General features: G+C 44.3%; 1 protein-coding gene across 1 annotated transcript; it reads right to left on the bottom strand.

The window, feature by feature from the left end:
* Positions 1–38,788: 38,788 nt before the first annotated feature.
* Positions 38,789–142,646, bottom strand: LOC147085050 (immunoglobulin superfamily member 1-like). Its single transcript, XM_085979410.1, has 8 exons — positions 142,571–142,646; positions 87,086–87,121; positions 85,829–86,119; positions 83,067–83,372; positions 70,865–71,155; positions 65,969–66,274; positions 46,411–46,518; positions 38,789–39,855 (listed from the first exon to the last, which is right to left on the bottom strand). Exons 1-8 carry the CDS (start codon positions 142,644–142,646, stop codon positions 39,779–39,781), a joined length of 1,491 nt encoding a protein of 496 aa, XP_085835536.1. The 3' UTR covers positions 38,789–39,778.
* Positions 142,647–144,179: the final 1,533 nt, after the last annotated feature.

The raw sequence follows: 144,179 nt of genomic DNA, 5'->3' as shown, positions 1-144,179 counted from the left end.
GAGCGAGAGCCGGAGCGGAGAACAGTTTAAAAAGAGCGAGAGCCAGAGAGGAGAACAGTTTAAAAAGAGCGAGAGCCGGAGAGGAGAACAGTTTAAAAAGAGCGAGAGCCAGCGAGGAGAACAGTTTAAAAAGAGCGAGAGCCGGAGAGGAGGACAGTTTAAAAAGAGCGAGAGCCGGAGAGGAGAACAGTTTAAAAAGAGCGAGAGCCGGAGAGGAGAACAGTTTAAAAAGAGCGAGAGCCGGAGAGGAGAACAGTTTAAAAAGAGCGAGAGCCGGAGCGGAGAACAGTTTAAAAAGAGCGAGAGCCGGAGAGGAGAATAGTTTAAAAAGAGCGAGAGCCGGAGAGGAGAACAGTTTAAAAAGAGCGAGAGCCGGAGTGGAGAACAGTTTAAAAAGAGCGAGAGCCGGAGAGGAGAACAGTTTAAAAATAGCGAGAGCCGGAGAGGAGAACTGTTTAAAAAGAGCGAGAGCCGGAGAGGAGAACAGTTTAAAAAGAGCGAGAGCCGGAGAGGGGAACAGTTTAAAAAGAGCGAGAGCCGGAGAGGAGAACAGTTTAAAAAGAGCGAGAGCCGGAGAGGAGAACAGTTTAAAAAGAGCGAGAGCCGGAGAGGAGAACAGTTTAAAAGAGCGAGAGCCGGAGAGGAGAACAGTTTAAAAAGAGCGAGAGCCGGAGAGGAGAACAGTTTAAAAGAGCGAGAGCCGGAGAGGAGAACAGTTTAAAAAGAGCGAGAGCCGGAGCGGAGAACAGTTTAAAAAGAGCGAGAGCCGGAGAGGAGAACAGTTTAAAAGAGCGAGAGCCGGAGAGGAGAACAGTTTAAAAAGAGCGAGAGCCGGAGCGGAGAACAGTTTAAAAAGAGCGAGAGCCAGAGAGGAGAACAGTTTAAAAAGAGCGAGAGCCGGAGAGGAGAACAGTTTAAAAACAGCGAGAGCCGGAGAGGAGAACAGTTTAAAAAGAGTGAGAGCCGGAGAGGAGAATAGTTTAAAAAGAGCGAGAGCCGGAGAGGAGAACAGTTTAAAAAAGCGAGAGCTGGAGAGGAGAATAGTTTAAAAAGAGCGAGGACCGGAGAGGAGAACAGTTTAAAAAGAGCGAGAGCCGGAGAGGAGAACAGTTTAAAAAGAGCGAGAGCCGGAGAGGAGAACAGTTTAAAAAGAGCGAGAGACGGAGAGGAGAACAGTTTCAAAAGAGCGAGAGCCGGAGAGGAGAACAGTTTAAAAAGAGCGAGAGCTGGAGAGGAGAACAGTTTAAAAAGAGCGAGAGCCGGAGAGGAGAACAGTTTAAAAAGAGCGAGATCCGGAGAGGAGATCAGTTTAAAAACAGCGAGAGCCGGAGAGGAGAACAGATTAAAAAGAGCCAGAGCCGGAGAGGAGAACAGTTTAAAAAGAGCCAGAACCGGAGAGGAGAACAGTTTAAAAAGAGCGAGAGCTGGAGAGGAGAACAGTTTAAAAAGAGCGAGAGCTGGAGAGGAGAACAGTTTAAAAAGAGCGAGAGCCGGAGAGGAGAACAGTTTAAAAAGAGCGAGAGCCGGAGAGGAGATCAGTTTAAAAAGAGCCAGAGCCGGAGAGGAGAACAGTTTAAAAAGAGCGAGAGCCGGAGAGGAGAACAGTTTAAAAAGAGCGAGAGCCGGAGAGGAGAACAGTTTAAAAAGAGCGAGAGCTGGAGAGGAGAACAGTTTAAAAAGAGCGAAAGCCGGAGAGGAGAACAGTTTAAAAATAACGAGAGCCGGAGAGGAGAACAGTTTAAAAAGAGCGAGAGCAGGATAGGAGAACAGTTTAAAAAGAGCCAGAGCCGGAGAGGAGAACAGTTTAAAAAGAGCGAGAGCACGAGAGGAGAACAGTTTAAAAAGAGCCAGAGCCGGAGAGGAGAACAGTTTAAAAAGAGCCAGAGACGCAGAGGAGAACAGTTTAAAAAGAGCGAGAGCCGGAGAGGAGAACAGTTTAAAAAGAGCGAGAGCCGGAGAGGAGAACAGTTTAAAAAGAGCGAGAGCCGGAGAGGAGAACAGTTTAAAAAGAGTGAGAGCCGGAGAGGAGAACAGTTTAAAAAGAGCGAGAGCCAGAGAGGAGAACAGTTTAAAAAGAGCCAGAGCCGGAGAGGAGAACAGTTTAAAAAGAGCGAGAGCCGGAGAGGAGAACGGATTAACAAGAGCCAGAGCCGGAGAGGAGAACAGTTTAAAAAGAGCGAGAGCCAGAGAGGAGAACAGTTTAAAAAGAGCGACAGCCGGAGAGGAGAACAGTTTAAAAACAGCGAGGGCAGGAGAGGAGAACAGTATAAAAAGAGCGAGAGCCGGAGAGGAGAACAGTTTAAAAAGAGCGAGAGCCAGAGAAGAGAACAGTTTAAAAAGAGCCAGAGCCGGAGAGGAAAACAGTATAAAAAGAGCGAGAGCCGGAGAGGAGAACAGTTTAAAAAGAGCGAGAGCCGGAGAGGAGAACAGTTTAAAAAGAGCGAGAGCCGGAGAGGAGAACAGTTTAAAAAGAGCGAGAGCCAGAGAGGAGAACAGTTTAAAAAGAGCGACAGCCGGAGAGGAGAACAGTTTAAAAAGAGCGAGAGCAGGAGAGGAGAACAGTATAAAATGAGCGAGAGCCGGAGAGGAGAACAGTTTAAAAAGAGCGAGAGCCGGAGAGGAGAACAGTTTAAAAAGAGCCAGAGCCGGAGAGGAGAACAGTATAAAAAGAGCGAGAGCCGGAGAGGAGAACAGTTTTAAAAGAGCGAGAGCCAGAGAGGAGAACAGTTTAAAAAGAGCGAGAGCCGGAGAGGAGAACAGTTTAAAAAGAGCGAGAGCCAGCGAGGAGAACAGTTTAAAAAGAGCGAGAGCCGGAGAGGAGGACAGTTTAAAAAGAGCGAGAGCCGGAGAGGAGAACAGTTTAAAAAGAGCGAGAGCCGGAGAGGAGAACAGTTTAAAAAGAGCGAGAGCCGGAGAGGAGAACAGTTTAAAAAGAGCGAGAGCCGGAGCGTAGAACAGTTTAAAAAGAGCGAGAGCCGGAGAGGAGAACAGTTTAAAAAGAGCGAGAGCCGGAGAGGAGAACAGTTTAAAAACAGCGAGAGCCGGAGAGGAGAACAGTTTAAAAAGAGCGAGAGCCGGAGAGGAGAACAGTTTAAAAAGAGCGAGAGCCGGAGTGGAGAACAGTTTAAAAAGAGCGAGAGCCGGAGAGGAGAACAGTTTAAAACAGCGAGGGCAGGAGAGGAGAACAGTATAAAAAGAGCGAGAGCCGGAGAGGAGAACAGTTTAAAAAGAGCGAGAGCCAGAGAGGAGAACAGTTTAAAAAGAGCCAGAGCCGGAGAGGAAAACAGTATAAAAAGAGCGAGAGCCGGAGAGGAGAACAGTTTAAAAAGAGCGAGAGCCGGAGAGGAGAACAGTTTAAAAAGAGCGAGAGCCGGAGTGGAGAACAGTTTAAAAAGAGCGAGAGCCAGAGAGGAGAACAGTTTAAAAAGAGCGACAGCCGGAGAGGAGAACAGTTTAAAAAGAGCGAGAGCAGGAGAGGAGAACAGTATAAAATGAGCGAGAGCCGGAGAGGAGAACAGTTTAAAAAGAGCGAGAGCCGGAGAGGAGAACAGTTTAAAAAGAGCCAGAGCCGGAGAGGAGAACAGTATAAAAAGAGCGAGAGCCGGAGAGGAGAACAGTTTTAAAAGAGCGAGAGCCAGAGAGGAGAACAGTTTAAAAAGAGCGAGAGCCGGAGAGGAGAACAGTTTAAAAAGAGCGAGAGCCAGCGAGGAGAACAGTTTAAAAAGAGCGAGAGCCGGAGAGGAGGACAGTTTAAAAAGAGCGAGAGCCAGAGAGGAGAACAGTTTAAAAAGAGCGAGAGCCGGAGAGGAGAACAGTTTAAAAAGAGCGAGAGCCGGAGAGGAGAACAGTTTAAAAAGAGCGAGAGCCGGAGCGGAGAACAGTTTAAAAAGAGCGAGAGCCGGAGAGGAGAAAAGTTTAAAAAGAGCGAGAGCCGGAGAGGAGAACAGTTTAAAAACAGCGAGAGCCGGAGAGGAGAACAGTTTAAAAAGAGCGAGAGCCGGAGAGGAGAACAGTTTAAAAAGAGCGAGAGCCGGAGTGGAGAACAGTTTAAAAAGAGCGAGAGCCGGAGAGGAGAACAGTTTAAAACGAGCGAGAGCCGGAGAGGAGAACTGTTTAAAAAGAGCGAGAGCCGGAGAGGAGAACAGTTTAAAAAGAGCGAGAGCCGGAGAGGAGAACAGTTTAAAAAGAGCGAGAGCCGGAGAGGAGAACAGTTTAAAAAGAGCGAGAGCCGGAGAGGAGAACAGTTTAAAAAGAGCGAGAGCCGGAGAGGAGAACAGTTTAAAAAGAGCGAGAGCCGGAGAGGAGAACAGTTTAAAAAGAGCGAGAGCAGGAGAGGAGAACAGTTTAAAAAGAGCGAGAGCCGGAGAGGAGGACAGTTTAAAAAGAGCGAGAGCCGGAGAGGAGAACAGTTTAAAAAGAGCGAGAGCCGGAGAGGAGAACAGTTTAAAAAGAGCGAGAGCCGGAGCGGAGAACAGTTTAAAAAGAGCGAGAGCCGGAGCGGAGAACAGTTTAAAAAGAGCGAGAGCCGGAGAGGAGAACAGTTTAAAAAGAGCGAGAGCCGGAGAGGAGAACAGTTTAAAAAGAGCGAGAGCCGGAGTGGAGAACAGTTTAAAAAGAGCGAGAGCCGGAGAGGAGAACAGTTTAAAAAGAGCGAGAGCCGGAGAGGAGAACAGTTTAAAAAGAGCGAGAGCAGGAGAGGAGAACAGTTTAAAAAGACCGAGAGCCGGAGAGGAGAACAGTTTAAAAAGAGCGAGAGCCGGAGAGGAGAACAGTTTAAAAAGAGCGAGAGCCGGAGAGGAGAACAGTTTAAAAAGAGTGAGAGCCGGAGAGGAGAACAGTTTAAAAAGAGCGAGAGCTGGAGAGGAGAACAGTTTAAAAAGAGCGAGAGCCGGAGAGGAGAACAGTTTAAAAGAGCAAGAGCCAGAGAGGAGAACAGGTTAAAAAGAGCGAGAGCCGGAAAGGAGAACAGTTTAAAAAGAGTGAGAGCCGGAGAGGAGAACAGTTTAAAAAGAGCGAGAGCTGGAGAGGAGAACAGTTTAAAAAGAGCGAGAGCCGGAGAGGAGAACAGTTTAAAAGAGCGAGAGCCGGAGAGGAGAACAGTTTAAAAAGAGCGAGAGCCGGAGAGGAGAACAGTTTAAAAAGAGCGAGAGCCGGAGCGGAGAACAGTTTAAAAAGAGCGAGAGCCAGAGAGGAGAACAGTTTAAAAAGAGCGAGAGCCGGAGAGGAGAACAGTTTAAAAACAGCGAGAGCCGGAGAGGAGAACAGTTTAAAAAGAGTGAGAGCCGGAGAGGAGAATAGTTTAAAAAGAGCGAGAGCCAGAGAGGAGAACAGTTTAAAAAGAGCGAGAGCCGGAGAGGAGAACAGTTTAAAAACAGCGAGAGCCGGAGAGGAGAACAGTTTAAAAAGAGCGAGGACCGGAGAGGAGAACAGTTTAAAAAGAGCGAGAGCCGGAGAGGAGAACAGTTTAAAAAGAGCGAGAGCCGGAGAGGAGAACAGTTTAAAAAGAGCGAGAGCCGGAGAGGAGAACAGTTTCAAAAGAGCGAGAGCCGGAGAGGAGAACAGTTTAAAAAGAGCGAGAGCTGGAGAGGAGAACAGTTTAAAAAGAGCGAGAGCCAGAGAGGAGAACAGTTTAAAAAGAGCGAGATCCGGAGAGGAGATCAGTTTAAAAACAGCGAGAGCCGGAGAGGAGAACAGTTTAAAAAGAGCCAGAGCCGGAGAGGAGAACAGTTTAAAAAGAGCCAGAACCGGAGAGGAGAACAGTTTAAAAAGAGCGAGAGCTGGAGAGGAGAACAGTTTAAAAAGAGCGAGAGCTGGAGAGGAGAACAGTTTAAAAAGAGCGAGAGCCGGAGAGGAGAACAGTTTAAAAAGAGCGAGAGCCGGAGAGGAGAACAGTTTAAAAAGAGCGAGAGCCGGAGAGGAGAACAGATTAAAAGAAGTGAGAGCCGGAGAGGAGATCAGTTTAAAAAGAGCCAGAGCTGGAGAGGAGAACAGTTTAAAAAGAGCGAGAGCCGGAGAGGAGAACAGTTTAAAAAGAGCGAGAGCCGGAGAGGAGAACAGTTTAAAAAGAGCGAGAGCTGGAGAGGAGAACAGTTTAAAAAGAGCGAAAGCCGGAGAGGAGAACAGTTTAAAAAGAACGAGAGCCGGAGAGGAGAACAGTTTAAAAAGAGCGAGAGCAGGATAGGAGAACAGTTTAAAAAGAGCAAGAGCCGGAGAGGAGAACAGTTTAAAAAGAGCGAGAGCACGAGAGGAGAAAAGTTTAAAAAGAGCCAGAGCCGGAGAGGAGAACAGTTTAAAAAGAGCCAGAGCCGCAGAGGAGAACAGTTTAAAAAGAGCGAGAGCCGGAGAGGAGAACAGTTTAAAAAGAGCGAGAGCCGGAGAGGAGAACAGTTTAAAAAGAGCGAGAGCCGGAGAGGAGAACAGTTTAAAAAGAGTGAGAGCCGGAGAGGAGAACAGTTTAAAAAGAGCGAGAGCCAGAGAGGAGAACAGTTTAAAAAGAGCCAGAGCCGGAGAGGAGAACAGTTTAAAAAGAGCGAGAGCCGGAGAGGAGAACGGATTAACAAGAGCGAGAGCCGGAGAGGAGAACAGTTTAAAAAGAGCGAGAGCCAGAGAGGAGAACAGTTTAAAAAGAGCGACAGCCGGAGAGGAGAACAGTTTAAAAACAGCGAGGGCAGGAGAGGAGAACAGTATAAAAAGAGAGAGAGCCGGAGAGGAGAACAGTTTAAAAAGAGCGAGAGCCAGAGAGGAGAACAGTTTAAAAAGAGCCAGAGCCGGAGAGGAAAACAGTATAAAAAGAGCGAGAGCCGGAGAGGAGAACAGTTTAAAAAGAGCGAGAGCCGGAGAGGAGAACAGTTTAAAAAGAGCGAGAGCCGGAGAGGAGAACAGTTTAAAAAGAGCGAGAGCCAGAGAGGAGAACAGTTTAAAAAGAGCGACAGCCGGAGAGGAGAACAGTTTAAAAAGAGCGAGAGCAGGAGAGGAGAACAGTATAAAATGAGCGAGAGCCGGAGAGGAGAACAGTTTAAAAAGAGCGAGAGCCGGAGAGGAGAACAGTTTAAAAAGAGCCAGAGCCGGAGAGGAGAACAGTATAAAAAGAGCGAGAGCCGGAGAGGAGAACAGTTTTAAAAGAGCGAGAGCCAGAGAGGAGAACAGTTTAAAAAGAGCGAGAGCCGGAGAGGAGAACAGTTTAAAAAGAGCGAGAGCCAGCGAGGAGAACAGTTTAAAAAGAGCGAGAGCCGGAGAGGAGGACAGTTTAAAAAGAGCCAGAGCCGGAGAGGAGAACAGTTTAAAAAGAGCGAGAGCCGGAGAGGAGAACAGTTTAAAAAGAGCGAGAGCCGGAGAGGAGAACAGTTTAAAAAGAGCGAGAGCCGGAGCGGAGAACAGTTTAAAAAGAGCGAGAGCCGGAGAGGAGAACAGTTTAAAAAGAGCGAGAGCCGGAGAGGAGAACAGTTTAAAAACAGCGAGAGCCGGAGAGGAGAACAGTTTAAAAAGAGCGAGAGCCGGAGAGGAGAACAGTTTAAAAAGAGCGAGAGCCGGAGTGGAGAACAGTTTAAAAAGAGCGAGAGCCGGAGAGGAGAACAGTTTAAAAACAGCGAGGGCAGGAGAGGAGAACAGCATAAAAAGAGCGAGAGCCGGAGAGGAGAACAGTTTAAAAAGAGCGAGAGCCAGAGAGGAGAACAGTTTAAAAAGAGCCAGAGCCGGAGAGGAAAACAGTATAGAAAGAGCGAGAGCCGGAGAGGAGAACAGTTTAAAAAGAGCGAGAGCCGGAGAGGAGAACAGTTTAAAAAGAGCGAGAGCCGGAGTGGAGAACAGTTTAAAAAGAGCGAGAGCCAGAGAGGAGAACAGTTTAAAAAGAGCGACAGCCGGAGAGGAGAACAGTTTATAAAGAGCGAGAGCAGGAGAGGAGAACAGTATAAAATGAGCGAGAGCCGGAGAGGAGAACAGTTTAAAAAGAGCGAGAGCCGGAGAGGAGAACAGTTTAAAAAGAGCCAGAGCCGGAGAGGAGAACAGTATAAAAAGAGCGAGAGCCGGAGAGGAGAACAGTTTTAAAAGAGCGAGAGCCAGAGAGGAGAACAGTTTAAAAAGAGCGAGAGCCGGAGAGGAGAACAGTTTAAAAAGAGCGAGAGCCAGCGAGGAGAACAGTTTAAAAAGAGCGAGAGCCGGAGAGGAGGACAGTTTAAAAAGAGCGAGAGCCGGAGAGGAGAACAGTTTAAAAAGAGCGAGAGCCGGAGAGGAGAAAAGTTTAAAAAGAGCGAGAGCCGGAGAGGAGAACAGTTTAAAAAGAGCGAGAGCCGGAGCGGAGAACAGTTTAAAAAGAGCGAGAGCCGGAGAGGAGAACAGTTTAAAAAGAGCGAGAGCCGGAGAGGAGAACAGTTTAAAAACAGCGAGAGCCGGAGAGGAGAACAGTTTAAAAAGGGCGAGAGCCGGAGAGGAGAACAGTTTAAAAAGAGCGAGAGCCGGAGTGGAGAACAGTTTAAAAAGAGCGAGAGCCGGAGAGGAGAACAGTTTAAAAAGAGCGAGAGCCGGAGAGGAGAACTGTTTAAAAAGAGCGAGAGCCGGAGAGGAGAACAGTTTAAAAAGAGCGAGAGCCGGAGAGGAGAACAGTTTAAAAAGAGCGAGAGCCGGAGAGGAGAACAGTTTAAAAAGAGCGAGAGCCGGAGAGGAGAACAGTTTAAAAAGAGCGAGAGCCGGAGAGGAGAACAGTTTAAAAAGAGCGAGAACCGGAGAGGAGAACAGTTTAAAAAGAGCGAGAGCAGGAGAGGAGAACAGTTTAAAAAGAGCGAGAGCCGGAGAGGAGGACAGTTTAAAAAGAGCGAGAGCCGGAGAGGAGAACAGTTTAAAAAGAGCGAGAGCCGGAGAGGAGAACAGTTTAAAAAGAGCGAGAGCCGGAGAGGAGAACAGTTTAAAAAGAGCGAGAGCCGGAGCGGAGAACAGTTTAAAAAGAGCGAGAGCCGGAGAGGAGAACAGTTTAAAAAGAGCGAGAGCCGGAGAGGAGAACAGTTTAAAAAGAGCGAGAGCCGGAGTGGAGAACAGTTTAAAAAGAGCGAGAGCCGGAGAGGAGAACAGTTTAAAAATAGCGAGAGCCGGAGAGGAGAACTGTTTAAAAAGAGCGAGAGCCGGAGAGGAGAACAGTTTAAAAAGAGCGAGAGCCGGAGAGGGGAACAGTTTAAAAAGAGCGAGAGCCGGAGAGGAGAACAGTTTAAAAAGAGCGAGAGCCGGAGAGGAGAACAGTTTAAAAAGAGCGAGAGCCGGAGAGGAGAACAGTTTAAAAAGAGCGAGAGCCGGAGAGGAGAACAGTTTAAAAAGAGCGAGAGCAGGAGAGGAGAACAGTTTAAAAAGACCGAGAGCCGGAGAGGAGAACAGTTTAAAAAGAGCGAGAGCCGGAGAGGAGAACAGTTTAAAAAGAGCGAGAGCCGGAGAGGAGAACAGTTTAAAAAGAGTGAGAGCCGGAGAGGAGAACAGTTTAAAAAGAGCGAGAGCTGGAGAGGAGAACAGTTTAAAAAGAGCGAGAGCCGGAGAGGAGAACAGTTTAAAAGAGCGAGAGCCGGAGAGGAGAACAGTTTAAAAAGAGCGAGAGCCGGAGAGGAGAACAGTTTAAAAAGAGCGAAAGCCGGAGCGGAGAACAGTTTAAAAAGAGCGAGAGCCAGAGAGGAGAACAGTTTAAAAAGAGCGAGAGCCGGAGAGGAGAACAGTTTAAAAACAGCGAGAGCCGGAGAGGAGAACAGTTTAAAAAGAGTGAGAGCCGGAGAGTAGAATAGTTTAAAAAGAGCGAGAGCCGGAGAGGAGAACAGTTTAAAAAAGCGAGAGCTGGAGAGGAGAATAGTTTAAAAAGAGCGAGGACCGGAGAGGAGAACAGTTTAAAAAGAGCGAGAGCCGGAGAGGAGAACAGTTTAAAAAGAGCGAGAGCCGGAGAGGAGAACAGTTTAAAAAGAGCGAGAGCCGGAGAGGAGAACAGTTTCAAAAGAGCGAGAGCCGGAGAGGAGAACAGTTTAAAAAGAGCGAGAGCTGGAGAGGAGAACAGTTTAAAAAGAGCGAGAGCCGGAGAGGAGAACAGTTTAAAAAGAGCGAGATCCGGAGAGGAGATCAGTTTAAAAACAGCGAGAGCCGGAGAGGAGATCAGTTTAAAAAGAGCCAGAGCCGGAGAGGAGAACAGTTTAAAAAGAGCCAGAACCGGAGAGGAGAACAGTTTAAAAAGAGCGAGAGCTGGAGAGGAGAACAGTTTAAAAAGAGCGAGAGCTGGAGAGGAGAACAGTTTAAAAAGAGCGAGAGCCGGAGAGGAGAACAGTTTAAAAAGAGCGAGAGCCAGAGAGGAGAACAGATTAAAAGAAGTGAGAGCCGGAGAGGAGATCAGTTTAAAAAGAGCCAGAGCCGGAGAGGAGAACAGTTTAAAAAGAGCGAGAGCCGGAGAGGAGAACAGTTTAAAAAGAGCGAGAGCCGGAGAGGAGAACAGTTTAAAAAGAGCGAGAGCTGGAGAGGAGAACAGTTTAAAAAGAGCGAAAGCCGGAGAGGAGAACAGTTTAAAAAGAACGAGAGCCGGAGAGGAGAACAGTTTAAAAAGAGCGAGAGCAGGATAGGAGAACAGTTTAAAAAGAGCCAGAGCCGGAGAGGAGAACAGTTTAAAAAGAGCGAGAGCACGAGAGGAGAACAGTTTAAAAAGAGCCAGAGCCGGAGAGGAGAACAGTTTAAAAAGATCCAGAGCCGCAGAGGAGAACAGTTTAAAAAGAGTGAGAGCCGGAGAGGAGAACAGTTTAAAAAGAGCGAGAGCCGGAGAGGAGAACAGTTTAAAAAGAGCGAGAGCCGGAGAGGAGAACAGTTTAAAAAGAGTGAGAGCCGGAGAGGAGAACAGTTTAAAAAGAGCGAGAGCCAGAGAGGAGAACAGTTTAAAAAGAGCCAGAGCCGGAGAGGAGAACAGTTTAAAAAGAGCGAGAGCCGGAGAGGAGAACGGAAAAACAAGAGCGAGAGCCGGAGAGGAGAACAGTTTAAAAAGAGCGAGAGCCAGAGAGGAGAACAGTTTAAAAAGAGCGACAGCCAGAGAGGAGAACAGTTTAAAAACAGCGAGGGCTGGAGAGGAGAACAGTATAAAAAGAGCGAGAGCCGGAGAGGAGAACAGTTTAAAAAGAGCGAGAGCCAGAGAGGAGAACAGTTTAAAAAGAGCCAGAGCCGGAGAGGAAAACAGTATAAAAAGAGCGAGAGCCGGAGAGGAGAACAGTTTAAAAAGAGCGAGAGCCGGAGAGGAGAACAGTTTAAAAAGAGCGAGAGCCGGAGAGGAGAACAGTTTAAAAAGAGCGAGAGCCAGAGAGGAGAACAGTTTAAAAAGAGCGACAGCCGGAGAGGAGAATAGTTTAAAAAGAGCGAGAGCAGGAGAGGAGAACAGTATAAAATGAGCGAGAGCCGGAGAGGAGAACAGTTTAAAAAGAGCGAGAGCCGGAGAGGAGAACAGTTTAAAAAGAGCCAGAGCCGGAGAGGAGAACAGTATAAAAAGAGCGAGAGCCGGAGAGGAGAACAGTTTTAAAAGAGCGAGAGCCAGAGAGGAGAACAGTTTAAAAAGAGCGAGAGCCGGAGAGGAGAACAGTTTAAAAAGAGCGAGAGCCAGCGAGGAGAACAGTTTAAAAAGAGCGAGAGCCGGAGAGGAGGACAGTTTAAAAAGAGCGAGGGCCGGAGAGGAGAACAGTTTAAAAAGAGCGAGAGCCGGAGAGGAGAACAGTTTAAAAAGAGCGAGAGCCGGAGAGGAGAACAGTTTAAAAAGAGCGAGAGCCGGAGCGGAGAACAGTTTAAAAAGAGCGAGAGCCGGAGAGGAGAACAGTTTAAAAAGAGCGAGAGCCGGAGAGGAGAACAGTTTAAAAACAGCGAGAGCCGGAGTGGAGAACAGTTTAAAAAGAGCGAGAGCCGGAGAGGAGAACAGTTTAAAAAGAGCGAGAGCCGGTGTGGAGAACAGTTTAAAAAGAGCGAGAGCCGGAGAGGAGAACAGTTTAAAAAGAGCGAGAGCCGGAGAGGAGAACTGTTTAAAAAGAGCGAGAGCCGGAGAGGAGAACAGTTTAAAAAGAGCGAGAGCCGGAGAGGAGAACAGTTTAAAAAGAGCGAGAGCCGGAGAGGAGAACAGTTTAAAAAGAGCGAGAGCCGGAGAGGAGAACAGTTTCAAAAGAGCGAGAGCCGGAGAGGAGAACAGTTTAAAAAGAGCGAGAGCTGGAGAGGAGAACAGTTTAAAAAGAGCGAGAGCCAGAGAGGAGAACAGTTTAAAAAGAGCGAGATCCGGAGAGGAGATCAGTTTAAAAACAGCGAGAGCCGGAGAGGAGAACAGTTTAAAAAGAGCCAGAGCCGGAGAGGAGAACAGTTTAAAAAGAGCCAGAACCGGAGAGGAGAACAGTTTAAAAAGAGCGAGAGCTGGAGAGGAGAACAGTTTAAAAAGAGCGAGAGCTGGAGAGGAGAACAGTTTAAAAAGAGCGAGAGCCGGAGAGGAGAACAGTTTAAAAAGAGCGAGAGCCGGAGAGGAGAACAGTTTAAAAAGAGCGAGAGCCGGAGAGGAGAACAGATTAAAAGAAGTGAGAGCCGGAGAGGAGATCAGTTTAAAAAGAGCCAGAGCTGGAGAGGAGAACAGTTTAAAAAGAGCGAGAGCCGGAGAGGAGAACAGTTTAAAAAGAGCGAGAGCCGGAGAGGAGAACAGTTTAAAAAGAGCGAGAGCTGGAGAGGAGAACAGTTTAAAAAGAGCGAAAGCCGGAGAGGAGAACAGTTTAAAAAGAACGAGAGCCGGAGAGGAGAACAGTTTAAAAAGAGCGAGAGCAGGATAGGAGAACAGTTTAAAAAGAGCAAGAGCCGGAGAGGAGAACAGTTTAAAAAGAGCGAGAGCACGAGAGGAGAAAAGTTTAAAAAGAGCCAGAGCCGGAGAGGAGAACAGTTTAAAAAGAGCCAGAGCCGCAGAGGAGAACAGTTTAAAAAGAGCGAGAGCCGGAGAGGAGAACAGTTTAAAAAGAGCGAGAGCCGGAGAGGAGAACAGTTTAAAAAGAGCGAGAGCCGGAGAGGAGAACAGTTTAAAAAGAGTGAGAGCCGGAGAGGAGAACAGTTTAAAAAGAGCGAGAGCCAGAGAGGAGAACAGTTTAAAAAGAGCCAGAGCCGGAGAGGAGAACAGTTTAAAAAGAGCGAGAGCCGGAGAGGAGAACGGATTAACAAGAGCGAGAGCCGGAGAGGAGAACAGTTTAAAAAGAGCGAGAGCCAGAGAGGAGAACAGTTTAAAAAGAGCGACAGCCGGAGAGGAGAACAGTTTAAAAACAGCGAGGGCAGGAGAGGAGAACAGTATAAAAAGAGAGAGAGCCGGAGAGGAGAACAGTTTAAAAAGAGCGAGAGCCAGAGAGGAGAACAGTTTAAAAAGAGCCAGAGCCGGAGAGGAAAACAGTATAAAAAGAGCGAGAGCCGGAGAGGAGAACAGTTTAAAAAGAGCGAGAGCCGGAGAGGAGAACAGTTTAAAAAGAGCGAGAGCCGGAGAGGAGAACAGTTTAAAAAGAGCGAGAGCCAGAGAGGAGAACAGTTTAAAAAGAGCGACAGCCGGAGAGGAGAACAGTTTAAAAAGAGCGAGAGCAGGAGAGGAGAACAGTATAAAATGAGCGAGAGCCGGAGAGGAGAACAGTTTAAAAAGAGCGAGAGCCGGAGAGGAGAACAGTTTAAAAAGAGCCAGAGCCGGAGAGGAGAACAGTATAAAAAGAGCGAGAGCCGGAGAGGAGAACAGTTTTAAAAGAGCGAGAGCCAGAGAGGAGAACAGTTTAAAAAGAGCGAGAGCCGGAGAGGAGAACAGTTTAAAAAGAGCGAGAGCCAGCGAGGAGAACAGTTTAAAAAGAGCGAGAGCCGGAGAGGAGGACAGTTTAAAAAGAGCCAGAGCCGGAGAGGAGAACAGTTTAAAAAGAGCGAGAGCCGGAGAGGAGAACAGTTTAAAAAGAGCGAGAGCCGGAGAGGAGAACAGTTTAAAAAGAGCGAGAGCCGGAGCGGAGAACAGTTTAAAAAGAGCGAGAGCCGGAGAGGAGAACAGTTTAAAAAGAGCGAGAGCCGGAGAGGAGAACAGTTTAAAAACAGCGAGAGCCGGAGAGGAGAACAGTTTAAAAAGAGCGAGAGCCGGAGAGGAGAACAGTTTAAAAAGAGCGAGAGCCGGAGTGGAGAACAGTTTAAAAAGAGCGAGAGCCGGAGAGGAGAACAGTTTAAAAACAGCGAGGCAGGAGAGGAGAACAGTATAAAAAGAGCGAGAGCCGGAGAGGAGAACAGTTTAAAAAGAGCGAGAGCCAGAGAGGAGAACAGTTTAAAAAGAGCCAGAGCCGGAGAGGAAAACAGTATAGAAAGAGCGAGAGCCGGAGAGGAGAACAGTTTAAAAAGAGCGAGAGCCGGAGAGGAGAACAGTTTAAAAAGAGCGAGAGCCGGAGTGGAGAACAGTTTAAAAAGAGCGAGAGCCAGAGAGGAGAACAGTTTAAAAAGAGCGACAGCCGGAGAGGAGAACAGTTTATAAAGAGCGAGAGCAGGAGAGGAGAACAGTATAAAATGAGCGAGAGCCGGAGAGGAGAACAGTTTAAAAAGAGCGAGAGCCGGAGAGGAGAACAGTTTAAAAAGAGCCAGAGCCGGAGAGGAGAACAGTATAAAAAGAGCGAGAGCCGGAGAGGAGAACAGTTTTAAAAGAGCGAGAGCCAGAGAGGAGAACAGTTTAAAAAGAGCGAGAGCCGGAGAGGAGAACAGTTTAAAAAGAGCGAGAGCCAGCGAGGAGAACAGTTTAAAAAGAGCGAGAGCCGGAGAGGAGGACAGTTTAAAAAGAGCGAGAGCCGGAGAGGAGAACAGTTTAAAAAGAGCGAGAGCCGGAGAGGAGAAAAGTTTAAAAAGTGCGAGAGCCGGAGAGGAGAACAGTTTAAAAAGAGCGAGAGCCGGAGCGGAGAACAGTTTAAAAAGAGCGAGAGCCGGAGAGGAGAACAGTTTAAAAAGAGCGAGAGCCGGAGAGGAGAACAGTTTAAAAACAGCGAGAGCCGGAGAGGAGAACAGTTTAAAAAGGGCGAGAGCCGGAGAGGAGAACAGTTTAAAAAGAGCGAGAGCCGGAGTGGAGAACAGTTTAAAAAGAGCGAGAGCCGGAGAGGAGAACAGTTTAAAAAGAGCGAGAGCCGGAGAGGAGAACTGTTTAAAAAGAGCGAGAGCCGGAGAGGAGAACAGTTTAAAAAGAGCGAGAGCCGGAGAGGAGAACAGTTTAAAAAGAGCGAGAGCCGGAGAGGAGAACAGTTTAAAAAGAGCGAGAGCCGGAGAGGAGAACAGTTTAAAAAGAGCGAGAGCCGGAGAGGAGAACAGTTTAAAAAGAGCGAGAACCGGAGAGGAGAACAGTTTAAAAAGAGCGAGAGCAGGAGAGGAGAACAGTTTAAAAAGAGCGAGAGCCGGAGAGGAGGACAGTTTAAAAAGAGCGAGAGCCGGAGAGGAGAACAGTTTAAAAATAGCGAGAGCCGGAGAGGAGAACTGTTTAAAAAGAGCGAGAGCCGGAGAGGAGAACAGTTTAAAAAGAGCGAGAGCCGGAGAGGGGAACAGTTTAAAAAGAGCGAGAGCCGGAGAGGAGAACAGTTTAAAAAGAGCGAGAGCCGGAGAGGAGAACAGTTTAAAAAGAGCGAGAGCCGGAGAGGAGAACAGTTTAAAAAGAGCGAGAGCCGGAGAGGAGAACAGTTTAAAAAGAGCGAGAGCAGGAGAGGAGAACAGTTTAAAAAGACCGAGAGCCGGAGAGGAGAACAGTTTAAAAAGAGCGAGAGCCGGAGAGGAGAACAGTTTAAAAAGAGCGAGAGCCGGAGAGGAGAACAGTTTAAAAAGAGTGAGAGCCGGAGAGGAGAACAGTTTAAAAAGAGCGAGAGCTGGAGAGGAGAACAGTTTAAAAAGAGCGAGAGCCGGAGAGGAGAACAGTTTAAAAGAGCGAGAGCCGGAGAGGAGAACAGTTTAAAAAGAGCGAGAGCCGGAGAGGAGAACAGTTTAAAAAGAGCGAGAGCCGGAGCGGAGAACAGTTTAAAAAGAGCGAGAGCCAGAGAGGAGAACAGTTTAAAAAGAGCGAGAGCCGGAGAGGAGAACAGTTTAAAAACAGCGAGAGCCGGAGAGGAGAACAGTTTAAAAAGAGTGAGAGCCGGAGAGTAGAATAGTTTAAAAAGAGCGAGAGCCGGAGAGGAGAACAGTTTAAAAAAGCGAGAGCTGGAGAGGAGAATAGTTTAAAAAGAGCGAGGACCGGAGAGGAGAACAGTTTAAAAAGAGCGAGAGCCGGAGAGGAGAACAGTTTAAAAAGAGCGAGAGCCGGAGAGGAGAACAGTTTAAAAAGAGCGAGAGCCGGAGAGGAGAACAGTTTCAAAAGAGCGAGAGCCGGAGAGGAGAACAGTTTAAAAAGAGCGAGAGCTGGAGAGGAGAACAGTTTAAAAAGAGCGAGAGCCGGAGAGGAGAACAGTTTAAAAAGAGCGAGATCCGGAGAGGAGATCAGTTTAAAAACAGCGAGAGCCGGAGAGGAGATCAGTTTAAAAAGAGCCAGAGCCGGAGAGGAGAACAGTTTAAAAAGAGCCAGAACCGGAGAGGAGAACAGTTTAAAAAGAGCGAGAGCTGGAGAGGAGAACAGTTTAAAAAGAGCGAGAGCTGGAGAGGAGAACAGTTTAAAAAGAGCGAGAGCCGGAGAGGAGAACAGTTTAAAAAGAGCGAGATCCGGAGAGGAGATCAGTTTAAAAACAGCGAGAGCCGGAGAGGAGATCAGTTTAAAAAGAGCGAGAGCCGGAGAGGAGAACAGTTTAAAAAGAGCGAGAGCCGGAGAGGAGAACAGTTTAAAAAGAGCGAGAGCAGGAGAGGAGAACAGTTTAAAAAGACCGAGAGCCGGAGAGGAGAACAGTTTAAAAAGAGCGAGAGCCGGAGAGGAGAACAGTTTAAAAAGAGCGAGAGCCGGAGAGGAGAACAGTTTAAAAAGAGTGAGAGCCGGAGAGGAGAACAGTTTAAAAAGAGCGAGAGCTGGAGAGGAGAACAGTTTAAAAAGAGCGAGAGCCGGAGAGGAGAACAGTTTAAAAGAGCGAGAGCCGGAGAGGAGAACAGTTTAAAAAGAGCGAGAGCCGGAGAGGAGAACAGTTTAAAAAGAGCGAGAGCCGGAGCGGAGAACAGTTTAAAAAGAGCGAGAGCCAGAGAGGAGAACAGTTTAAAAAGAGCGAGAGCCGGAGAGGAGAACAGTTTAAAAACAGCGAGAGCCGGAGAGGAGAACAGTTTAAAAAGAGTGAGAGCCGGAGAGTAGAATAGTTTAAAAAGAGCGAGAGCCGGAGAGGAGAACAGTTTAAAAAAGCGAGAGCTGGAGAGGAGAATAGTTTAAAAAGAGCGAGGACCGGAGAGGAGAACAGTTTAAAAAGAGCGAGAGCCGGAGAGGAGAACAGTTTAAAAAGAGCGAGAGCCGGAGAGGAGAACAGTTTAAAAAGAGCGAGAGCCGGAGAGGAGAACAGTTTCAAAAGAGCGAGAGCCGGAGAGGAGAACAGTTTAAAAAGAGCGAGAGCTGGAGAGGAGAACAGTTTAAAAAGAGCGAGAGCCGGAGAGGAGAACAGTTTAAAAAGAGCGAGATCCGGAGAGGAGATCAGTTTAAAAACAGCGAGAGCCGGAGAGGAGATCAGTTTAAAAAGAGCCAGAGCCGGAGAGGAGAACAGTTTAAAAAGAGCCAGAACCGGAGAGGAGAACAGTTTAAAAAGAGCGAGAGCTGGAGAGGAGAACAGTTTAAAAAGAGCGAGAGCTGGAGAGGAGAACAGTTTAAAAAGAGCGAGAGCCGGAGAGGAGAAAAGTTTAAAAAGAGCGAGAGCCAGAGAGGAGAACAGATTAAAAGAAGTGAGAGCCGGAGAGGAGATCAGTTTAAAAAGAGCCAGAGCCGGAGAGGAGAACAGTTTAAAAATAGCGAGAGCCGGAGAGGAGAACAGTTTAAAAAGAGCGAGAGCCGGAGAGGAGAACAGTTTAAAAAGAGCGAGAGCTGGAGAGGAGAACAGTTTAAAAAGAGCGAAAGCCGGAGAGGAGAACAGTTTAAAAAGAACGAGAGCCGGAGAGGAGAACAGTTTAAAAAGAGCGAGAGCAGGATAGGAGAACAGTTTAAAAAGAGCCAGAGCCGGAGAGGAGAACAGTTTAAAAAGAGCGAGAGCACGAGAGGAGAACAGTTTAAAAAGAGCCAGAGCCGGAGAGGAGAACAGTTTAAAAAGATCCAGAGCCGCAGAGGAGAACAGTTTAAAAAGAGTGAGAGCCGGAGAGGAGAACAGTTTAAAAAGAGCGAGAGCCGGAGAGGAGAACAGTTTAAAAAGAGCGAGAGCCGGAGAGGAGAACAGTTTAAAAAGAGTGAGAGCCGGAGAGGAGAACAGTTTAAAAAGAGCGAGAGCCAGAGAGGAGAACAGTTTAAAAAGAGCCAGAGCCGGAGAGGAGAACAGTTTAAAAAGAGCGAGAGCCGGAGAGGAGAACGGAAAAACAAGAGCGAGAGCCGGAGAGGAGAACAGTTTAAAAAGAGCGAGAGCCAGAGAGGAGAACAGTTTAAAAAGAGCGACAGCCGGAGAGGAGAACAGTTTAAAAACAGCGAGGGCAGGAGAGGAGAACAGTATAAAAAGAGCGAGAGCCGGAGAGGAGAACAGTTTAAAAAGAGCGAGAGCCAGAGAGGAGAACAGTTTAAAAAGAGCCAGAGCCGGAGAGGAAAACAGTATAAAAAGAGCGAGAGCCGGAGAGGAGAACAGTTTAAAAAGAGCGAGAGCCGGAGAGGAGAACAGTTTAAAAAGAGCGAGAGCCGGAGAGGAGAACAGTTTAAAAAGAGCGAGAGCCAGAGAGGAGAACAGTTTAAAAAGAGCGACAGCCGGAGAGGAGAACAGTTTAAAAAGAGCGAGAGCAGGAGAGGAGAACAGTATAAAATGAGCGAGAGCCGGAGAGGAGAACAGTATAAAAAGAGCGAGAGCCGGAGAGGAGAACAGTTTTAAAAGAGCGAGAGCCAGAGAGGAGAACAGTTTAAAAAGAGCGAGAGCCGGAGAGGAGAACAGTTTAAAAAGAGCGAGAGCCAGCGAGGAGAACAGTTTAAAAAGAGCGAGAGCCGGAGAGGAGGACAGTTTAAAAAGAGCGAGAGCCGGAGAGGAGAACAGTTTAAAAAGAGCGAGAGCCGGAGAGGAGAACAGTTTAAAAAGAGCGAGAGCCGGAGAGGAGAACAGTTTAAAAAGAGCGAGAGCCGGAGCGGAGAACAGTTTAAAAAGAGCGAGAGCCGGAGAGGAGAACAGTTTAAAAAGAGCGAGAGCCGGAGAGGAGAACAGTTTAAAAACAGCGAGAGCCGGAGAGGAGAACAGTTTAAAAAGAGCGAGAGCCGGAGAGGAGAACAGTTTAAAAAGAGCGAGAGCCGGTGTGGAGAACAGTTTAAAAAGAGCGAGAGCCGGAGAGGAGAACAGTTTAAAAAGAGCGAGAGCCGGAGAGGAGAACTGTTTAAAAAGAGCGAGAGCCGGAGAGGAGAACAGTTTAAAAAGAGCGAGAGCCGGAGAGGAGAACAGTTTAAAAAGAGCGAGAGCCGGAGAGGAGAACAGTTTAAAAAGAGCGAGAGCCGGAGAGGAGAACAGTTTAAAAAGAGCGAGAGCCGGAGAGGAGAACAGTTTAAAAAGAGTGAGAGCCGGAGAGGAGAACAGTTTAAAAAGAGCGAGAGGTGGAGAGGAGAACAGTTTAAAAAGAGCGAGAGCCGGTGAGGAGAACAGTTTAAAAGAGCGAGAGCCGGAGAGGAGAACAGTTTAAAAAGAGCGAGAGCCGGAGAGGAGAACAGTTTAAAAAGAGCGAGAGCCGGAGCGGAGAACAGTTTAAAAAGAGCGAGAGCCGGAGAGGAGAACAGTTTAAAAAGAGCGAGAGCCGGAGAGGAGAACAGTTTAAAAACAGCGAGAGCCGGAGAGGAGAACAGTTTAAAAAGAGTGAGAGCCGGAGAGGAGAATAGTTTAAAAAGAGCGAGAGCCGGAGAGGAGAACAGTTTAAAAAGAGCGAGAGCTGGAGAGGAGAATAGTTTAAAAAGATCGAGGACCGGAGAGGAGAACAGTTTAAAAAGAGCGAGAGCCGGAGAGGAGAACAGTTTAAAAAGAGCGAGAGCCGCAGAGGAGAACAGTTTAAAAAGAGCGAGAGCCGGAGAGGAGAACAGTTTCAAAAGAGCGAGAGCCGGAGAGGAGAACAGTTTAAAAAGAGCGAGAGCTGGAGAGGAGAACAGTTTAAAAAGAGCGAGAGCCGGAGAGGAGAACAGTTTAAAAAGAGCGAGATCCGGAGAGGAGATCAGTTTAAAAACAGCGAGAGCCGGAGAGGAGAACAGTTTAAAAAGAGCCAGAGCCGGAGAGGAGAACAGTTTAAAAAGAGCCAGAACCGGAGAGGAGAACAGTTTAAAAAGAGCGAGAGCCGGAGAGGAGAACAGTTTAAAAAGAGCGAGAGCTGGAGAGGAGAACAGTTTAAAAACAGCGAGAGCCGGAGAGGAGAACAGTTTAAAAAGAGCCAGAGCCAGAGAGGAGAACAGTTTAAAAAGAGCCAGAGCCGGAGAGGAGAACAGTTTAAAAAGAGCGAGAGCCGGAGAGGAGAACAGTTTAAAAAGAGCGAGAGCTGGAGAGGAGAGCAGTTTAAAAAGAGCCAGAGCTGGAGAGGAGAACAGTTTAAAAAGAGCGAGAGCCGGAGAGGAGAAGAGTTTAAAAAGAGCGAGAGCCGGAGAGGAGAAGAGTTTAAAAAGAGCGAGAGCCGGAGAGGAGAACAGTTTAAAAAGAGCCAGAGCCGGAGAGGAGAACAGTTTAAAAAGAGCGAGAGCTGGATAGGAGAACAGCTTAAAAAGAGCGAGAGCAGGAGAGGAGAACAGTTTAAAAAGAGCGAGAGCCGGAGAGGAGAACAGTTTAAAAAGAGCGAGAGCCGGAGTGGAGAACAGTTTAAAATGAGCGAGAGCCGGAGAGGAGAACAGTTTAAAAAGAGCTGGAGCCGGAGAGGAGAACAGTTTAAAAAGAGCGAGAGCCGGAGAGGAGAAGAGTTTAAAAAGAGCGAGAGCCGGAGAGGAGAACAGTTTAAAAAGAGCGAGAGCCGGAGAGGAGAACAGTTTAAAAAGAGCGAGAGCCGGAGAGGAGAACAGTTTTAAAAGAGCGAGAGCCGGAGAGGAGAACAGTTTAAAAAGAGCGAGAGCCAGAGAGGAGAACAGTTTAAAAAGAGGCTGGAGTAATCTGGTTAACCTGGTTCTCCTGTAGTTTGGCTTAGCAAGCCTTTGTTTCAGGGCCTATAAAAACAAGCTTTGAAGTGCGATTTTGCACTGAGTGCGATTTCAGCAGAATGCTGAGATTTGGTTGAGTCAGGGAGTTAGGTGAGGCAAAGCCTCAGAGCTTCGGTGGGTGCTTCAGTGGTAGAGCGGGCCAACAAAGGGCTCCAGAGACCAGGTAGGGCTTACTTTGCTGGTGTTATTGAATTCATTTAATTTAGTTTGATTAAAGGGGTAGGTCATGCCAGGAGAGCCCAGCCCCGTGATATGCTCCACTTGCTCTATGTGGGAATTCAGTGACGCTGCCAGTGTCCCTGACCAACACGTGTGCCAGAAATGCATCCAGCTGCAGCTACTAACGGGCCGTCTTGGGGCACTGGAGCTGCGGGTGGATGGGTAGTGGAGCATTCGCGATGCTGAGAGGGTCGCGAATTACTCGTGCAGTGAGTTGGTCACACCGCAGGGTAGGGCTGCACAGGCAGAAGGGAAATGGGTGACCACCAGGTGGAAAAATAGAAGCAGGCAGGTAGTGCAGGGGACCCCTGTGGCCATCCCCCTTTCAACCAGGTATACCGCTTTGGATACTGTTGCGGGGGATGACTTATCAGGGGAGGGCAGCAGCAGCCAACTTCCTGGCACTGGGGGTGCTCCTGCTGCCCAGGAAGGGAGGAAAAAGAGTGGGAGAGCAATAGTGGTAGGGGATTCTATAGTAAGGGGAACAGATAGGCGTTTCTGTGGCCGTGGATGTGAATCCAGGATGGTTTGTTGCCTCCCTGGTGCCAGGGTCAAGGATGTCACTGAGCGGCTGCAGGGTATTCTGGAGGGGGAGGGCAAACAGCCAGAGGTCGTGGCCCACATTGATACAAACGACATAGGTAAAAAGAGGGATGAGGTCCTGCAGCAAGAATTTAGGGAGCTAGGTAGAAGATTAAAGAGCAGGACCTCAAAGGTTGTAATCTTTGGATTACTCCCGGTGCCACGTGCTAGTGAGTATAGGAATAGGAAGACAGAACAGATGAATGCGTGTCTAAAGGGATGGTGCAGGAGGGAGGGCTTTAGTTTCCCGGATCACTGGTTCTGCTTCTGGGAAAGGTGGGACTTGCACAAGTCGGACGGTTTACACCTGAACCAGAGGGGGACCAATATCCTTGCGGGGAGGTTTGCTAGCACTGTTTGGGCGGGGGGGTTTAAACTATCTAGGCAGGGGCATGGGATACAGAGTGGAGCTATAGTAGGGGGTGATTTACAGCCAAATACGGAGGAAAAAACAAGTCAGCTGGGAAGGCACAGCAAATATGTGAAGGCAAAAGGGAATATGGCAAGGCTGAAAGGCATTTATTTTAATGCAAGTAGTCTTGTAAATAAGTTGGATGAACTGAAGTTGTTGTTGAACACATGGGAGTACGATACTGTTGCTATCGCGGAGGCATGGTTGAGGGAGGGTCAGGACTGGCAGTTCAATATTCCGGGTATAGAATCTTTACGCGAGACAGAGGGGGGTGTAAAAGGGGAGGGGGTGTTGCAATATTATTTAAGGAGTCAATTACTGCTGTAAGGAGGGATGATATATTAGCGGGTTCCTCGAATGAGGCCATATGGGTAGAACTTAAATACAAAAAGGGGGCAAGCACTTTGCTGGGAGTGCACTATAGGCCCCCAAACAGTCAGGGGGAGATAGAGGAACAGATATGTAGCAAATCTCAGAGAAGTGCGAAAATAATAGGGTAATAATAGTGGGGGATTTCAACTTCCCCAATATTAATTGGGTTAGGCAGAGTGTGAAAGGTTTAGTGGGTGCAGAATTTTTAAAGTGCATCCAGGAGTGCTTTTTGAGCCAACATGTAGAAAGTCCTACAAGAGAGGGGGCGGTACTGGACCTAATTCTAGGGAATGTAGCCGGGCAAGTGTTGGAAGTGTCAATAGGAGAGCATTTTGGCGACAGTGACCATAATTCAGTGAGATTTAAGGTGGTCATGGAAAAAGAAAAAGACGGCCCGGAAATAAGGGTTCTAAATTGGGGGAAGGCCGATTTTAATATGATAAGGCAGGATCTGGCCAAAGTGGACTGGGAGCAGCTACTTATAGGAAATTCCACATCAAAGCAGTGGGAGACTTTCAGAAGGAAAATAGAGAGAGTACAACGCCAACATGTTCCCGTAAATGTCAAGGGTGGGACCAACAAGCAAAGGGAACCTTGGATGACAAGGGATATACAAAAATGCATTAGGAAAAAGGGGGGCTTTTGGCAGTTACAAAAGACTAAAGACGGAGGAAGCCCTAGAGGAGTATAAAAAGTGCAGGGGCATATTAAAAAAGAAATTAGGAGAGTGAGGAGGGGCCATGAAATAACACTGGCGAGCAGAAAAAAGGGAAATCCTAAGATGATTTATAAGTATATTAAGGGCAAGAGGATAACCAGGGAAAGGGTAGGGCCCATTAGGAACCAAAGTGGCAATCTGTGTGTAGAGCCAGATGATGTAGGCGGGGTTTTAAATTATTTTTTTGCGTCTGTGTTCACTATGGAGAAAGACGATGTAGACATAGAAATCGGGCAAGGGGACTGTGATATACTTGAACATATTAGCATCGAGAGGGAGGAGGTACTAGCGGATTTAGCAGGCCAAAAAGTGGATAAATCCCCAGGCCCGGACGATATGTAGCCCAGGCTGCTGTGTGAGGCAAAGGAGGAGGTTGCAGGGCCTCTGACACAAATTTTCAGAATCTCTCTGGCCACAGGGGATGTACCAGAGGACTGGAGAACAGCTAACGTAGTACCATTATTCAAGAAGGGTAGCAAGGATAACCAAGGAATTACAGGCCAGTGAGCCTAATATCTGTGGTAGGGAAATTATTGGAAAAGATTCTGAGGGACAAAATTAGTCTCCACTTGGAGAGGCAAGGACTAATCGGGGGTAGTCAGCATGGCATTGTCAAGGGTAAATCATGTCTGACCAGTCTGATTGAATTTTTCGAGGGGGTGACTAGGTGTGTGGATGATGGAAATGCTGTGGATGTGCTATACATGGACTTCAGTAAGGCTTTTGACAAAGTCCTGCATCGGAGACTGGTCAAGAAGGTAAGAGCCCATGGGACCCAGGGTGCCTTTGCATATTGGATCCTAAACTGGCTGAGTGGCAGGAGGCAGAGGGTGATGGTCGAAGTTTGCTTTTGTGAGTGGAAGCCTGTGTCCAGTGGGGTACCTCAGGGATCGGTGCTGGGTCCCTTGCTGTTTGTGATCTACATAAATGATTTGGATGAGAATGTAAAAGGTATGATCAGTAAGTTCGCAGATGACATGAAAATTAGTGGTGTGGTAAATTGCGAGGAGGAAAGCCTCAGGCTGCAGGACGATATAAACGGGTTGGTCAGATGGGTGGAAAAGTGGCAAATGGAATTTAACCCTGAAAAGTGCGAGGTGATGCATTTTGGACGGACAAATAAGGCAAGGGAATACACAATGAGTGGTAGGACCCTAGGAAGTACAGAGGGTCAGAGGGACCTTGGTGTACATGTACATAGATCCCTGAAGGCAGCGGAACAGGTGGATAAGGTGGTTAAAAAGGCATATGGGATACTTGCCTTCATTAGCCGAGGCATAGAATATAAGAGCAGAGAGGTTATGATGGAGCTGTACAAAACGCTGGTAAGGCCACAGCTGGAGTGCTGTGTGCAGTTCTGGTCGCCTCACTATAGGAAGGATGTGATTACATTGGAGAGTGTGCAGAGAAGATTCACCAGGATGTTACCTGGGATGGAGCGCCTCAGCTATGAAGAAAGACTAAACAGGCTGGGGTTGTTTTCCTTGGAGCAAAGAAGGCTGAGGGGGGACCTGATTGAGGTGTACAAAATGATGAGGGGCATAGATCGGGTAGATAAAGAGGAACTTTTACCCTTAGTAGGGGGGTCAATAACAAGGGGGCATAGATTCAAGGTAAGGGGCAGGAGGTTTAGAGGGGATTTGAGGAGGAAGTTTTTCACCCAGAGGGTGGTTGGTGTCTGGAACTCACTGCCTGAAAGGGTGGTAGAAGCAGGAACCCTCACAACATTCAAGAAGCATTTGGATGAGCACTTGAAATGCCATAGCATACAAGGCTACGGACCAAGTGCTGGAAAATGGGATTAGATTGGACAGGGCTTGATGGACGGCGCAGACACAATGTGCCGAAGTGCCTCTTTCTGTGCTGTATAACTCTATTACTCTATGACTCTATGACACCAGTGCCACTGCCCTGCTCTTCATTGAATCATGGCGTGGGATAACTTACACCCACCTGAGGGAGGAGGAAGGTGCCTCAGTTTACCGTCTCATACTAAAGAGGGCACCTCCGACAGTGCAGCGCTCCCTCTGGCGATTTTACCATCTGACCTAAAGGTGCACCCTCTGGTTGCTGACCTCTGGACAGTGAAACGGTTTTTCCTATTTGCATTACCAAAATAATTTCTAATTATGAGCAACTTTATTAAAACCCCTTGCCCTTCCCAGCTGCATAGAGAACATCACCCTGCCTCTCTACTATGTCCACTTCATCGAAGTTCCTCATCTGTTTCCATTCTGTTAAATTTACTCTGCATCCTTTCCAAGGCTTTTACACCCTTTGTAAAATCTGATGGCCAGAACTGGACACAATGTTCCATCTGAGCCCCAAATATGATGTGTAATGATTTAGCATCACCTCATAATTATTCATCACTTCTTTATGGCTCTATTTATAAATCCAATGATACGGTATACTTTTTATCAGCCTTTACAATTGGCCTGCCAACTGCAAAGATGTGTGTACGTGAACCTCCAGGTCTATCTGTTCCTGCACCCCCTTTAAAATTACACCAAGCTATTTATATTGTCTCAACTCATTCTTCCTTCCAACAGGCATCACTTCCCTGCATTACATTTCAGCAGCCAGGTCTCTGCACATTTGAAATGATGCCCTTTAACCCCAAGTCCAGGTCGTCAATATATAGGAACAAGGGCAGAGGTCTCAATAAGCGACCCATGGGGAACCCCCTACATACTTCTCTCCAGTCTGAAAAACAAGACTTCAGCAACACTCACTTCTTTCTGACCCTGAGCTGATTTTATATCCACGCTGCCACTGACTCTTAATTAATATAATTAAGAAAAAGGCAATAACCAGCAATAAGTGGGCAATTAACATTCAATAGTTATTAATTGAAAGTCGAGGAATAAAATGAGGGACCCGGATACAGTAGCAACACAAGCAGCAACGACAAGCAGGTTGTATTGACTTATTTAAGGGGTAAGAATATATGTTTTAAGCGGAGGCAAATGCAGGGCTATGGCAAAACGGCAGGATATTGGAATTTCATCAGGGTTGCTGCAGCAAACAGCCAACAGAGAGACAGAGAGAGAGACAGAGAGAGAGACAGAGAGAGAGAGAGAGAGAGAGAGAGAGAGAGAGAGAGAGCAAGAGAAAGAGACAGAGAGAGGGACAGAGAGAGAGACAGAGAGACCGACAGAGAGACAGAGAGACCGACAGAGAGACAGAGAGAGAGACAGAGAGAGAGAGAGAGGGAGACAGAGAGAGACAGACAGAGACAGAGACAGAGAGACAGAGAGAGAAAGGGAGAGACCTTTAATGCCCTTCTCCTCCCTCTAGCCGCCCCTCGATAAATGATTCTAGCCTCTCTGATGCCTTGGAGATTTAACCCTTCCAAGTCCGTATACCACCTTCTGTGTAAGCGCTCCTTACTTGCTGATAAGGAATTGGGTGATGCCTCGGGAAAGGGGCTCGGGTAGGTATGGCGGGGGATGTCAAAAAGAGGATGGCATTGAAACTGCCAAGAAGGAAATCACTGTGTCTGTAGAAATAAATCTTAGCTCCGCGCTTTCTCTATACTCCTTCAAAATGGAATAATTTAGATTCAAAGATTCCCTGAGAGATGAAGTGGAAGATCTACCCCATTGATTCAAAAGATGCAGCAATTAAACAACATCACAGCCAACCTCATCAGCTAAATATGGAAGAACATTGATGCTATTGTGCCATTTCAATCCAATTACATCCAGTGTTTGTACACATTTGACACGAGTTGGGCGACATTAAATGTCATATTTTTGGAATGATAATTGAGCCACAGGCCTAATTTGCAGCTGTCATATTTGCCTATAACTTCAATTAAAACATCAGCTCGGCTACACTCTGTAATGTGCAGAATATTACTATAAAATTCTAATACCACAGGGTGGACAACAATGAGCCAAAGACAACAAGGCAGACGTCTCATTATTCGGAAGGAGCAATAACCTGCTGTTTGACCGTCTTAATACTAAGCGGTGAAAAGCAACAAGAAATGTGGAAACAGACCACCTGAGAAAATTAACTGCATTTCAAAACCGGCCAGGTTCTGTTCAGATGCTTTCTCAACTTTGATACTGTGCAGTCACATGGTTCACATAGCGGGAGAGCGGCAATAGAACAGCAACAGGAAATGATAGCTTGAAAAATATTTGAAAGTATTCTTCCTGTTGTAGTGTCAACCGCGGCTCAATGGGTCGCACTCTCGCACAAGTTGATGGGATCAAGTCCCTACTCCAGAGACTTGGGCACAAAAATCTGGGGCTGGCACTCAAGTACAGTGCTGAGGGAGTGCTGCACTGTCGGAGGTGCCGTCTTTCAGATTTTTCTGCTCTCTTAGTTGGACGTAAATTATTCCATGGCACAATTTTGAAAAGGAGCATGGAAGTTATTCCCGATTGACCTGGCCAATATTCATCCCACATTCAACATCACAAAAACAGATTATCTGGTCATTATCACATTGCTGCTTGTGGGAGCTTGCTGTGCGCAAATTAGTTGGCAAGTTTCCTATATTGCATGTCACTAATTTTCAAAAAGTACTTCATTGGCTGTGTAGCGTTTTGGGACGGCCGGTGGCCATGAAAGTTGCTATATAAATGCACATCCTTCTTTCATTTCACAGGATAGGCGGCTAGCTGGGAGAGGTATTGATCTCAGCTTCATTAATATATGTTATACCTCTTATATTGTGAAAGTTTCATGCATGAAATTTACTCTGCTTACGGGCTTGTTTCTTTGCTTTCCATTTATCACTCATTAGCGTGCAATGAAGGGAAAAAAGGCGAACAGCATTAAAGAGTATCCGCGTCAAACAGCACATTCCGTTCACTACACCTTACAAAGATGAATGCTGTATTACTGGCAGAATTTTAACTGATAAATATTACCCCGAATAAATGGTTTCCTTGGCACTGCCACTCACCTTCTCCCCTTGTGTTTGTAGAACCCACACAACGGACTTTGAACTTCTTCGTCCAACATGTTATAACTTTCCGTTCCTGACCTTTAATGTCCTTCTCCTCCCTCTAGATCGCCGCCCCTTGATAAATGATTCTAGCTTCTCTGATGCCTTGGAGATTTACCCCTTCCATTGGCCACTGCTCAAATATTTTCTGTTCCTTTCCCATTGACCCACAAAATTTTGGCATTGCAATATTGTCATTAGACTGAACTCCAGCTGAGGCAACAGTCTCGAACGCTCACCGTTAATGAGCAGCGATAATGATTAAGCTGAGGCTACAGTGCGAATCACATGAACAGATGGCTCGACACCCATTCGGTCATCACCTTCTGTTTGAAGTGCGAATTACAGTCAATATTTACATAGAAACATAGAAGATAGAGCAGGAGTAGGCCATTAGGCCCCTCGAACCTGCTCCACCATTCATTGAGATCATGGATGATCATCCAAATTCAGTACCCTGTTCCTGCCTTCTCTCCATATCCCTTGATCCCTTTAGCCTTAAGCAATATATCCAACTCCTTCTTGAATATATTTAATGAATTGGCCTCCACTGCCTTCTTTGGGAGAGAATTCCACAGGTTCACCACTCTCTGGGTGAAGAAATTCTTTCTCATCTCAGTCCTAAATGGCTTACCCCTTATCCTTAGACTGTGACCCCTGGTTCTGGACTCCCCGGCCATCTGAAACATCCTTCCAGCATCTAGTCTGTCTAGTCCTGTTAGAATTTTATAAGATTTGATCAGATCACCTCTCATTCATCTAAACTCCAGTGAGTATAGGCCCAATCGACCCGATCTCTCCTCATACATCATTCCTGCCATCCCAGGTATCAGCCTGGTGAATCTTTGCTGCACTCCTTCCATGGCAAGAACATCCTTCCTCAGATAAAGTGACCAAAACTGGACACAATACTCAAAATGTGATCTCACCAAGGCCCTGTACAACTGCAGCAAGACATCCTTGTTCCTGTACTCAAACCCTCTCGCTACGAAGGCCAACATACCATTTGCCTTCTTAACCACCTGCTGCACCTGCATGCTTACCTTCAGCGACTGGTGCACAAGGACACCCAGGTCTCGTTGCACTTCCCCTTCTCCGAAGCTATTGCCATTCAGAAAATAATCTGCATTCTTGTTTTTGACACCAAAGTGGATAACCTCGCATTTATCCACATTATATTGCATCTGCCATGCTTCTGCCCAATCGCACAGGCTGTCCAAATCGTCCTGGAGATTCTCGGCATCCTCCTCACAGCACACACGCCCGCCCAGCTTTGCAATGAATGAGCAGTATTCAAAGGAAGGGTTAAATCTCCAAACAGAAAGCGCACAAAACAATGTCAAGATCACAGCATTATAAATTACCTCCTGGGTAACTGCCATGTCACTACTTCCCCAGTTGCAGGTTCCAATCTTATAACGCTTCTGTTTTACATCCTGCTGTTAGTGGAGTTATCTGGCTGGTGAAACAAAAGTCCTCCACTCAATCATTCCACAAAGGACATATTGTGGTCAGCGCGGTTAAACAGTTTTGATGATTCTAACGCACACACGCTTCTGTTTGCCTCACTTAAAAGAAGCCTTTTCAGCCATTTAGCTTTTCCACTCCCGACTTAACATAGAAACATAGAAGATAGGAGCAGGAGTATGCCATTCGGCCCCTCGAGCCTGCTCCACCATTCAATGAGATCATGGCTGATCATCCAAAGTTATGGAATGTCTTTCCCAGTGTACGGAATTAAACCGGCAGCTTCTATCTTCATAGTTACCAAAATAAAGTCAAAAAAATCAAATGATACCCCATCCAAATCAGTTCCAACAGGCGGTCTCATTAGAAGATTGTACAGTTACTGCACCATCCGACCATACAACGAGATGGAAAACGTTGGTGCACTGCTGAGGGTACTGACTTATCAACCTGGATGTCAGGTTCTCGTCTCTGCTCTTGTTTCGTCAGCATCTGCAAAATTAATCATCAAAGCTGCTGGATTGTTGACAAAGTCCAACTGGTTAACTACTGTCTTTGGGGGAAGCAATTCTTCCCACCCACCCCAATCAAGTCTAGTCCCACAAAATAAACACGGAATCCCCATCGATAGATCAAAAGAGCCTATCAGTAATGAGGCATTAAACCGATTATAGGAAAGCAATTCATTCCAGCCCGATTGACCAGCAAAACACCCAAATTGCAGTGTATGTGCCTTTAAGAGCCCGATGTGAACTGTAGTGCCGGTAATGGCCACTCGGGCTATATAAGCCTGTATATTGTGTTGTATCAGTTAGTTCCCCTCCAGACTTTGTTTAGTAAACACCTGTGAAACCAACTCCTGTCTTCAGTGTCTCTATCAGCAGACGGACACAACACAAAACCCACCGCTAATGCAGCTCTCATATGTGAGTGGGTGTCCGCGGGGCTTTATAGAGGCAAAGAGTACATAAGCAAGGCACCATACAGGACTGGGTGCTGGAGGACTGCACAGTGTTACCCTGATCCGTTGGATGTGGGCTCGCTGGGCTCCATGTGAAGCATGCTGCATCCACTGTTTAAGGACAATATTGTCCTGTGTTGTAGCGTCAATTGATTGTCACCTCATGTTCAGATACGCCTAACGCTGCCCCTCACACCATCTTCTACACTCGTTATTAAACCAGGTTTCTTGAACTGGCTGGAGGGCGTTGGAGGAGTGAGGGCTATGGTGGGACATGTGGCAACAGCTTGTGCTGGAACACCTCATGGTTTCCCCATTCTGAGCTGCTAGAACTGTTCTTACCCTGTCCCATTCATAATGGTGATAGTGCCTCCCGACGCGCTGGTGGGTGTCCTCAGTGCGAAAACAGGAATTAACCTCCACGAGAAATGTGAGCTTGTTACCTGTGCCAAAACGAACATGGACTGGTGCCTCTGTGTCAGGGATATTGTAGAGGCCGAGGTCAAGTTATCTATTTCCTCGTGTTGCTTATCTCACTGACAGCTATGTACTTCAGGACTCGGCCAGCTTGGTCGGTGACGGATGTATGAGCCACACATGCTAATGGACAATCAAGTCCCACCACCAGAGGACATTCTTTGTCCTTGCTCAACTCAGAGCTGGCGATCAGCTTGGTGGAATATTGATCCATCAGCTGATGGAGGGTGGTAGGTGGTAATCAACAGGTTGTTTCCTTTCATATGTTTGACCTGAAGTCTTGTGACTTCACAGGGATGTGAGTCAATGTTGAGGACACCTAGCGGAACTCCCCACAACACTATTTTACTGTGCCCCCATCTCTGGTGCGCCTGTCTTGTCTGGGGAAAGGACATAACCAAGGATGTTGAAGGAGGAATCTGGGACGTTGGTTGAAGGTGTGATTTTTAAGTATCATTATATCAGACTGATACCTGACTATGTTTTGAGACAGCTGTCTCATCTTTGGCATCAGGTAGTGAGGAGGACTTTGCAGGGTCAGTCTGGGCTGGGTATGCTTTTTGTAGTGTCTTTCTTTGATGCCTGTCGCAGTGGAGGGATGCATCATGTACAGTTATTTGTTTTCCTTTCCAGTGATTTGGTACAATGGTGTTGTTGGCTGTGCAGCTTCAGATTGAAGGTCAGAATCAACTACCTCGATGGAGTTACATGTAGGCCATACCGGGAATGGACAGCAAGCTACCCTCCTTAATGAATATTGGGCAGTCTTGCGGACTTTAGCAAACATGTGACTGAATTAGGGAACATACTTTGAAAGGAAATAATATCTAAGACCTAACCTCAGTGAAAAATTACCTGAACTTACATAGATTTAATAGCACAGAAATAGACCATTTGCTCCAAATGGTCTGTGGAAGTGCTTATGATCCACACAAAGCTCCTTCCACCCGACTTCATCTAACTCTATCAGCATATCCTTCAAATCCTTCCTCTCTCATGTACTTCTCCAGCCTCCCCTTAAATGCAACTATGCTATTCGCTTCAACTACTCTATGTGGCAGTAAGTTGAAAGACTGCAGGAAAATATCCATGTGATCTCGAAAAACAATGGGGTTCAAGAACGAACAGGCGACAAGAGACATCTTGTGTTTGTCCATCACTGTAACTGTTGGCACTGCGAGCTAGACTCTGTTCATGAGCTCATTCGCTCTTTCTCATAAAGGATGACATGAATCTTGACATTCATGTGAAAATGACTGATGTAATAATACTGGGCAGCCTGCTGGTGGCGCTGTCCAGGGAGAGTATAAATACTCGGGCATGGGCCCAGCTTGCTCAGGACATTCTTTAACAGGATCTAGTGAAGGACCCAACTAGATCTCCATGTTGAAAAACAGTTGATTAAAGCCTTGTTTAATACTCAGACCAAGTGTCTAGTAGTATTCTGACGTCAAAGGACATGTGTTCAACTTCAGCAACCATGAGTTCATCATTTAGTTCCAAAAGAAAAGCAGCAAGGCATTATCTAGATGCTTGCACTTTGTAAACCGTCCTAAGGTGCTTCACAGGAGCATTATCAAACAAAAATTGACACCGCGCCACATGAGGTGATATTAGGAGAGATGATCAAAAAACTTGGTCAAATAGATAGGTTATAAAGAGCATCTTCAAGGGAGTAAGTGTGGTAGAGAGGCAGAGAGGGTTAGGCAGGGAATTCCACAGCTTAGTGCCCAGGCAGCTGAAGGCACGGCCGCCAATGGCAGAGCGATAAAAATCAGGGATGCTCAAGAGGCCAGAATTAGAGGAGTGCAAATATCTCGGGGGGTTTGGGGGGCTGAAGCAGATAACAAAGATCGATATAGGCAAGGCAATTGAGGGATTCGAAAACAAGGACTGGAATTTTTAAATAGATGTGTTGCTTATGCGGGAGCCAAGGTAAATCAGTGAGCACAGAGGTGAACGGGACTTGGTGCGAGTTAGGAGACAGGCCGAATGACCTCATGCTAACAGAGTGTAGAACGTGGCAGGTTGGCCAGCAGTGCGTTGGAATAATCACGTCTAGAGGTAACAGATTTTATTGCTTCTTCCTGTGATTCAGTGAGCAACATCCACATAAATATTAACATTAAAAATCGGTCTTTGTGATGAACGTTTAGAACCCGGAAACTGTTTCTGTTATAGAGTCGTAGAGTTATAAAGCACAGAGAGAGGCCCTTTGGCCCATCGTGTCTGCGCCGGCCATCAAGCCCTGTCTATTCTAATCCCATTTTCCAGCACCTGTTCCGTAGCCTTGTATGTTATGGCGTTTCAAGTGCTCATCCAAATGCTCCTTGAATGTTGTGAGGGTTCCTGCCTCTACCATCCTTTGAGGCAGTGAGTTCCAGATTCCAACCACCCTCTGGGGGAAAATGTTCTTCCTCGAATCCCCTCTAAACCTCCTGCCCCTTAACTTGAAACTATGCCCCCCTGGATATTTACCCCTCTACTAAGGGGAAAAGTTCCTTTCTATCTACCCTATCTATGCCCCTCATAATTTTGTTCTGCTCAATCAGGTCCCCCTTCAGCCTTCTCTGCTCTAAGGAAAACAACCCCAGCCTGTCCAGTCTTTCGTCATAGCTGAAGCGCTCCAGCCCACGTAACATCCTGGTGAATCTCCTCTGCACCCTCTCCAATGCAATCACATCCTTCCTATAGTGTGGCGACCAGAGCTGCACACAGTATTCCAGCTGTGGCCTAACTAGCGTTTTGTACAGCTCCATCATAACCTCCCTGCTCTTATATTCTATGCCTCGTCTAATGAAGGCAGGTATCCCATATGCCTTTTTAACCACCTTATTTACCTGCCCTGCTGCCTTCAGGGATCTATGTACAGTACTTGCACACCAAGATCCATCTGATCCTCTCTCCTTCCTAGGGTCCTACCATTCATCGTGTATTCCCTTGCCTTGTTAGTACTCGCAAAATGCATCACCTCACACTTTTCAAGGTTGTATTCCATTGCCTCAGTTCTGCCCATCTAACCAACTGGTCTATATCATCCTGTAGCCTGAGGCTTCCCTCCTCGCTATTTACCACCCATCAATTTTTTGTCATCTGTGAACTTACTGATCATACCTCTTACGTTCATATATAAATAATTAATGTACTCTACAAACAACAAAGGAACAAGCACCGATCCCTGTGGTACATCACCGGATCACTGGACAGAAACTTCCAGTCACAAAAACAACCTTCGGCAATCACCCACTGCCCCCTGCCACTAAGCCAATTTTGGATCCAATATGCCAAATTGCCCTGGATCCCATGGGTTCTTACCTTCTTGAACAGGCTCCCATGTGGGAGTTTGTCAAATGCCTTACTGAAGTCCCTGTAGACTATATCAACTGCACTACCCTCACCCACACACCTCAGAATCACAGAATCACAGAAACCCCACAGTGCAGATAGAGGCCATTTCGGCCCATCGAGCCTGCACCGACACATATCCCACCCGATCCCCGTAACCCCACGTATTTAATCCCCCTAACACTAAGGGTCAATTTATCATAGCCAATCAACCTAACCCGCACATCTTTGGACTGTGGGAGGAAACCGGAGCACCCGGAGGAAACCCACGCAAACACGGGGAGAATGTGCAAACTCCACACAGACAGTCGCCCGAGGCCGGATTCGAACCCGGGTCCCTGGCGCTGTGAGGCAACAGTGCTAACCACTATGCCACCGCGCACACCTAGTCAATCTCTCGAAAAATTCAATCAAATTGGTTAGACATGATCTCCCCCTGACAAAGCCATGATTAATCCTTGCCTCTCCAAGTGGAGACTAATTCTGTCCCTCAGAATTGTTTCCAATATTTTCCCTACCACTGATGTTAGGCTCACTGGACTGTAATTCCCTGGTTTATCCCCACTACCCTTCTTGAACAATGGTACAACGTTAGCTGCTCTCGAGTCCTCTGGCACCTCCCCTGTGGCCAGGTAGGTTCTGAAAATTTCTGTCAGAGCCCCTGCAATCTCCTGCCTTGCCTCATACAGCAGCCTGGGTTACATCTCGTCTGGGGCTGGGGATGTATCCACTTTTAAGCCCGCTAAAACCGCTAGCGCCTCCTCCCTCTCAATAGAGGAATAGGGGAAGTGCAAAGAGACCTGGGTGTCCTTCTGCACTAGTCGCTGAAGGTAAGCATGCAGGTGCAGCAGGCGGTTAAGAAGCCAAATGGTATGTTGGCCTTTGTAGCAAGAGGGTTCGAGTACAAGAACAAGGATGTCTTGCTGCAGTTGTGCAGGGCCTTGTTGAGACCGCACCTTGAGTATTGTGTGCAGTTTTGGTCGCCTTACATGAGGAAGTACGTACTTGCCATGGAAGGTGTGCAGCGAAGATTCACCAGGCTGATACCTGGGATGGCAGGAATGACGTATGTGGAGAGATTGTGTCGATGGCTTATACTTACTGGAGTTTAGAAGATTGAGAAGGGATCTCATCGAAACCTATAAAATTCTGTCAGGCCTGGACAGACTAGATGCAGGAAGGATGATTCTGATGGCCGGGGAGTCCAGAACCAAGGGTTATATTCTAATTTAAGGGGTAAGCCATTTAGGACTGAAATGAGGAGGAATTTCTTCACCCAGAGAGTGGTGAACCTGTGGCATTCTCTGCCACAGAGGGCGGTGGAGGCCAGTTCATTAAGTATATTCAAGAAACAGTTGGATATATTTCTTAAGGTTAAAGGGATCAAGGGACATGGGGAGAAGGCAGGGACAGGGTACTGAATTTGAATGATCAGCTATGATCTCATTGAATGGTGGAGCAGGCTCGAAGGGCCGAATGTCCTACTCCTGCTCCTATCTTTTTTGTTTCTATGTTTCTATACTAATTTGTTCAAGTATATCACAATGCCCCTCCCTGATTTACTTGCCTACATCGTCTTTCTCCACAGTGAACACAGATGCAAAATATATCATTTAAAACCTCACCTACATCTTCTGACTCTACACACAGATTGCCACTTTGGGCCCTAATGGACCCTACTCATTCCCTTTTTATTCTCTTGCCATTAATATACTTATAAAACACCTTGGGATTTTCCATTATTTTGCCCGCCAGTGTTTTATCATGCCCCCTCTTCACTCTGCTAATTTATTTTTAAGTACCCCCCTGCACTTTCTATACTCCTCTTGGGCTTCCACTGTTTTTAGTCCTTTGTATCTGCCACAAGCCTCCCTTTCTTTCCTAATCCAGAAATTATGCACATCTTAACTTAGAAACAATAAACCTGATACAGAATTTACTCTAAATCAAAGTTAATTTATTTGTGAAATTTTGAGACATGGCACACAGCTGAGATTATATATATGAATTCACGTTCAAATTTCCATCCATAGAAACAATTCACAATAAATTCAATTTATTTAGCAACTGTCACGGGCCCACAGAATGACTGATTACTGCCAATTAAAATGATTATAAAATGTGATCACCGTCGTACCATGGGGAAACGTGGCTGCCAATTTCCTCACAGCAAGGTCCCATAAAGAGCAATGAGATAAATGATTCGATGATCTGTTTGAGGGATGTGTGTTAACTGATCAATGTCACCAGAACAGCTGGGGAGAAATGCCCTGCGCTTCTTTAACTAGTGCAGTGAGATCTGTTACCTCCTTGTGAGGGAGTGAACAGGACTTTGGTTCACCTCTCATCTGGAAGACAGCAACTCACAAAGTGCATCCCTCCAGTGCCAGGCTACATTATGTGCACAACTGTGTGAGCCAGAGTTCTAGCAATGAACCCAGGCTGAAACTTCAGCGCAACTCTGAGGTTATTGTGGATCAGAATAATAAGCTCAGGCCAGTATCAATACAATCGTGCAAACTATTGAGTTCAACCGCTTGAAGACATATTAGTTAAACTCTAATTACAAAGTGCATAACAACATGAATTGTTCCTGGGATGAGCCAGGAATGAGGAGCTGAAAGGCAGATGCAAGAAATGAAAGCAGCCAATTGAACCTTAATCCTGCAGATTTTCAGCAGTTCTGAGATTGTTGTTCACTACAAGAGTGGAGTTACGGTAGATTTTCTCAGAAAACGAATCAATGAATTGGCGGAGATGAGGCATATCGTAAGCACCAGTCCGACCTCATAGTCCAAGTACACTCCAATCTTCCTAGGCTTCACATTTTGCTTGTGGCTGAAGAATGTGCCCTTAATTCATTTGTATTGCTCATCCACAACAATCAGTCTGAAAGAAAGACTTGCATTTATATAGCGCCTTTCACGACCACCCGACGTCTCAATGCACTTTAAAGCCAATGAAGTACTTTTGGAGTGTAGCCACAGTTGTAATGTTTGAAACGTGTTAGCCAATTTGCACCCAGCAAGGTCCCACAAACGGTAACGTGATAATGACCAGATAATGTTTATTTGTGATATGAATTGAAAGATAAATATTGGCCAGGACACTGGGAAAAACTGCCCAGCTGTTCTTCGAAGTGAGACTTGAACCCACAACCTTCTGACCCAGAGGCGAGTGTGCTACCAGCTGAGCCACACCTGACACTGTGGTGGCTGCGACGACTAGGTTGTTCCTAACTCATACACCATCCGTTCAAAGGACTTTAAGGCCATTCCCACATTCCTGTGTGCACTTTCTTCTAACTTCACCAACAGAATTTACATTCTTGCTGTGGATCCCTCAGAACTCAGAATACAAAGACAACAATGACCCATCTTCGTGGTGTCAGAGTGTTCCTTCCTTTACTTTCCAAGTCTGACTTTGATCAGGTTCTTTGATAGTAACAAATAACGATTCATTGTGATAAGATCCGAAGCCAAAGAGGTTGGAGCTGGGCTGATGCTGTGTCATTTGTTTCCACATCATTAACTGTACAGTTCCTGTGAATATCACCCGTGACTCATTGCCTTCCACTAATGATCCTTTCCTATCAATTTTATTAACCTTCCCCTTCAAATAAGCATTTGCGTTCAACATTTCAGCCTATCTTGTTCCATTTGTATCAGAGATATTGCCAATTCTTGTTCAGTAGACGTTCATTCTCTTGATTCTCTTTAAGATTTGCTTCCATTATTTCTATTATCTGCCCATCACATTTCTTGGACTATAGCAAAATACTGCAGATGCTGGAAATCCGAAATAACAACAGAAAATGCTGGAAAACCTCAGCAGGCCAGGCAACATCCGTGGAGAGAGAATAGACTCAACGTTTTGGGTCAAAACCCTTTGTCAAGACTAAAGAAGCACAGGAAATGAAATAGATTAAGAGGCCAGGCTGGGAGAGAACAAAAGAGAAGTGAAGAGACATTAAGAGTTATTCAAAACGAGACGAGATGGTGATAGGACTAGTGGAGACAAAAGACGGCTCTAGATTAGGTGTGAAATGCGCTGGCAGAATGGGAGACAGCTGCCATGTGGGAGAGAGGAAAAAATAAATTAAGGGGAGGGGGGAAAGGCCAAAACAAAGGTGTGAATAAGAAATATAAGTAAAAATGTAATAGGGGCCGAGGTTATGACCTGAAATTGTTGAACTCGATATTGAGTCCAGAACGCTGTAAAGTGCCTAATCGGAGGATGAGGTGCTGTTCCTCGAGTTTACGGTTTGCTTCGGTGGGACAATGCAAGAGGCCGAGGACGGTGAGATCCGAGTGGGACTGGGGCAGTGAATTAAAATGACAGGCGACCGGAAGCTCGGGGTCCCCCTTGCGGACTGAACAGTGGGGTTCTGCAAAGCGGTCACCCAATCTGTGTTTGGTCTCCCCAATGTAAAGGAGATCACATCGTGAGCAGCAAATACAGTATACTAGATTGCAAGAAGTACAAGTAGATCGCTGTTTCACCTGGAAGGGGTGTTTGGGGCCCTGGACACATTTCCAGGACACTTTGGTTAACAGTTGCACTACTTTCATTGACAATATGGCGTATTTATACATAGCTGGATGTAATTTGGGCTTGCAGTCTGCTGGACTATTCCCTAGCCTGTAAAAGTTTATGTGCCTGTTCCTGTCCTACTTCTGTTTCTTGAGCAATTGATTCCTCCTCTGTGGGAACATCCAAGGAAGGTTTTATCTGATCTTCGCAGATCTCAATAGCCACGTTAATCAAGAGGAATCGCTGGGTCCTCTGGCTCAGCTCATCTATCCCAACAAGGCGCTTCACACAGCTCAATGTCTACTTCACAGAAATTGTCCTGTTCTTCCTAATTCTGCTACATATTCTGCTAAAATAAGTGTAAAGTGTTCAGTGCTGATTTGTCACTTTAACCTATATATTAGAGAGGGAATAGCATCAAAACAGACATAGCTGTCCTTTAAAGGAAATATAGTAGCAAAATATCTGCTCCGCAGGCAAGCAATCTCTTCTGCAAAGGTTTAAAAAAACACCCCTGAAACAGAAATTCAATCCAAGGACATAATGACCATGTTCTGTCTGTTGTGGCGGTCTGGAGAACACGTTTCGTCCAATTTTTCTTTTCCTGTATAAAAAAACAAACAGATAATGATATTGGATTGACTTAGTAGAATTGAGGATGATTGATGCAAGTTGTATCCCTAACTTGTCGAACTCCTGTAACATTGCTGAGTGGGACATCTGGGGTCAGGGACACTGCCAGATCACTCTCTATCAGGTCCCTGCCCACCTGTCCCTCTAGAGAAGTATAATGACAAAATTTACGGGTAACACCACATTGGGTATTGTAATTAAAACAGAGGAGGCCCACAAGATATGCAGGAAGATATTAATAATCCCGCAGATTGTGCGTGTAATTGGCAAATAACGTTCTATACATGTACAAAGAAGTGTAAGGTGGCACGCTTAGGTAGGATGCATTAATAGGCTACATACTCCTTTGAAAATAAGTGCCTAAATGGGATAGAGGAGCAGTGGAATCTGGGTGTACTCGTATACAAATCACTAAAAGTAGCGAAGCAGGTGAATATGCCCATAAAATGCAAATAGACCATTTTGGTTAATTTCTACAAGGATAGAATTGAAAATCAGGGAAGATCTTGAGTATTGCATGCAGTTCTGGTCGCCTTATCCGAGGAAGGATGTTCTTGCCATGGAGGGTGTGATAATAATAATAACTTCCGGAAAGTTATGTGCATCACTTCCTGTGAACTGTGAACTGTGAACTATGAACTGTGAACTTTGTACATACATCACTTCCTGTCATACGTCAATTCCTGTTGGACTGGTATAAATACTGAACTGCTCAGTATTGTAAGGAGCTTCTACCAGAGGCATGGTGAAGACCTCGCTTGTATATAGTGTGATTATAAGTTGATTAAAGCTTACTTTAAAGTTACTTGATGTGTGAGACTCCTTTTTCTTACATCAATTTAAGCAACTCAGTATTTTACACTCACAAATACTGGACCTTCGGACAAACTCGGAGTTAAGGATCCAGGGAACCACCCATCATGGAAAACCTCCTTAAACCTACTCGTCTGGACTTGGACCCAAACACACCAGCAGCTGGCAGGGTATGGAAGCATTGGTACCGTACTTTTGAGAATTTTCTCGATGAATGTAAAGCGACTGCTCCTACTAAACTGAGGATGATTATCAACTATGTGACCCCAACAGTGTTTGAATATGTTGATGAATGGGATAATTACAATGAGGCGATTCGGGCACTTAAAAAACTGTATGCCAAGACTCCAAATGAGGTCTATGCTAGACATCAACTGGCCACAGCCCGACAAGGGCCAGGGGAATCGATTAACGAATTCCTTCAAGAACTTCGCAGGCTCAGCATAGATTGTAACTTTCAGACAGCCTCAGCTGAGCTGTACCGCGAAGAAATGATTTGTGATGCTTTCATCTGCGGGATTGCCTCTCCATTTATACGCCAGCATCTACTAGAAAGTAAAACACTTGAGCTACAAAAAGCTTTTGACCTAGCTTGTTCTCTGGATTTGGCAAAGAGAAATGCAGACCTCTATCAGCTGCCCAGATCTCGATCTGCTGCTGTAACTGCAACCAGACAATTCAAGTGGTCTCAGGTGAACCCTATCATGGAGGAATCTAATCCTGATAATTCTGATGAAGAAGACGAGGATGACCCCACTTTAGCAGCCTCTTGGCAACCTAGGAAGGAATGCTTCTTTTGTGGAGATGCTTTTCACCCTAGGAAATTCTGCCCTGCTCGCAATGCAATCTGCAGTCATTGCGGAAAAAAAGGACACTTTGCTAAAGTTTGCCAATCAACAGCCTCTACGAGGGCCTATCCAGCTAAGGCCTACCGAACTGCTCCAATTAGGGCCTATCAAGATGCTCCAGCTAGGACCTATCAAGCTTCCTCTCGAGCTCTCTCCCGAAGAAGCACACCGAGAGTTTCAGCCACTCTCTGTGCAGTGACACCAATTACAGCTGCTTGCCCACAGAACCTGTTTCATGCAGTTACAAAAGTTTCAATTAAAGGGCATACCTTAGATGCCTTAATTGACTAAGGAAGTACTGATAGTTTCATTAAAGAACAGATTGTTGCGAAATTGAAACTACATGTCTTCCCATCGGACCAGGCAATTGCGATGGCTCAGTCATCACTTAATACCAGAATCTCCGGCTTTTGTATTGTTGATATGACACTTCATGGTCGCATGTATCCCTCCACCCGAGTTTCGGTGCTCAAGGACTTCTGTAGTGATCTCCTCTTAGGGCTGGATTTCCAAAAACAGCATAAGAAACTCACCATTGAGTTCGGCGGATCCAAACCTGGACTTACTATTTCTAATATACCGTCTAAATTACCGTTTTGTGCATTATCAGCAGCTTCACTTGATGAACCCTCATTATTTGCCAGTATTCCGCCTCGATGCAAACCAATAATAACGAAATTGCGGCGCTTTAATCAGGAAGACCAATCTTTTATTGAGGCTGAAATCTCTTGACTTCTAGCAGAGGATATCTTCGAATAATCTTCGTCGCCCTGGCGGGCTCAAGTCGTCATTGTCAAGAACCCTCTAAAACCTCACAAACAACGACTATGCATTCATTATTCGCAAACCATCAATCAATATACCGACTTGGACGCCTACCCATTGCCACGCATTGATGATATGGTTAATAAACTGGCCGAATACAAAGTGTTCTCAACTTACGATTTAAAAAGTGCCTATCATCAGGTACCCTTGAAGGTCTCAGATAAGCAGTACACGGCCTTTGAGGCTAATGGACGGCTGTACCAATTTCGTCGCCTCCCATTCGGGTTTACTAATGGAGTGGCTGTCTTCCAACGGGCAATGGATGGCCTGGTTAAACAGGAAAACCTAAGGGACACTTTTCCCTATCTTGATAACATTACTATTGCAGGTCACGATCAACAGGAACACGACGCCAACCTCCAAAAATTTCGGGATGCCCTCCATCTCCGTAACTTAACCTTGAATGAATCTAAATCTATTGAGTCGCAACCGACCATCAACATCCTTGGCTACTGCGTAGGCAATGGTATCATTTAGCCAGACCCAGAAAGACTTCGCCCGCTCCAAGAGCTCCCGTCACCTAACAATCCGGCTTCTTTACGTCGGGCTCTCGGTCTGTTTGCATACTACGCTAAATGGATTCCTCATTTTTCAGACAAAATCCAACCCTTGCTGCATGCTAGATCTTTTCCATTGGAACCTTCTCAAAAAACAGTTGGAGAAAGCGGCTCTTCACTCCATCGATGAGAATCTCCCTTTCATAGTCGAATGTGATGCCTCGGAGGTGGCGATCTCGGCTACTCTAAATCAGGAAGGTCGTCCTGTAGCATTTATGTCCAGGACCTTACAAGGTGCCGAGCTACATTATCCTCCGGTTGAGAAGGAAGCCACAGCCATCATAGAGGCAGTACGGAAGTGGAACCATTTTCTAGCTCTCCAGCACTTTACATTAATCACGGACCAGTGATCAGTCGCCTTTATGCTCGATAATCGAAAACGAACCAAAATTAAGAATAATAAAATACAACTTTGGAGGATGGAACTGGCCTCTTTTGGTTATACCATTCACTATCGACCTGGCAAGGAGATTGTGGCCCCGGACACACTCACACGGGCATTCTGCTCCACTATGTCATCCTCTACTCTCATAGATGTCCATAATGGATTGTGTCATCCTGGTGTTACGCGCATGCTACATTTCGTACGATCACGGAATCTCCCTTTTTCTACTGGAGATGCCGTGAATGCCGGCTTTGTGCGGAATTAAAACCTCAGTTCTTCCACCCCTCAGATGGTATACTCATACATGCAACCCAACCGATTCAACGACTTAGCATCGATTTTAAGGGCCCAGTGCCCTCCTCAACACATATTTGCTCACCATGATTGATGAATATTCACATTTTCCGTTTGCCTTCCCCTGCTCCAATAGGCTGGCGTCTACAGTAATCTGCTGCCTTGAGCAGGTATTTTCTCTCTGTGGCATGCCGGCTTATATTCACTCAGATCAGGGTCCATCCTTTATGTCAAGGGAACTCAAGGACTACCTCTCAGAACGGGGAATTGCTACAAGCAAAACAACGCCTTACCATCCCATCGGAAACGGGCAGGTAGAGAGGTATAACGGTATCATCTGGAATTCCATACATCTTGCTTTAAGATCTTGGGGCCTACCAGACCAGCAATGGGAAGCAGTGCTTCCGGATGCATTGCACTCTATATGGTCCCTTCTTTCTACATCCACAAATACTACACCTCATGAGCGGTTCTTTGGATTCCAGCGTTGCTCATCTCATGGGACATCACTCCCATAATGGCTAACTACTCCTGGACCGGTACTAGTCCGAAGATACGTTCGGACTTCTAAAAATGACCCCCTCATAGACGAGGTTGAACTAACCGATGCCAACCCCACCTATGCAAACATACGATATCCCAATGGCCGAGAATCTACCGTATCATTACGGGATCTGGCTCCCTGCCCACCAGGACCTAGTGGGACATCGGGGGATCATATTTTACCAGGAAACTCTTGGAATCTATCGGGTACCCCTCTCCAGGATCCTGATCGGACACCAACTAGCTTGGTGCCGGTAGAACCCCGCACTCAAAGTTGCGACCCTCCCAGTACCGCGCACGAAAGTACTGATCCGCCACAGACCAGCTCTGCACCTCCCTCTGAACAGAGGCAGACCGACTTGGAACCTATGGGGCTCGTATACGAAGCCATGATCTCCTCGACCCTTCGCAGGGTAATCCAGGCCACACAGACTCTAACCAATGGCCAACCGCATGTAAGCGGACCAGTGACTCTCTACGACGGGAACTCAAACAGGTGCGACTCTTCCTCGTTCGGCGGCTGTGGAACAAAAGGAAGACCACAGCCTTCAAATCCTGCAGGAGGGAAGAATGTGATAATAATAATAACTTCCGGAAAGTTATGTGCATCACTTCCTGTGAACTGTGAACTATGAACTGTGAACTTTGTACAAACATCACTTCCTGTCATACGTCACTTCCTGTTGGACTGGTATAAATACTGAACTGCTCAGTATTGTAAGGGGCTTCTACTAGAGGCATGGTGAAGACCTCTCTTGTATATAGTGTGATTATAAGTTGTTTAAAGCTTACTTTAAAGTTACTTGATGTGTGACACTCCTTTTTCTTACATCAGAGGGAGTGCAGCGAAGATTCACCAGGCTGACGCCTAGGATGGCAGGAATGATGTATGAGGAGAGATTGGGTCGATTGGGCTTGTACTCACTGGAGTTTAGAAGAATGAGAGGGTATCTCATTGAAACGTAGAAAATTCTAACAGACTAGATGCAGGAAGGATGTTCCCGATGGTCGGGGAGTCCAGAACCAGAGGTCACAGTCTAAGGATAAGGGGTAAGCCATTTAGGACAGAGATGAGGAGGAATTTCTTCACCCAGAGAGTGGTGAACCTGCGGAATTCTCTACCACAGAAGGCATTTGAGGGCAATTCATTAAATGTATTCAAGAAGGAGTTGGATATATTTCTTAAGGCTAAAGGGATCTAGGGATATGGGGAGAAAGCAGTGACAGGGTACTGAATTTGAATGATCAGCCATGATCTCATTGAATGGTGGAGCAGGCTCGAGGGGCCGAATGGCCTACTCCTGCTCCTATCTTCTATGTTTCTATGTTAACATTGTATTGCACCATGGTTAGAGTACACTTGGAATTCTGTGAACAGTTCCGGTCTCCATATTATAAAATGCATATAGAGGTATGGAGAAGCTGCAAAAGATATTTACTAGAATCATACCAGAATTGAGAGGTTATACCTATCAGGAATTATTGAACAGCCATTGTCTCTTTTCTCTGGATAAGAAAGACTGAGGGTTGAGATGTTTTGCTAATATTGTGTTGAACCTGGGTTAGACCACACTTAGAATACTGTGAACAGTTCTGCTCTCCATATTATAAAAAGGATATAGAGGCACAGAGCAGGTAAAAATGAATTACTAGAATTATATCAGAACAGGAGTGTTTTAACTATCAGGAATGATTGAGCGGGCAACGGTCTTTTTTCGAGAAGGGAGAACACAAGAGGTTGACCTGATAGAGGGCTTTGACATTATGGAAGGTGTTGATAGTTTAGCTGTAGAGAAAATGTTTGCACTTACGGATGAGACCAGAACTATGGGCATGGATATAAGATAGTCACTGATAAATCCAATAAGCAATTCAGGAGAAACTTCTTAATCAAGACAGTGGTTAAAATGTGAAACTCGCAAGCGCAAGTAGTTATTGAGACCAGCAGCATAATTGCATTTACAGAGACCATAGATAAACGCATGAGGGAGAAAGGTATAGAAGGATATGCTGATGGGGTTGATGAAGAAGTGTGGGATGAGGTTCGTGCGGAGCATAAACACCGGCATGGACCTGTTGGGCGGACTGACCTGATTCAGTGCTGTAAATACTGTGTAATACTACGTGACTGGATATGTGGTGTTATCTGGTAGGCTCTGTATTAGGTATAACGTTGTAGGAATGCCCTCTCCAGGTAATTCTACAGAATAACAAAACATATTAGAGTAATCTAACATTTGCAATTCTATTTAATGCCTTACCTTTAGGTGGGTTAACATTCACGAAATGCTCAACAATGAATATCACCATCATGATGAACACGAAGGCACTGAGGCAGAGTCGGACTAACGGCACCGTGAGATATTGATCTGTGGAAGAAGCAACGAGCATTGATAGTTCATTGTGTGCAAGTCTTAATTTAGTCATTAACGCTTCCAAATTCAACTGAAATTGAATGTGAACCCTCGCTTTACTATTTACACAAAGACATTGTTCACACCCGCTGGCAGTTCCTCTACTGCAACAACAAAAATACAGTAATGACTATTCTGCCCTTGCAGCGCGTTCCTATGCAGAGTTAGACAGGTAGCTAACAACTTGATATCTTCCCATCTAAATCACAAGGCTTGACTTTCCTTGTAAACTTTACTGCAATATTCTTATTGTGAAACTGAAATACAATACAGAAGTGGAAGCACACATTAGTATACAAGCACATAACTGATATGCATACACCAATTTAGGTACGCCTGAGCAACACAGTACATTTGGCATGTAACTCACCAAACACGTGGAAACACAGCTTACTGTGAATATACATTCAGCAAATTGGAAGGCATTCTCTTTAAATTAACCCTGTACATAGTGCATCAAAATACAGCTACAAGTTAAACAGCTAGACAGAGAGTGAGCACTTCACGGCAAGCTGTGTAAGTTTGCTTACAAAGAAAAGTTACCAACTAAACATTTTCTGCAAAATATAGTGTACACTAATCATCTATAACATTCTCAAGTATTTACAGACAAATAGTGTCCAAGGCTCGAGCATGACAAAAATATAGCTTCCCAGACCATGTGTGGCTGCAGGTCTGTGATATACAGTAGTGTACTTTAGTGCACTTTACTGTGCCTTACTGTACTTTACTGTGCTTTACTGCACTTTACTGTGCTTTACTGCAGTTGCTATATACCAAATATCCACTAGTTGGCGGCACACAATGGAAATCGAGCCAAATTGCTCAAACTCCTGAATTAACTGGAAAACTAACATACATTCCTAAAGAAAGGCAGCACACTCCCCGCTTGGTACAATTCCATTGTACCACTACAGATACAAAATAAACCTAAAGAAAACGTCCTTTGGCTGCAAACATACTCAGAATCCTTTCTCTAGGTTTCTTCAGAAAGGAGGACTACGATCTCTGAGACTGGCCTCAGAAACACTTTGACAGTACCCTCCTTGACAATCTTCACCTCCACCTTGCGGACCCTCTTGTCCCTGCTCGGCAGAGTTTTGACAACCAGTCCCACTGGCCATTCATTTCTGTGTGCTTGGCTGTCTTTCAGCAAGACAACATCTCCCACTTTGACATTTGGCTTGTCTTCTGTCCATTTCCTATGGCTCTGTAGGGTGGACAAATAATCTCCTCTCCATCTCTTCCCAAAATTGTCTGCAGGACACTGGACTTGCTTCCACTGCTTTATGCAGCTCAGCTATGTCGAAGTTTCCAGAGGGGGCTGAAATAGCACTCATCTTTTGAGTCAGGAGCATCGCTGGGGTGAGGACTGCAGGCATGTCTGGGTCGGTGGACACCGGCACCAGGGGTCTTGCATTCATGATCGCCATGACTTCAGCCATGAATGTGCTCAAGACGTCGTTTGTGAGATGAGTGGGTCCCGTCCGAAGCAGCATAGCATCCAGAATATGCCTGGCAACACCGATGAGCCTCTCCCATGCACCACCCATGTGGGATGAATGCGGGGGGTTAAACACCCACGTGCATCCATTCTTTTGGAGGTAGCTTCTTACCGCTGCATCGTCCGTGTGGATGTCCAACTCCTTACAGGCACCCACAAGGTTAGTCCCTTTGTCGGAGCAGAGAAGATTGGCTGGACCACGGATTGAGAAAAGCCTCCTCAGGGCTTTGATCGTTAGGAAAACTTTGTCGTCCATGGATAGTGCTGGCTTGTCAGCATCCTTGGACCTTTCAAACACTGAGCATCCTAGGCTGTCTGTGCTTACACTGAGGCCTGCCTCTCCCTCACAGGCAGAGGAGGTTGACCTATGATGCTGTGTCATGCCATCGTCGTCTTCCTTTACCTGGATCCTGTTTGGGCAAGGGCTGAGACAGGATGTGCGACCATTGTGCAACTCTTTTGCATTATAGAAGTTGACATCCGCTGGTTTGTGGACTGTTCCCAGGCAAACTCCACCAAGGAGGACCCATCCCAGGTCAAGCCGCTGCGCATAAGGAGCATTGTGGGGCCCGTTGATTTGCTCATGCACCTTGTGCATCCATAAGATGTCTCTTCCCAAGAGCAGGAGGATTGGAGCGTCCGGGTCCACAGCTGGAATCTTGTTGGCAACTGGCGGTAGGTGGGGCTGATGGCGTGCGACCTCTGGGGAGGGGATTTCCGTCCTATCATCTGGCATCATGTCACACTCAATTAAGGTGGGGAGGGGAAGCTGTAGTTTCCCATCCATGGACTCGATCATGAAGTTGCCAACTCTCCTACCCGTAGTCTCTGTTGTCCCTGAACAGGTTTTTAGCGTGTACGGAGCTGCGCTGGCCTTGACTTCAAAGAGATTGAAGAATTCTGTCTTCGCTAGAGACTTGTTACTTTGCTCATCAAGCACTGCATACATCTTGATTGCCTTCTCCTTTCTCCCTGCAGGATATGCTTTAACCAAGCAGATTTTGGAGCATGAGCGTGGGCTGCTTGCATTTCCACAAACCTCTGTAAACTTGGAAGTGACTGAAGAAGATTCGCTTTCGCTTTGCTCCCCGCTATCCGCTTTGTCAACCGCAGCACTCTCAGTGGTCGAAGGAGGAGGACCTGGATGCAGGGCTACGAAGTGTTTTTCACTGTTGCACTCGAAGCACTTGATTGTCGCCTTGCAGTCTTTTGCCATGTGCATAGTTGACCCACAACACCTGAAGCAGATGCGATTCTGTTTCAGGTATGATTTGCGCTCATCAATAGGCTTGCCTCTAAAGCTTCGAGACTTTTTGAGTGGGTGGGGCTTCTTGTGTATTGAACACTGACGATCTGGGTCATCCACTTTATTCCCAGCAGAACTGGATTGGTTGAATGAGGGTTCGGCTGGAACATCTGTTTCGTGCATGCTCACCGAGGCTTTGTTGCTGTACCTTGTGGGTTTCTCTGTTCTTGAAGGAGCGTGACTGCTGGAGGTGGAGAAAGTGAAACTTGGTTCATTCCTCAACTTTGCCTGTTGTTGGATGAACCTGGAGAAGAGACAGAAGGGAGAAAATGCTATTCCGTAGTCCTCCTTGTACTTGGATCCCTTATCTATCCATCTCTCTTGAAGGTTGTAGGGGAGCTTTTCCACTATTGGGTTTACCCCATGAGCTGTATCCAAATACGAGAGGCCTGTCAGGTAATCTTCTCACTTAGCACACTCCAGTTCGAGGAGAAGGTCACCCAGTTCTCGAAGCTCGACATTATCTTTGTTGGTTAGCTTCGGAAAGTCCTCCATCTTCTTAAGCAGTGCATGTTCAATGACTCCTGGTGTCCCATAACAGTCTTCGAGACATTGCCAAACCAGGTTGAGGCATGCTGTGGGATTGCGGACGTGCGCTGAGCGAATTGTCCTCGCCTGTTCTGACGACTCAGCTCCGAGCCACTTTGTCATCAAATCTAGTTCTTCTCTGGCTGACAGATTCAAGTCCTTTGTGGTATTCAGGAAGGACGCTTTCCATGACCAATAATTTTCAGGACGGTCATCAAATTCTAGAAGACCTGAACTTAACAATTCTCGGCGGATTAGGTACCTAGCGAGGTCTTGTGCATCTTGTGGCTCGGGTGAGGACTGCTTGGCTGGATTGGCCGAGTGCTGTGGAGGTCACTGCAGGTAAGTCTTACTTGTTTCTTCTCTTTTAAGCTCAGTGTCTCCGAAAACAGGCTGTTTGTTACTGTGGTGAGCAGCTGGTTCTGCGTCGAGATACCTGGATGTTTCCTTGAAGAACAATTTGGAGTGTTGTTGGACGTACTCACTTGTACGTTGCACTGGACTGAGGGGCTGTTCTGGAATATATGGTTCATGGCTGTGCTACCCGCCTTCGTTCTCCTCACCTTCTTCATAAGCTGCAGCTTCAGCTTCAGCGGCAGCGGCAGCTCTCTGGCTTTGGAGAATGTAGAGACTGGCGTCGAGATCAGCTCTCTGCTTCATCACACTAGCGTCGAGATCAGCTCTCTGCTTCATCACACTAGCGTGGAGGTCAGCTCTCTGCTTCATCACACTAGCTTCTTTTTCAGCGAAGGACAATTGAGCCTGGGCAGCTTTTGCCTTGGCATGTGCTTTGGCGGCTGCAGGAGCTGTCGATGATGATGGTCTGCTGGACCGCCGAGATGATCTAGAAGATGCTTTAGAGGACAGTGACTTGGCATCATTTGCTCGAAAAGGCTCATGCTTCTCGGTTGGCAGGTCGACGTCCTCTATGGTATATTGTCTTCCTGAGCATAGACTCATGGTAGCTGGGTGGTATCTTCTTGTGCTTGAGCCCGCTGTGCTGTTGTCTTTTCACTATTCTGCCCTTGCAGCGCGTTCCTATGCAAAGCTAGACAGGTAGCTAACAACTTGATATCTTCCCATAAAAATCACAAGGCTTGACTTTTCTTGTAAACTTTACTGAAAGATTCTTATTGTGAAACTGAAATACAATACAGAAGTGGAAGAACACATTAGTATACAAGCACATAACTGATATGCATACACAAATTTAGGTATGCCTGAGCAACACAGTACATTTGGCATGTAACTCACCAAACACGTGGAAACACAGCTTACTGTGAATATACATTTAGCAAACTGGAAGGCATTCTCTTTAAATTAGCCCTGTACATAGTGCATCAAAATACAGCTACAAGTTAACCAGCTAGACAGAGAGCGAGCACTTCACGGCTAGTTGTGTAAGTTTGCTCACAAAGAAAAGTTACAAACTAAACATTTTCTGCAAAATATAGTGTACACTAATCATCTATAACATTCTCAAGTACTTACAGACAAATAGTGTCCAAGGCTCGAGCGTGACAACAATATAGCTTCCCAGACCATGTGTGGCTGCAGGTCTGTGATATTCAGTAGTTTACTTTACTGCACTTTACTATGCCTTACTGCACTTTACTTTGCTTTACTGCACTTTACAGCGCTTTACTACACTTTACTGTGCTTTACTGCAGTTGCTAGGTACCAAATGTCCACTAGTTGGCGGCACACAATGCAAATCGAGCCAAATTACTCAAACCCCTGAATTAACTGGAAAACTAACATACATTCCTAAAGAAAGGCAGCACACTCCCCGCTTGGTAAAATTCCATTGAACCACTACAGATACAAAATAAACCTAAAGAAAACGCCCTTTGGCTGCAAACATACTCAGAATCCTTTCTCTAGGTTTCTTCAGAAAGGAGGATTACGATCTCTGAGACTGGCCTCAGAAACACTTTGACAGTACCCTCCTTGACAATCTTCACCTCCACCTTGCGGACTCTTTTGTCCCTGCTCGGCAGAGTTTTTAAAACCAGTCCCACTGGCCATTCATTTCTGTGTGCTTGGCTGTCTTTCAGCAAGACAACATCTCCCACTGTGACATTTGGCGTGTCTTCTGTCCATTTCCTATGGCTCTGTAGGGTGGACAAATACTCTCCTCTCCATCTCTTCCCAAAATTGTCTGCAAGACACTGGACTTGCTTCCACTGCTTTATGCAGCTCAGCCATGTCGAAGTTTCCAGAGGGGGCTGAAATAGCACTCATCTTTTGAGTCAGGAGCATCGCTGGTGTGAGGACTGCAGGCATGTCTGGGTCGGTGGACACCGGCACCAGGGGTCTTGCATTCATGATCGCCATGACTTCAGCCATGAGTGTGCTCAAGACATCGTGTGTGAGATGAGTGGGTCCCGTCCGAAGCAGCATAGCATCCAGAATACGCCTGGCAAAACCGATGAGCCTCTCCCATGAACCACCCATGTGGGATGAATGCGGAGTGTTAAACACCCGCGTGCATCCTTTCATTTGGAGGTAACTTCTTACCACTGCATCGTCCGTGTGGATGTCCAACTCCTTACAGGCACCCACGAAGTTAGTCCCTTTGTCAGAGCGGAGAAATTTGGCTGGACCACGGATTGAGAAAAACCTCCTCAGGGCATTGATGGTTAGGAAAACGTTGTCGTCCATGGGTAGTGCTGGCTTGTCATCATCCTTGGACCTTTCAAACACTGAGCATCCTAGGCTGTCTGTGCTCACACTGAGGCCTGCCTCTTCCTCACAGGCAGAGGAGGTTGACCTATGATGTTGCGTCATGCCATCATAGTCTTCCTTTACCTGGATCCTGTTTGGGCATGGGCTGAGAAAGGATGTGCGACCATTGTGCAACTCTTTTGCTTTATAGACGTTGACACCCGCTGGTTTGTGGACTGTTCCCAGGCAAACCCCACCCACGAGGACCCATCCCAGGTCAAGCCACTGCGCATAAGGAGCATTGTGGGGCCCGTTGATTTGCTCACGCACCTTGTGCATCTGTAAGATGTCTCTTCCCAAGAGCAGGAGGATTGGAGCGTCCGGGTCCACAGCTGGAATCTTGTTGGTAACTGGCTGTAGGTGGTGCTGATGGCGTGCGACCTCTGGGGAGGGAAATTCCGTCCTATCATCTGGCATCATGTCACACTCAATTAAGGTGGGGAGGGGAAGCTGCAGTTTCCCATCCATGGATTCGATCATGAAGTTGCCAACTCTCCTACCCATAGTCTCTGTTGTCCCTGAACAGGTTTTTAGCGTGTACAGAGCTGCGCTGGCCTTGACTTCAAAGAGATTGATGAATTCTGTCTTCGCTAGAGACTTGTTACTTTGCTCATCAAGCACTGCATACATCTAGATTGCCTTCTCCTTTCTCCCTGCAGGATATGCTTTAACCAAGCAGATTTTGGAGCATGAGCGTGGGCTGCTTGCATTTCCACAAACCTCTGTAAACTTGGAGGTGACTGAAGAAGATGCGCTTTTGCTTTGCTCCCCGCTATCCTCTTTGTCAACCGCAGCACTCTCGGTGGTCGAAGGAGGAGGACCTGGATGCAGGGCTGTGATGTGTTTTTCACTGTTGCACTCGAAGCACTTGATTGTCATCTTGCAGTCTTTTGCCATGTGCAAAATCGACCCACAACACCTGAAACAGATGCGATTCTGTTTCAGGTATGATTTGCGCTCATCAATAGGCTTGCCTCTAAAGCTTCGACACTTTTTGAGTGGGTGGGGCTTCTTGTGTATTGGACACTGACGATCTGGGTGATACACTTTATTCCCAGCAGAACTGGATTGGTTGACTGAGGGTTCGGCTGGAACATCTGTTTTGTGCACGCTCACAGAGGCTTTGTTGCTGTACCTTGTGGGTTTCTCTGTTCTCGAAGGAGCGTGACTGCTGGAGGTGGAGAAAGTGAAACTTGGATCATTCCTCACCTTTGCCTGTTGTTGGACGAACCTGGAGAAGAGACAGAAGGGAGAAAATGCTATTCCGTAGTCCTCCTTGTACTTGGATCCCTTATCTATCTACTTCTCTTGAAGGTTGTAGGGGAGCTTTTCCACTGTTGGGTTTACCCCACGAGCTGTATCCAAATACGAGAGGCCTGTCAGGTAACCTTCTCCCTTAGCACACTTCAATTCGAGGAGAAGGTCACCCAGTTCTCGAAGCTCGACATTATCTTTGTTGGTTACCTTTGGAAAGTCCTCCATCTTCTTAAGCAGTGCGTGTTCAATGCCTTCTGGTGTCCCATAACAGTCTTCGAGACATTGCCAAACCAGGTTGAAGCCTGCTGTGGGATTGTGGACGTGCGCTGAGCGAATTCTCCTCGCCTGTTCTGACGACTCAGCTCCGAGCCACTTTGTCATCAAATCTAGTTCTTCTCTGGCTGACAGATTCAAGTCCTTTGTGGTACTCAGGAAGGACGCTTTCCATGACCAATAATTTTCAGGACGGTCATCAAATTCTAGAAGACCTGAACTTAACAATTCTCGGGAGATGAGGGACCTAGCGAGGTCTTGTGCACCTTGTGGCTCGGGTGAGGACTGCTTGGCTGGATTGGCCGAGTGCTGTGGAGGTCTCTGCAGGTAAGTCTTACTTGTTTCTTCTCTTTTAAGCTCAGTGTCTCCGAAAACAGGCTGTTTGTTACTGTGGTGAGCAGCTGGTTCTGCGTCGAGATACCTGGATGTTTCCTTGAAGAACAATTTGGAGTGTTGTTGGACGTACTCACTTGTACGTTGCACTGGACTGAGGAGCTGTTCTGGAACATATGGTTCATGGCTGTGCTCCCCGCCTTCGTTCTCCTCACCTTCTTCATAAGCTGCAGCTTCAGCTTCAGCGGCAGCGGCAGCTCTCTGGCTTTGGAGAGTGTAGAGACTGGCGTCGAGATCAGCTCTCTGCTTCATCACACTAGCGTCGAGATCAGCTCTCTGCTTCATCACACTAGGGTGGAGGTCAGCTCTCTGCTTCATCACACTAGCTTCTTTTTCAGCGAAGGACAATTGAGCCTGGGCAGCTTTTGCCTTGGCATGTGCTTTGGCGGCTGCAGAAGCTGTCGATGATGACGATCTGCTGGACCGCCGAGATGATCGAGAAGATGCTTTAGAGGACAGTGACTTGGCATCATTTGCTCGAAAAGGCTCATGCTTCTCGGTTGGCAGGTCGACGTCCTCTATGGTATATTGTCTTCCTGAGCATAGACTCATCGTAGCTGGGTGGTATCTTCTTGTGCTTGAGCCCGCTGTGCTGTTGTCTTTTCACTATTCTGCCCTTGCAGCGCGTTCCTATGCAAAGCTAGACACGTAGCTAACAACTTGATATCTTCCCATAAAAATCACAAGGCTTGACTTTTCTTGTAAACTTTACTGAAAGATTCTTATTGTGAAACTGAAATACAATACAGAAGTGGAAGAACACATTAGTATACAAGCACATAACTGATATGCATACACAAATTTAGGTACGCCTGAGCAACACAGTACATTTGGCATGTAACTCACCAAACACGTGGAAACACAGCTTACTGTGAATATACATTTAGCAAACTGGAAGGCATTCTCTTTAAATTAGCCCTGTACATAGTGCATCAAAATACAGCTACAAGTTAACCAGCTAGACAGAGAGCGAGCACTTCACGGCTAGCTGTGTAAGTTTGCTTACAAAGAAAAGTTACAAACTAAACATTTTCTGCAAAATATAGTGTACACTAATCATCTATAACATTCTTAAGTACTTACAGACAAATAGTGTCCAAGGCTGGAGCGTGACAACAATATAACTTCCCAGACCATGTGTGGCTGCAGGTCTGTGATATACAGTAGTTTACTTTACTGCACTTTACTGTGCTTTATTGTGCTTTACTGCACTTTACTGCACTTTACTGTGCTTTACTGCAGTTGCTATGTACCAAATATCCACTAAGTGGCCGCACACAATGGAAATGGACCAAAATTACTCAAACCCCTGAATTAACTGGAAAACTAACAAATTCCTAAAGAAAGTCAGCACAATGACATTATATTCAGGGTAATAATTGTAGGATTTTAACAGATTGTCCTTCAAAATGCTTAATGTGTTCCTTTAGAACTCATTTGCCAGAGTTCATGAATGGAGGGAATGCTTTTGCGACGTTCTTAAACACGGTGATTGAAGCAACTACTGCTATTATTTGTCTGCAGTGAATCTTGTTGAATTTTACAGCTTGGTCAATGTTAATTCGGTTCAATTCGGTTCTCACGTATTCATACTCTTGTTGTAACATTGCACAGGTATGTCACAGTGAGAGTACTGGGGGGCAAAGGAAGCAATTAATGCCGTTAACTTGTTTTGCGCTGCAGTCGAAGTCAATTAATCCATGAATTGGATTCCCCGTGGCATTGTCGGTATTGTCCACTCCTGTCAGTAGGAATGCGAGGTGTGTGAGGCAAATGGCAGATATTATTAAGTGATTCAGGTGAATATATAATGCATCAGATTATCCTGATAAACTGATAAATTTTGAAATGCACTGTTCTATTTCGAACGTCTGTTGTGCACTCACTGAATTTTTATTACTTAAGTAGAAGACATCGGGCCAGCAATTCAGTGGGCTTTGCGCCCAGTTACCGCCCAAAGAAGGCTTCTGCGCCACTAGAGGAGTTTGCGCTGATATTCAGCGCTGCGGTAATGGCGGCGGTAGCCGGTAGCGCTGCGCCGACACCGATGACATCATTGGTGTGCGCAGTGCCCCGGTTCCGCCCCGCTACCGGCCCGACTCCCATATTTATTTGCGGCTGCCTCTTCCGCAGCGGCCGCAAACAACGATGTGAAGATGGGGCCGTCCTGCAGCTTTAGTGGGGCGAGTTAAGGTGGAGGTTCGGCCGGCCACTTTTTCGGTGGCCGCCTGCTCGCACCTCCTTCCCCGGCCTCCTCCACCGCCCCCCCCCGCGGCATTGCCGGCTGTTTTCCGGGAGCCCGGCACTTCTCCGTGGTGCCGGGCTCAATTGCCGGCACAAGCGAGCGGCGATCTCGCTGTTGCAGGCACCTCCCCCTTAAGAGAGGGAGGAAGGCCTGCAGTACCGCAGCCTGCCGCCCCGCAGCGGGTGGCGCTGCGGCACCTCGCGTGCCGATATTCAGTTTCAGCGCCCCAAGCGGGGGCGGCCACACCCTTGAACAGCAGCCGCCTTCGAGTTGGGGAGCGGAAACTGAATATCCGACGGGCGCGAGTGTATCCGCGCCCAGCGGTAACTTCTGGGCGCAAGCGAGCTGGCGGGGCCTTACTGAATTTCTAGGCCATCATGTTTTATCATTTTTGGTCATGTATAACTATGCGTGAGGACCGGCACTCGTTGAATTGCAAACATTTACAGGGAGGGTTAGAGCTATCTAGCCAATCCCACTTCCCAGCTCTTGGTCCGTAGCACTGTAGGTTACGGCACTTCAAGTGCATATCCAAGTAATTTTTAAATGTGATGAGGATTCCTGCCTCTACCAGCCATTCAGGCAATGAGTTCCAGACCCACACCGCCCTCTGGGTGAAAGAAGTTCTCCTCAACTCTCCTCTAATCCTTCTACCAATTAGTTTAATTCCATGTCCCCTGGTTATTGAACACTGACGTGGATTTTTAGAAATCACAATTAGTGGAAGCATAGCTTCATGGGTAAGAATAAGTAGTCAAGGCATTTCTGCCTGGCAACAACAGTCAGAAATAAAGAGGCTTTGCATATGGCTCAGAAGTGAAGCATTGGCACCCTTCAGGATTTAAGAGGTTAACAATGCAGCTTGCACACGAGACAACAGCGGAGACAGTTCAGACATGTTGAGCGCAAGGTCTTGATGCTTTGCAAGATTAGATAAAACAGGTACAGAAGCACCAACCACAAGCAATGGAACGTAGAGTTAAGTAAAACCACACGGGGCACAGTCAAACAGAAATGCAGACATGTGGTTTTACTAAGGGTCACAAAATAAAACATCAGGAGATCATGTGACAATAAATATAGGCGAAAGGTTATGTGACCCGAGATAGTGAATCAGCCAATTAGCAAATGTGCATGCGGGCTTTAGAGCCTGCCATGGTTTTTGTATGCTTAAATAGCGGAGACCAAAGACAATCAGAGAGTCAGCCAGGAACGAGCTGCGGGAACTCTAAGCTGTACTCCCTGATCAGTGTATAGGTACCTCCACAGATTGTTTGTATCGTACTGTTGAATAATTTTGTATTTTCTGGATTTTAATACACTGCTTGGCTATTTTACCATTTACAGACTAGTGTGTGGATTTCATTAATTTTATTTTGCCACAACAAACACTCTGCTAAGGGTATAGGTCCTTCCTATCCACTCTAGCTAGGCTCCTCAAAATGTTATAGACCTCAATTAAGTCGCCCCTGAGCCTTCTCGGTTCCAATGAAAACAACACCAGCCTATCCAATCGTGCTGATCTCTTTGACGAAAAGTCCTATTGTCACCTTCCTAAACTCGCTGTCAGGTTTAGTCCTACTATGATCATGGGAAACACCTTGTGACCTTATACAGCTTTAAAGGCGCTATATATTTGCCAGGTGCTACAGATAGACCTCTTGCTTTTTCTCTTGACACCTTCGACTTTCTGCTGCAAGGATGAAGCCAATGGAAGGCGTCCTTGTTTGGGGATGAAAGGGAACATTCCTTGACATCTGCAAATCAAGCTGCTACAGGAAGGACTGAAAACCTTGGCAACAGCAGCAACTAGGGGAGTCCTCACACGGTTCCTGAGATGCCTTGGTCACTGAATGTGATGTGAGAAGAATCACTTGGTACCAGGCAGACTAAACATTAAAAGGGAACTTTGAGCGTTGTGGCAACTGGGGTGAGTTTGCTGCGATATGGAATCGATAAAGTTTGGAATCTCTTGGCAATGGCCTCAGATTTAGTTAGATGCACCGACTACGATTAGTCACAATTCAGTTGTTGTTTTGTGACGAAGTTCAGTTTGATCATGCATTGTCAAGGAGTCCAGATAAAGTATCATCACACACAGACCCACACACAGGAATGTGTGGGTACCAGTAGACAAGGCTCTGAGTCCAGGTACAATACTTCGATCAAATTGTGCACAATTCCTCTTTAATTGTGCCGACCTAACTGGTGGGCAAATAGTTGAATCACATTTGCACAACTCTGTTCGCAAATCCATTCGTCAGCTTTTCTTTCATCCACCGATATAATGTAACCTTGACTGATTACTTCCTCAACCATTATCCTTGATAGCGAATTCCATACCTTCCACATCTCGCGCTATAAAGAGTTTGTTCATGCTCTCTTACAGTTAATATTGTAATTCTGTCCCCTTCATTATTAATCATAACTATTGGGAATAGTTTGGTTTTATCGGTCTTCTCCCATGCTTTATTAAATGTGAAATTTTGCCTCATACCGCCCCGTAATGTTCATTGTTTCAATAAAGGAAGCCTCAATATTTCAAGGATTTTTTAATTCTTATTCGTATTTCATCATACCCGGCACTATCTGAGTGAATCTGAATTGTACCATAGAAACATAGAAACATAGAAGGTAGGAGCAGGAGTAGGCCATTCAGCCCCTGGAGCCTGCTCCGCCATTCAATTAGATCATGGCTGATCATGCAAATTCAGTACCCTGTCCCTGCCTTCTCTCCATATCACTTGATCCCTTTAGCCTTAAGAAATATTTCTAACTCCTTGATTATATTTAATGAATTGGCCTCAACTTACTTCTGTGGTAGAGAATTCCACAGGTTCACCACTCCCTGGGTGAAGAAATTCCTCCTCACCTCTGTCCTAAAAGGCTTAACCCTTATCCTTAGACTGTGACCCCTGGTTCTGAACACCCCGGCCATCGGGAACATCCTTCCTGCATCTAGTCTGTCCAGTCCTGTCAGAATTTTAAACGTTTCAATGAGATCCCTTCTCATTCTTCTAAACTCCAGCGAGTATAAGCTCTATCGACCCAATCTCTCCTCATACGCCATTCCTGCCATCCCAGGTATGAGTCTGGTGAATCTACGCTGCACTCCCTCCATTGCAACAACATCCTTTCTCAGGTAAGGCGACCAAAACTACACACAATACTCAAGGTGTGGTCTCCCCAAGGCCCTGTACAACTGCAGCAAGATATCTGAAGTATGAATGTTATTCAGTTTCTGATCCAATCCACTTGAAAAGAGTCCTGGAAACAGTTTGGCTGTAAAAGCTTAGGATCAGCATTCGAAGTCAATCAGGCCTTGCAGTAAATGGAGGAGCGCCTAAGTATACCTCTTTATTTTGCACATATTATTGACCGTGGGCACAGCTCGCTTGCTGCATATAAATGGAAGTTCTTCAGTTCACCCTATTAGGCCACATTGAAGGTACACAGCCAGACACTCCTTGGTATGTGGGCTGTCTTCAGATAGTCATAGAGTCATAGAGTCATAGAGTAATACAGCACGGATAGAGGCCCTTTGTCTCATCGTGTCCGCGCTGGCCATCAAGCCCTGTCTAATCTAATCCCATATTCCAGCATTTGGCCCGAAGCCTTGTATGCTATGGCATTTCAAGTGCACATCCAAATGCTTCTTAAATGTTGTGAGGGTTTCTGCCTCCACAACCCTTTCAGTCAGTGAGTTCCAGACTACAACCACCCTCTGGGTGAAAAAGTTCTTTCTCAAATCCCCTCTAAACCTCCCGCCCTTTACCTTGAATCTATGCCCCCTAGTTATTGACCCCTCTACTAAGGGAAAAAGCTCCTCAGCATCCATCCTATCTATGCCCCTCATAATTTTGTACACATCAATCATGTCCCCCCTCAGCCTCCTCTGCTCCAAGGAAAACAAACCCAATCTGCCCAGTCTCTCCTCATAGCTGAAGCGCTCCAGCCCTGGTAACATCCTGGTGAACCTCCTCTGCACCCTCTCTAACACGATCACATCCTTCCTGTAGTGTGGCGACCAGAACTGCACACAGTATTCCAGCTGTGGCCTAACCAGTGTTTTATACAGCTCCATCATAACCTCCTTGCTCTTATATTCAATGCCTCGGCTAATGAAGGCAAGTATCCCATATGCCTTTTTTACCACCTTATCCACCTGTTCCACCGCCTTCAGGGATCTGTGTACTTGCATACCCAGATCCCTCTGACCCTCCGTCTTGCCTAGGGTCTTTCCATTCATTGTGTATTCCTTTGCCTTGTTAGTCCCACCAAAGTGCATCACCTCACACTTTTCTGGGTTAAATTCCATTTGCCACTGTTCCGCCCATCTGACCAACCCATCTCTATCGTCCTGCAGACTGAGGCTACCCTCCTCGCTATTTACCACCCTACCAATTTTTGTATCATCTGCGAACTTACTGATCATACCCTTTACATTCATATCCAAGTCATTAATGTAGACCACAAACAGCAAGGGACCCAGCACCGATCCCTGTGGTACCCCACTGGCCACAGGCTTCCAGTCCCAAAAACAACCTTCGACCATCACCCTCTGCCTTCTGCCACTAAGCCAGTTTTGTATCCAATGTGCCAAGGCACCCTGGATTCCATGGGCTCTTACCTTCTTGACCAGTCTCCTGTGCGGGACTTTATCAAAGGCCTTACTGAAATCCATGTATACCACATCCACTGCGTTACCTCATCCACACACCTAGTCACCCCCTCAAAAAATTCAATCAAATTAGTCAGACATGATCTTCCCTTGACAAAGCCATGTTGACTATCCCTGATTAATCCTTGCCTCTCCAAGTGGAGACAAATTTTGTCCCTCAGGAATTTTTCCAATAATTTTCCTACCACTGATGTTAGGCTCACTGGCCTGTAGTTCCCCGGTTTTTCCCTACTACCCTTCTTGAATAATGGTACTACATTAGCGGTTCTCCAGTCCTCTGGCACATCCCCTGTGGCCAGAGAGGTCCTGAATATATGTGTTAGAGCCCCCGCAATCTCCTCCTTTGCCTCACACAGCAGCCTGGGATACATTTCACCTGGGCCTGGGGATTTATCCATTTTTAGGCCAGCTAAAAGCGCCAATACCTCCTCCCTCTCGATGTTAATATGTTCGAGCATATCACAGTCCCCCCGCCCTATTTCTATGTCTACATCGTCCTTCTCCATAGTGAAAACAGATGCAAAAAATTCATTTAGAACCCCTCCTACATCTTCCGGCTCCACACACAGATTGCCACTTTTGTCCCTAATGGGCCCTATTTTTTCCCTAGTTATCCTCTTACCCTTAACATACTTACAAAACATCTTCGGATTTTCCTTTATTTTGCTCGCCAGTGTTATTTCATGACCCCTCCTTGATCTCCTAATTTCTTTTTTAAGTATCCCCCTGCACTTTTTGTACTCCTCTAGGGCTTGCTCCGTCTTTAGCCTTTTGTATCTACCAAAAGCCCTCCTTTTTTTCCTAATCCATTCTCGTATATCCCCTGACATCCAAGGTTCCCTGTGGCTTTTGGAACCACCCTTGACCTTTACGGGAACATGTTGCCATTGTATGATCTCAATCTCCCTTCTGAAAGCCTCCCATTGCTCCGATGCGGATTTTCCTACAAGTAGCTGATCCCAGTCCATTTTGGCCAGATCCTGCCTTATCCTATTAAAATCGGCCTTCCCCCAATTTAGAACCTTTATTTCCGGCCCATCCCTGTCCTTTTCCATGACCACCTTAAATCTTACCATATTATGGTCACTATCACCAAAGTGCTCACCTACTATCACTTTTTCCACTTGGCCGGCCACATTCCCTAGAATTAGGTCCAGTACCGCCCCCTCTCCTGTAGGACTTTCTACATGCTGGCTCAAAAAGCTCTCCTGGATGCACTTTAAGAATTCAACACCCTCTGAGCCTTTCACAATCTGACTATCCCAGTTAATATTGGGGAAGTTGAAATCCCCCATTATTATTACACTATTATTTGCACATTTCTCTGAGATTTGCCTGCATATCTGTTCCTCTATCTCCCCCTGACTGTTTGGAGGCCTATAGTACACTCCCAGCAAAGTGCTTGCCCCCTTTTTGTTTTTACGCTCCACCCATATGGCCTCATTAGAGGACCCTGCTAATATATCATCCCTCCTTACTGCAGTAATTGACTCCTTAATTAATATTGCGACACCCCCTCCTCTTATACCTCCCCCTCTGTCTCGCCTGAAGATTCTGTACCCCGGAATATTGAGCTGCCAGTCTTGCCCTTCCCTCAACCATGTCTCCATGATAGCAACAATATCATACTCCCATGTGTTTATCAACACCTTCAGTTCATCCACCTTATTTGCAAGACTCCTTGCATTAAAATAGATGCCATCCAGCCTTGCCCTTATATATTTGCCCTGTCTCCCAAGCTGACTTGTTTTTTTCTCTATAATTGGCAGCACATCCCCCCCTATTTCAGCTCCCCTCTGTATCCCATCCCCCTGCCAAGCTAGTTTAAACCCCCCCGACAGTGCTAGCAAACCTCCCCGCAAGGATATTTGTCCCGCTCTGGTTCAGGTGCAACCCGTCCGACTTGTACAAGTCCCACCTTTCCCAGAAGCAGGCCCAGTGATCCAGGAAAGTAAAACCCTCCCCCCTACACCAACTCTTTAGCCACGCATTCATCTGCTCTATCCTCCCATTCCTTTACTTACTAGCACGTGGCACTGGGAGTAATCCAGAGATTACAACCTTTGAGGTCCTGCTCTTTAATCTGTTACCTAGCTCCCTAAATTCTTGATGCAGGACCTCATCGCTCTTTTTACCTATGTCGTTGGTACCAATGTGGACCACGACCACTGGCTGTTCACCCTCCCCCTCCAGAATGCCCTGCAGCCGCTCAGTGACATCCTTGACCCTGGCACCAGGGAGGCAACAAACCATCCTGGATTCACGTCTACGGCCACAGAAACGCCTACCTGTTCCCCTTACTATAGTATCCTCTACCACTATTGATCTCCCACTCTTTTTCCCCCCTTCCTGGGCAGCAGGAGCACCCCCAGTGCCAGGAAGTTGGCTGCTGCTGCCTTCCCCTGGTGAGTCATCCCCCTCAACAGTATCCAAAGCGGTATACTTGTTTGAAAGGGGGATGGACGCAGGGGTTCCCTGCACTACCTGCCTGCCTTTGTTGCTCCGCCTGATGGTCACCCCCTGTGCTGCCCTACCCTGAGGCGTGAACAACTCGCTAAACGTGCTATCCACGAGCCTCTCGGCATCGCGCATGCTCCAATATTCATCCACCCACAGTTCGAGCGCCACAATGCGGTCTGCAAGTAGCTGAAGCTGGATGCATTTCCCGCACACATGGTCGTCAGGGACACTGGCAGCGTCCCTGATTTCCCACATGGAGCAAGAGGAGCAGAACACGGGTCTGAGCTCTCCTGCCATGACTTACTCCTTTAATTAATTAAAAGATTTATTCAATACCCCAGTTACAGGTATACTCTAGGGCGCTTTATTTACCAACTGTCCCCACTACACCAGAGACCCTAGAAAGTTAACACCACAGAAGTCAAGCTTGTATTGAAAAGAGAGAAATACTCACCAACCAATCACTTACCTGCTCCCTGGTGACATCACACACTGATTACTTTTTACCTCTCTACTCTGCTGTTGATTTGGTGGGCCTCTGCCTTCACGCCGGTTTTTAAGCCGGGCTCCTCCTCCGCTGCTGCTCTCCCCCGAACTGGTCGGGCCTCTGCCTTCGCGCCGGTTTTTAAGCCGGGCTCCTCCTCCGCTGCTGCTCTCCCCCGAACTGTTCGGGCCTCTGCCTTCGCAGCGGTTTTTAAGCCGGGCTCCTCCTCCGCTGCCGCTCTCCCCCGAACTGGTCGGGCCTCTGCATTCGCGTCGGTTTTTAAGCCGGGCTCCTCCTCCGCTGCTGCTCTCCCCCGAACTGGTCGGGCCTCTGCCTTCGCACCAGTTTTTAAGCCGGGCTCCTCCTCCGCTGCTGCTCTCCCCCGAACTGGTCGGGCCTCTGCCGTCGCGCCGGTTTTTAAGCCGGGCTCCTTCTCCGTTGCTGCTCTCCCCCGCTGCTGCTCTCCCCCGAACTGGTCGGGCCTCTGCCTTCGCGCCGGTTTTTAAGCCAGGCTCTTCCTCCGCTGCTGCTCTACCCCGAACTGGTTGGGCCTCTGCCTTCGCGCCGGTTTTTAAGCCGGGCTCCTCCTCTGCTGCTGCTCTCCCCCGAACTGGTCGGGCCTCTGCCTTCGCGCCGGTTTTTAAGCCGGGCTCCTCCTCCACTGCTGCTCTCCCCCGAACTGGTTGGGCCTCTGCCTTCGCACCGGTTTTTAAGCCGGGCTCCTCCTCCGCTGCTGCTCTCCCCCATAGTGATGGAGCAATGCAAAGTGGGTTGAAGATGAAATCGGGAGTTACCCGGAAATTCTACGCACGTAAATAAAGAGAGTTAACTAACCGATTAGGCACATTGCAGCCTTCCAGACTCAATATCGATTCCAACAATTTCAGATCATAACCTCAGCCGCTATTACTTTTTTTTTAATGTCTTATCCACCACTTTGTTTTGGTTTTTCCCTCCCCCCCTTTCCTTTTTTTTCTCTCTCCCACATGGCAGCTGTCTCCCATTCTGCCAGCGCATTGCACTCCTAACCTAGAGCCGTCTTTTGTCTCCACTAGTCCTATCACCATCTCGTCTCGTTTTGAATACCTCTTAATGTCTCTCCACTTCTTTTGTCCTCTCACAGCCCTGCCTTTCGAACTATTTCATTTCCTTTCCAGTTTTGAAAAAGGGTTAGACACGAAACGTCGACTCTAATTTCTCCCCACGGATGCCTTCTGAGTTTTACCAGCATTTTCTGTTGTTATTTTGGATGTCCAGCATCTGCAGTATTTTGCTATCATATCGAGTTAACTAACCCATCCAGCGTTTATTTCGTGACCATTATTTGAGTCTAACAGGCACAGCTTCTGCAGGCTGTGCAGCACGCATGTAAAGATTAAGACAATAGATCAAAAACAGATCCCCAGTTAACTATAGCATGGAAATTAGTACATCTCAGTTCAATTTTAAATGGAATTGGTCACCTATATTAACTATATATGAGCGAACAAGACAGACATTGAGATACAAGAACACACAACCTCGTTTTGAAATGTGTTGGTCCCTACCTTTCCCCGTAATCGGGACATCTTTACTGAATGGTGAATCCATCGAGCGTCCTGCAACCTCTGTTTGAAAACGACAACTGTAATTACCCACAGAGTCTACGCTTCGGGTATTTATCTTGAAGGTCACAATCCGCTCATTGCCACTCACATTACGAGACTGTACAGGATTTCCTTTCTGATCTTTGAACAAGAGAAATGTTCCCCCTCTGGAGCGAATGTCACCTTTGCAGGAAATGGCAAAATTTTCTCCGTTTGAAACAGCACCGGAATCTGGGTCCATGTAGATAGTCGGCTCCGGGAGTTCATCTGTATCAAAAATACTGTATGAAATTGTGTGGCAAAAGTCTACTCAATGACATATGAGGACAATTTTATATGAGAAGAACAAAATCTGTCGCCTTGCTTCCAATGCATACATCGTTCTTTGTTATTACTTACAAGAAAAGTACAGATAGAAAGCAGGATGAACAAGAATGTGCTGATTATTCCTTTGATGCATGTTTTTATTTCAGTCTGCATTTTTTTTGTTTTCCATATGGTAGCTGCTTACTGTACATCTCCATTCACTCTGCACAACCTGACCTTCCTTTGGCTCAATGCTTTAACTGACCACCCCATTCTCAGGCAGATATTCCATTCATTTGATTCTGTTGGCTTCTGTAACTCGGGTAAATTGGCTTTAAATGTTTGCAGGTTTATGTCATTCAGTGCACAGCAAAGAAACGTGGATGGCATCATTGTGAGAGAACGAGAGAGTGAGAGAGCGGGAAAGATACATATTACACTGAGCAGCAGCAAGTGTTCAAGATTGAAGTAAGGCCTTGGGCTGTTTATAATATTTCCGTACTATAAACATCCCATAAAACAACATTGCAACAATGAGATTTTGATGTACGAGAATTGTAAACTTGTGTGCATACAAAACGGCTGATGGACAGTGCATTGACTAGAAACCAATGAATGTTGATGTATGATAAATGTAAAGTTGTGTGGGCATGCATCGGCAGAAGGACTGTGCATTGACAGGAAACTACAACATGTTGATGTACTAGAAATGTCAACTTGTGTGGGTATGATTCGGCGGAAGGAAAATGCATTGACCGGAAGCTACCAAATAAGATCAGGCCAGATCCGGTTTGATAAAAATGAACAGTGTATAAAAAAGAAGCATTTTTATTAAGTATTGATAAAAAGAGAGTAACCTACTTGAGTGCACACATATTCTCGGTACTATTGAGACAACTCTGCTTGTGAACTGTGTTATACTCTGAGGAAATGATGCTCCATGTTTAGATTGTTTTTATGTTAAAGTGGAAAAAAATATTACGATATATAATCATAATAACACTGAAGTTTTTACTACTCGACTGAAAAACAGAAGTCTTGATAAAATCGATAGATTCCTGTAACCTGTTGATACTTCAGGCTGTCTTTATTTTCCCTGATACTCAGAGGGCAAGCACTCTCTGTATTCAGAGCATTGATATTAGCATTCATAAACCCTAAAGGTCTCCACCATTTCCTAATAGAAGCAGACTACAGGAAACTTTCGTTTTACCGGAGGTTAAATATCCAGAATGCTCTTTCCACCGGCAAAATTCAGGAGTCGGTTCAGATAAGTTTTTTAACTTTTCGTTGCTTTTTTTCTCCATTCCTGGCTCTGGAAGCGTCTAGCTGAAGCTGTTGCTTAGCTACAGAGACGCTTGCAAGCTGTGCCGACTGTTTTGAAGCTGTTGCTAAGCAGCAGGGTTTGTTGCTTCAGACGGTGCTCAGAAGCTCCATGGCCTAGAAATTGGGTTGGGGCGCCAAAGTGCCGCAAAAGTCGGCAGAGCGCAGGATTTAGCGCAGCGATCGGAGTGATACCAATCACCAGATATTCAATTTCATTGCCCCTCGAGGGACACGGGGCGAGGCTCGAGGCGCTCCGTGTCCCTCTTAGGGCGCTGAAACTGATTATCACAGCACAACGTGCTGCAGCGACACACGCTGCGGCACGGCATGCTGCAGTACTGCAGGCCTTCCTCCCACTGTTAAGGTGGAGGTGCCTGCAACAGCGCGATCTCCGATCGCGAGTGCCGGCAAATGAGCCCGGCATCAAGCAGAAATGCCAGGCTCTCGGGAAACAGCCGGCAATGTTGCGGGGGGAAGGTTTAGGAGGCCGGGGATGGAGGTGCTGGCAGGCGGCCGCCGGAAAAGCGGCCTCCCCGCACCTCCACCTTAACTTGCGCCACTGCCGGCACAGTAAGGCCCCGTGAACCGGGCGCGGGTAGCGAACGGCGCAACTGCGGCGTTCGCTACCAAATGTCACGAACGGGGCATGAATGGGGTGCTGCGCACACCGATGATGTCATCAGTGGCGTTGCAGCGCAAATACCTAATGCCACCATTAGCGCCCCTGCTGAATATCGCCGGAGATGCAGCCAGTGGCGCTACAGCCACTGACTGCCTCTTTAGGCATTAACAGGTGGCGCCACTCACCCAATTTCTCCCCCCATATGTTTTAACATTAGCGCTCGTTTTCCGGCAATGTTGATCGACCGGCACCAGCTCGGTCCCGTAAGTGCTGACTACCAGAAGGTTTCCTGCAGTTAAAAACCACACATTGAATTGAATTTGGTGCTGGTATTCGTTTTTTGACAGGCACTGTTGAATTTTAAATCGGCTGTAAATGACCAACATGCACAATGGTGCTCGTGGTATCCAGTCGAGGGCGGGAAGTTGCACAGCACCCTCTGAAAATATGATTACAATTTTCTCTGAGGTAAAAACAGCATTAAGCGTAAAACAGATATGTGGTCAATTTGGGGCAACTCATTGTCATGTACCTTAAGTTATGCACTTACTGTACTACAATCAAAGCTTCTAGCACAGTGAAAAAAGCTAAATAGATTAGAAAATGGGTTACCATTTAAAAATGGGGGATCTGAGTATTTATTGTGTTTCAGATGTAGTTTAAGCTAGCCGAAAAGTATAAGAAAGGGACTTTTTTGATTTATTAGTTAGATAAACAACTCAAATGCAGTCGTAAGCCCACAGCCAGTCCAGCAGCTGAGAGAGACAAAAGGTGCAATTCCGGGTCTAGGGACCAGGTCTTTTTAATTGCAAATCATCTTGCATTTCCTCTTGTCATAGTGAAAGTGGAGGTAGTTGAGGTACTGGATGGGTTAATATTGATCAGAAGTTGGGACTCGAATGGCTGGCTCTACTTAAAGTAGACAAGTTACGAGGCCCTGATGGGATGTAACCTAGGATGCTGAGGGAAGTACAGATGGTAATTGTGTAGGTACTGGTCATAATTGTAAAATCCTCATTAGCTTTGGGGTGGTGCCAGAGGGTTGGATAATTGAAAATTCAAAATAGTTTGTAAGGATAATCCCAGCAACTACAGGCCAGTAAGTTTTACCTCGGTGGTGGGGAAAGTTTAAGAAATGATCATCAGCAACAAAATTAACAGTCAGTTAGACAAGTGTGGATTAAGTAAGGCAAGGCAGCATGGATTTGCTGAAGGCAAGTCGTGCTTAACTGACTTGATTGCGTTTTTGATGAGGTAACAGAGAGGGTTGATTAGGGCAATGTGGTTGACGTGGTATACATGGACTTCCAAAAGGCATTTGCTAACGTTCCACATAATACGCTTGCCAACAAAGTTGAAGCCCATGGAAAATAGTGGACAGTGGCAGCATGGACACGAAATTGCTAAGTGCCAGGAGACATAGAGTAGTGGTGAACAGTTGTCTCCGTGGTGGAGGGAGGTATACACTGGTGCTCCCCAGGATTTTGGTGCAAGGACCACAGCTTCTCTTGATTTATATTAATGATTAGGACTTGTGTACAGGGCACAATTTCAAAATTTGCAGATGACACAAAACCTGGAAGTATAGTGAACAGTGAGGAGGAAAACGATTGACTTCAAGAGGATATAGACAGGCTGGCGGAATGGACGGACATGTGGCAGATGAAATTTAACACAGCAAAGTGTGAACTGATACATTCTAGTGTGAACAAAAGGGTACAATTCTAAATTGTGTGCAGGAACAGCGAGACCTGGGCCCTGCAGTTTAGGAAGAATGTGAAGGCCTCAGAGAGGGTGCAGGATAGAGTTGCAAGAAAGGTTCCAGGGATGAGGGATTTCAATTACGTGGATAGACTGGAGAAGCTGGTGTTGTTCTGCTTAGAGCAGGGAACTTTTGAGCGGAAATTTGACAGAGGTGTTCAAAATCACGAGGGGTCTAGAAAGAGTAGATAGAGAGAAACTGTTCCCATTGGTGAAATGCTCGAGAACCAGATTTAAGGTGATTGACAGATGAATCAGCGGCGAAATGAGGAAAAACATTTTTACGCCGCGACTGGTTAAGATCTGAAAAGCACTGCCTGAACGGGTGGTGGAAGCAGACTCAAAATGGCTTTCAAAATGACGTGGCTTTCAAAATGGAATTGGATAAGTAACTGAAAGGAAAAAAGATGGCAGGGCTACGGGGAAAGGGCGGGATGAGGGGGAATAGATTAAATGCTCTTGAAGAGAGCTGGCACGGGCTCAACGGACCATATGAGCTCTGTCTGTGCTGTAACCATTCTAAGGTACTATTGTGAAATAATATAACCTTGTAGAACAGTTATATAAAATGATGTTATTAGTGAATATACTATACCTGTTAAAATAAGAAAAAATCGTGTGTGAATCATAAGTGGAGTTATTGTCGCCGGACAACACTTTGTTGTGACGGTAACCATTAAGAAATCCGCTCACACCATGTAAAGAAGTTGGGTTTGAAATCTAACATCCTAGGCCCAATGTAACTGCAGCCCAAGTGTCCTACTGTTCCACTGGATCGTTTAATTGCTGAGTAAGCACAAATTGTTCTAATCCCATTGGGAGAATTGGTTCTGTTAACATACCTCGCATAATTAACTGAACAGGATTGCTCGGTTGTGAAGATCTCCATTGTCCATTCTCCGAGTGTAGACATACACATGTGTAAATGTCATCAAAGCCATCTACTGCGGTGAAAGCATATGAGGTGTAACATTGTCCTTTAGGAGCTGGCCGGTTGTGGAATTCAGTCTGCCTTCGGTAATAACGGTTCAGTGTGAGGGGACACTGACAGCGACAAGTCATAGTTATTGTCTCTCCGTATACAATGACTTCATATGGTGGATTCACAGAGAAGATTGGCTGCGGTAAATCACCTGAGGAAAGCACAGTCAAAGGAGTTTAAACACCAAAAACCTTCAATCAATTAACATCGTTATCATTGTAATAAGCTAAGTTCAACCTGCCCTTTACCAGAATACGCCCGCCGCACTGAAATGGTAAAAGTGTGAGGACATAGTGAGCTCTCCGCTTTCTAGATCACTGGAATTATTGTGCAATTTTTAAATTACTGTTAGGGATGTAACAATAATATGATGTTTCAAACAATATAACAGGAACGTGCAACTGCAGTCTTTTTAAAAAACTGGTAAATTAGGTTCATTTGCACCTCTGGTTAGCGCCCCCAGGGGCATGCCGGGCTGTTTTCACAGCATCCTGCTCCCCGGTGGTCTAGCAGGGCCAGGCTGCGTGCAGCACTAGGTCCCAACCTTTTAATCACAGAGACATGGTTGAGGGAGGGGTATGACTTGCAGCTCAATAGTCCGGGGTATAAAATGTTCAGGTGAGAAAGAGGTGGGTGTAAAAGAGGAGGGGGTGTCGCAATATTGGCCCAGAAATTCGGGTCCCCGCGGGTGAGTAGACACGGGGTACTAACGCGTAAGCCCAATTGAAGTGCCGGTTTCGTGCATGCACTGCGCATGTGTGGGAAACCGACACTTCCATTCCCCTGAAAGAAGAGATTCAGGCCTAGAAATTCATTATAGCCACTTTTGGGGCGGTAAAGTCGGGCGGCCGCTAAAGTTTGCGCCAGGCGCAAATTCGAGCCCACTTCTCCGATATTATTTGCTTTGCCATAAGAGTTTGCTCGAGCGCTAAAACTGGCGATGCACGCCTCTCTTTAGGTGCTAAGCCGGAGGTGCTGAGCGAGAGCGCCGAGGCCGGGCGCAGCGCAGGTGCGGCCATTTCTTGATTGACAGCAGACAACCTGGTGCCGTCCGGCTCTTAAGGGGGAAGGGTCGACCTGGTCTGCTGCCACGCCCTGGATAGTGGAGCCCTGCAGCTAGGCCTGAACACTGCTGCTGGACCCAAATAGCGCCTGAAACCAAGGAGCAGGCCCGTGAATGAGCGCAGCGCTTCTCAGAGCTTGACCTGTGGGTGCTGGTTGGTGCTGTGGAGAAGAGATGCCATATTTTGTTTCCGGACAATGGCAGGAAGCCGCCGGCCCGCGTCTACCGGAGAGCCTGGAGGCATGTCGCCACCAAGGTGTCATCCAACAGCGAGGTCCCCAGGAGCGGTTTCCAATGCCGCAAAGAGCTGAATGACCTCGCCAGGATTGTCAGGGTGAGTACCCTTTCCAGTGTCCTCCTCATCCTTGCATGTGCAACTCACATTATGGGCAAAGGGACCTGAAAGCCCTAATGGCCAGCCCTCATGCAGCAGCTATGGGACACTCATGAACATCAATTGCACATTGTGCACTTAACACACTGGCCAGGCTATTCGACCATGGGATGCAGTGCACACAAGATCAGGGCTACACACTGTGCTTAGAGGCTGTCCTTTCTCTTGCAGGCCAAGCTGGCCAATAATAAGAGGAGCCGGAATGTGACCGGGGGAGGCAGACCTCAGATCCAGCCGCTCACCGAGCTGCAACATCGCGTGGAGTGCATCATGGGTGCCCGGGTGATTGGCCCCGTTGCATCTGGAGATGCCGACCCTGTTCTGGGCACCAATGGTAAGGACATCACCTGTTGGACCTCTCTCGTCCCACTTGCGCATCAGATCTACATCCTTTGCCACTGTCCGGCCAATGCGCTGAATGCCACCACTCATGCATCCCTCGCTGACACCCTCTCCTCACTCTAAAGCTAATGTTGTGCCTTCCTGCTTTCAGATGGTGAGGTGGAGGTCCCTGAAGTTGCCAGTGACTGCCCCTCAGAAGAGGAGGAGGAGGAGAAGCAAGAGGAAGGTGGCCCATCAGGGGAACCCTCAGCTGCGGCAAACCATGCCAATGTAAGGGACACGTCTTCCCTGGAGGGGAGCGTGGGGGAAGTGTCGGAGGGGAGGGTAGCTCCTGGTACCAGCGGCCTGCAGAAACGCGGGAGGGGGGTGGAAGCTCAGCGGCCTTCTCCCCAGAGGAGGGAAGGGTCGGAGGGGAGTCCAATTGCTGGGCCCAGCGGCGTCCAGCAACACAGGAAGGGTCAGCCAGCTCAGCGGCCTTCTCCCCAGAGGGAAAGTACGGCCTCCAGTCCAGAGACGGCCAACGCCGAGGAGATGCGCCGCCTTGAGGACTTGTCCGCGGACTCGGAGCGCCGGCACACGGAGCTCATGGGGGTAGTGGCACGGTTGCCTGAGGCCATCGAGTCCCTGTCTCAGAGTGTGACCGAGTTCGGGGCCTCACAGACCACCAGCCGGGCGGAATTCGGGGCAGCTCAGGCAGCGAGTGGCCAGCTGATCAGCGGTGCCGTGCAGTCACTGGGTGCTCTGATACGATCACTGAACAGGTCAACACGGGCACTCACTGCTGCCACACTCGCTGTGTCAGCCAGGCATCGCCAGGGCACCCGGCGCGCTGCAGCAGCACAGCGTCTGTCCCTCGGCAGATTGGTGCGCATGCTGCAGTGCTGGCCCGGCCGAGTGCCAGTGTCTCAGGTGAACAGCGAGTGCCTGCCATCCGCCAGCTTGCCCCCATTCCTCCAGCCGCCACTGCCACTCCCCCAGTGGAGCTGCCAGGAGCTGCTGCAGCGACTGATGCTGGCCAGCCACAGCTGCAGCATTCACCAGCCGGCCCCTTGACGGCCAGACCTCTTCTAGGCCGACCCCCAAGGGCATCTGCCATCACGACATGTGCCCCTCAGGAGCCTGCCCCCAGCCTTGCAGCAGCCAATGGCCTCACTTTGAGGAGGAGCAGCAGGGCGTGCAGGGGCCGCCAAATTTGGCAGAAGGCATCGCCCTCGTGGGCCACTAAGTAGAGGGTGTGTCCAAATGTTGTGTTTTTGGGAATGTGTGTTTTGTGAATGCCAAGGATGAAGGCCATTTTTGTTTACATCTTTTGTTAATGCTCCCCAGGTTTGGGAGTGAGTCATGTGTGTGAGTGTCTTTTGGGGCTTTCGTCTGTTTTTGGTTTTCATGTGGGAAGGGCCCTGAGTTTGTACAATAAAGCATTTTATTTATTCACATTGTCCATGTTTGATCTTTGAAGTGTTTGTTGCCTTAACCGGCTGACGGCTTGCGGAGCGGCTGCAATCATGTTGTTTCATTGGCACAAGCCATTCCCTGACAGTGGGCCTAGAAGTGACGATCAATAAGCCACCGACGGGCGGCCCTTGGACCTTCTGCCTCCCTCCTGGGCTGGTACTCCTCGTCCTCCTCCTCCTCCTGCTCCTCCTCCTGAGGTGGTGGACCAACGTGAGGTGGCAGTGCCTGAGACCTGCGGAGAGACAGGTTGTGCAGCATGCAGCAAACGACGACGAATTGGGAGACTCGCTCCTGCGAATACTGGAGGGCTCCTCCGGAGCGATCCAGACAGCGGAACCATTGCTTGAGGACGCCGATTGTTTGTTCTATGATGTTCCTAGTCGCTTGATGGCTCTCGTTGTATGCCTCTTCAGCAGGGGTCATGGGCGCGCAGAGCGGGGTCATGAGCCAGGTACACAAAGGATAGCCTTTGTCCCTGATAAGCCATCCTCTTGGGTGAGGCTGTGCCTGGAACATGTCAGCCACAGTTGTCTGTCGCAGGATAAAGGCACCGTGGCTGCTGCCTGGAAAGCGGGCATTGACAGCTAGGATGCGCTGCCTGTGGTCACACACCAGCTGTACGTTGAGGGAATGGTAGCCCTTCCGGTTGCGGTAATCCTCGGCATGCTCCAGAAGTGCCCACAAAGCCACATGCGTGCAGTCAATGGTGCCCTGCACCATGGGGAAGCCCGCTATTCTTGCAAATCCCACTGCACGCTGCTGCTGCTTCTCCAGGGTCATGGGGAAGGCGATGAATTGACGTCTCCTTCTGAATAGGGCATTGGTCATCTGGCAGATGCAGCAATGCACGGCGAACTGGGAGATGTTAGCGATGTCCCCAGCAGCGGATTGGAAGGAGCCGGTGGCATAGAAGTTGAGAGCCACCGTCACCTTCACTGCCACCGACAGAGACGTCCTGCACATCAGCTGTGGACGCAGATCTCTGTGCAGCAGCTGGCAGATGTCTGCAACCACCTCCCTTCTGAATCGTAGCCTCCTAACACACTGCGCGGCAGACATGGTCAGATAGGAGGACTGCTGGCGGTATACCCTGGGTGGGTAAGGCCTCACTTGGCGACGCCTGTTGCCCCCTCTGCGTCTAGCCAGGACTGCCACGCTCTCACGGCGTCTGTAAGCCCTTCCGGCATAAGGCTGAAACTCAGCGTTGGCACCCAATGCAGCCCCCATTATATGCTGGCAAACACTGAGATCTCAATGAAGGCAAAGACAATTGCTAAGCTCTGGCCTGAGCCAAAAATACCTGTCCTAGTGTTGGGCCAAAGCAGTAAGCTCTCTTCCTTGGTCTCTCTCCAAAAGACCGTTGCACAAGAGTGAATGCTGCAAAATGGCTGGCCTTTATAGTGCAGCGTAAGTGCCCTTTAATTTGCGCTCCCCGCGGCCCGCCTCGGCTGTGTACCATACCACTTCACAGTCGTTAGGGCCGCCCGGCGCACAATGGGGCGGCGCAAGTGAAGTTCCGGTTCCGGGCGCACAAAGGGCGTTGCACGATGAAATGACGTCATGATCTGCGCGCGCAGCCGACTTTGCGCCGGCGCTAAATATCTACTGAAGTTGGGGCGAGGCACAGATTGCGCTGCGCCCGGGCGCTAAGCACCTAACGCTCGAGATCTACTCCTCCTAAGGCGCTAACGGCTGGTGTGCCCAACTGAATTTCTAGGCCACAGAGGTCGAACGCATGCGCCGGAGGGGCTGCACGTGCGCATTGAACTTACATTCTTTTTGCAGGTTTTCCCGGGAGGGTAAGTCTCCAGGAGCTAAGCTTTTAAAAAGCAGTCGCAAGGCCTACTTTTTACAAGGTATGTGGTGAATTAATTAAAAATAAAACATTTTTTCCACAGGTTTATTATTTTTAAATACTTTAAATAAGTTAAGTTAATTTTTAGCCCCGTTAGAAAATAACATTATTTTTTTCAAAAATTGTAATTATTTTTTTAAATAGTTATTTCATGTAATTTATAGTTTATTTAAAAAAAGTGATGTTTCTTTTAATTTGATTTGAAGATTTAATGATGCTTTGGGGCTTATAGTATTTATAGATTTGACAGGTCTTCCTGTCAAACTTATGAATGAAGCATTCCCTGCAACCGTTTGCTCCCCATGGCCCACGGGATCCCAGGGGATACATAGAACTAACTGCGCTCCTGGGATACGTGAGCACTGTGCGCCAGCAGTTGGAGGAGGCCCAGGATCGGAATCCCACGCGGGCCCACAGTTCAACGGCTGGCATGCAAGGTAAGTGCAGGTCGGGGGCTTGCACCCATGGGAAGCCCCCGACCCGAATTTCTGGGCCATTAATCAAGGAGTCAATCACTGCTGTAAGGAGGGATGATATATTAGCAGGTTCCTCTAATGAGGCCATATGGGTAGAACTTAAAATCCAAAAGGGGGCAAGCACTTTGCTGGGAGTGTACTATAGGCCCCCAAACAGTCTGGGGGAGAGAGAGGAACAGATATGTAGGCAAATCTCAGAGAAGTGTAGCAATAATAGGGTAATAATAGTAGGAGATTTCAACTTCCCCAATATTAACTGGGATAGTCAGAGTGTGAAAGGCTTAGTGGTTGCGAAATTCTTAAAGTGCAGCCAGGGGAGTTCTTTGAGCCAGCATGTAGAAAGTACTAAAAGAGAGGGGGCGATACGGGACCTAATTCTAGGGAATGTAGCCGGGCAAGTGGTAGAAGTGTCAGTTGAAGAGCCTTTTGGTGACAGTGACAATAATTCGGTGAGATTTAAATTAGTCATGGAAAAGGAGAAAAATTGACCGGAAATAAAGGTTCTAAATTGGGGGAAGGCCGATTTTAATATGATATGGCAGGATCTTGCCAAAGTGGGATCCGCTACTTTGAGGAAAATCCACATCAGAGCAGTCTTTCAGAAAGGAAATAGAGTACAACGCCAATATGTGCCCGTAAAGATCATGGGTGGGACCAACAACTTCAGGGAACCTTGGATGTCAAGGGATATGCAAGAATGCATTAGGAATAAAAGGGAGGCTTTTGGAAGGTACAAAGGAGTAAAAACAGTGGAAGCCCTAGAGGAGTATAGAAAGTGCAAGGGCGTACTTAGAAAATAAATTAGGAGAGTGAAGAGGGGGCATGAAAACACACTGGCGGGCAAAATAAAGGAAAATCCCGAGGTGTTTTATCAGTATATTAAGGGCAAGAGGATAACTAGGGAAAGAGTAGGGCCCATTAGGGACCAAAGTGGCAACCTGTCTGTAGAGCCAGAAGATGGAGGTGGGGTTTTAAATGAATATTTTGCATCTCTGTTCACTATGGAGAAGGACGATTTAGGCATAGAAATTAGGCAGGGGGTTTGTGATATACTTGAACAAATTAGCATTGAGTGGGAGGACGTACTAGCGATTTTAGTGGGCTTAAAATTGGATAAATCCCCAGGCCCAGACGAGATCTATCCCACGCTGCTGTGTGAGGTGATTGCAGGAGCTCTGACATACATTTTCAGAACCTCTCTGGCCACAGGGGAGGTGCCAGAGGTCTGGAGAACAGCTAATGTAGTACCATATTCAAGAAGGGTAGTAGGGATAAACCAGTGAATTACATGCCAGTGAGCCTAACATCAGTGGTAGGGCAATTATTGGAAACATTCTGAGGGGCAGAATTCGTCTCCACTTGGAGAGGCAAGGATTAATCAAGGAAAGTAAGCATGGCTTTGTCAGGGGGAGATCATGTCTAACCAATTTGATTGCATTTTTCGAGGGTGTGACTAGGTTTGTAGTTGAGGGTAGTGCAGTTGCTGTAGTCTACATGGACTTCAGTAAAGCTTTTGAGAAAGACCCGCATGGGAGACTGGTGAAGAAGGTAAGAGCCCATGGGATCAAGGGAAATTTGGCACATTAAATCCAAAATTGATTTAGTGGCAAGAGGCAGAGGGTGATGGTTGAAGGTTGTTTTTGTGACTGGAAGCCTGTGTCCAGTGGTGTACCGCAGGGATCGGTGCCATGTCCCATGCTGTTAGTAGTGTACATTAATTATTTAGATACGAATGTAGGAGGTATGATCAGAAAGTTGGCAGATGACAATAAAATTGTTGGAGTGGTAAATAGCGAGGAGGGAATCCTCAGGCTATAGGAAACTATAAACGGGTTGGTCAGATGGACAGAACAGTGGTAAATGGAATTTAACCCTGAAAATGTGATGCAATGCATTTTGGGAGGAATAACAAGGCAAGGGAATATACGTTGAATGGTAGGATCCTAGGAAGAACAGGAGATCAGAGGGACCTTGGTGTGCATGTATATATATCCCTGAAGGCAGCAGGACAGGTCGATAAGTTGGTTAAAAAAGCATATGGGATACTTGCCTTCATTAGCCGAGGCATAGAATATAAGAGCAGGGAGATTATGATGGAGCTGTACAAAACGCTAGTTAGGCCACAGCTGGAATACTGTGTGCAGATCTGGTCGCCAAACTATAGGATGCTGCGAAGAGACTTCAAGGGGCTCTCGAAAGGATCAGTGAGTGGGCGAGAACATGGTCGATGGAATATAATGTGGATCAATGTGAAGTTATCCACTTTGGAAGAAAAAACAGAAAGGCAAATTGTTTCCTAAAAGGTGAAAGATTGGGAATGCAGATGCTCAAAGGGACCTGGGTGTCCTGGTACATGAGTCACTGAAAGTGAATGTGCAGGTGCAGCAAGCCATTAGGAAGCCAACTGTCATGCTGGCCTTCATTACAAGAGGATTTGTGTACAGGAGTAAAGACGGTCCTACTCCAATTATATAGGGTTTTGGTGAGGCCACAACTGGAGTACTGTGTACAATTTATTCCTCCTTGCCTAAGGAAGGTTGTACTTGCCACAGAGGGAGTGCAAAAAGGTTCAAGAGTTGATTCCTGAGATGGCAGGTCCGTCGTATGAAAGCAGATTTAATAAACTAGGCCTGTATTCTCTTGATTTCAGAAGAATGAGAGGGGATCTCATTGAAGCATACAAAATTATTACAGGGCTTGATAGAGTGGATGCTCGGAGAATGTTTCCCTTCGCTTTGGATTCAAGACCCCAGGGGCCGCAGCCTCAGGATAAAGGGTAGGCCATTCAGGACTGAGATGAAAAGACATTTCTTCACACAGAAGGTGGTGAATATTTGGAATTCTCTACACCAGAGGGCTGTGGAGGCTCAGTCATTGGGTATATTCAAGACAGAAGTCGATAGATTTCTGACTAGTAAGGGCATCAAGGGATATGGCGACAGGGCCGGTGAATGTAGCTGAGGCAGAAGATCAGTCATGATCTCATTGAATGGTGGCACAGGCTCGAAGGGCCAAATGGCCTACTCCAGCAACTATTTCTAATGTCCATATGTTCTAACATTGCAGACGGCACACAATGAGGGAACTGGGGGCACATAGGAAGGAATTGACGCCATTAACTTGTTTTGCGGTGCAGTCAATGTCAGTTAACCCATGAATTGGATTCCCTGTGGCAGTGTCGGTATTGGTCACTCTTCTAAATAGGAATGTGAGTTATGTGAGGCAAATGGCAGATATTATTAAGTGATGTAGGTGGAGATATAATGCATCAGATTAAACTGATAAAACTGATAAATATTGAAAAGTTCCACTCTATGTCGAAAGTCGTGTTGGGCACTGAACGAAATTTTATTACTTAAGTGGAAGATAATCATGCAAAATAATTTTTGGTCATGAATAACTATGCTTTAAGGTCGGATCTTGTTCAATTGCAAACACTTACAGATAGGTTGAAAAAGAACTATTCAGCCTATCCCACTTCTCAGCTCTTGGTCCGTAGCACTGAATGTTACGGCACTTCAAGTGCATATCCAAGTAATTTTTAATTGTGCTGAGGGTTCTTGCCTCTACCAACCTTTCAGGTAGTGGGTGTCAGACCCACAACACCCCATGGGTGAAAAAGTTTCTCCTCAACTCTCTTCTAATCCTTCTAGCAATTAGTTTAATTCCATGTCCCCTGGTTATTGAACACTCTGTTAAGGGTTTAGGTCCTTCCTATCCAATCTATATAGACTCCTCATCATTTTATACATCTCAATTAATTCATCCTTCAGCCTCCTCTGTTCCAAAGAAAGCAACACCAGCCTATCCAATCGTGCTAATCTCTTTGACGCAATGTCATATTGTCTTCATCCTAGAATCGCAGTCGGGCCTAGTCCCATTATGATCATGTGAAGCGCCTTGGGGTGTTATACTGCTTTAAAGGTGCTATATAATTGCAAGATGCTGTAGGTAGGCATCTTGCTTTTCCTTGTGACACCTTCGACTTTCGGCTGCAAGTGTGAAACCAAAGGAAGGCGACCTTGTTTGGGGATGAAAGGGAACATTCGTTGACATCTGAAAATCAAGCTGCTACAGGAAGGACTGAAAACCTTGGCAACAGCAGGAACTAGGGGTGTCCTCACACGGTTCCTGAGATGCCTTGGTCACTGAATGTGATGTGAGAAGAATCATTTGGGACCGGGCAGTCTAAACAGTAAAAGGGAACTTTGAAAGTTGTGGCAACTGGGTTGAGTTTGCTCTGAAACAGAAACGATAATGATTGGAATCTCTTGGCAATGGCCTCGGATCTTAGTTAGATGCATTGACTGCCATTAGCCACAATTCAGTTGTTCTGTGACGATGTTCAGTTTTATCATGCATTGTCAATGAGAGCAGATAAAGTATCATCACACAGGAACACATGGGGCCCAGTAGGCGAGGCTCCGATTCCACGTACAATTCTTAGATAAAATGCACAGAACTTACAAGGAAACAGGTCATTCGGCAAAGTCAGTCTCTGACTGTGTTGGCCCGTCACCTGAGCAAATACTTAGAATCACATTTCCACAATCCTGTTCGCAAATACATTCATCAACATTTCATATAAAGTAACAATGACTGATGATGAGATTTGTTCCTCAACCATTATCCTTGATAGTGAATTCCATATCTTCACATCTCTCAGTTTAAAGAGGTTTTTCTCGCTCTCTTACATTTAGAGTTGTACTTCTGACCCCTTCGTTATTAATCATATCTATTGGGAACATTTTGCTTCTATCAGCCTTTCTTTCATATTTATATAATTGTAAACATTGCACCAAATCGCTCCGTAATGTTCATTAATAAATGAAGTCTCAATATTTCAAGGATTTTTTGTTGTTCATATTTGTATTTCATCATACCAGGCAATATGCTAGTAAATCTGCATTGTACCATCTCTGAAGTATGAATGTAATTCAATTTCTGAGCCAATCCACTTGAAAGGTGTACTGGAAAATGTTTGGCTGTAAAACTTTAGGATCAGCATTCGACGTCAATCAGGCCTTGCAGTAAATGGAGGAACGCCTAAGTCTACCTATTTATTTTGCACACTTTATTGATCTTGGGCACAGCTCGCTTGCTGGAGTCAAATGGAAGATCTTCTGTTCACCCCATTAGGCCGCATTGAAGGTACACAGCCAGACAGTCCCTGGTATGTGGGCTGTCTTCAGATAGTGATGGACCAACGCAAAGTGGGTGGAAGGTGAAATCGGGAGTTACCTGGGAATTCTACGCATATATAGAAAGAAAGCGAACTAATTCAAGAAAGTGTTGGATATATTTCTTAAGGCTAATGGGATCAAGGGATATGGGGAGAATGCAGGGACAGGGTACTGAATTTGAATGATCAGCCATGATCTCATTAAATGGTGGAACAGGCTCGAGGAGCCGATTGGCCTACTCCTGCTCCTATCCTCTATGTTTCTATGTTTTTATAACTCATCCAGCCTTTACTTCGTGACCATTATTTTTGGAAAACAGGTGGGGGGTTAATCTTCTGCAGGCTATGCAGCAAAAAATGGAAAGATTAAGACATTGGCCCAGAAATTCGGGACGGGGGCTTCCCGCGGGTGCAAGCCCCCGACCTGCACTTAACCTGTGCGCCAGCCGTTGAGCTGTGGGCCCTTGTGGGATTCCGATCCTGGGCCTCCTCCAACTTCGGCATGCGGTGCTTGCGTATCCCAGGGGCGCAGTTAGTTCGATGCGTCCCCTGGTATCACAGGGGCCATGGAGAATCAATGGCAGCAGGGAATGATCCATTCATAAGTTTGACAGGCCTGTCAAACCTATAAATAATATAAGCCCCAAAACATCAATAAATCTTCAAATCAATTTTAAAAAAATCACATTCTTTTAAATAAACTATAAATTACGTGAAATAACTATTTTAAACAATAATTTACATTTTTGAAAAAAATAACTTTATTTTCTAACGGGGCTAAAAATAAACTTACCTTTCTTTAAAGTATTTAAAAATAATAAACCTGTGGAAAAAATGTTTTAATTTTAATCAATTCACCATTTACCTTGTGAAAAGCAGGCCTTGCGACTGCTATTTACATGTCTAACTGCTGGAGACTTACCTTCCCAGGAAAACCTGCAAAATAATGGTAAGTTCGATGCGCACGCGCAGCCTCTCGCGTGCACGCGTTCGACTTCTGAACCCCATCTTTCAGGGGAACGGAAGTGACGGTTTCCCACGCATACGCAGTGCATGCACGAAACTGGCACTTCCATTGGGCTTACGGGTGAGTACCCAGTGCGTTCTCACCCGTGGAGACCCGAATTAATGGGCCTTATGAAACCGATCCCCATTCATCTATTACACGGAAATTGGTACATCTCAGTCCGATTTGAAAGGGAACTGGTCACCAATTTAAACAATATATGAGCAAACGAGACGGACATTGAGATACAAGAACATACAACGTCGTTTTGAAATGTGTTGGTCCCTACCTTTCTCCGTAATTAGGACATCTTTACTGAATGGTGAATCCCTCGAAAGTCCTGCAACCTCTGTTTGATATCGACAACTGTAATTTCCAAAAAAGCCTTCGCTTCGGGTAATTATGTTGATGGTCACATTCCGCTCATCGCCACTCACTTTACGAGACTGTACAGGGTTCCTCTTGTGACCTTTGAACAAGAGAAATGTTCCTCCTCTGGAGCGAATCTCACCTTTGCAGGAAATGGCAACATTTTCCCCTTTTGAAACTGCACCGGAATCTGGGTCCATGTAGATAGTCGGCTCCGGGAGTTCATCTGTATTAAAAATACTGTATGAAATGGTGTGTCAGAAGCCTACTCAATGATATATGAGGACACCTTTATAAAAAACAGAATCTGTCGCCTTGCTTGCAATGCATACATTGGTATTTGTTATTACTTACAAGAGGACAGATAGAAAACAGGATGAACGAGAATGTGCTGATTATTTCTTTTATGCGAGGCATTTATTTCAGTCTGTTTTTTTTCTGTTTTCTATAATGACCATTGTGTAGCCGCTTACTGTACATCTCCATTCAATCTGTACAACCCGACCATCCTTTGGCTCAATGCTTTAAATGACCCTCCCATTCTGAGGCAGATATTCCATTTATCTACAAGCCCACTTACTCCCACAGCTACCTGGACGACACTTCCTCCCACCCCGCCTCCTGTAAGGACTCTATTCCATTCTCCCAGTTTCTCCGTCTCCGCCACATCTGCTCTGATGATGCCACCTTCCACACAAGTGCTTCCAACATGTCTTCCTTTTTCCTCAACCAAGGATTCCCCTCTACCGTGGTTGACATAGCCCTCGACCGTGTCCATTCTATATCCCGCACTTCTGCCTTCACCCCTGCCCCTCCCACCCGGAACCAGGATAGGGTTCCCCTTGTCCTCACCTTTCACCCCACCACCCTCCACATTCAACGGATCATCCTCCACCATTTCTGCCACTTCCAAAGTGATGCCACCACCAAATGCATCTTCCCCTCCCCTCCCCTATTATCATTCCATAGGGACGACACCCTCCGAGACACCCTAGTCTACTTCTCTATCACCACCAACACCCCTTCCCCTTCGCCCGGCACCTTCCCATGCAAGCGCAGGAGATGCAACACCTTCCCTTACTCCTCCCCCCTTCCCACTCTCCAGGGCCCTAAACACCCCTTCCAGGTGAAACAGCGATTTACTTGTACTTCTTGCAATCTAGTATACGGTATTTGCTGCTCACGATGTGGTCTCCTCTACATTGGGGAGACCAAATGCAGATTGAGTGACTTTTGCGGAACACCTCCGTTCAGTCCTGAAGGATGACCCCTGTTGTATCCATGTGTTAATGGAGACACGGAAGGCAGGAGTTGGTATTCACAGGTGTTTACTGAACAAAGTCTGGAGGTGAACTAACAGATACAAGACAATGTACAGGCTTATATAGCCCAAGTGGCCATTACCGGCATTACAGTACACAGGGGGCTCTTAAAGGCACATACACCACAATTCCGAGCTTCCAGTCGCCTGTCATTTTAATTCAACGCTCCATTCCCACTCAGACCTCACTGTACACGGGCTCTTGCATTGTTCCACGGAAGCTCACTGTAAACTCGAGGAACAGCACCTCATCTTCCGATTAGGCACTTTACAGCCTTCCGGACTCAATATCGAGTTCATCAATTTCAGATCATAACCTCGGCCCCTATTACATTTTTACTGATTTTTTATCCACACCTTTGTTTTGACCCTTTTCACGCTCCTTTTTCTCTCTCCCACATGGCAGCTGTCTCCCATTCTGCCAGCGCATTTCACACCTAAACTAGAGCCGTCCTTTGTCTCCACTAGTCCTACCACCATCTCGTCTCGTTTTGAATACCTCTTAATGTCTCTTCACTTCTCCTTTGTTCTCTCCCAGCCTGGCCTTTTAATCTATTTCTTTTCCTGTGCTTCTCCAGTCTTGACAAAGGGTTTTGACCCGAAACGTTGACTCTATTTTCTCTCCACGGATGTTGTCTGGCCTGCTGAGTTTTTCCAGCATTTTCTGTTGGTATTCCATTTATCAGATTCTGTTGGCTTGTGGAACTCGGGTAAATCGGCTTTAAATGTTTGCAGTTTTATTTCATTCAGTGCACAGCAAAGAAACGTGGATGGCATCATTGGAGAGAGAACGAGAGCGTGAGAGAGCGGGAAAGATACATATTTCACTCAGCAGCAGCAAGTGTTCAAGATTGAAGTAAGGCCTTGGGCTGTTTATACTATTTTCTGCATCGGCAGAAGGACTGTGAATTGACCGGAAACTACAACATGCTGATGTACTAGAATTGTCAACTTGTGTGGGTATGAATCGGCTGAAGGAAAATGCATTGACCGGAGGCTACCAAATACGATCAGGCCACATCCAGTTGGATAAAAATTAACATGGTATAAAAAAGCTTTTTTGCTATGTATTTATAAAAAGAGAGTAATGATGTTAATAGTGGATGTGCTAAACTTGTTAATAGAAAAAAAAATCGTGCGTGAATCATAAGTGGAGTTATTGTCACCGGAATACCCTTTGCTGTGACGGTAACCATTGAGAAATCCGCTCACATCATGTAAAGAGGTTGGGTTTGAAAACTAACACCCAAGGTCCAATGTAACTGCAGCCCAAGTGTCCTTCTGTTCCACTGGATCGTTTGATTGCTGAGTAAGCACAATTTTTTCTAATCCCATTGGGAGAATAGGTTTTGTTAACATACCTCGAATAATTATCTGAATAGTGTTGCTCGGTCTTGAAGATCTCCATTGTTCATTCTCTGAGTGTAGACATACACATGAGTAATTATTTTGACAGCCATGATCTGCGATGAATTCATAAGAGGTATAACATTGTCCTTCAGGAGCGTCCAGTTCCATGAATAAACCTTGCCTTCGGTAATAACGGTTCATTGTGAGGGGACACTGACAGCGACAAGTCATAGTTATTGTCTCTCCGTCTAAAATGACTTCATATGGTGGATTCACAGTAACGATTGGCTTCGATAAATCATCTGATGAAAGCACAGTCAAAAGAGTTTAAACACCGAAAAGCTTCAATCAATTAACATCAATATCACTGCAATAACCTAAGTTCAGCCTGCCCTTTACCAATGTATGCCCCCGCACTGAAATGGTAAACGAGCTCTCCGCTTTCTAGATCATTGGAATGAATGTGCAGTTTTTTAATTACTGTAACAGTAACATGATGTTTCAAACAACATAACAGGAAAGTGCAACTGCAGTCATTTTAGAAACTGGTAAATTAGGTGGATTTGCGCCTCCCATTAGTGGCCACAGAGGCAGACGAGGCTGTTTTTCTGCACCCCGCTCCCCAGTGGTCTAGCAGTGCCCCGATACGTGCGGCGCTAGGTCCCTCTCTATTAATCAGGGGAGGAGCCTTGCAATGAGGCAGCGGTATGCTCCAACGTGCGTGGCGCTGTTGCACTTATCCAGCCAATCACCAGTTATGGCAGCCCAAGAAGGGTCTGGGGCACTTCCAGTCACTCTCCACATTCTGCTTGGGACACTGCTAATGAATTTCCAGCGGAGGGGCGTTAACATTTTCGGGGCGCTAAAATTAGCGGCAACGAATTTGGCATCCCGAAAGGGTCGCCAACCAATTGATCCACCCAAATTCTGAATATCAGGCGCTGCGTATAAAGGGCGGCTGAACCGATGCTGCCCGTTTTGCGCCCCGCCCGAGATGAATGTCGAGCCCTATATCATATTAGTGATGGACAGTGTTAATAAATACAATTTTACAAAACGCGTACAAGCCGTGATCGCTTTTCAAATAAGTGCAATTTTTTGGGGGAATATCAGAATTTAAGAAACAATTGCGGGATGTTGCACAACACTTCCTGCATTAGATTGGTGTGCCCTGGAGTTAAACGAAATCCCAACTATGAAATATTAATTTCGGCCAGCTGATGGCTATATTAATGAATTGACTATTCATTTTAATGTCGCATACTTACATATTATTTTCTGTCCGAACAACGCCTGGAAATGAACTGGAAGAGAAAAAATGAATCAATGAAAAGTTTTTGCCTATCAATAACCGGTTGACTTGTCGCATTAACCAAATGCTCCCAGAGCTCACATGTTATCACTTCCGAAATTGCCATCAGTTTTTCTTTCCCAGAATTAGGTGTACCTTTGTAATTCAGTACAGGTAAGGCACAAAATGCAAATTGATTCAAAATTATCAAACAATAACAAACATAATTATATTACTACATAATTAAACAGATCGTATACACCAAGAAAAACATTTTGAAATGTCACTTTGTGTTTCGTAGTGGGTATAAATGTTAATACATTTTGTTCTAGACTGTTGCAAAAATAGATAGTTGCAAAGAAAGAAAAAGACAGGAAGAAATAGAGAATGAGCACAAGAAAGAAACAAACAAAGGAAGAGAGAAAAATAAATTAAAAAGAAATAAATAACGAAAGAGATAGAAACAAAGAAAGAATGAATGCAAGAATGAAAGAATGAAAGAATGAAAGAAAGAATGAAAGTCAGGTAAATAAAGAGATTGATGCATACATTGAGATAGTCATATAGACAGAAAGAAAGAACCAAAGAAAGAAAGAGCAAAGAAGAAAGAAAGAAGGATATAAAGAAGAAAAAAGAAAGAAAGAAGAAGATGGTAAGAAAGGACAGAAAGAAAAAAGAAAGAAGAAGGAAAGAATGAAAAAAGATAGAAAGAAAAAAGAAAGAAAGAAACAAGGAAAGAGTGTATGACCGACAGAAAAAAAGATGGAAAGTAGGAAAGAAAGTAAACAAAACAGAGAAAGAAAGAAAGAAAGAAAGAAAGTAAGTCAGCTAGAGAAAAGTAAAACACTTGGAATGCTGGAAATCTGAAATACAAACAGAAAATGAGGGAAAAAGTGAACAGGTCAGGCAGTATATGTGTAGATTGAAATAGAGTTCACGTTATCGCTGACCTGTCAGCACATAAAACTACTACAAACACTTTCTGAACATGAATTTGACCTGTTACACCAGTGTGTGTGTATATATATATATATATATATATAGATATAATATATTGAGTTATGAGGAGAGATTAGGCAATTTTGGGGAGCCCAATATCAGCCACAATCTTATTGAATGGCGGAGCAGGCTCGAGGGGCCAAGTGGAGAGAGAGAGAGAGAGAGAGAGAGAGAGAGAAAGAGAGAAAGAAAGAAAGAAAGAGAGAAAGAAAAATCTTCTGGTAGATAAAGAGATTTGGGAGGGCAGAGTATCCGAAAGTGAAGAGCTGAAAGGTGGCAGAACAACAGGAGGGCGCGGTCATGGAGGGATAGGGGGAGGGATAGCCATGATATAAATTGGCCCTTCGTGTTAGGGGGGATTAAATACGTGGGGTTACGGGGTTACAGGGATAGGTCTTGGGTGGGATGGCTGTCGGTGTAGGGACCGGGTGCTAGGGTTTGGATGATCAGCCATGATCTCATTGAATGGTGGAGCAGGCTCGAAGGGCCGAATGGCCTACTCCTGCTCCTATCTTCTATGTTTCTATGTTTCTATGTCTATGTTTCTATGTTTAAAAGTAAAGGGGGAGAAAAAGTTGGAAAATAAATGAACGGCTCGAGTCCGGACTGCCAGTCAAAGAGCTCATGGGAATAGACACAGCGGAACAACCTGCGGAATAGTGGAAAAGGTGATAGATGCACACATCGATATAGACACAGAGCAATAAATAAACAGAGAGATAGAGAGAGAAAGAGAGAGAGAGAGAAAGAGAAAGAAAGATTGAAAGAAAGTAAGAAAGAAAGATAGAGAGGAAGAGAGATAGAGAGATGGAAAGAAAAAGGTAAGAAAGACAGAAAGAATCAAAGAAAGAAAGATAGTCAGGTCGACAAAGAGATTGATGTGTACATCGAGATAGACACATAAACAGAAAGAAAGAAAGGCAGAAAGAGAGAACGAGCAACAGAGAGAGAAAGAACGATAAAAAGGAACAAAAGAAAGAAAGAAGGAGAAGGTAAGACAGAAAGACAGAAAGAAAAAAGAAAACAAGCAGGAAAGAATGAAACAAAGAATGAAACAAGATAGAAAGAAAATAGCAAGAAACAAGGAAAGAGGGAATGATCGACAGAAAAAAGAGGGAAAGAAGGAAAGTAAAACTAAGAAGAAGAAAGAAAGAAAGAAAGAAAAATATCGTCAGGGGGATAAAGAGAATGACGGATACATCGAGATAATCATGTAAACAGAAAGAATGATAGACAGATAGTCAGGGGGATAAAGAGATTGACAGATACATCGAGATAATCACGTAAACAGAAAGAATGATAGAAAGATAGTCAGGGGGATAAAGAGATTGACGGATACATCGAGATAATCACGGAAACAGAAAGAATGATAGAAAGATAGTCAGGCAGATGAAGAGATTGAGGGATACATCGAGATAATCATGTAAACAGGAAGAATGATAGAAAGATAGTCAGAGGGATAAAGAGATTGACGGATTCATCGAGATAATCATGCAAACAGAAAGCATGATAGAAAGATAGTCAGGGGGATAAAGAGATTGATGGATACATTGAGATAATCATGCAAACAGAAAGATTGATAGAAAGATAGTCAGGTGGATAAAGAGATTGAGGGATACATCGAGATAATCATGTAAACAGAAAGAATGATAGAAAGATAGTCAGGGGGATAAAGAGATTGATGGATACATCGAGATAATCATGTAAACAGAAAGAATGATAGAAAGACAGTCAGGGGTATAAAGAGGTTGATGGATACATCGAGATAATCACGTAAACAGAAAGAATGATAGAAAGATATTCAGGGGATAAAGAGATTGACGGATACATCGAGATAATCATGTAAACAGAAAGAATGATAGAAAGATAGTCAGGGGGATAAAGAGATTGACGGATACATCGAGATAATCACATAAACAGAAAGAATGATAGAAAGATAGTCAGGGGGATAAAGAGATTGACGGATATATCGAGATAATCATGTAAACAGAAAGAATGATAGAAAGATAGTCAGGGGGATAAAGAGATTGACGGATACATCGAGATAATTAGGTAAACAGAAAGAATGATAGAAAGATAGTCAGGGGATAAAGAGATTGACGGATACATCGAGATAATCATGTAAACAGAAAGAATGATAGAAAGATAGTCAGGGGATTAAAAGATTGATGGATACATCGAGATAATCATGTGAACAGAAAGAATGATAGAAAGATAGTCAGGGGGATAAAGAGATTGATGGATACATCCAGATAATCATTTTAAAGAAAGAATGATAGAAAGATAGTCAGGGGTATAGAGAGATTGATGGGTACATCGAGATAATCATGTAAACAGAAAGAATGATAGAAAGATAGTCAGGGGGATAAAGAGATTGACGGATACATCGAGACAACCATGTAAACAGAAAGAATGATAGAAAGATAGTTAGGGGGATAAAGAGATTGATGGATACATCGAGGTAATCATGTAAACAGAAAGAATGATAGAAAGATAGTCAGGGGTATAGAGAGATTGACGGATACATCGAGATAATCACGTACACAGAAAGAATGATAGAAAGATAGTCAGGGGGATAAAGAAATTGATGGATACATCGAGATAATAATGTAAACAGAAAGAATGATAGAAAGATAGTTAGGGGGATAAAGAGATTGATGGATACATCGGGATAATCATGTAAACAGAAAGAATGATAGAAAGATAGTCAGGGGGATAAAGAGATTGATGGATACATCGAGATAATCACGTAAACAGAAAGAATGATAGAAAGATAGTCAGGGGGATAAAGAGATTGATGGATACTTCGAGATAATCACATAAACAGAAAGAATGATAGAAAGATAGTCAGGGGGATAAAGAGATTGATGGATACATCGAGTTAATCATGTAAACAGAAAGAATGATAGAAAGATAGTCAGGGGGATAAAGAGATTGATGCATACATCGAGATAATCATGCAAACAGAAAGAATGATAGAAAGATAGTCAGGGGATAAAGAGATTGACGGATACATCGAGATAATCATGTCAACAGAAAGAATGATAGAAAGATAGTCAGGGGGATAAAGAGATTGATGGATACATCGAGATGATCACATAAACAGAAAGAATGATAGAAAAATAGTCAGGGAGATAAAGAGATTGATGGATACATCAAGATAATCACGTAAACAGAAAGAATGATAGAAAGATAGTCAGGAGATAAAGAGATTGATGCATACATCGAGATAATCATGTAAACAGAAAGAATGATAGAAAGATCGTCAGGGGGATAAAGAGATTGATGGATACATCGAGATAATCATGTAAACAGAAAGGATCATAGAAAGATAGTCAGGGGGATAAAGAGATGGACGGATACATCGAGATAATCACATAAACAGAAAGAATGATAGAAAGATAGTCAGGGGGATAAAGAGATTGACGGATACATCGAGATAATCATGTAAACAGAAAGAATGATAGAAAGATAGTCAGGGGGATAAAGAGATTGACGGATACATCGAGATAATCACATAAACAGAAAGAATAATAGAAAGATAGTCAGGGAGATAAAGAGATTGACGGATACATCGAGATAATCATGTAAACAGAAAGATTGATAGAAAGATAGTCAGGGGGATAAAGAGATTGACGGATACATCGAGATAATCATGTAAACAGAAAGAATGATAGAAAGATAGTCAGGGGGATAATGAGATTGATGGATACATCGAGATAATCACGTAAACAGAAAGAATGATAGAAGGATACATCGAGATAATCATGTAAACAGAAAGAATGATAGACAGATAGTCAGGGGGATAAAGAGATTGACGGATACATCGAGATAATCAAATAAACAGAAAGAATGATAGAAAGATAGTCAGGGAGATAAAGAGATTGATGGATACATCGAGATAATCATGTAAACAGAAAGAATGATAGACAGATAGTCAGGGGGATAAAGAGATTGACGGATACATCGAGATAATCAAATAAACAGAAAGAATGATAGAAAGATAGTCAGGGGGATAAAGAGATTGATGGATACATCGAGATAATCATGTAAACAGAAAGAATGATAGAAAGATAGTCAGGGGGATAAAGAGATTGATGGATACATCGAGATAATCATGTAAACAGAAAGAATGATAGACAGATAGTCAGGGGGATAAAGAGATTGACGGATACATCGAGATAATCATGTAAACAGAAAGAATGATAGACAGATAGTCAGGGGGATAAAGAGATTGACGGATACATCGAGATAATCAAATAAACAGAAAGAATGATAGAAAGATAGTTAGGGGGATAAAGAGATTGATGGATACATCGAGATAATCATGTAAACAGAAAGAATGATAGAAAGATAGTCAGGGGGATAAAGAGATTGACGGATACATCGAGATAATCATGTAAACAGAAAGAATGATAGAAAGATAGTCAGGGGATAAAGAGATTGATGGATACATCGAGATAATCACGTAAACAGAAAGAATGATAGAAAGATAGTCAGGGGATAAAGAGATTGACGGATACATCGAGATAATCTAGTAAACAGAAAGAATGATAGAAAGATAGTCAGGGGGATAAAGAGATTGACGAATTCATCGAGATAATCACGTAAACAGAAAGAATGATAGAAAGATAGTCAGCGGATAAAGAGATTGATGGATACATCGAGAGAATCACGTAAACAGAAAGAATGATAGAAAGATACATCGAGATAATCATGTAAACAGAAAGAATGATAGAAAGATAGTCAGGCGGCTAAAGAGATTGATGGATACATCGAGATAATCATGTAAACAGAAAGAATGACAGAAAGATATTCAGGGGATAAAGAGATTGACGAATACATCGAGATAATCATGAAAAAAGAAAGAATGATAGAACGATAGTCAGGGGGATAAAGGGATTCATGGATACATCGAGATAATCACGTAAACAGAAAGAATGATAGAAAGATAGTCAGGGGGATAAAGAGATTCATGGATACATCGAGATAATCACGTAAACAGAAAGAATGATAGAAAGATAGTCAGGGGGATAAAGAGATTGACGGATACATCGAGATAATCACGTAAACAGAAAGATTGATAGAAAGATCGTCAGCGGGATAAAGAGATTGACGGATACATCGAGATAATCATGTAAACAGAAACAATGATAGAAAGACAGTCAGGGGGATAAAGAGATTGACGGATACATCGGGATAATCATGTAAACACAAAGAATGATAGAAAGACAGTCAGGGGGATAAAGAGATTGACGGATACATCGAGATAATCATGTAAACAGCAAGAATGATAGAAAGATAGTAAGGGGGATAAAGAGATTGATGGATACATCGAGACAATCACGTAAACAGAAAGAAAGATAGAAAGATAGTCAGGGGGATAAAGAGATTGATGGATACATCGAGATAATCACATAAACAGAAAGAATGATAGAAAGATAGTCAGGGAGATAAAGAGATTGATGGATACATCGGGATAATCACGTAAACAGAAAGAATGATAGAAAGATAGTCAGGGGGATAAAGAGATTGATGCATACATCGAGATAATCATGTAAACAGAAAGAATGATAGAAAGATAGTCAGGGGGATAAAGAGATTGATGGATACATCGAGATAATCAGATAAACAGAACAAATGATAGAAAGATAGTCAGGGAGATAAAGAGATTGATGGATACATCAAGATAATCACGTAAACAGAAAGAATGGTAGAAAGATAGTCAGGGGGATAAAGAGAATGATGCATACATCGAGATAATCACGTAAACAGAAAGAATGATAGAAAGATAGTCAGGGGATAAAGAGATTGACGAATACATCGAGATAATCATGTCAACAGAAAGAACGATAGAAAGATAGTCAGGGGTTAAAGAGATTGACGGATACATCGAGATAATCATGTCAACATAAAGAATGATAGAAAGATAGTCAGGGGGATAAAGAGATTGACGGATACATCGAGATAATCATGTAAACAGAAAGAATGATAGAATGATAGTCAGGGGATAAAGAGATTGATGGATACATCGAGAGAATCACGTAAACAGAAAGAATGATAGAAAGATAGTCAGGGGGATAAAGAGATTGACGGATGCATCGAGATAATCACATAAACAGAAAGAATGATAGAAAGATAATCAGGGGGATAAAGAGATTGATGCATATATCGAGATAATCACGAAAACAGAAAGAATGATAGAAAGATAGTCAGGGGATAAAGAGATTGACGGATACATCGAGATAATCATGTCAACAGAAAGAATGATAGAAAGATAGTCAGGGGTTAAAGAGATTGACGGATACATCGAGATAATCATGTCAACAGAAAGAATGATGGAAAGATAGTCAGGGGGATAATGAGATTTATGGATACATCGAGATAATCATGTAAACAGAAAGAATGATAGAATGTTTGTCAGGGGATAAAGAGATTGACGGATACATCGAGATAATCACATAAACAGAAAGAATGATAGAAAGATAGTCAGGGGGATAAAGAGATTGACGGATACATCGAGATAATCATGTAAACAGAAAGAATGATAGAAAGATAGTCAGGGGGATAAAGAGATTGATGGATACATCGAGATAATCACATAAACAGAAAGAATGATAGAAAGATAGCCAGGGGGATAAAGAGATTGATGGATACATCGAGATAATCATGTAAACAGAAAGAATGATAGAAAGATAGTCAGGGGATAAAGAGATTGACGGATACATCGAGATGATCATGTAAACAGAAAGAATGATAGAAAGATAGTCAGAGGGATAAAGAAATTGATGGATACATCGAGATTATCACCTAAACAGAAAGAATGATAGAAAGATAGTCAGGGGGATAAAGAGATTGATGGATACATCGAGATAATCACGTAAACAGAATGAATGATACAAAGATAGTCAGGGGGATAAAGAGATTGATGGATACATCGAGATAATCATGTAAACAGAAAGAATGATAGAAAGATAGTCAGGGGGATAAAGAGATTGATGGATACATCGAGACTATCATGTAAACAGAAAGAATGATAGAAAGATAGTCAGGGGATAAAGAGATTGATGGATACATCGAGAGAATCACGTAAACAGAAAGAATGATAGAAAGATACATCGAGATAATCATGTAAACAGAAAGAATGATATAAAGATAGTCAGGGGGATAAAGAGATTGACGGATACATCGAGATAATCACGTAAACAGAAAGAATGATAGAAAGATAGTCAGGGGGATAAAGAGATTGATGGATATATCGAGATAATCATGCAAACAGAAAGAATGATAGAAAGATAGTCAGGGGGATAAAGAGATTGATGGATACATCGAGATAATCACATAAACAGAAAGAATGATAGAAAGATAGTCAGGGAGATAAAGAGATTGATGGATACATCGGGATAATCACGTAAACAGAAAGAATGATAGAACGATAGTCAGGGGAATAAAGAGATTGATGCATACATCGAGATAATCATGTAAACAGAAAGAATGATAGAAAGATAGTCAGGGGATAAAGAGATTGACGGATACATCGAGATAATCACGTACACAGAAAGAATGATAGAAAGATAGTCAGGGGATAAAGAGATTGACGGATACATCGAGATAATCATGTCAACAGAAAGAATGATAGAAAGATAGTCAGGGGGATAAAGAGATTGATGGATACATCGAGATAATCATGTAAACAGAAAGAATGATAGAAAGATAGTCAGGGGGATAAAGAGATTGATGGATACATCGAGATAATCATGTAAACAGAAAGAATGATAGTAAGATAGTCAGGGGGATAAAGAGATTGATGGATACATCGAGATAATCATGCCAACAGAAAGAATGATAGAAAGATAGTCAGGGGGATAAAGAGATTGATGGATACATCGAGATAATCACATAAACAGAACGAATGATAGAAAGATAGTCAGGGAGATAAAGAGATTGATGGATACATCGAGATAATCACGTAAACAGAAAGAATGATAGAAAGATAGTCAGGGGATAAAGAGATTGACGGATACATCGAGATAATCATGTCAACAGAAAGAATGATAGAAAGATAGTCAGGGGTTAAAGAGATTGACGGATACATCGAGATAATCATGTCAACAGAAAGAATGATAGAAAGATAGTCAGGGGGATAAAGAGATTGATGGATACATCGAGATAATCATGTAAACAGAAAGAATGACAGAATGATAGTCAGGGGATAAAGAGATTGATGGATACATCGAGAGAATCACGAAAACAGAAAGAATGATAGAAAGATAGTCAGGGGGATAAAGAGATTGACAGATACATCGAGATAATCAGATAAACATAAAGAATGATAGAAAGATAGTCAGGGGGATAAAGAGATTGACGGATACATCGAGATAATCATGTAAACAGAAAGAATGATAGAAAGATAGTCAGGGGGATAAAGAGATTGACGGATACATCGAGATAATCATGTAAACAGAAAGAATGATAGAAAGATAGTCAGGGGGATAAAGAGATTGATGGATACATCGAGATAATCACGTAAACAGAAAGAATGATAGAAAGATAGTCAGGGGGATAAAGAGATTGACGGATACATCGAGATAATCATGTAAACAGAAAGAATGATAGAAAGATAGTCAGGGAGATAAAGAGATTGATGGATACATCGAGATAATCATGTAAACAGAACGAATGATAGAAAGATAGTCAGGGGGCTAAAGAGATTGACGGATACATCGAGATAATCATGTAAACAGAAAGAATGATAGAAAGATAGTCAGGGGGATAAAGAGTTTGATGGATACATCGAGATAATCACGTAAACAGAAAGAGTGATAGAAGGATACATCGAGATAATCATGTAAACAGAAAGAATGATAGAAACATAGTCAGGGGGATAAAGAGATTGATGGATACATCGAGATAATCACGTAAACAGAAAGAGTGATAGAAGGATACACCGAGATAGTCATGTAAACAGAAAGAATGATAGAAAGATAGTCAGGGGGATAATGACATTAACGGATACTTCGAGATAATCATGTAAACAGAAAGAATGATAGAAAGATAGTCAGCGGATTAAGAGATTGATGGATACATCGAGATAACCATGTAAACAGAAAGAATGACAGAAAGATAGTCAGGGGATAAAGAGATTGACGGATACATCGAGATAATCACGTAAAGAGAAAGAATGATTGAAAGATAGTTAGGGGTATAAAGAGGTTGAAGGATACATCGAGATAATCACATAAACGGAAAGAATGATAGAAAGATAGTCAGGGGATAAAGAGATTGACGGATACATCGAGATAATCACGTAAACGGAAAGAATGATAGAAAGATAGTCAGGGGGATAAAGAGATTGACGGATACATCGAGATAATCATGTAAACAGTAAGAATGATAGAAAGATAGTCAGGGAGATAAAGAGATTGACGGATACATCGAGATAATCATGTAAACAGAAAGAATGATAGAAAGATAGTCAGGGAGATAAAGAGATTGATGGATACATCGAGATAATCATGTAAACAGTAAGAATGATAGAAAGATAGTCAGGGAGATAAATAGATTGACGGATACATCGAGATAATCACGTAAACAGAAAGAATGATAGAAAGATAGTCAGGGGGATAAAGAGATTGACGGATACATCGAGATAATTATGTAAACAGAAAGAATGATAGAAAGATAGTCAGGGAGATAAAAAGATTGATGGATACATCGAGATAACCATGTAAAAAGAAAGAATGATAGAAAGATAGTCAGGGGGATAAAGAGATTGACGGATACATCGAGATAATTATGTAAACAGAAAGAATGATAGAAAGATAGTCAGGGGGATAAAGAGATTGACGGATACATCGAGATAATCATGTAAACAGTAAGAATGATAGAAAGATAGTCAGGGAGATAAAGAGATTGATGGATACATCGAGATAATCATGTAAACAGAAAGAATGATAGAAAGATAGTCAGGGAGATAAAGAGATTGATGGATACATCGAGATAATCATGTAAACAGTAAGAATGATAGAAAGATAGTCAGGGAGATAAAGAGATTGACGGATACATCGAGATAATCACGTAAACAGAAAGAATGATAGAAAGATAGTCAGGGGGATAAAGAGATTGACGGATACATCGAGATAATTATGTAAACAGAAAGAATGATAGAAAGATTGTCAGGGAAATAAAAAGATTGATGGATACATCGAGATAACCATGTAAACAGAAAGAATGATAGAAAGATAGTCAGGGGGATAAAGAGATTGACGGATACATCGAGATAATTATGTAAACGGAAAGAATGATAGAAAGATAGTCAGGGGGATAAAGAGATTGACGGATACATCGAGATAATCATGTAAACAGAAAGAATGATAGAAAGATATACAGGGGGATAAAGAGATTGATGGATACATCGAAATAATCATGTAAACAGAAAGAATGATAGAAAGATAGTCAGGGGGATAAAGAGATTGACGGATACATCGAGATAGTCACGTAAACAGAAAGAATGATAGAAAGATCGTCAGCGGGATAAAGAGATTGACGGATACATCGAGATAATCATGTAAACAGAAAAAATGATAGAAAGATAATCAGGGGGATAAAGTGATTGATGGATACTTCGAGATAATCATGTAAACAGAAAGAATGATAGAAAGATGGTTAAGGGGAAAAGGAGATTGACGGATACATCGAGATAATCATGTAAACAGCAAGAATGATAGAAAGATAGTCAGGGGGATAAAGAGATTGATGGATACATCGAGATAATCACGTAAACAGAAAGATAGATAGAAAGATAGTCAGGGGATAAAGAGATTGATGGATACATCGAGATAATCATGCAAACAGAAAGAATGATAGAAAGATAGTCAGGAGGATAAAGAGATTGATGGATACATCGAGATAATCACATAAACAGAAAGAATGATAGAAAGATAGTCAGGGGGATAAAGAGATTGACGGATACATCGAGATAATCACGTAAACAGAAAGAATGATAGAAAGATAGTCAGGAGGATAAAGAGATTGATGGATACATCGAGATAATCACATAAACAGAAAGAATGATAGAAAGATAGTCAGGAGGATAAAGAGATTGACGGATACATCGAGATAATCATGTAAACAGAAAGAATGGTAGAAAGATAGTCAGGGGGATAAAGAGATTGACGGATACTTCGAGATAATCACGTAAACAGAAAGAATGATAGAAAGATAGTCAGGGAGATAAAGAGATTGATGGATACATCGGGATAATCACGTAAACAGAAAGAATGATAGAAAGATAGTCAGGGGGATAAAGAGATTGATGCATACATCGAGATAATCATGTAAACAGAAAGAATGATAGAAAGATAGTCAGGGGGATAAAGAGATTGACGGATACTTCGAGATAATCACGTCAACAGAAAGAATGATAGAAAGATAGTCAGGGGATAAAGAGATTGACGGATACATCGAGATAATCATGTAAACAGAAAAAATGACAGAAAGATAGTCAGGGGGATAAAGAGATTGACGGATACATCGAGATAATCACGTAAACAGAAAGAATGATAGAAAGATAGTCAGGGGGATAAAGAGATTGACGGATACATCGAGATAATCATGTAAACAGAAAGAATGATAGAAAGATAGCTAGGGGGATAAAGAGATTGACGAGTACATCGAGATAATCACATAAACCGAAAGAATGATAGAAAGATAGTCAGGGAGATAAAGAGATTGACGAATACATCGAGATAATCATGTAAACAGAAAGAATGATAGAAAGGTAGTCAGGGGGATATAGAGATTGACGGATACATCGAGATAATCATGTAAACAGAAAGAATGATAGAAAGATAGTCAGGGGGATAAAGAGATTGATGGATACATCGAGATAATCACGTAAACAGAAAGAGTGATAGAAGGATACATCGAGATAATCATGTAAACAGAAAGAATGATAGAAAGATAGTCAGTGGGATAATGTCATTAACGGATACTTCGAGATAATCATGTAAACAGAAAGAATGATAGAAAGATAGTCAGGGGGATAAAGAGATTGATGGATACATCGAGATAACCATGTAAACAGAAAGAATGACAGAAAGATAGTCAGGGGGATAAAGAGATTGACGGATACATCGAGATAATCACGTAAACAGAAAGAATGATAGAAAGATAGTCAGGGGGATAAAGAGGTTGACGGATACATCGAGATAATCACATAAACGGAAAGAATGATAGAAAGATAGTCAGGGGATAAAGAGATTGACGGATACATCGAGATAATCATGTAAACAGACAGAGTGATAGAAAGATAGTTAGGGGGATAAAGAGATTGATGGATACATCCAGATAATCATGTAAACAGTAAGAATGATAGAAAGATAGTCAGGGGGATAAAGAGATTGATGGATACATCGAAATAATCATGTAAACAGAAAGAATGATAGAAAGATAGTCAGGGGGATAAAGAGATTGACGGATTCATCGAGATAATCACATAAACAGAAAGGATGATAGAAAGATAGTCAGGTGGATAAAGAGATTGACGGATACACCGAGATAATCACGTAAACAGAAAGAATGAAATAGAGAAAGAGCAAAGGAAAAAGATAGAACGAAAGAAACAAAGAAAGAAAAAAAGAAAGAAGGACATAAAGAAAGGAAAACGGAAAAAGGAGAAGGAAAGAAAGAAAGACCGGAAGGATAATAAAACAAAGAAAAAAGAAAGAAAATAGCAAGAAACAAGGAATGAGTGAAAGAACGAGAGAAAGAAAGGTGGAAAGAAGGAAAGAAATAAAAAGAAAGAATCAGACGGAAGGAAAGAAGGAGCGAGTTAAAGATCATAAGAAACATAAGAACATAAGAACATAAGAACCAGGAGCAGGAGTCCGCCAATCGGCCCCTCGAGCCGGCTCCGCCATTCAATAAGATCATGGCTGATCCAATCTTGCCCTCAACTCCACTTTCCCGCTCTCCCCATACCCCTTGACTCCCCTGTAGTTCAAATGTTTGTCAATCTCCGCCTTGAATATATTCAATAACTCTGCCTCCACAGCTCTCTGGGGTAGAGAATTCCAAAGATTCACGACCCTCTGAGAGAAGAAATTCCTCCTCATCTCCGTCTTAAATGGTGACACCTTATACTGAAACGATGCCCCCTCGTTCTCGATACCCCCATTAGGGGAAACATCCTCTCAGCATCCAACCTGGCAATCCCACTCAGAATCTTATATGTTTCAATAAGGTCACCTCTCATTCTTCAAAACTCCAATGTTTATAGGCCCAACCTGCTCAATCTTTCGTCAAGAGAGAATGAAAGAAAGAAAGAAAGAAAGAAAGAAAGAAAGAAAGAAAGAAAGAAAGAGAGAGACAGTTAAAGTTTTAGGTGTATAAATGTAATGAGAACCAGCAGATATTAGACATGAAGAGCATTTATAATAAATATCCGGCCCCCTTGGGAATCTAACTACCTTTCATCTGCCACATTGCCGATCAAGGACAAGCCTCTGCACTTTGAACAGGGCAAGCCTCCGAACCACATGAGTCCCTGGGATACATGGTCCTCCTCGCATTTCGTAGTGGAGAGACCCAGGATCGCAATCCTCAGCACCTACAGAGCCAACAGGTTAATGCGTAGATTTTTCCTGATCGGAGACATCCGCACGCACAAAGCCACCGATCGGAAATACAGGGCCAATGTGTCTTTGACGTATGTCTATAGCAGCCTCACATACCTTCTGCTTTCTTCCTTTAATAAGCTTTTAGATTGTATGATAAGATTGTCCAGATCATGAGAAACATCTGTGTGATTTATATTTTAAGCTACTAGAGCACATCATCCAGTTTGTATCCTGTGAATTGCTACTTCATGTATTTAAAATGTCAAAGAAATGTCGAATATGATCAAATATGCATTTTAGAAAAAAAACAGCTGTGTGCTGAACCCTGTGTCGGCAGTTCCTCATTTCAAGCAATAAAGATCTTCGAGTAGTTAATGTTACCAGGCAGTACACCCATGGCCACTGATCACAAGAGCAACTGAGAGAGTAAGCATGTTCTAATTAGATTCGTGCACGCTGTTCGGATCCTCCAAAATACCGAGATATTTTGTTTTGTTAATTGCCTTTGTCATTGATTTGGAGATAATGGATATGACAGGAACATTGCTGTAGTAACCGAGATTGCAACACAGACTGAAGTCACTTAGTAGGGCACTGGGTTAACATTAGTCAAGTTGTCATAAAAAGGAATGGATAACTTCTCTTATTCTTTATGTTGGATTGCAGTAGGGATTTGGGAGGGTAGACTATACGATAGTGGAGAGAGCGAAGGAGGCAGAACAACAGGAGGGCACGGTCATGGAGGTATAGCGAGAAAAGTAAAAGGGGAGAGAAAGTGGAAAAAGAAATGAACGGCTCGGGTCCAGACTGTCAGTCAAATAGCTCACGGGAATAGACACAGGGGAACAACCTGTGGAATAGTGCAAAAGGTGATAGATGCACACATCGATATAGACACAGAGCAATAAATAAACAGAGAAGAAAGGGAGAGAGAAATAGAGAGAGAAAGAGAGAAAGAAAGAGAAAGAAAGCTTGAAAGATTGAAAGAAAGAAAGATTGAAAGAAAGATTGAAAGAAAGATTGAAAGAAAGAAACAAAGATTGAAGGAAAGATTGAAAGAAAGTTTGAAAGATTGAAAGAAAGATTGAAAGAAAAATTGAAAGAAAGAAAGAAAGATTGAAAGAAAGATTGAAAGAAATATTGAAAGAAAGAACGAAAGATTGAAAGAAAGATTGAAAGAAAGAAAGATTGAAAGAAAGAAAGATTGAAAGAAAGAAAGATTGAAAGAAAGAAAGATTGAAAGAAAGATTGAAAAAAAGAAAGATTGAAAGAAAGAAAGATTGAAAGAACGATTGAAAGAAAGATTGAAAGAAAGATAGATTGAAAGAAAGATTGAAAGAAAGATAGATTGAAAGAAAGATTGAAAGAAAGATTGAAAGAAAGATAGATTGAAAGAAAGATTGAAAGAAAGATTGAAAGAAAGAAAGATTGAAAGAAAGAAAGATTGAAAGAAAGATTGAAAGAAAGAAAGATTGAAAGAAAGATTGAAAGAAAGTTTGAAAGAAAGAAAGATTGAAAGAAAGAAAGATTGAAAGAAAGATTGAAAGAAAGAAAGATTGAAAGAATGAGAAAGAAAGAATGGTAGAAAGAAATGAAGAAAGAAAAAAGAAAGAGGAGAAAGAACGAAAGAAAGATAGAAAGAAAGTAAGAAAGAATGATAGAAGAGAGAGAAAGAAAAAAGGAATGGTAGAAAGAAAGTAAATAAGAAAGAAAGAGGGAGAAAGAAAGAAAGAGAGAAGTAAAGAAAGAGGCAAAGAAGGAAAGAGAGAGTGAAAGAAATAAAGAAAGAAGGAAAGAAAGAAAAAAGAGAGTGTCAGAAAGAAAAAACAACGAGATATTGAGGCAGATAGATAAAACAAAGCACTCTGATCCTGGAATCCTGAAATACAAACAGGAAATTCAGGAAACACTCAGCAGGTCAGGCAGTATCTGTGGAGAGTGAAACAGAGTTAACGATTCAGGTCGATAATTGAAATGAGAACTAGAAGATATTAGAGAAGAGGTGCTTTTAAAATAAGTGCAGGGACTGGGAACAACTCCCAGAAACCTCTTTCGCACACTTCCACCATCAGCCCTTCCCTCCCAGAAACAATTTCCGACCAACAACCGCACCCATGGGAGTCTACCTACTATATTCCGCCTCATTCCCGAACCAGGTTAAGCTTCTCCACCTTGTTAGATTTTCCACGATTCCGTTACCTGTTGCTGTTCTACTGTAACCATTAAAAATCCTTCGCACCCAATATGTGTTTCTAGACTTGCAACATTAGCACTCCCATTTGCCTTACACCATCATCCATTTTGTCACTGAATCACTCACGTCCTCCAATCTATCACAGACTGCCTCCTTTTATTAATTTCCCGTCGACTTTATCCTGGCACTTTATATTCTTAAAAGCTGCTCATCACTAACAACTTCCAGTTCTGATGAAAGTTCTTTGAACTGCAACAATAACTCTACTCTCTCTCCACAGTTGATGCCTGACCTTCTGAGTGTGTCCAGCACTTACTGTTTGAAGTAAGTTAGATAGACAATGTGTCTTTGAATTAGTGATATAGCAGCCACACATACCCTGCCATTACTTCCTTTAATCCGCTTTTAAAACTGTACGAGAACAGTGTCCAGATCTTGAGAAACATCTGTGTGATTTATTGTTTAAGCTACCAGAGCACATCATCCAGTTTGTAACCTGTGAATTGCTCGCCCACCTTTTAACAATTACAAATACAGGTCGAGTTTGACCGACTATGCTCATTAGAAAAAAAAACAGCAGCGAGCAATGCCCTGTGTAGACTGTTCCTCAATTCAAACAGTTTGCGTAACTCTCAATTTCAACTTTTCATTGAAATAAAAATCTTCGAGGAGTTAAAATTACCAGACACTAGAATCATACTCACCGATCCCAAGAAGAACTGAGAGAGTATACATGTTCTAATTAGATTCGTGCACAATTTTCGGATCCTCCAAAGGACCGAGATAGTTTTCTTTCTTAATATCCTTATTCATTGGTTTGGACATAACGGATATGATGTGGCTGTTGCTGTAGTAACCGAGATTGCAACACAGATATCACGTTAATCAAGTTGGTGCTAAAGGAACGAATAATCTTCTTCTTCTTCTTCACAGGCAGTCCCTCGGAACCGAGGATGACTTTCTTCCACATTAAAACTGAGTTCGCAGGTGACTGATGAGTCCAATGCAGGACCTACAGTCTCTGTCACAGGTGGGGCAGACAGTGGTTGAAGGCACGGGTGGGTAGGGTGCTTGGGTGGACGTGCACTCCTTGATCTTGCTCCCGGCGAAGGGACTCGAGGTGTTCGGCGCCGTCCCGGATGCTTCTCCTCCACTTTGTGCGGTCTTGGGCCAGGGATTCCCAGGTGTCAGTAGGGATGTTGCTCTGTTTCAAGTAGGCTTTGAAGGTGTCCTTGAAGCGTTTCCTCTGCCCACCTGGGGCTCTCTTGCCGTGCCGGAGCTCCGATTAGAGCACTTGTTTTGAAAGTCTCGTATCGGGCATGCGGACAATGTGACCCATCCATCGGAGCTGATCCAGCATGGTCAAAGCTTCGATGCTGGGGCTGTTGGCCTGAGCGAGAATACTGACGTTGGTGCGCCTATCCTGCCAAAGGATTTGCAGGATCTTGTGGAGGAACAGTTGGTGGTACCTCTCCAGTGCTTTGAGGTGCCTGATGTACATTGTCCATGTCGCTGAGGCATGCAGCAGGGCGGGTATCAATGCTGCTCTGTAGACCATGAGCTTAGTGTCAGGTTTGAGGTCCTGGTCTTCAAACACTCTCTTCCTGACCTGTCAGCACATACAATTACTACACACTCATTCTGAACATGAATTTGACATGTTACACCAGTGTGTGTGTGTGTGTGTGTGTGTGTGTGTGTGTGTGTTTAATATATTGATTTACCAGGAGAGATTACACAAATTAGGATTGTATGTCCTAAAATTTAGAAGGTGAGGGGGTGATCTGTTCGATGTTTTCAAGATAGCAAGGGGAACAGATAGGATAGATAGAGATAAACGATTTCCGCTGGTTAGGGATTCCTTGACGAAGTGGCATAGTCTTAAAATTAGAGCCAGACCTATCAGGTGTGAAAATATGAAATTCCAAAATTTTACACACAAATGCTGGTCGAAGATTGAAACTCTCTCTCGCAAACGGCAATTGTTGCTAGATCAATTGTTAATTTTAAATCGGAGATTGATAGCTTTCCGTTAACCAATGGAATTAAGGGATATGGGCCAAAGGCGTGTTTGTGGAAATAAATCGCAGATAAACCATGATCTCAATGAATGGCAGAACAGGCTCGAGGGGCTGAATGGCCTCCTTTTCCTATATATGTATATATAAGCCTGGAGCACATATTAAACAATGTATTGAAACATTCACCTACAATGACAGTGCATTTTAGGCAATCACATAAAACTTACCGGCACCTCTCTGAAGATCTTTCAATATTAAACATCTTGTTTCAATGATACAGGACTGAAAACCCTAATTTAAAAAAATAGAGACTGTTTTAGGATCGCAGAGAGAAGCTCAGAAGAATTAATTTCTATTCCAGATTATGTTAATTGTATGCTGACGTTATCTTAATATATTTGCATATATATGTACATATTATTACATTTAATTGCTAAACACACAACAATCCTGTTTAATTTTCAGTACAACAATAAGATTACTCACTACATTATTCAAAGTGCAGATTTGTTTAAATATTAGCTTCGCCTATCTGCAGCCATTTCAATATTTAGGAGGAAGAAATGTTTAATACACATGGATAGTGAACAAATCAGTTCACACATATTTCATCTCTGATAATGATACCCTGTATATTCCAAAGACATGCAGCAAACAATTTGTTTAATCAGAAGTGTTCAGTGTACTTTTCAGAGACATATTACAAATTATTGTATATATATATATAAAATAGGATACTTCTGTCTGTCATTCCGTCTGTCTGTCTGTCTTCAATAAACTCGAAAGTAATAGAGCGAACCTACACGTGTGTTACGTCGAAACAAAGCTTACGATTCCAGAACCGTCATAAGCGTATTTACTTTTCGGTCGGGCAAAAATTGTTCGCACGTTATGCAAAAAACCTTCAAAATTAAACTCATTATCTGCTAATAGCATTGATTGACAGACGTCAAGGTCGACCAATCCTGTGCCGGCACAATTGACCAATCCTACAGTTCTGTCACCTGATGGTTGGCCAATCGCTGCGTCTGTGGGCGGGACTAATGCTTTTCAACTCAGGCATCGAGCAGCCATTGCTTCATTACTTCCAGCTCAAAATCTGCTAATCCAGCTTCGGAAAAGTTAGTATCTCTTTTAAAAATTACATAACATTAACAAAAACGTTTTATAAGTACTTTCACTTTCATCTTTGAAGCTATTAAAAGGTAGAAATGTTGCCCGGCAGCAGATTCACAGAGGGACACAGAGACAAGCCCGAAATCCTAGGACTCGATTTAAAATGTTGCCCGGCAGCAGATTCACACAGGGACAGACAGACAGGCCCCAAAGCCTGGGACTCGATTTAAACCGCCCGGCCCAAAACAGCCCTGGCAAAGCCGGGCTCCCCCAGCTAGTATATAATAAAATGGCACACAATGTGGCCATCGCGCCTGTGCAGTCTCTTTGAAAGAACTATTCAGTTGACTCACTCCCCTGTTCATTCACCAAAGCCCTGTAAATGTTTCATTTTCAACTATAAAATGACTTACCTTAAATTAACTGTGAAATCGGTTTCTATTTTCCTTTCAAGCCACGAATTCCAGGTAATAATTAATAGGGTACTAAAAAATATCCACAACTCCCCTCTTTGTTTGCCAATTACCATAAATGTGCATCCTCTGGTCACTGATCTCTAGCCAGTGGGAACCATTTGTCCTGATTCAACCTATCAAAACCCTTTATAATTATGATCACTTTAGGTTCTTCTCAGATACACGATGCAGATTGTGGTATCTCTCTCTCTATCACTCTCTCTCACTATATATATATTGAAGTGGATTTTTAGAAATCACAATTAGTAGAAGCATAGCTTCATGGGTAAGAATAAGTAGTCAAGGCATTTCTGCCTGGCAACAACAGCCAGAAAAAAAGAGGCTTTGCATATGGCTCAGAAGTGAAGCATTGGCACCCTTCAGGAATTAAGGGGTTAACAATGTTGCTTGCACACGAGACAACAGCGGAGACAGTTCAGACATGTTAACCACAAGGTCTTGATGCTTTTGCAAGATTAGATAAAACAGGTACAGAAGCACCAACCACAAGAAATGGAACCGAGAGATAAGTAAAACCACACGGGGCACAATCAGGATAGAAATGTAGACATGCGGGTTTACTGAAGGTCACAAAGATACAATAATAGGTGAGGTCATAAAGAGCATGTGACAATAAATATAGGCAAAAGATTACGTGACGCGAGATAGGGAATCAGCCAATTAGCAAATGTGCATGCGGGCTTTAAGCCAATTAATGGATTATGCTCGAGCCTGCCACGGTTTTTGTACGCTTAAATACCAGAGACCAAAGGCAATCGGGGAGTCAGCCAGGAACGAGTTGCAGGAACTCTAAGCTGTACTCCCTGATCAGCCCTTAGGTACCTCCGCGGACTGTTCGTATTGTACTGTTGAATAATTTTGTGTATAAATAAATTGCTTGGCTATTTTACCATTTACAGACTAGACTGCGGATTTAATTAATTTTATTTTGGCACTATATATATATATATATATATACATAGAGAGAGAGAGGGAGGCATTTATACCAGCTTAAATACATACAGGACAAGCATAAAATTAAACCGAAAATGAATACATTGCTGAAAATGTAATGATTGATACCCAGAATACATATAAAGGCACCTTCTCTGAGCAACTGATTTCCTTCGCTACTTGATTAGAAGGGAGCTGTATTATTAATGTATCGCTCCTGCGGCACTGATTTTTCTGCAAAGAAGACAGCGGGAAAATTGAATAAAAAGAATGACTTACATTTATATAGCACCTTTCATGACCATCGCACGTCTCAAAGCACTTTACAGCCAATGAAGTACATTTGAAGGGAAATCACTGTTGTATTGTAGGAAACACGACAGCCATTTTGTGCACAGCAAGGTCCCACAAGCAGCAATGTGATAATGACCAGATAATCTGTTTTTGTTATGTTTGTTGACGGATAAATATTGGCCAGGAGACCGGGAATAACTCCCCTGCTCTTCTTTGAAATAGTGGCCATGAATTCTTTATACATCCACCTGAGAGAGAAGACAGGGCCTCGGTTTAACACCTCATCCGAAAGACAGCAGCTCCGTCAGTGCAGCTCTCCCTCAGCTTTACATCGGAGCGTCAAGCATGGCTTTATGGGCTCAAGACCCTAGAGTGGGACTCTGAACCCACAACCTTCTGACTCAGAGGTGAGTGTGCTAGTAACTGAGGCACAGCGGGCAGAGATGTGAATACAGAAGTTATACGTCCCTATCTACACTGCTCTGTACAAAGCAGTTGTATTCAAGGCATATTCATCAACTGATGGTGTTGCTGTGAAGTTGAAAGCAGCAGCTATCAGTAGAGATGTCAGTTTCACATGAAACAGGTTAGATTGAGCAATCATTGAACGAAACTTGCTCTAACTGCCGGCATCTGGCATATCAACCCAGTGAAGTTTTTGACAACTTATTCTGCATCTATTACTGCAGGGGCCAGGCTAGCTCAATTAATTATCTCATTTCATGCTTTAATCGATGGCCCTTACCCAAGATATGCATGTTGATCAGTTATTCTCCATTGTGTTTTATCTCATAATCGTTTGTCTTCAAACATTCAATTGCTTACCAACGGATATTTTGACACTTGCTTTTTTTTATATTGCTTCACGCCTGAAGTTCCTCTTCCTTTTCCAAGGCAGGACATTGATTAACGTCGAGATGTTATGGTTCCACTGATGTTGGAAGCTTTGCCAACGTGTGAGACCAGACGGCCAGTGTCGGCAAGTTCCTGGGTTGGTTTAGGGCTCAGTAGTCACTAGGTAGTCACTAGGACACCAGTGAAACTCCCCTGCTCTTAATTGAATAATGCTGTTCAAGCTGAGAGAACAGATGGTGCTTCGGTTTAACGTCTCATGCTAAGAGCGGTAACTCTGACACTGCTGCGCTCCCTCAGGACGGCACTGATGTGTGAGTCTAAATTACGTGATCAAATATCTCACGTTAGAATTTAACCCATGCGCTTCTGATTAAGAAGCAACAGTGTTACCACTTAGACAAGGCTGACACCTGGGATAGGTGGGCGAGCTGGACGAGATATTCCGCTGCCTGCAACTATTACTAGGTTACAATATTACTAAAAGCAAAGGAATGGTGGCATCCCTGGGCACAACTCTACTAAATGAATTAGGAATATGGGATTATAAAAGAGCCAATATGTCATTATTAGGCAGGCCGTTAAATGAATCTGAAAGCAGATAGTCAACAACAATGTCACTGTACTGGAAATAAAAAAGTCAACTTGGATGAGATAAAAGGTAACCGCTGGATAAAATTGGGAAGAGAGTTTGGCAGATAAGATGGCGAACACACACAATGGGAATGTATCAATTGGCAATATTTGGGAGAATCAAGAGATACATTCCAGTCTATGAAAAGAACGTGATGCAAACGTTTTTTCCGATTAATAGAGTAAATCAATTATGTTAAAACTTTAGAACAAATACAGTGAAGTTATAGTGATGGTAAAAATTATAAACAACGTGTTTGGCCTTAGGGGGAGTATTTTGTGCAACTGTGGCACTACACTTCAGTAAGTGTGTCAAGGCCATGATGAGGTACAAGAAGTTATTTAATAGAATGGTACCTGGGTTGAGGGACTTCAGTTATGTGCAGAGACTGGAGAAGCTGGGGTTCTCCTTAGAACAGAAAAGGTTAAGGGGAGATTGACCAGAATGGTACCAGGGATGAGGGACTTCAGTGATGTGGATAGACTGGAGAAGCTGGGATTGTTCTCCTTAGAGCAGAGAAGGTTAAGGGGAGATTGACCAGAATGGTACCAGGGATGAGGGACTTCAGTGATGTGGAGAGACTGGAGAAGCTGGGGTTGTTCTCCATAGAGCAGAGAAGGTTAAGGGGAGATTTGCTAGAGCTATTGCAAATTATGAGTTGTTTTGATAGAGTAAGCAAGGAGGAAGTGGTTTTACTGCTAGGAGGGCGGGTAACCAAAGATCACAGATTGAAGACAACTGGCAGAAAAAAACAGCGAGAGATAAGGAGAATATATTTCAAACAAAGGGTTTTTGAAGGCCCAAACTATCCCATCAAAACGCTTTGGATCTTGAATCAGATAGAGATGACAAGATTGATAAATTCAATTTTGTTTCTTAAATGTATTAAACATATGGAGCAAAGGTGGGTGAATGGATTTGAGGTTCAGCCCATCCAAGATCTCATTGAATATCAAATCTGTCTCATGGGGCTGAATGGCCTCGTCATGTTCCAAGTGTGCTAATGTTTCAAGATTTCATTTCTGTTCTAAGGTTGGAACGGCTACAGACCACAGGCATAACCAATGGAATAAATTGGTTAGTTGATAGATAAATGTGATCTTCCCTGGTCCTATATATTCCCTATGTTATTTTAGAAATAGTTATGTTGCAACCAGATATTATTTTGATTAGTGGCAATTTGTTGTATTAATGAATTCATATAAATAAATAAATAAATTGAGGTCTTGACAATGTTTTTGCAATATGTATTAAATATACATATGCATATATGTATAGAATTTTAGAACGAAACAGTACAGTATGTGATCAATTGACCCATTGCGCCTATGCACTCTCCAAGAAAGACCTATTCAATTTATCTCTTTCCCCAGTTGTTTACCCATAGCTCTGTAAATGTTTTATTTTTAAGCATAGATCCAATTGCCTCAATATAACTATTAAATCTGATTACATTACCCTTTCAGACAATTCATTCCTGATAATAAGAACATAAGAACATAAGAAATAGCAGCAGGACTAGGTCATATGGCCCCACGAGACTGCTCCCACTTTCAATAAGATCATGGCTGATCATTGACCTCAACTCTACCTTCCTGCCCGATCTCCACATCACTTGATTGCCCTGGAGTTGAAAAATCAATCTATCTCAGCCGTGAATATATTCAAAGAATCATCATTCACAGTCCTCTGGGGCAGTGAAGTTCCAAGATTCGCAACCATCTGAATGAAGAAAGGCCTCCTCATCTCGGTCTTAAATGGCCTACCCCTTATCCTGAGATCATGCCCCCTTGTTGAAGACAATCCAGCCAGGGAGAACAACTTCCCAACATCTACCCTAACAATTCTCTTCAAAATCTTGTATGTTTCAATGAGGTCACCTCTCATTCTTCTAAAATCAAGAGAGTATAGGCCCATTCTACACAACCTCTCATCACAGGACAGCCCTCTCATCCCAGGAATCAATCTAGTGAACCTTCTTTGCAACGCCTCCAAGGCATGTATCTCCTTCCTTAGATAAAGAGTACAAAACTGTGCACAGTGCTCCAGGTGTGGTCTCACCAAGGCCCTGTACAATTGTAGCAAGACTTCCTTACATTTATACTCCAAACCCCTTGCAATAAAGGCCAACATGCCATTTCCTTCCTAATTGCTTGCTGTACCTGCATGCTAGCTGTCAGTGTGTCTTGCACGACGACGCCCAAATCTGTCTGAACACCAACATTTAAAAGTTTCCCACCATCGAAAAAAGATTATGTTTCTTTATTCTTCCTACCAAAGTGAATAACGTCAGGTTGTGGCAGAGCCACCAAGGGACTCTTATATGGATGTACATAATTGCCTTTAACGGAGTGAATCGGTATCTGTATTCGTTTGCTGCATGTAAGCAGCGCGGTCGCTAAAGGATTAAGACCAAACGAGATGACGTCACCACGTGGGTCACGTGATGTTCCCAACTGCGGGAAACGTGATGACGTCATGACGTCGGACTGAGGAGCCTCCCCTCTCAGTCCTCGTGGAGCCAGCATTAAGCAAACACCTGTTGATTAGTTCTCCTGCAGTTTTGAATGTTACTTCCTCCAGTTTGCATTAAACATTGTTTGGTTATCTGATTGACTCGCTTTCAGTATTTTCGTCAGGAATTTACCAATTCATACAATGTTACACTTTTTTATACTCCAGCTGCCACCGTACTGCCCACTCACTGAGTCGATCTATATCCCTTGGGAGACTCTCTGAGATCTCCTCACAGCTTAATGTCTCACCTACCTTTGTGTCATCCGGAACTCGGATACATTACACTCGGTCCCTTTATCTAGGTCATTGATACTGATTGTAAAAAGCTCAGGCCCCAACACTGATCCTCCATCCATGCTACAGTATTACCCCCAACCCCATGAGCCCCTATCCGTAAACTCGAGGAACAGCACCTCATCTTTCGATTCGGCATTTTACAGCTTTCCGGACTCAATATCAAGTTCAACAATTTCAGATCATAACCTCGGCCCCTATTACATTTTTTCTTATATTTTTATCCACACCTTTGTTTTTGCCCTTTCCCCCCCACCTTTTTTTTCTCTCTCCCACATGGCAGCTGTCTCCCATTCTGCCAGCGCATTTCACATCTAATCTAGAGCCGTCTTTTGTCTCTCCACTAGTCCTATCACGATCTCGTCTTGTTTTGAATACCTCTTAATGTCTCTTCACTACTCTTTTGTTCTCTCCCAGCCTGACCTCTTAATCTATTTCATTTCCTGTGCCTTTCCAGTCTCGACAAAGGGTTTTCACCCGAAACGTTGACTCTATTATCTCTCCACGGATGTTGCCTGGCCTGCTGAGTTTTTCCAGCATTTTCTGCTGTTATTCCATGAGCCCCTATCGTGTGTAATAACCTTTTACGTGATGCCTTATCGGATGCCTTTTGGAAATCAAAATATACTACATCCACAGATTGCCCTCAAAAGAGTCTAACAAATTTGGCAAATACGATTTCCCTTTCATAAAACAATGTTAACTCTGCGTAAACATGTTAAAATGTTCCAAGTGCCCTCATACAACTTCCGTAACAATGAATTCCAGTATATCCCCGATGACTGATGTCAGGCTAACTGGCCTGTCATTCCCTGTATTCTCTCTTCCTCCTTGCTGGAATAGCTGTGTTACATTTGCGACCTTCCAATTCGCTGGGACCTCTACAGAATCTAGGGAATTTTGGAAGATCAAAACCAATGCATGCACTGTCTCTTCAGCCACCACTTTTAGAATCCTAGCTTGTAGGCCGTCAGGTCCAGGGGATTTGTTGGCTTTTACTCCCATTAGTTTCTCTAGTACTTTTTCTCTACTTATATTAGTAAGTTTAAGTCCTGACCCTAATTGGACTCTTGCTTCCCCAGAAATTTTGGTCTGCTTTTTGCGTCTTTTACAGTGAAGACAGATACAAAATAAGTGGTTATTAAAAAAAATCCTCATCTCCCCTCTGATGCTTTTGCTAATTATCATAATTGTGCATCCCCTGGTCACCGACCTCTAGCCAATGGAAACCTTGTTCCTTATTCACTGTATCCAAACCGTTCATAATTAACAACACTTTATTTTCTTCACAGAGACATGGTGCAGATTGTGGTATCTCTCTCTCTCACTCTCTCTGTCACTCTCTCTCTCTCTCTCTCTCTCTCTGTATCTCTCTCTCACCCTCTCTCTCTATCTGTCTCTCTCTCTACCTCTCTCTCCCTGTACTTCACTTTCTCTTTCTCCATCCGTGTCTCGATCTCTCTGTCTCTCTCTCCCCCTGCCCTTCTCCCTCTATCTCTCTCTCTGTCTCTCTCTCTCTGTCTGTCTCTCTCTGTCTCTCTTTTTATGTCTCTCTCTGTCTGTCTGTCTCTCATTGTCTCTATCTGTCTCTGTCTCTCTCTCTCTGTCTCTTATATATATATATATATATATATGTACATTTAGCGAGAGAGACATTTACATAAGCTTACATATATGCAGGACACGGATAAACTTAATAATGAATACATTGGGCCAGTAATTCCGGGCCCAACACGTGAGTACGGACGGTGTACTCACGCGTGGGCCTGTTGGAACTGCTGGATTCCAGCATGCATAGCGCATGCGCGGGGAACCAGCATTTCCTCTCCATCAAACTAAGGGGTTAAGAGGTCCAACGTTTTGACAGGTTTGCGCATGTGCAAGGGCCTGCACTTTTTGGAAATGAAAAAAGGAGGCATAAGCAGTGGATTCTTGAAGGTAAGTGGTTTAATATTTAAAATTATTTCATTTTTTCCATAGCTTCATTGTTTTTAAGGACTTTACAGTAAGGTAAGTTTATTTTTAGGCCCGAATTCGTAAAAAAAAAAATTCAAAAATGTTATTAATTGTTTTAAATAGTTTTCTAAATTTATTTATAGTTTATTTAATTATTGGGATGTTTTTCTAAATTTTAATTAAAGTTAAACTAGTCTTTTGGGCGCCCGTACTTTTCATGAGTTTGACAGTCTTTACTTTCAAACTCATGAATGAGTTTCCCCTCCCCTGATTGGCTGCACAGTGCTCACCTGATCCCAGCTGGCACATCGCACTAACTACGCCACTGGATCAGGTCAGCACATCGCGCCGACATCTGAACTGGGCCAATGACAGGAAATGCAAGCAGGCTCGGGCTTCAGATGTCGGCGCGCCGGGTGAGTGCACATCGGGGGCATGCACGCGCGGCAAGCCCCCGATCCTAATTTCTGGCCCATTGTTGAAAATGTATTGATTGATATCCAGAATAAATTTACAGGCACGTCCTATGAGCTAAGATTTCTGGCGCTTTTGATTAGAGAGGAGCTGTATCACAATTTACAGTATCTGCGACACTGATCACAAAGAGCACAATGTGAAAAATGATGGTTCAATAATCTTAGGTGCTAACTTTTTTGCGATGGGAGTACAGAAATAGACTTTCCCGACTATACTATTCTGCACAGAGAAATTTGGATTATAGGGAACTGATGGTGTTGCTGTGAAAATGCCAGCAGTAGCTTTAAGCAGAGATATCAGTTTTCACAGGAAACACCTTAAAATTTGCTATGACTGAATCACGCTTGCTCTAACTGCAGGCAGCTGGTGATTCAGCCCAGGGAAGACTTTGACTAATTATTCTGTTTCTATAACTGCCAGTGCCAGGATTGCTCAGTTAATTATCTTATTTCACGTTTTATTCTCAGACCTGTACCCGAGATATACATATTGATAATTTATTCTCCAATGCGTTTCATCTTATAGTCATTTGTCCTCAAATTAGCAACAACTTCCCAAACGGGTGGATTTTCCAAATGCTATTTTGGGTTGGCTGAGTGAGGAATAATGACCAGGACACCAGTGCTACTGCCCTGCTCTTCATTGAATCATGGTGTGGGATAACTTACATCCACCTGAGGGAGGACGAAGGGGCCTCAGTTTAACATCACATACTAAAGAGGGCACCTCCGACAGTGCAGCGCTCCCTCTGGCGATTTTACCATCTGCCCTAAATGTGCACCCTCTGGTTGTTGATCTCTGGACAGTGAAACGGTTATACATATTTGCATTTTCAATATAATTTCTAATTATGAACAACTCTATTAAAACCCCTTGCCCTTCTCTGCTGCATAGAGAACATCAACCTGCTTCTCTACTATGTCCACATCATCGAAGTTCCTCATCTGGTTCCATTCTGTTAAATTTTCTCTGCATCCTTTCCAAGGCCTTTACATACTTTGTAAAATCTGATGGCCAGAACTGGAGACAATGTTCCATCTGAGCCCCCAAAGATGATGTGTAATGATTTAGCATCACCTCATAATTATTTATCACTACTTTATGGGTCTATTTATAAATCCCATGATACGGTATACTTTTTATCAGCCTTTACAATTGGCCTGCCAACTTCAAAGATGTGTGTACGTGAACCTCCAGGTATATCAGTTCCTGCACCCACTTTAAAATGAAACCAAGCTATTTATATTGCCTCACCTCATTCTTCCTTCCAACATGCATCACTTCCCTGCATTACATTTCAGCAGCCAGGTCTCTGCACATTTGAAATGATGCCCTTTAACCCCAAGTCCAGGTCGTTAATATATAGGAACAAGAGCAGGGGTCTCAATAAGCGACCCATGGGGAACCCCCTACATACTTCTCTCCAGTCTGAAAAACAAGCCTTCAGCACCACTCACTTCTTTCTGACCCTGAGTTGATTTTATATCCACGCTGCCACTGACTCTTAATTAATATAATTGAGAAAACATAAGAATATAAGAAATAGGAGCAGGAGTAAGCCAATCGGCCCCTCGAGCCTGCTCCGCCATTCAATAAGATCATGGCTGATCTGATCCTAAACACCAATCCACTATCACAGAACCATCTCCTGAATCTCACAGAATTAGACACACGAAATAGGAGTACGATCAGGCTACACGACCCCTGGGCCCGCTCCGCTACCCACAGGGCCATGACCGATCCGAACCTAGACTCATGTCCAAATTCCTGCCCGCTCCCCGTAACCCTTAATTCCCTTTACTTCTAGGAAACTGTCTGTTTGTGTTTTAAATTTATGTAATGATGTAGCTTCTACAGCTTTTTGCGGCAGCATATTCCATGGACCTACCTCCCTCTGAGTGAAGTAGTTCCTCCTCATCTCAGTTTTGAAAGAGCAGCCCCTTATTCCAAGACTATGCCCACTAGTTCTACTTTCACCCATCATCGGGAACATCTTCGCCGCATCCACCCGATCCAACCCCTTCACAAACTTATATGTTTCAATAAGATCGCCTCTCATTCTTCTGAACTCCAATGAGTAGAGTCCCAATCTACTCAGCCACTCCTCATATGTCCATTCCCTCATCCCCGGGATTAACCGATTGAACCTTCATTGTACTGACTCGAGAGCAAGTATGTCCTTTGTTATGTATGGACACCAAAACTGTACGCAGTATTCCAGGTGCGGTCTCACCAATACCTTGTGCAACTGAAGCAATACCTCCCTATTTTTATATTCTATCCCTCTAGCAATGAAAGCCAACATTCCATTGGCCTTCTTAATCGCTTGCTGCACCTGCATACTAACCTTTTGAGTTTCGTGCACCAGGACCCCCAGATCCCTTTGTACTGCAGTACTTTCCAGTTTCTTGCCATTAAGATAAGAACTTGCTCTACGATTTTTCCTGCCAAAGTGCATAACCTCACACTTTCCAGTATTGTATTCCATCTGCCAAATCTCTGCCCACTTACTTAGCCTGTCTATGTCCCCTTGCAGGTTTTTTATGTCCTCCTCACTCACTGCTTTCCCTCCCATCTTAGTATCATCTGCAAGCTTTGATATGTTACACTCGGTCCCCTCCTGCAAATCGTTAATATAGATTGTAAAGAGTTAAGAGTACTGACCCCTGCGGAACACCACTAGTTACTGATTGCCAGTGAGAATGAACCATTTCTCCCAACTCTCTGCCTTCTGTTAGATAGCCAATCTTCTATCCATGCCAGAATATTACCCCAATCCTGTGATTTTTTATCTTAAGCAATAATATTTTGTGTGGCACCTTGTCAAATGCCTTTTGGAAGTCTAAATACACTACGACCACTGGTTCCCCTTTATCCACCCTATATGTTACTTCCTCAAAGAACTCCAGCAAATTTGTTAAAAATGACTTCCCCTTCATAAAACCATGCTGACTTTGTCCTATTAAATTATGATTATCCAAATGTCCTGTTACTGTCTCCTTAATAATGGACTCCAAAATTTTACCTACCACAGATGTTAGGGTAACCGATCTATAGTTTCCAGCCTTCTGTCTACTGCCCTTTTTAAATAAGGGTGTTACATTAGCAGTTTTCCAGTCTGCCGGGACCTTTGCCGAGTCCAGGGAGTTTTGGAAAATTATTACCAATGCATCCACAATCCCTACCACCACTTCCCTCAAGACCCTAGGATGTAAGCCATCAGGTCCAGGAGATTTATCTGCCTTGAGTCCGATTATTTTACCGAGTACCACTTCTTTAGTGATTTTGATCGTGTTTAGCTCCTCCCCCCCTTTAGCCCCCTGTTTGTCCAGTGTTGGGATATTCTTAGTGTCTTCTACTGTAAAGACTGATAAATAATATTCTTTCAGTGTTTTTGCCATCTCCATATTTCCCACCATTAATTTCCCAGTCTCATCCTCTAAGGGACCAACATTTACTTTAGCCACCCTTTTTCTTTTTATATAACTATAAAAACTCTCACTATCTGTTTTTATATTTTTTGCTAATTTACTTTCATAATCTACCTTCCCTTTTTTAATCAATCTTTTTGTTATTTTTTGCGGTCTTTTAAAGTTTTCCCAATCCTCTATCCTCCCACTAGATTTGGCTACCTTATATGCCCTTGTTTTTAGTCGAATACTATCCTTAATTTCTTTACTTAGCCGCGGATGGCTGTATTTTCTTTTACACCCTTTTCTTCTCAGTGGAATAAATTTTTTTGGAAGTTGTAAAATAGCTCCTTAAATGTACACCACTGGTCATGTATCGTCTTACCCTTTAATCTATATTCCCAGTCCACTCTACTCAATTCCGCTCTCATACCTTCATAGTCTCCTTTATTCAAGCTTAGCAAGCTTGTTTGAGATCCAACCTTCTCATCCTCTAATTGAATATGGAATTCAACCATGTTATGGTCACTCATTCCAAGGGGATCCTTTACTAGGACATTTTTAATTAATCCTGTCTCGATACACAGGACCAGATCTAAGGTTGCTTGCCCCCTGGTTAGTTCAGTTACATACTGCTCAAGAAACCCATCCCTAATACACTCAATTAACTCATCCTGAAGGGAGCCCTGCCCAATTTGATTTGTCCAATTAATATAATAGTTAAAATCCCCCGTAATTGTAGATTCTCCCTTATTACAAGCCTCAACTATTTCCTGATTGATACTCCATCCAACAGAGTTGCAACTGTTCGGAGGCCTATAGACTACGCCCACTAGTGTTTTTTTCCCCTTATTATTCCTTACCTCCACCCAAACTGTTTCATTATCCTGACCTTTTGACCCAATGTCATTTCTCTGTATTATAGTGATTCCTTCCTTTATTAACATAGCCACCCACCTCCCCTTCCTTCCTGCCTGTCCTTCCTGATCGTTAAATAACCTGGTATGTTTAATTCCCAGGCATTGTCACCCTGCAGCCATGTTTCTGTAATGGCCACAAGATCATACCCATATGTAGTTTTTGTGCCATTAACTCGTCTATTTTGTTACGAATGCTACGTGCATTCAGATAGACAACTTTCAAAGATGTTTTGTGACACTTAGTTCCTGCTTTTGCCCTTTTTATTACTTTACATTATACTCCATAACTTCTGCCTCTTCCTGACACGCTCTGGTTTTTAATTTCCCCACTTCTACCTAATTCTATGACCTTCTCTGTTGTCATTTTTATTATTTGCTCTCCAGGAACCTCCCCCCCACTAGTTAGTTTAAAGTCCTCTCTACAGCCCTAGTTATATGATCCGCCAGGACTCTAGTCCCAGCTCTGGCCAAGTGAAGCCCGTCCCAACGGAACAGCTCCCTTCTGCACCAGTACTGGGGCCAGTGTCCAAGGAAGCAAAACCAATTTCTCCCACACCAGTCTTTGAGCCACGCATTTAACTCTCTCATTTTATTTGTCCTAGCCAAAATCGCTCATGGCTCAGGTAATAATCCAGAGATTATTACCCTTATGGTTCTGCTTTTTAATTTGGCCCCTAGCTGCTCAAACTCCCTCAGCAGAACCTCCTTCCTTGTGCTATCTATGTCGTTGGTACCAACATGGACCACGACAACTGTATCTTCCCCCTTCCACTCCAAGTTTCTCTCCAGTCCAGAGGAGATGTCCTTAACCCTGGCACCGGGCAGGCAACACAGCCTTCGGGAGTCTCGCTCTCAGCTGCAAAGAACTCTATCTATCCCCCTAACGATACTATCCCCTACCACTACAACATTTCTATTAACTCCCCCTACTTGATTGGCCCCCCCGCTCCACGGTGCTGTGGCCAGATTGCTCACCCTCCCCGCAGTCCCTGTTCCCATCCTCACAGGGAGTAAGAGCCTAGAATCTGTTGGACAAGTGCAAGGGCTGTGGTTCCTCCAACACTACCTCCTGGATCCCCGTACCTGCCAAAATTCTAGTCACACCATCCTGACCCTGGCCACGGACTACATCTGAATTAATTAATCTAATTGGCGTGAATACCTCGTGATACACAGAGTTCAGGTAACTCTCCCCCTCCATGATGTGTCTCAATGTTTGAAGCTCGGACTCCAGCTCTTCAACACGGAGCCGGAATTCCTCGAGCAGCCAACACTTACTGCAAATGTGATCACCGTGAGCATCAATGGTGTCCACCAGCTCCCACATATTGCAGCAGCAACACATCACCTGATCACCCATTCTATGTAATTAATTAAATTTATTAATATTAATCTTAAATACCCTCTGCCCCGATTCTAGCTGGTGAATATCACACCTTAGAAACTATAAACCAAAGAGATTTAAGCTTAAAAAGGGAGAAATACTTACCAACCAATCACTTACCCGCTTTCTGGTGACGTCACACTTGGATTGCTTTTTACCTCTCTCCTTCCCTCCGAGTTCCAAGACTGGAGATTGGTAAACCTACCTGGGTCTCGGGAGCCTTTATACAGCCGCTCAGTCCGCGATTCCCGCTGATTCTTGCACTGAGGCCTTACCTGGTCTCTGGAGCCTTTATACAGCCTTTCAGCCCGCGATTCCCGCCGATTCTCGAACTGAGGCCTTACCTGGTCTCTGGAGCCTTTATACAGCCGCTCAGCCTGCGATTCCCGCCGATTCTCGCACTGAGGCCTTACCTGTGTCTCTGGAGCCTTTATACAGCCGCTCAGCCCGCGATTCCCGCCGATTCTCGCGGGGGACATGTTGATGTTCAGAGGGACCTGGGTGTCCTTGTGCACTAATGATTGAAAGTTAACATGCAGCTACATCAAGCAATTTGGGAAGCAAATGATATGTTGGCATTTATTACAAGAGGATTTGAGTATAAGTGTGATGACATCTTAAAGCAATTTCATCGGTCCTTGTTTAGACCACATCTAATATGTAGAGTTTTGCTCTGCTTACCTATGTAGGGATATACTTGTCATAAAGGAGGTGCAACAAAAGTTCACCAGACTGATTCGTGAGATGTGGTGATTGTCCAGTGAGGAGAGATTGAGGCCTATATTCCCTAGATTTTAGAAGAATGAGAGGTGATCTAATTGAAACATACACATTTTTAATGGGATTGACATGGTAGATGCAGGGAGTATGTTTCCCCTGGTTGGGGAATCTAGAATTGGGGTTACAGTCTCAGAATAAGTGGGGTACCGTTTAGGACTGAGTTGAAAAATGTCTTCTCTCAGAGTGTAGTGAATCTTTGCAGTTCTGCACCCCTGAGGGTTCTGGAGGCTCAGTCGTTGAGTATCTTCAAGGTGTGGAGATGTCGGTGTTGGACTGGGGTGGACAAATGTAAGAAGTCACCACAACACCAGGTTATAGTCCAACAGTTTTATTTGAAATCACAAGCTTTCGGAGCGCTGCTCCTTCGTCAGGTGAAGTGGAGAGATGCCTATAGACACAGATTATATAGTCAGAGAATAATGCCAGATGATTAAAGGTAATCTTTCTAACTGCCATTTATCACACCTCGGCAGAGAGATAATCACAGCAATCAAAGGTGTGAATGGTGTCCAAACAGGTCAGTCAGCAAAACATTACATCAATGATGATTGCTGTGATTATCTCTCTGCCGAGGTGTGATAAATGGCAGTTAGAAAGATTACCTGAAATCATCTGGCATTATTCTCTGACGATATAATCTGTGTCTATAGGCATCTCTCCACTTCACCTGATGAAGGAGCAGCACTCCAAAAGCTTGTGATTTCAAATAAAACAGTTGGACTATAACTGGGTATATTCAAGACAGAGATCGACCGATTTTGGGATATTAAGGGAATCAATCGATATGGGTATAGTGCAGGAAAGTTGAGTTTAGGTTGAAAATCAGCTGATGAATGGCGGAGCAAGTTCGAGGGTCCGAATGGCCTACTCCTGCTCCTATTTCTCATGTTGTTATGTGTTCATTTTAATTTACTTTGTGCCTCTCTTTACAAAGCCCAGCTGCCGTATGATTTTATTTATCAGCCGTATCTACTTGTCCTGTCATCGTCACAATTGTCAATGTGAACTGCCAATTCTCTTTGCTACTGCACTTCCTTTAAAACAGAACCATTGAATGTGTATTGCGTCTCATAGTTCTTCGCAAATGCTTCACGTCACATTTCTCTGCATTATATTTCAGATGGCATGTGCCTGCCCATTTGAAACTATGCCCTTTATAATCGAGTCCAGGTCATTAATGTATCTTAAAAAGAGCAGCGTTCTCAATAACCGACGTTTGAGGAACACCACGAAGTTCTCCCTCCAAGGCTGATAAACAAGCGTGCAGCACCACTGTGCTTATTGTCCATTAGCCAATGTTGTGTGCACGCTGCTACTGCCCTACTAATAATATAATTGATGGAACGACAATAAGCAGCCACGACTATAGAAATTACAGTCACTAAATATTAATTGAAAGTCGAGGAATAACTGGAGGGATCCGGATGAAGTGTCAGGGCCAGCAGCAAGCGCAAGCACTGTACATTGCCACGTGTAAAGTTTTAAGTGAATAAACGTTTTAATCAGATGAATACCCAGGGGCTGTGGGGAAGCAGCAGGATATTAGGATGTGTTCCGGCTAGCTGCAACAAACAGCCAGCAGAGACAGAATGAATTCAATGGCCCTGTTATGTGTTGCAAACTTCCACTGTAGGCCTGCTGATAAAGCCATATGCTTGAATGTCAGCTTTTACAATCACCTGTAATGCCTGTTTAACTACACTGCGTACTGTACAGAAGATAACTAAACAATTTTAAACCAGAGTTGACAGCATTGGAAGAAATCAAATAAAGTACAGTTCCCGTTACCGAGATGTAACAATAACTTACTGTCTGAACAGGTTAAAACTCACCACTCACAGGTATCATGAAATGTGGAATCTGATCAGAGGAGAAATCTTTCACTATTTCTGAAGCGGCCAGTTTCTGTTGAGGTCCACTGAGAACTGATAAATTCTGCAGCCACTGCGTTCACACAGCAAGAGCCTGCTCCTTCCTTCCTGCTTTCATGTCATTGCATTAAGAGTAGGGTTAGTGCAGCAATAGGAAGTGGGAGCTTTACAATATCTTTGAAATTTTCCTTCGCATTGCAGCCATAAGATATCTGGAAGAGTTTTTTGTTATGCATCATTAAAATATGTGGGTACTCAAAGCATGCAATTTACTCTTACTGGTATTACAGATGGATTTATTTCACTGACTCTACGTTACATATATCAATCACAGGGTTGCAGTAAAGGGAGAAAAGGGCAACACCATTAAAGACAAAACTCAGCAAACTACACCTACAATTCAGGAAACCTGACAAAAACGAATGCTGTGCTACTGACAGGATTTTGTTACGATACATTTTACCCTCATTAAATGGTTTTGTTGGCACTTCCTTCTGCAGCTGTTGTGCTACCTACGCAACGGATTATGACCTCGGCATTGCTCTACTTCCAGATCGTTACTTTTTCCGGTCCTGTCCGTCTACGTTCCGCTCCTCACTCCAATTCATTGCAACACGGCGGATGATCATATTTTCTCTCTTAGCGAATAACTCTTCTATTCTCTTTCCTTTGAAACACAACGTCATGGCAACGCGATTGTACCTGAGCAAAAATCCAGTGGCGCAAACTGCTTGTAAACTCGTAATTATTGAGCACAGATAATGAAGAATAATTGGATTATGTTGCGAATCAGCTCAGAAGGCTGTAGTAGATCTCTTTGATTGCCAAATTGTGTTTACAGTGGGAAGTAACTATTCGGCCAATGGTGCCTGTGGCAGTTCTTTGCAAGAGCTATCCAACTGTTCTCACTCACCTGCTCTTTCACCATAGCCCTGCCAAAGTTTCCTTTCCAAGGATGTATCCAATTCCTTATTGAAAATTTATATTAAATCGGTTTCCAGAACCTCCTCATTGTTTCCGTCTGTTCCAAATTTCGTGTCAGCTGCAAACGTTGAAATTTTGCCTTTATTTCCAAATCCAGTCAAAGTCTATGTAAAAAATAGCAGTGGCATTAATATCTATTCCTGGGGACAGAACAACATTCTGCCATATTGTCTAAAAAAATGAAAACTAATATTTACAATGCCGGTTGATTTGACAATGGAAGGGTTAAATATTGAAACACAATGTGCACATAAGAATGTCGAGATCTCATTATTATAATATATCTCCTGCCTAACTGGCCTGCCACCACTTCCCTATTTGCAACATCCAATCTGATAACGGTTCTGTTCTACTTCCTGCCGTTGGAGAAGTTATCTGGCGAGTGAGATAACAGGCATGTAGTCAATCGTTCCACAGAGGACATTTTCTGGGCATTGCAACTGAACAGGTTTGAAGATACAATCGCAGACATACATCTGTTTGCCTCAAGTGAAAACAAAATTATTCAAACATTTAAATTTTACACTCCCGAATTATTAATGTAATGCATTTCCTAAGATGAAGATTGAACCCATCTGCTTTTTTCTGAGGCACTGCAATTCATACCTTCAACAATTCATACCTTATCCATTGCAGTTTGAACATAGGAATGTAGGAACATAAGAACAGGAATAGCCCTTTCAGCCCCTCGAGCCTGTTCCACCATTCAATGAGATCATGTCTGATCTGCAACCTAAGTACAGATACGCACCCTTGCCCCATATCCCGCAATAACTTTAGTTAGCAAAACGCTACCAAGCTCAGATTTAAGATTTATAATTGACCTAGCTCCAATTGCCATTTATGGAAGAGAGTTCAAAAGTTCTCCCATCCGTTGTGTGTAGAAGTGTTTCCTAATTTCACAACTGAAATGTCTGGCTCTCATTTTTAGACTATGCCCCCTAGTCCTAGAATCCACAACAAGCGGAAATATTTTCTCTCTATCTACCCTATCTGTTTCACTTTATATCCTGAAAATTTGGATCAGATCACCCCTTAACCTTCTAAATTCTATGGAATACAAGCCAATTTGTTTAAGCTCTACATTGAACTTAACCCTTGAAGTCCGGGTATCATTCTGGTAAACATACGCTGCACTCCCTCCAAGGTCAACATATCCTTCCTAAGATGTTCTGCCCAGAACTGCTCACAGTACACCAGGTTTGGTCTAGCCAATGTTTTGGATAGCGGTAGCATTACTTATAAACCCTTATATATTGTCCTCCAGATATAAAGACCGACATTCCATTAGCCTTTTTGATTATTGACTCAACCTCATCAAGATATTGTAATGATGGATTTGCTGTCACTTTAACATCCGATCTGCAGACGAGGTGTGAACACTTGGTGTGTTGATTATGGTATGGAAACAGCAGCCTAGAAATTACGTGTAGTGTTGGTATTTCCGAGCCAGTTTCAGCAGCAAAAATACTCAGCAAAGCTGTGCGTTGTTATACAAATTACAATTGTTTCACTAAAGTCTTTCACTGAAGAGAATCTGCCTCCAATCCAGTATTGCCAACCACAATCAATGCCATGGGCAGTCTGGCCTCCAAGATGCAACGAGCAGGCTGTCCTGTGTTGAGAGGTTGTGCAGAATGAGCCTGTACTCTCTGGAGTTTAGAAGAATAAGAGGTGATCTCATGGAAATATACAAGATTCTGAAGGGATTGCCAGGGTAGATGCTGAGAGGTTGTTTTCCCCCTGGCTGGAGTGTCTAGGACTTGGAGGCATAGTCTCAGGATAAGGGATCGGCCATTTAAGACCGAGCTGAGGAGGAATGTCTTCACCCAGAGGGTTGTGAATCCTTGGAGTTTTCTGACCCAGAGCTCAGTGAATGCTGAGTCTTTGATTATATACAAGGCTGACGCAAATGGAATGAAGGGATATGGAGCTCGGGTGGGAAAGTGAAGTTGAGGTCGATGATCAGCCATGATCTTTTTGAATAGAGGATCAGTCTCCAGGGTCCTTATGGCCAAAGCCTGCTCCTATTTCTGATGACCTTCCGTTCTTCTGTCCCGTAGACAGCGTCCCATAGTTGTTTACAACGAGTCATAGCTATGACTTAGCATCCCACCATCAAGCCTGTAAAGTTCGAGTGTCATCCTCAGGATAGGCCAAACATGCTATATCCGGACAAAAATGCACGATCATTGGGTAATCAACATTGAATCCAGACTCAATAAATCTCATGGATTGAGGAATTGAGTCAAACAAGCTGAAGGAGTCTTCCTGACAATGAACATCTTTTCCTCGACAAGTGATGAATTAGTGCTCTTCCATGTTGACCAACAATTACTGGAAGCACCTACTGAGTTAAAGGTGTAGAATGTGAGGTGATGATTGTGACTAGTCTGATGGAGCGGCATCCAGCACTACTTTGTCAGGCCCCATAGTTCTTTATGTGTCCAGGGCACTCAGCAGGTTCTTGAGGTTACGTGAAGAGAATTGAATTGGCTTTATGCTGGCATCTGTTGAGGACCTCAGGAGCTGTACAAGAAACTGCATGTGCACAACACTTCTGGCTGAGCATGCTTGCGAACTCATCCCCCTTGCGTTTTGCATTCACACGTCATTATGTCGGATGGGGATGTTCTAACCGACTCCTCCTCCAGTTAGTTGCACAATTTTGCACCCACATTCACGACTGGATGTGGTAGGATGGCAGACCTCTGACCTGATTTGTTGGTTCTGGAATGGCGCTGTCATGCTACTTCCGACTTTTATCTTGCATTTAGGCATGTGTTCCAGCTTCACCCGAGAGGCACTTCATTTTCTGGTTCACCTGGTGATGATCATCGCATGCACTTTGACACACATTAAACTTAAGTTGTTCATCTGACATCTTTGTGTCAGAGGAGTGAGGGTTATGCAGGTTTGTGGGCTACATATTTGTGATGGAATACAACTCTACTGCTGCTGATGTTGCACACCGACTCTTGAATGCACACTTTAGAGCTCATAGATCTGCCCTTAATCTATCCCACTTTTAATGGCGATAATGCTATACTTCACCACAGAGGGTGTCCTCAATATAAAGGTAGGACCTGGTCTTTACCAGTACTGTGAGTTGATCATCCTGCCAATCCAATCATGCCAAGTGGATCTTTTCCTTTCATTCGTTCTGGGATAAGTGCATCGCTGCCAAGGCTACCATTTATTGACCATCCCTATTTGCCCTTGGGAAGGTGGTGAAATGATGTAGTCCTTGCAGTGATGGTGCTCCCACAGTGCTGTTAGTAAGGGAGTTCCAAGATTTTATCCCAGCGACGATAAAGGAACTGCGATATATTTCTAATTCAGGATGATGTGTGACTTGGAGGGGAACTTGCAGGTCACGTTGTTCCCATGTGCCTGCAGCCCTTGTCCTTGTAGGTGGTAGATGTCGCGAGTTTAGGTGGTGCTGGAAAAGAAGCCTTGGTGAGTTGCTGCCGTGCATCTTGTAGATGGTACACATTGCAGCCACAGTGCGCCGGTGGTGGAGGGACTGTAAGTTGAAGGTTGTGGATATGCTGCCAATCAAGAGGTCTGCGTTTACATGGATTTTGTAGTTTCTTCAGTGTTGTTGGAGCTGCACTCATCCAGGAAAGTGTTCCATCACACTCCTGACTTTTGCCTTGTACATGGTGGAAAATTTTTAAGGAGTCAGGAGGTGAGACACTCGACGCTGAATACGTCGCCTCTGACAAGCTCTTGTTGCCACGGTGTTTAAGTTGCTGGTCCAGTTAAGTTTATGGTCAATGCTGACCCCCAGTATATTGATGTTGGGGGTTTCGGCGACGGCAATGCTATTGACTGTAAAGGGGTGGTGATTAGAATCTTGCTTGTTGGAGATCTTTATTGCCTGGAGCTTCAGTGCCGTGAATGTTACCTGCCACTTATCAGCTCGAGCCTGATTGTCATCCAGGTCTTGTTGCATGGGGCATGGAATGCTTTATTTCCTGAGGAGTTCCGGAAGGAACTATACACTGTGCAATCATCAGCAAACATCCACACTTGTTAGCTTATGATTATGAAAGGCCATTGATGAAGCAGCTGGAGATGGTTGGGCTTAGATTTCCCTGAGGAACTCATGCAGCAATATCCTGGGGCTGCGCTGATTGACATCCACAGCAACAATCATCTTCCTCTTTGCTTGGTTTGATTCAAGCCAGTGGATTGTTCCCCCCCACCCGATTCCCATTGACTTCAGCTTTACTACGGCTCTTGATTCCATACTCGGTCAAAGGCGGCCTTGATGTCAAGGGCAGTCAATCTCGCCTCACCTCTGGAAGTCAGCTCCTTTGTCCATGTTTGGCCCAATGCTGTAATGAGGGCTGGAGTCACGTAGTCCTGACGGAACCCACACTTATCATCAGTGAGCAGGTAATTGGTGAGTAAGTGTTGCTTGATACAACTGTCGATGAGACCTTCCATCTCTTCGAACCAGGGTTTGCCCCCTGACTTATCAGTAATGCTTGAGTGAGGGATATGCCAGGCCATGAGGTTACAGATTGTGGAGGAACACAATTCTGCTGCTGCTGATTGCCAACTACGCCTCATGGATGCCCAGATTTGAGCTGATAATTCTGCGACCGGTTTACTGAATAGCTTATTTGCTCGTGTTGGTTCTCTATCCACCTGCAGCAAGTCCGGTCTGGCAGCTGTGCCCTTCAGGTCCCGGCCAGTTCGGTCAATGTTGTTATTTCCGAGCCTGTTGTAGAGCTAGACATTGCTGGTGGGGCAGGACAGAACCACGGACGTTAGCTGAAAGATATTATTCTATGAATATGCGTACGTCAGGCTTTTACTTGACTAGGTTCGCCCAAACTGGCCAGCAGTCCACAGATACCAGTGAGGAGGACATTGCAGGGTCTAGTGTGCGAGATGAGCCGTTGTTGTGATTTTATTCGATGTCTAGATCATAGCATAATTATCAATTCGATGTTATTGCTTTATTCCTTTCTAGCTGTATTGATACAACTGAGTGGTTGTTTGACCAATTCAGAGGGCAGTTAGAAATCAAAAACTTCGATGTGTGGCTGAAGTTATCTATAGCCCAGACCGGGTAAGGACTGTTGATTTCTTATGAGGAAAGGTTTAGCAGGTTAGAAGAACGAGAGGTGATCTTATTGAAATCTATAATATTCTGAGGGGGTTCGACAGGGTAGAGGCAGGGAGGATGTTTCCCCTCGTGGGGGAATCTAGAACTAGGGGGCATTGTTTCAGTATAAAGGATCGCCCATTAAAAACGGAGATGAGGAGGGATGTCTGCTCTCAGAGGGTCGTGAATCTTTGGAGTTCTGTACCACAAAGAGCTGTGGAGGCGGAGTCATTGAATATATTCCAGGCGGAGAAAGACAGATTTTGAAACACATTGGAATCAAGGGTTATGGGGAGCGGGCAGCAAAGTGGAGTTCAGGCCACGATCAGATCAGCCATGATCTTATTGAATGGTGGAGCAGGCTCGAGGGGCCGAATGGCATACTCCTGCTCCTATTTATTATGTTCTTGTATTCGCATGTTTCCTTCACTAAAGTACAATAAGCTATGCTTGGAATATTGCAAATAGTTTAACTGTGTGTCAGCATCAGAGAACACACTTTCAGGTTAATGCCAAAATAAGGATTTATCTCAGAGAGCAATATACACGAATTGAGTTAACTCGAACCGAAAGTAATACATCTCCGGAAAGATTGAGCAGACTGGGGATCCTTTCTGTAGAAAAAGGAACACTGAGCGTGGAAGAGATTTTTAAGAATATGAGAGAAATTGAAAGGATTCCACTTGTGGGGAAACCAAAATTGGGGCCATAAATATTAGAGAATAACTGGTAAGTCAAACAGGAAATTTAGGAGCAATGTATTCAGCCAGAGTGTGGTTACAATGTGGAGCTGGCTAACACATGAAGTGTTGATGCTAATAGCATAGATGCAGTTAATAGGGAAGATAGATAAATCACGAGGGATTAGGTTTTGCTATAGGGTTAAATGAAAAGTGGTGGGAGGAGACTCATGTGATGCCTAAACATCGGCATGGACCAACTGGGCCGAAGGGCCTCTTTCTGTGCTTTTAATTCCATCTAATTCAATGTAAAAAGAGCATTAAGGAATGAAATCATGGCCGGAGACGTTCGGATTTGAACTGTGTGTTTTTCCATCTGAAACTGTAACTTTTGGCATTGGGAGATGAACTCTTTGCATGATTTCATTCACTCTTACCATTAGTCAGAGAAGGCAACCGTGTTTTCAACTAAATCAATCGTGATACAAAACCAAAATACTGCGGATGCTGGAAATCTGAAATAAAAACAGAAAATGCTGGAAATACTCAGCCGGTCAGGCAGCATCTGTGGAGAGAGAAACAGAGTTAACGTTTCAGGTCGATGACCCTTCGTCAGAACTGGCATAAGGTTGGAGATGGAAGTGTAGGGCCAGGGGGAGGGTGCAGGGGGGAGGGGAGGAAAGAACAAAAGGGAAGGTCTGTGATAGGATGGAAGGCAGGAGAGATTAAGAGACAAAAGGAAGGATGGTGCAAGGCAAAAGTAGATGGCAATGGGTCAAGTTAAGAAACAAAAGATGGCTCTAGATGAAGGGTAAATGGCAATGGCAAAATGAAGGACAGCTGCCATGTGAGAGAGAGAAAAACATAAATGAAATAAAGATAGGGGCAGAGTCTATTATCTGAAATTGTTGAAAACTATGTTGAGTCCAAAAGGCTGTAAAGTGCCTAATCGAAAGATTGAGGTGCTGTTCCTCAAGCTTACGTTGAGCTTCATTGGAACAGTGCAAAAGGCGGTAAACCATGAGGTGTGAGTCGGAGTGGAGTGGAGACTTAAAGTGACAGGCGACTGAAAGCTCGCGGTCCCCCTTACGGACTGAATGGAGGCGTTCCATCAAAGGGGTGACCCAATCTGTGTTTGATCTCCCCAAGGTAGAGGAGACTGCATCGTGAGCATTGAATACAGTATACTAAATTGCAAGAATTGCAAGTAAATCGCTGTATCACCTGCAAGGGGTGTTTGGGGCCCTGGGCAGTGGGAAGGGACTGGTATAAGGGCATGTGTTGCATTTCCTGCGCAAGGGAATTCATTTAAGGAAGCTACAACAACAACTTCTGCATATATATATATATATTGCGCCTTTAACTTAGTAAAACGTCCCAAGGTGCTTCACAGGAGTGCGATAAAACAAACAAAAATTGACAGCAAGCCACATAAGAAGAAATTAGGGCAGATGATTAAAAGTTTGGTCAAAGTGGTAGGTTTTAAGGAGCGTCTTAAATGAGGAAATAGAGGTAGAGAGGCGGAGCGGTTTTGGGAGGGATCTCCAGAGATTATGGCCTAGGCAATAGAAGGCACAGCCACCATGGTTGAGCGATTATAATCAGGGATGCTCAAGAGGGCAAAGTTAGAGGAACACATAAATCTCGCGGAGCTGTCTGGCGGTAGGAGATTACAGAGATAGGGATGGTCGAGGGCCATTGGAGGGTTTTGAAGAAAAGGATGACAATTTTGAAATCGAGGTGTTGCTTGACCGGTAGCCAATGAAGGACAGCAAGCACAGGGGTGATGGGTGAAGGGAATTTGCTGCGTGTTAGGACACGGGGCAGCCGAGGTTTCTACATTTATCTTATTGTAATACAGCAAGTTCAATGTGTTCTGTACCAGAAAGGCATCCGTCAATCAATGGAAACACTGTTGGAAGGCAGCAGGCTCTCTGATTTTGAATGCTTCTACATCTTCAGAACTGACATGCAATTTTTGATGACTGTTACAGAGGTATCAGTAACATGCAGAAAATGAACAATTCATGACCGCATGCAGAAAGACGTGAACGACATTTAGGCTTCAGGCATAAGTGGCAGGTAACATTTGCGACACTCAAGTGACAGGCAATGACTACCTACAATAAGCGAGAGTCTAACCAACTTCCCATGACACTCAACGGTATTACATGTTGGGGGGGTTACCATTGACCAGAAACTTAACAGGACCAGCCACAAAAACATTGTGGCTGCAAGAGCGTGTCAGCAGCTGGGTAGTCTGCGGCAAGTGTCTCACCACCTCACTCCCCAACACCCTTACACCATCTACAAGGGAAAAGTCAGGATTGTGATTGAATACTCTCCCCTTGACTGGATGAGTATACAAGAGCTATCCAATTCATCCCACTTCCTGCTCTTTCCCCATTGCCCTGCACGTTTTTTCATTTTACATGTGTACATCCAATTTTCTTTCAAGACTTAACATTCAATCTGCTAGCACGACCATTTCAAGTAGGACCGCCCAGAACAGAACATCTTGCTGCATAAAAAAAATTCTTAACTCGCACTGTGGATCCTCTGCTATTTACCTTATGTGCCCGTGGTGCAGTTTCTGCTTATCATCGATGTATAGGGTGATTGTCAACGCGGCATCACATGGCCATGACTGAATTCTTGCCATCAGCACGGGAGGGATCGGAGGCAGTGTAACAGCGGGAGTCACTTTTGAACATATCATTTTTTAAGCAGCTTAGTGTCATCAAACATCTCTAAACATGACTCTATTAATATAATTAAAACTACATCTGACCGTAAAACAGAACACTGTGACATTGGAACAGTTATTCATCCCTCTCTGGCGCAAAAACACAAAAGCAAAAGAGCCACAACCACGGCTAACAAAAGAAATTAAGGAGAGTATTAGATCGAAAGAGAAGTCATATAAAGTTGCCAGGAAAAGTAGCAAGCCTGAGGATTGGGAGCAGTTTAGAGTTCAGCTAAAAAGGGAAAAGAGATTGATTAAGAGAAAAAAAGAGTATGAGAGAAAACTTGCAAGGAACATAAAATCGGATTGTAAAAACTTCTACAAGTATGTAAAAAGTAAAAGATTAGAGAAGACAAATGGAGGTCCCTTACAGTCATAAAAATGTAGTTTCGGCCCAGTGGGGAATGAGGGAATGAAGCATGAAATGGGAATCAGTTCTGCTGCTTGAAACCCTTCTGCTCCTTCAATGATATAACTAATTTAACTATTCGATTGAGTGGGTATTTCACTGCGTTCTTCAGCTCCTCTCTGAATGTAGCCTGGGTCACAGCATAAATACACGTGTTGGTGCAGGAACTGAGAAGCTGCAGCATTCCTGCTGTGGCTCCTGTGATATAAAGAGGGTCATTGAGGGAGGAAGCATAAATCTTTGCAATTCGCTGATAGAGAATAAATATAAAATCAGGGTCACCCATAACAGTATAAAACTGCCAGATATGCTGAAGAGTAAAACGATGGATTTCCTTCGGTTCTCCATCTCTGGATCCTTGTGATTACCTTCATTGCTGCTGACACTTTCATAGCTCCTTCTCTGCTTCAGTGTGATGGACTCACTGACTGTCACTGGACTTCATTGTAACATGAAATATTTTGAGGATATGCTGTATCAGTTTGCACTGTATCTGTTGGAATCAGAAGCCCTTCTATTGATCTGGAGATTATAAGAAGCAGCGGTGATGTTGGCGTTTTGTTAACTGAACAATCGTCCCATCTAACACTGGAATTTATAATTACAGGAGAAAGGACTTCCTATGCTTTTAGTTCTGTCTGGTAGAGATATTCGATTCTGTTGATTCCATGTATTACAGATGAGGGGAAGAGTACAGATGAACAGGAGGAGGCGTGGATCATCTGCAGAGATATTTAATTTTTCAGACATCTCGCCAATGGACAAACTGACACTGAGAATAGGATCAATGAGCACGAAGCATGTGAGCAGAATTTCGGCGTTGCAGGATAGGATTGAATCGGATGTGAAAAAGCTTTGGCAAAGAGAATACAGACAGTGCGGAAAGATAGAGGAGCAATAGAGAAACAGAGAGGGAGAAGGCAAGCGAGAAGGATATGTTTAGTGAAAGTGAGAGAGAGCGAGCTACTGAAACCTCGAGTAAAATTACAAGTAGATGTGACTTCAAGATGTTATTAGGATGTGGTCAGATTTGGTGAGATGTTATTGTTGGACCCGCTCCCTGTGTTTGTGCGTCAGATCCTCTGTCTGTTTTCGTGAATGTTATTTTTCCTTACTTTATGACTTATAAGTACACATTCTTAAAAATTAATTAACATCTAGGATGCATGAAATGGTAATCGTAATCAATTATTGGAATAGTGGATTTTTAAAACTATGCAACAGCTGAATTCAATCAAAAATGAGGCAGTTATAACGGATATATTTGAATTTGAATTTGATGTAACTGAATTGCTGAGTTAATTATTTGACCACATTTTAAACCCAACAAGCTGACACCAGTAAACACAGAAATGAATGTTTGAATTTATTATTTGAGTGGTGTTACTGTGATCTATACATTAACTTCCTCTCACTCTCTGCTGTAGTCTCTCCCTGTGAATCCCAGCCTCTCCTCCCCCTGCATTGAATCCTCTGTCTCCTCACCCGTTTCTTCAGTTTGTCCGCATTCCCAAACCCTCTGCTCTTGACACCCCTCCAGCTCCCCCGTGTCCTTTTCCTGGTTTCCCTCCCAATCTCACTCAATTCAATTCAATTCAAATCGCTTTATTGGCATGACAAGGTGCATCTTATGTTGCCAAAGCATCGAAAAACATTCATGGTTGAACACAAACACAGCTCTCTCCATACAGTGTATAAACAGATATATCCCTGAGTGTATAAATATACATTCATATAATTTGTATACACTCTTTTCTTAGATTTACTGGTTGTCCCTCTGTTTATGGCAAGCTTTAAGATAGTGTGCCGCTAAGGTTACACAATTTCTCTCTTCCCCTAGTAGGTATGGGAGTTTTTGGTCGTCATTCAAATTTCTGAATTTCGAGCATATTTTTGTGAATTTTGGGTAAAAATTCTCCCTTGTGCCCTGATATTTTCTACAAGCTGTGAGGAAGTGCATCTCTGTCTCCACCACTCCCTGACTGCAGTGAGAGCATATCCTGTCCTCTCCTGGTAGCTGGGTCTGCCTGTGTCTACCTTTTTCGATGGCCAGGCTATGTTCACTAAGTCTGCACATTGTCAAGGTTTTTCTCAGTTTGCTATCCTTTATCATGGTCAGGTAATCAGCCATGTTGTATTGTCTGTTTAGGGCCAAGTAGCAATTGAGTTTGTTTTGGGTTTTTGTTGTTTCTGCCCAATATGACAGATGTTTTTCCTTTTGCTTAGTGACGATTGTGTTGGGTCGAATTCTTTCTGTTACGCTGTCACTGTCCTGGGGCTGGTTATTGTTAGTAGTGTTAGTAGTTACTTCACTGAGTCCCAGGACTAGTTGACAGAGAGTATTCTTCTTTATGGTCCTCTCTTGGCATTTCAGGGCTTCGTAATGATAGCAGTGGGGGATGCTCATTTTTAGGTGTTTCCAAAATTTGGTGGCTCTTTTTTGGATGTTGTTTAATAATGGATATTGGCCTTGTTCTGCCGTGCATGCATTGTTTATGGTTTTCCTTTGAGTCCAGAGGATACTTTTACAGAATTCTGCATGTAGGATCTCAATTGGGTGCTTGTCCCATTTTGCAAATTCTTTTTGTGTTAGGGGTCCCCAAACCTCACTGCCATAGAGTGCAATTGGTTCAATTATTGATTTAAAAATTTTGAGCAAAATGCTAATTGGGATTTCTATTTGGATTGATTTTGTAATGGCATAGAAAGCCGTTCTCGCTTTCTCTTTCAGTTCATTCACAGCCAGATGAAAATTTCCCGTAGAACTGATTTTTAAGCCCAAGTATGTATAGTTAGTGGTTTGTTCAATTTTAGTTGTTCCTAGTGTGAAATTTATTTTGCGTCCCTGATGTCTGGATCTTTGCTGGAACACAAGGACTTTGGTTCTTTGGGGGTTTATTGTCAGGGTCCATGTCTGACAGAACGACTCCAGCAGATCCAGGTTCTGCTGTAGACCCTCCTTAGTTGGTGACAGCAGAACCAGGTCATCTGCATAGAGGAGGAATTTAACCTTGGATTCATATAGGGTGAGGCCGGGTGCTGTAGATTTTTCAAGTAGTTTTGCCAATTCATTTATGTAATTATTAAAGAGTGTTGGTGAGATGGGCGAGCCCTGCATCACACCATGCCTCTGTGGGAAGTATTTTGTTTGTTTGTCTCCAATTTAAACTGCACATTTATTGTTGCTATACATTGATTTAATTACATCATATGTTTTTCCCCCTACACCACTTTCGATAAGTTTCAGGAATAGACTGTCGTGCCAGATGGAATCGAAAGCCTTCTGGAAATCTATAAAGCAGGCAAAAATGTTGCTTTTGTTTTGATGAACATGTTTGTCAATTAGGGTCTGTAGGGTGAAGATATGATCTGATGTTCTATAGTTTGGTTGGAATCCAATTTGGCTTTTACTCAAGACATTGTGCTCCTCAAGGAAGTTTACAAGTCTTTTGTTTATGATACTACAGAATATCTTCCCCAGGTTAATGTTTACACAGATGCCTCGATAGTTATTTGGGTCAACTTTGTCCCCACTTCTGTATATGGGCGTTATGAGTCCTTTGTTCCAGATATCAGGGAAGTAACCGACACTCAGAACCAAGTTGAAGAGTTTTAGGATAGCCCGTTTCATTTTATTGTCTGTGTGTTTAATCATCCCGCTTAGTATGACTCAGTTTCCAGCTACCTTTTCCAACAGATCCAAAGCGTCAAACTCCCTGCCGTGGCTCTCGGCCTTTCCCGTTTAGTGCCAGACACTGTCGGATCCATTAACCCGGAGCAAACACAGCAGCAGCACCTCCCCCTGTCCCGAAATCATCCCGGCGTTAAATTTCTTTCACTCTATCTGTAGCTTAAATCCGGATTTAACACTTTGGATACCCGCTCCCTGATACCTCTCCTCCTTTGACCACTGGCACTGTGCCCTCAATAACAACAGAAAATGCTGGAAAACTCAGCAGGCCTGGCAACATCCGTGGAGAGAAATTAGAGTGGCGTTTCGGGCCTAGCCCTTTTGCAAATGGAAATGAAATAAAATAGATCGAAGGCAGGGCTGCCATAGAACAAAAGAAGTAAAAGAAGTAAAAGAGACATTAAGAGGTGTTCAAAACCAGACGAGATGGTAATAGGACAGTGGAGACAAAAGACAGCAAGATTAAATGTGAAGTGTACTGGCAGGTTGGGAGACAGCTGCCGTGTGGGAGAGAGAAAAAAAAAGGAAAGGGGGCGGGGGGAGATCCAAAACAAAGCGGTGGAAAAAAATATGTTAAAATGTAATAGGGGCCGAGGTTATGATCTGAAATTGTTGAACTCGATATTGAGTTCAGAAGGCTACAAAGTGCCTAATCGGAAGATGAGGTGCTGTTCCTCGAGTTTACGTTGAGCTTCCATGGAACAATGCAAGAGGCCAAGGACGGTGAGGTCTGAGTGGGAATGGAGCGGTGAATTAAAATAATAGGCGACCGGAAGCTCGGGGTCACCCTTACAGACTGATCAGAGGTGTTCCGCAAAGCGTTCACCCAATCTGCGTTTGGTTTCCCCAATGTAGAGGAGACCACTGTGCTGTGACCTCACTCGGCCCATCCAATGGATCCGCTGCTCACTTTATTCACTTTCTTTATCAAAGTTCCTTTTAATTAACGATAATTGTATTTAAATACATTTCTCTGCCCTGAAGCGTTGCCCAGGTCCATGAATCAGTTTCCACCGTTCGATGCAGCATCAAATCTGGCAATATCAGCCCAGTTCTTGTCAAACTGCTGCTTTGGCTCCAGCTCTGATCAGTAATTTCTCTGCTTCCTTTTCTCTCTCTTACATTTAACTTGGTGGCGGTTGTGATCCTGTCCCGAGGAAAGTGCGGTCCCTCCAAATGCTGGAATATGGGTTCTAAATGAATTTTTTGCATCTGTTTTCACTGTGGAGAAGGACGATGTAGACATAGAAATAGGGCGGGGGGACTGTGATATGCTCGAACATATTAACATCGAGAGGGAGGAGGTATTGGCGGTTTTAGCTGGCCTAAAAATGGATAAATCCCCAGGCCTGGATGAAATGTATCCCAGGCTGCTGTGTGAGGCAAAGGAGGAGATTGCGGGGGCTCTAACACATATATTCAGGACCTCTCTGGCCACAGGGGATGTGCCAGAGGACTGGAGAACCGCTAATGTAGTACCATTATTCAAGAAGGGTATTAGGGAAAAACCGCGGAACTACAGGCCAGTGAGCCTAACATCAATGGTAGGAAAATTATTGGAAAAAATCCTGAGGGACAAAATTTGTCTCCACTTGGAGAGGCAAGGATTAATCAGGGATAGTCAACATGGCTTTGTCAAGGGAAGATCATGTCTGACTAATTTGATTGAATTTTTTGAGTGGGTGACTAGGTGTGTGGATGAGGGTAACGCAGTGGATGTGGTATACATGGATTTCAGTAAGGCCTTCGATAAAGTCCAGCACAGGAGACTGGTCAAGAAGGTAAGAGCCCATGGAATCCAGGGTGCCTGGGCACATTGGATACAAAACTGGCATAGTTGCAGAAGGCAGAGGGTGATGGTCGAAGGTTGCTTTTGTGACTGGAAGCCTGTGGCCAGTGGGGTACCACAGGGATCGGTGCTGGGTCCCTTGCTGTTTGTGGTCTACATTAATGACTTGGATATGAATGTAAAGGGTATGATCAGTAAGTTCGCGGAGGATACAAAAATTGGTAGGGTGGTAAATAGCGAGGAGGGTAGCCTCAGTCTGCAGGATGATATAGATGGGTTGGTCAGATGGGCGGAACAGTGGCAAATGGAATTTAACCTGGAAAAGTGCGAGGTGATGGACTTTGGGGGGACTAACAAGGCAAGGGAATACACAATGAATGGAAAGACCCTAGGCAAGACGGAGGGTCAGAGGGATCTGGGTGTGCAAGTACACAGATCCCTGAAGGCGGCGGAACAGGTGGATAAGGTGGTAAAAAAGGCATATGGGATACTTGCCTTCATTAGCCGAGGCATTGAATATAAGAGCAAGGAGGTTATGATGGAGCTGTATAAAACACTGGTTAGGCCACAGCTGGAATACTGTGTGCAGTTCTGGTCGCCACACTACAGGAAGGATGTGATCGTGTTAGAGAGGGTGCAGAGGAGATTCACCAGGATGTTACCAGGGCTGGAGCGCTTCAGCTATGAAGAGAGACTGGGCAGATTGGGTTTGTTTTCCTTGGAGCAGAGGAGGCTGAGGGGGGACATGATTGAGGTGTACAAAATTATGAGGGGCATAGATAGGATGGATGCCGAGGAGCTTTTTCCCTTAGTAGAGGGGTCAATAACTAGGGGGCATAGATTCAAGGTAAAGGGCGGGAGGTTTAGAGGGGATTTGAGAAATAACTTTTTCACCCAGAGGGTGGTAGGAGTCTGGAACTCACTGCCTGAAAGGGTTGTGGAGGCAGAAACCCTCACAACATTTAAGAAGCATTTGGATGTGCACTTGAAATGCCATAGCATACAAGGCTACGGGCCAAATGCTGGAATATGGGATTAGATTAGGCAGGGCTTGATGGCCGGCGCGGACACGATGGGCCGAAGGGCCTCTATCCGTGTTGTATTACTCTATGACTCTATGACTCTAAATGTATCACTGGTGGGAATGGCAATGACCGATCTTCTGGCCCTCATCAATGATCCCATATTGAGGTGCATGTATCTGAATTATTTCCCAAATCATTCCTGAGAATTACTCCCGTGTTAAGTCTCGTTACCTTCCTGGTTTATCCAACCACGGCGGTTTCTGACTGGCTCACAGTCGCTTTCACCATTGATCGATTTGTGACCATTTGTTGTGAGAAGCTGAAAACAAAATATTGCACCGAGAAAACGGCCACTGTGGTTACCGGTACAGTGAGTGTGCTGGGCTATTTAGATCCTGTCCCCTGGTACTTTATTTATGAACCTAAGAATATACTTGATTATGTTCCCTGGGATTGTGTCAATCAACCGAGCTTCTTTCCATCCCACGCATGGGTCGCATTTGAGTTGTTGCACCTATTTTAACCCCTTGTGTCCCGTTCTTTCAGATTTTGTTGCTCAAAGCTCTGACGGTCAGAGGTATTTTAGCGGCCAGTAGAGTCCGCAGGGGACTCCGGCGTCGCAGCGATGGAGAGAATCACAAGGACCCAGAGATGGAGAACCGAAGGAAATCCATCATTTTGGTTTTCAGTATATCCGGCAGATTTATAGGTTTATGGACGCCCATTTTGTTTATTTTCTATCTCTCCATATCCAAGCCCTCTCTTCTTCCTCATCTACCTCCTTCCCATTGAAACATCCATCACCAGATATGGGATCCTCTTCTACATGTCCATTGAAGCCACCAGTTTTAACATCTCCTCTCTCGACCCCCCTTTCCTGTGTTATCCGACTACTTTTCCAACATCCTGCTTTGAATGAGCCATAACTTTCTCTAAACAAACATTGGCAAGGCAAAAGCCATCATCTTTAGTCAAATTTTACAAACTTTACAAATATTGTTCCCTAACCACCAGTACCAATCCCCACATTGGCCGTGAGCTGCCAATGACCCTCAGCATCTCTCTGATCCTAGCTTCTGCGTTATAACCATCAGTCACGCTATAACAAAGTCCACTGACTTCCGCCTCAGTAGCATCACCGCCTCCACTCTTGCCACATAGGCCCGATCTACTCAAACTCTAATCATAGGACAATCCTCCCATCTCTTGGATCAATCTAGTAAACTGTTGTTGCACTGTCTCTAAGGCAGGTATAACCTTCCTCAATTAAGGAGACCATAATTGTGCGCTGTACTCCAGGTGTGGTCTCCCCAAAGCCCTGTACAATGGTAGTAAGGCTTCCTTACTTTTGCACTCCATCCCATTGCAATAAAGACCAACAAGCTATTTGCCTTCCTAATTGTTTGCTGTACCTGCATGCTGACCTTCTAAGGTTCCTGTTCGATAACACCTATATCTCTCTGAACTTCAACATTCAATATTTTGGCACCAGTTAAAACGTATTCCCTTTTTCTATTCTTCCTACCAAAGTGAATAACCTCACATTCCCTCACATTATACTGCCCAATTGCATAACCTGTCTATATCACTTTGCAGGATCTCTGTATCTTCCACACAACTTACTTTCCCACCTAGCTTTCTATCGTCATGAAAATTGAGTACATTACATTCGGCCCCTTCATGTATATCATTAATTTAGATTGTAAATAATTGAGGCCCAAACAATAATCCTTGCGGCACCCCAATAATTATAGCCTGTCAACCGGAAAAATGACCCGGTTAACCCTGCTCTCTGTTTTCTGCCCGTTAATCAATCCTCTAACCATGCCAGTAATTTACCCCGACCTAATAAGTCTTTATCTTCCATAACATTCTTTAAAGTGGCTCCTTATCGAATGACTGTTGGATATCCAAATATAGTACATCCACTGCTTCCACTTCATCTACCCTGCTTGCTGCATCTTCAATATACTACAATAAATTTGCTAAACACAATTTCCCTTTCAAAAAACCATGTTGAGCCTGCCTAATCATATTATGATTTTCTAAGTGCCCTGTTATCACATCCTAAATAATGTTAAGAGAAAAAGGTAAAAAAAAAGTGGTAGTTTTGATCAAATGCATATGATTGGATTAGATCTGATTAAGCCTGTAAACCGATATCGGAATTGAGTCCCTCAATTAAAACAGCAACGTTGAGTTATAGGTAATGTTAAGTGTAATTTGAACCACTATTACATGTACAATATAAGTAATGATTCTGATATACCTGGTATTAGACGTTTATGAACGTCTCCTTCATAGCTCTTATTGTTTGCATTTTCAGCACAGGCCTCTTGCCTCATCGAGCGAGCACAAGCATCTTAGTTTGCAGGTGGGTTTTTAGAGCACAACCCATGGGGAGTGAGGTTAATTCTACCTTGTCTTTGCTTTTAGGCTAGTTCTCATGATAGAAGAAAGTTGCTCGAGTGAAACTGATCAAAAATAATACGTGATACATCTCTGGATTCATAGCGCATTCATTCATTGGGTGAAAACGTGTATTGGTAACAGAATATCTGTCACAAGAGCCTTCAACTGCGTCTTGCTGGTTAAAGATATTAGGTAAAGTAAGACTTGCTGGTGAAGGAAGTGTCTCAGATCTTGTGGAAGGTCGTAAGGCAGTACATTTCAGATATTGTTTGTTGCATTGAGAGGAAAGTGGCTGCAATTGACAATCTTCCTTTTTACACAACACTCTTACGGGCCATGCTTGTCTCCAGTTTCTTTGGCTGGCCTGATATGGGCTGAACATGCCCAGGTGATTATTAATGTTGCACACGATGATTTATTGGATGGATTTAGTGTCCGCTGGAAGAATGATGCAGCATCGTGTATCATTAGAACAATTGTTCCCATCAGAAGAGAAGCTGAATTACCTGGGCATGTTCAGTCTTCGTTTATTTTAATTTTCACAGTTAATAACAGGAAAAGTTTTAACATAAGAATCACATCTGTGACGGTACATAACACAGTTTATTAAGGAGAATATATTACAGCAAGCATCGATTTGCAACTTTGCTTAAAATGTTGTACCAATATCGATTGATCCATTAAACATGTTTTGAGCTCTATTGCAATCGCCGATAAATATTGTGTGGGAAACACTTCAGCTATTTCACTTATTTAAATACTTTTGCAATTGAATGCAGTGGATATTTTACCCCATTCTTTAACTCCTCTCTGAATTTATCCTGGGTCAGCACATAAATAAATGTGTTTGTGCAGCAATTGAGAACCTGAAGCATGAATCCCACCGATTCAATGTCCTTAACATCATCATAATCAAAGACGGTAATACGGACAAACAGAAAATAAACAACCATGGTCGTCCAGAACAAAATAAAACTGCCCGATATACTGAAGAGCAAAACGATGGATTTCCTTCGGTTATCCATCTCTGGATCCTTGTGATTCTCTGCATTGCCGAGGCCCCGGAGTCCCCTGCGGACTCGACTGGACACTAAAATGTGTCTAGCGGTGAGAACATTGAGCAACAAAATCAGAACGAATGGGACACAAGGGATTAAAGTAATATTAAAGACGTCAAACGCTGCCCACGCGGGTGAAGTAAGAAAGGTGGGTTTCCAGGCACAACCCCGGGGTACGTTCTCCATTTTATATTCAGGGTCAAATATAAAGTACCAGGGAATGTTTATTAAACATCCCAGCGCACTCACCACCCCGATAACGACAGCCGCCGTTTTCTCGGTGCAATATTTTGTTTCCAGCTTCGAACAACAAATGGCCACAAATCGATCGAAGGTGAAAACCACTGTGAACCAGACCGAGGCCGCTGTGGCTGCACAAACCAGGACTATATTCAGACAGCACACGGG

The sequence above is a fragment of the Somniosus microcephalus genome, unplaced genomic scaffold, assembly GCF_052327205.1.
Source record: "Somniosus microcephalus isolate GS21.2 unplaced genomic scaffold, FLI_Smic_1.0 unresolved_chr9, whole genome shotgun sequence".
Lineage (NCBI taxonomy): Eukaryota > Metazoa > Chordata > Chondrichthyes > Squaliformes > Somniosidae > Somniosus > Somniosus microcephalus.
Note: the sequence above shows the minus strand (reverse complement) of the source record. Positions and strands in the feature narration are given on the sequence as shown.

Excerpts from the sequence above, each read along its gene's own strand:
- LOC147085050 (XM_085979410.1), bottom strand. The coding sequence starts at position 142,646 with ATGAGGCAAGAGGCCTGTGCTGAAAATGCAAACAATAAGAGCTATGAA. Across the intron at positions 87,122-142,570 it reads TCATAAACGTCTAATACCAG|TTCATTTCCAGGCGTTGTTC; the intron begins GTATATCAGAAT and ends TTTCTCTTCCAG. Across the intron at positions 46,519-65,968 it reads TGTCCCGATTACGGGGAAAG|ATCAATATCTCACGGTGCCG; the intron begins GTAGGGACCAAC and ends CTTCTTCCACAG.